General features: G+C 37.2%; 1 protein-coding gene across 3 annotated transcripts; it reads left to right on the forward strand.

Moving 5' to 3' along the window:
- Positions 14,809-92,501, forward strand: MTX2 (metaxin 2). Of its 3 annotated transcripts, NM_001044541.1 has the most exon segments (10): positions 14,834-15,072; positions 46,369-46,416; positions 47,384-47,430; positions 71,484-71,556; positions 76,483-76,559; positions 77,803-77,895; positions 78,398-78,436; positions 78,799-78,924; positions 80,271-80,347; positions 92,031-92,501. In NM_001044541.1, coding segments are annotated over 10 exon segments (804 nt in total). In that variant the 5' UTR covers positions 14,834-15,032; the 3' UTR covers positions 92,215-92,501.

A 144,179-nucleotide genomic window follows, 5' to 3' on the forward strand; every position in this document is an offset into this window, starting at 1 on the left:
TCATGTGGAAAAATAAACATGCAAGAATATACAGGATAACATTAAAATTATGAGACAAGAAAGACATTGAAGAAGAGAAACCATTTCATGTAAAAAGGAAGGAGATTTTACGAAAATAAGCAGTTATCTGTTCACATTACGAAAGAAATGCAGTAAGGATAAAGCAGAAGTAACGAGATTGATTACTTACAGGGAGTAGATGGGAATGGGTAGAAAGACTGTGTAATAAGAGGGGACTGACATTTCTCTGTGACTGTCTTTTTATATTGCTTTGATTCTTAGAAATACGATAATGTTTCACATGCTCCCACCTCCCCAAAACAAATAATTGCAATAAGCCAGGATTTGGAGCTAACCTCAAATAGAACATGAAGAGTAATAAATGAACCTAAGTGTATTAAATGAATAACATAATCATACTGAAATGGATGGGGAAGGAAAGAACTAACCTAACTAACCTTAGAAAAAAACAGTTTTTTGGCTCTAAACTATAAGGCTAAAGCCAAAAATCCTGCACAGAAATATTGTACTCAGTAAATTTGTTTCCCACGGTGATATGGGTTTGCGATTCTGAAACTATGTGTACACTAGGAGCCAATAAGAAAATATATTGTGGATGAGGAGAGCCAGGCTTTTCACTGTCAGAGAAAGAAGTTACAAATAAGTAAAGGGGAAGGCTAAAATAAATTTTGTGTGGTTGAATTAAAATTGAAGGTATCAGGCATCCCCCATTGGCACAGTGGGTTAAGGATCTGGCATTGGCACTTGCAGTGGCCTGGGTTGCTGGTGTGGCATGAATTCAGCCCCTGGCCTGGGAATTTCCACATGCCACAAGTGTGGCCAAAATGAAATAAAATAAAGTAAAATTGAAGGTATCAGTATGAACTCATGGTTATATGTTTATTTATATGTATGTAACATAGACATATATGTATTGCAAACATTAAGCAAACCTCATTTAAATAGAGTGGGTAAATCCTGAAGATGGTGCTGTCACACACTACCATTTGCCACTGCTTGCAGACCCCAGCAGGAAGAAGCTTGCTTTACATATCTCAGAAGGTAGAAAGGTTTTTCTCTTTGCCTAGCAACAGCCCAGCCAATGAGAAGATGCCACCACCCTGAATTCCTTCTCTCTTCCAATAAACATTGGCAGAAGGCCCCTTCTAACTTCCCAGTTTTCTTTTATAAGATGGCCTCTCTTCTGTTCTCTATACTTGGTTATGGTTCACCATGGTTTGCATGTCCTGAGTTGCAATTCCCCTGCTATTCCTGAAAACTTGATTTTGCGGCTAAACCACTTAACCTGTTTGTTTTAAAGGTTGAAAAAAAATTTATATATTCATATATATATGAATAGTTTTAGAAATAAATATAGGTAGCATATGCATGTGTTACTGTATGCATTTATTTCCTACCTTTGTCTACTGAGTGGGTCTGAAAGCAGTGACACACCAGTGGCATTGGGCATACCTAGCAACCAGATCGTGGTTTCTAACTCTCACTCCGTTAAAAGAAATGACGTTCCTTGGGAAATGATTGATTCTATGGTTGGAGAAGGGAAAATACAAAATGAGCTTAGACCATCTAGTGCCAGAAAATAAGGAAATGCTCAAAAATGAATAGCGACATTTTGAAAAGACACAGGAATCAACTTGAAAGATCTACTATGGCTGAATCTGGGGAAATTTGAGCACCAAAATAACAGTGATAACTGGCTATGACCTATAGAATCCATACTGATATAAACAAAAAATTAGATAAATAAATGAAAGAAGGCACAGCTTTTTCTTGAAGTAAGATTCTCTTTATAAATGTGGGAGAAAAGATTAAAGTAGAAAATCACTATGAGGCAAACATCAAAGTATTAATTGTTGCAGGCAAGAACCATCAATGGATACCAAAATGAGTGGACGAAAGTATGTCGAAGATAGGATTTTGTATAGTCTCCACGTAATTTCCACAATGTACCCATTAACTACAAAGGAAAAATAAGTGACTATGTAGGAGAGAAAACTCACTGATGTCTCTTAACCAAGTGATCAAACTGAACACACCAGTAAGAAGATATATTGATGAGTACCCCTGATATGATGTACTGAAAAAGACACAAGATCCTTCTATGAAACTCTTGCCAAAACACATAACCTCAATTTATCAGGGAAATATCAGAGAAACTCAAATTGAGAGACATTCTACAAGATAACTGACCAATATTTTTCAAAAGTGTCAATGTCATGGACGACAAAGAAAAAGAAAAATGGAGAAACTGTCACATATTGGAAGAGCCTAGAGACATGACAATAAGTGCATGTGAGAACCTGCACCAGAAAAAGAAAGTTAGTAGGAAAACTGGAGAAATTAGTATAATATCTGTAGATTAGTTAGTGGTATTGTATTACTGTTAATTTCTTGGTTTCAGTAATTTTGCTGTATTTTTATTTTACATTTACAGATATATTTGCAAATAAAATTTTGTATTTACATAAAATACAAAATTATATTTTACTCTATTAAAATTTGGTAGAACTGAGTGAAAGATATATGGGAACTACAATTTTTGTCACTTTTCTATAAGTCTAAAATACTTTTGAATAAGCAAAAATTAAAAACAATTAGATAAAAGGACACAACTTCAGCTATGATGATATACTGTAATACTCAAGAACTGAAATTTTAAAAATACTAGGAAGACTATGACATTAATTTTTTTTGTCTTTTTAGGGCCATACCTGTGACACATGGAGGTTCCCAGACTAGGGGTTGAATGGGAGCTGTAGCCACTAGATCCGAGCCACATCTTATAGCACAGCCCACGGCAACACCAGATCCTTAACCAGGGATCAAACCTGCATCCTCATGGATGCTAGTCAGATTCATTTCCACCGAGCCACAGCAGGAACTCTGACATTAATTTTTATTTTAGGCCTGTTATTTTGTGTTTTAATCCAATTTACAACTTTCCGTAATATGCGTTCTTAACACAACATGATCAGGCAGTGCTGGTAAGCTTAAAGTGCTTTCCAGTATGCCATTCTTTTCCTAAAAGCTTTATATCTTGCTGGTAACATGTACTTCAACATAATGGACATTAAAGAAAAGTTGGAAAGACATATATATATGTCTTTAGGGCTCTACCCACAGCATATGGAAGTTCCCAGGCTACGGGAAGAATTGGAGGTGTAGCTGCTGGCCTACACCACAGCCACAGCAACGCAGGATCCAAGCTGTGTCTGTGACCGACACCACAGCTCATGGCAATGCTGGATCCTTAACCCACTAAGCAAGGCCAGGGTTTGAACCAGCGTCCTCATGGATACTAGTCAGGTTTGTTACCGCTCAGCCACGATGGGAACTCCCCAAAAGATATATTTTTAGTTTATCATAAGAAAAATAGATAGGCTACTAATATGACTTTTAATTTGTTAGATACCAAACTAAGTTTATTATTAAAATTTTTTCTCTCAGATGTCATTTTGTTCGTTCTGTCTCCATCTCATTTTAAGATACTGAGATTCTTTGTTTTTCATACTTGCATTTATGTATGTGTGAAACTGTACCTATATAGATAAATTATATATGCAGGTTTTCTTTTCTTAGGTGTGGAGGAGTTTAGTTACAAACCCTCTGGAGAAGACTGGATGAGGGAGTCCTGTGTGAAGAAACAGACTTCTCTTATCCCTCCTTAACTTAGCAAAAGGCCTTGTTTGAGTTTTTTTTTTTTTTTTTTTAATCATTGCCTTGTCTTTAATTAGACTTAACCTTTATGCTTTTACAAGTGGAATCAGTCAGAAGGCAAAAGTGTAGGGGAATAATTTTCCAGTATTTTTCTCATAAACTCAAATTCTTCTCTGGAGTAAAGCAGGTTTTGCTGTTCAGAGGGTTATTTGTGTGCTCCAAAATATGTTTTTCTGGTGTTTCCCCCATTCAGTCTGGGCTGCCACAATCAGACAGAAAGTGTGAGGACACTTTTTTGTTGCATCTGTAGTGGAAACCTTAGCAAGTTTCCACTTGATAGTAAGTGTTCCAGATAGTAAGATAGTAAGTGCTCCAGGCCTGTCAATAGCTGCATTTACTTGAGTTTTTAGTACTTCAGCCTTAGATTACAATTTAGATGCATCTAATGAGCTTTGAGAGCTCCCCATGCAATATAATTTCCCCCCTCGTTTTGGAGTAGTAGCCTGAGAACCCTAGTGTTATAAATACCACTTAAAGCAAAGGCAGATGTTCTTTGCAATTTTTGTATTTGGAATTAGGCTCTTTACCCACAGTAAAATACAGACAGAACTAAATAGATCTTACTAAATTTCCTGTGGATTCATGTGAATGTCTGGGTTCAACAACAAAGACAGAAATACTTAGTCACTTATAAAAACACTCTCCAGAGACAAAATGCCAAGCGTTGCTGTGATTGGTGAGAAGTGCTGCTTCCAATATTAGTTGCTTTTATTCCTTTTGAGTTCTTATGTTTTATTTTTGGGATACTGTTTAAAAGAAAAAAAAAAAAAAAGGTCAGGTGGGGGGTGGGAAGCTGATAAGATACCAAATAGTCTATGCTGACTTTTTTTTTTTTTTTTGGTCTTTTTGCTTTTTCTTGAGCCACTCCCACGGTGTATGGAGGTTCCCAGGCTAGGGGTCGAATCCGGCCTACACCAGAGCCACAGCAACTAGGGATCTGAGCCACGTCTGCGACCCACACCACAGCTCACGGCAGCGCGGATCCTTAACCCACTGAGCAAGGCCAGGGATCAAACCCGAAACCTCATGGTTCCTAGTCAGATTCGTTAACCACTGCGCCACGACGGGAACTCCTCTATGCTGAAATCTGAACTGACCAACAGCTTAAAACGGTTGCTTTTAATTTTGGGGAATTATATAGTGAGATGTTTTCATTTTATCTAGAAAGGGAATAATTAAAGAATTACCATGAGCAGAAGCATGTCGTGCCCCTGAGAGACTGTGAGCTTCAAACATGTCCCAAAGGTTGTTCATTACCCCTGCAAAGGCTAAGGTACTTGATGAGCTTTCAGGTTACTGAAGGTGCACTTCAGACCAGCCTAAGCAGTTATTCTCCAGACATCTAATTTCAGAAAGCCATTTGGTGTCCTGGCAAGGGCATTTCATTTGCCCTGAAGAGTTATAGTAGCTATGGCAACACAGCCACTTCACACATTTCTTAGGTAACATTGCCTATGACTTTGAATGGGTTTGGATACACATAACACTTATTACACTGTGTTGAAATGGCTTGTTTGAGTGTCCATCGTCTCATTTGGGTCCATCTCAATTGGATTATAATTCAGAGCAGACACTGAATTTTGTTCACCATGGTGTCTCCATGATTTTGTTGAGGGTCCAGCATTGCAAAATTACCTGATGAATGAATGAAGGAGTGCATGAAGCTCACGCTCTAACATAGATTCTAATTTGAAAAAAAGGCAAAGGAAAACAGGGGTGGCCATGTCATTTGGATGCTGACTTTATATCACAGGTGACCCATACTTTCTTTCTTTCTTTCTTTTTTTTTTTTTTTTTTTTTTTTGTCTTTTTGCCATTTCTTAGGCTGCTTCCTGTGGCATACGGAAGTTCCCAGGCTAGGAGTCTAATCAGAGCTGTAGCTGCCAGCCTACTCCAGAGCCACAGCAGCTGGATCCGAGCCGCGTCTGCAACGCCGGATCCTTAACCCACTGAGCAAGGTCAGGGATCGAACCCACAACCTCATGGTTCCTAGTCAGATTTGTTAACCACTGAGCTACAACGGGAACTCCAACCTATGCTTTCATTGCAGGAACCTTCTCAAAACATCTCCAAGTGCTCAGGGGTCCTTTCAAATTTCTGCTGTTGTAGGCTCATCTCTTTACCATTTGTTTGTGCCACACATGTTGTAGACACTTTTGCTTAGGACTCCTTAGGCACCATTACCAACACTTTGATTTTGTTTAAGGGTTATAAGGTAAAATATAGAAACTCAGATAAAATTTAAAATCAATGCCAAACTGGAGTTCCTGTCATGGCTCAGCGGTCACAAACCTGACTATTATCCATGAGGACATGGGCTTGATCCCTGGCCTTGCTCAGTGGGTTAAGGATCTGGCCTTGCTGTGAGCTGTGGTGTAGGTTGCAGACGCGGCTCGGATCCTGCATTGCTCTGGCTCTGGCGTAGGCCAGTGGCTACAGCTCCGATTAGACCTCTAGCCTGGGAACCTGCACATGCCATGGGAGCGGCACCAGGAAAGGCAAAAAGACAAACAAACAAACAAACAAAACCACATTCTTTCAAAGTGGTAAAAGCGGCATTAAAATATTATAGAAAGTTTAGAAGACAGCAAAAAGAAAAACAAATCAAAATTCCATTCACTTGTTACAATAGCTTTATAACACTTGAGAAATCCCACCCAGTTTTTTTTTTAATATACATATTTTTACATAGTGGTACTCACAATAAAATACATTTTGCATTCTATTGCTGTTACTTAGCATTACATCATTCATGTTTTCTATGTTGTTATATTCATACATATTATTTATAGCTTCAGAGAGTGTATATCCTTGCTAGCCAGCTCTGGAAGGGTAATATAAGCACTAAGGGATGAGACAATTGTGTGTGATTTTTTTGTCTTGTTTTGCAAACCTGTAAGTTTACTGCTACAGTGATTTAGGACTGAGTTAACTAATTACATTTATGTAAAAGTAATAATTTTAGTTAAATAGTTACTTTCACCTAACTATAATAACATAATAATAGGGGAGTTCCCACTGTGGCACAGTGGGTTAAGGATCTAGCATTGCCACAAGTGTAGTTATAGGTCACAGATGTGGCTCAGATTCAATCCCTGGCCCTGGGAACTTCCATATGCTGTGGGTGCGGCTGAAAAAGAGAAAAAAATAATATAATATTTCAACAAATATAATATTTCAATAAATATAATATAATATTTCAATAAATATAATTTGTTGAAAGTATCCTCAACTCTTCCTTTTAGTTAACACAATCATGTGACTTTCTCTCCCCTCCCCCAGCCCAAGGGCTGTAGTTAGGCATCATTACATTTTATGACCTGCTTTATGGAAATGAAAAATACCACAGAGCTTAAATGGCTTTTCTAGTTTTCAAACAAGTGGCAGCCACAGTATAGCACTCTTGAGTCTTACTGTAGACTGTGATTTTATGGGTTTGGCTCCTAGCATTTTTCCTTCCATTTTCTTTCTCGGAACAGGTCCCCATTTCTCCCTGGCCTGGTTAATCATTGAACCCATTCATCTGGACAAAGTATTTAATCCAGAGGTGAGAACATCCAAGCAATTATAATTCTTCCCTGGGGTTACTATATTGAAGTTGGGGTTGCCAAGCTAGGAAGATGTTAAGTTGGTGCTGCTGGCAGCTGTTTTTTTCCTGCCACCTGGGAGAAGACATATCTTCAGTTAAAAAGAAGAAAGCTGAACAGGGATGAGCAGTGGAAAGACAAGAGAGCTGAAGCACTAAGGTCCTGGTTCCTAGAGCTCTTCCCGCAGTTCTGGAAATTACCCTGATGTCTTTTCTGCCACTATGAGGCAAAAACTCAAACTTTCTCAAGTTAGGTTTAGTTGCATTTTTATAACTTGCAACCAGAAAAGCCCTAGTTAATTGAGTTCCTGTAACTGTAGATATTTATCAGCCTCCAGTCATGAGCACCCTCAATGGATAGGGTTCAAAGACTCAGCTCCCAATAATAACACAAAGCTATGAAAGTAAGGCAATGTACATATTCTTCAGAATATTTTGGAAATTAAGCATTTTAATTTCTTCAATTAATATTTGAAGAATCTAGGTCCACTAGAATCATAAAGTAGGTATTTCTGAAAGTGTAGGCCAATATACTTGTAGTTCATGTGAGGGTGTGGTAGCCTAAAATACAAGAGGGTGGGATCAGAAAGTGAGAAAAAGGTAAGAACTTAGTAGCCCTGGATTGATCATGATTTCTTAGGGGGGAAAGAGGAGTTGAGAGATATAAGAACTAATGGCTGTCACATTTCTGCGTCCTTTAGAACTATCTTTGTAATATATTAGATTGTTTATAGTTGTCTACAGTTCCCTTGGCCATGCCTATGACCTGTAGAAGTTCTTTGGGCCAGGGGTTGACCCAAGCCACGGAAGTGACTTGAGCCACTGACAACGCCAGATCCTTAACCACTGAGCCACCAGGGAACTTCATCCAGTTCCATTGTTTTTAAAGAAGTAAAAACAGATGAACAGAAAAGCTCTGGGGCATAACATGGTTACCTTAATGTTTTTAATTGTATTAACTCTCTCTTTAGATTGATCGAATTAATCATATTTAATTCTGTTGATGGGAGTTGGGGGGGACTAACTTGATAAAAAGGGCCTGAATTTATTATATCACTATCAAGTAAATAATATAATTCTGAAGAAATCTAAGCCCCAAATTTTCTCTTGTAGGCATTTTTGAAAAAAGAAAATACTCATACTTAAAATATTAACATTCTGTTGGAGAAAAATGAAATGAAGATAAAATGCCTTAGCACGTTAATCTTAATAAAGTATATATTCATCATGATAGCTGTATTTTTTACTTAATATAGTAATATAAAATCTAGATTAGAGACATGAAAATGACATGACAGAACAGTTTTGCAAGAAAAGTGATTTTATTAGGGCAAACAATAAGGCTGTTAACGTCATGCATTAATATTTAATTTTAAATAATTATGTGGTTATCCTTTTAGTAACATATGAATTCCCTAGCACTTTTGTTTTATAACCTCATTCCTAAAAATTCCAGTGGCTTGTTTTCTTGTATTTTCCTTAGTTGTGGTGATCTTAAACAGATCTTCAGTTTTAAATCTGCCAGTTGTTCTAATGCAGATGCATAAATATATTTTCTCCAGTTGGCTATTTATTACAAAGACAGCTTGTTTGTGAGCACCGTCAGGACATCTGCATTTTGTTGGATTTAATTTTTAGTAATAAAGACCTCCCACATTATAGATTCTTTCCAGCCCAAATTAGCCTGTGTGGGAAGCAAAGAACTCAGTCGGGGAGAAAAAGTGAATCCATATGGTGCTGATGATTCTGTTTCCCTGGCTGCAATGAAGAAATGGTTGAGGATAGACAGTTTCCTCCAGCACATCCCAGTTTTTTTGTTTGGTTTGTTTTGTTTTCTCAAAAGCTTGCTAGAACAGGATTGGTGTCATCCCAGTCTCATCCCAGTCCCTTTCAGCTAGCCCAGCTCATCCATGTGCCACACACCAAGTCCTAGAGGCTTCACTGAAATTTTGAAGGCAAGTTCTCCTTTCCCTCTAGAATTTCTCTTACACGTTGCCCAGTCCCTGGATCTTGCCATTCTCTTCCGTTGTGTGGCTCACCTCTGCCCTGTGGGCTTTTGTTTTACTTTGTTTTCACCAGCTCAGATCGATCCTCAGCACTCTCTTAGGGCTTTGGTTCAGGTTCCCACACAGGGTCTATAATATGGAGACGTCTTAAACAACAACAACAACAACAACAACAAAAACCCCAGAAAACTGCTTGTGTTAAAAAGCAATCGAAACATTCCATCTTCAGCTTTTTTTTTGTCTTTTTAGGGCCGACCATCAGTATATGGAAGTTCCCAGGCACTGGGTGGAATCGGAGCTGTTGGAGCTGCAGTTGCCGGCCTAGGCCACAGCCACAGCAATGCTAGATTCTAGCTTCATCTGGTGTAGTGGGTAGAATTGTGTTCCTTTAATAAGATATGTACAAATTTCTAACCCTGGTACCTATGAATGTGACCTTATTTGGAATAGGGTCTTTGCAGATGAAATCCATTTAAGATGAGGTTATACTGGATTAGGATGGGCCCTAATCCAGTGACTGGTACCCTTATAAAAAGAGGAAAATGTGGACACATAGACACAGGGAGAATGTCATGTGATGATGACGGAGGCAGAGACTTGAGTGGTGTGTCTAAGCCAAAGAAGGCCAAGGATTGCTGGAAACCTCCCCAAACTACAAAGAGGCAGGGAAGAATTCTTCCTTGCAGCCTAGAGAGGAAGCACGTCTTTGTTGACCCCTTGATTTCAGACTTCTAGCCTCCACGTTTTTTTTAAGTCTCCATATTTTTGAGAGAATACATTTCTATTGTTTTTAGCCACCCAGTGTGTGGTTATCTGTTATAAAACGAATGCACTAGTTAAGTAGCCAGAAATATGAACAGTAAGCTCTAATAGAGATTTAGAGAGCTATGGAAGCATGAAGAAAGGAAACACTGCTTTCTAAATGTCATGGACAATAATTCTTAGAACAGCAGGTTTCTTTGCAAAAACTTAATAAGCTATCTGACTTTTAAATTTACTGTGTGAATCTTTTTTTTATTGAGGTATGGTCGACATACATTTTATCAGTTCCAGATGTACAGCATAATGATTCAATATTTGTATATATATTGAAATGATCACCACAATGAGTCTAGTTAATGTGTTACTGTAGATAGTTGTAGAATTTTTTCCTCATGATGTGAACTTCTAAGATTTACTCCCATGGCAACTTTTAAATATGCAATACAGTATTATTAACCAGAGTTGTAATGCTGTACATTATATCCCCATGGCTTATTTTGTAACTGGAATTTTGTACCTTTTGACTCCCTTCTCCCATTTCATCCAACCCTTACACTCTGCATCTGGCAATCACCAATCTGTCCTCTGTGTCTGTGAGCTTTTTTCCTTTTTCTTTTTTTTTTAGATTTCACACATAAGTGGTATTTGTCTTTCTCTGACTTATTTCAGTTAGCATAATGCCCTCGAGGTTCATGCATATTGTTGCAAATAGCAAGATTTCATTTTTTTCTATGGCTGAATAATATTCCATTCTATGTATTTAAACTACATCTTCTTTATCCATTCAGCTATTGATAGACACTTAGGTTGTTTCCATATCTTGGCTATTGTAAATAAGGCTATGAACAAAATAACTTTTGGAGTTATTATTTAATTTTCTTCAGATAAATACCCAGGAATGGAACTGCTGGATTGTATGGTAGTTCTATTTTTAATTTTTTTTTTTTTTTGAGGAAACTCCATACTGTTTCCCACAGTGGCTACACCAATTTACATTCCCATCTACAGAGCACAATGTTCCCTTTTCTCCAAATCTTTGTCAACCCTTGTTATCTCTTGTCTTTTTGGTGATAGCCATTCACACAGGTGTGAGGTATATTTCATAGTGGTTTTGATTTGCATTTCCCTGAGAATTAGTAATGTCGTGCATCTTTTCATTTTGGCCATCTGTATTTCTTCTTTGGAAAATAGCCTGTTCAAGTTGTCTGCCCATTTTAAAACCAGATTGTTTTTGACATTGAGTTCTTTATGAATTGTAGATATGTGATTTGCAAATCTTTTCTCCCCTTCAGTAGGGTGCCCTTTCATTTTTTTGATGTTTCCTTTACTGTGCAGAAGCTTCTTAGTTCTCTTTCTTTCTTTCTTTCTTTCTTTTTCTTTCTTTCTTTCTTCTTTTTTAAGGGCCGCACCGCACCTGTGGCACATGGAAATTCCCAGGCTAGGGGTCAAATCAGAGCTACAGCTGCCAGCCTATACTAGAGCCACAGCAGTGCCAGATCTGAGTTGCATCTGTGATCTACATACACCACAGCTCATGGCACTGCTGGATCCTTAACCCACTGAGTGAGGCCAAGGATGGAACCTGAATCCTCATGGATGCTAGTCAGATGTGTTTCTGCTGAGCCATGATGGGAACTCCTAGAAGCTTCTTAGTTTGATGTAGTCCTACTTGTTTATTTTTGCTTTTGGTATTAAATCCAAAAAAATCATTGCCAAGATCTCTGTTTTCTTCTAGCAGATTTGTGGTTTAAGGTCTTATAGTCAAGTTTTAACCCATTTCGAGTTAATCTTTGTACAGGGTGTAAGGTAGTACTCTGGTTTCATCTTTTGCATATAGCTGTCTAGTTTTCCCAATATCATTTATTGAAGAGACTTTCCTTTCCCCACTGTATATTTTTTGGCTCCTTTATTATAAGTTAATTGACCATATATATATTTCTGAGTTCTCTATCCTGTTTCATTAATCCATGTGTCTGTTTTTATGCTAATACCATTCTCTTTTTATTACTATAACTTTGTGATATTGTTTAAAATCAGGGAGCATGATGCCTCCAGCTTTGTTCTTCCTTCTCAAGATTACATTGGCTTTTGTGATTTCCATACAAATTTTAGAATTGTTTGTTCTATTTCTGGGAAAAATGCCATTGGGATTTTCACAGGGATTGCACTGAATCTGTATATTGGTTTGGGCAGTATAGACATTTAAAAAATACAAATCTTCCAATCCACAAGCACAGAATATTTTCCATTTATTTACATCTTCAATTTTTTAAATCAATATTATAGTTTTCAGTGTACAGATCTTTTACCTTCTTGATTAAATTTATTCTTAGGTATTTTATTATTTTTGATGCAATTTTAAATGGGATTGTTTTCTTTCTTTTTTTTTTTTTTTTTTTGGTCTTTTTAGGGCCGCACCTGTGGCATATGGAGGTTCCCAGGCCAGGAGTCTAATCAGAGCTGTAGCTGCTGGCCTATGCCACAGCCACAACAACTCAGGATCTGAGTCACATTTGCAACCTACACTACAGCTCACAGCAACACCAGATCCCTAACCGACTGATCGAGGCCAGGGATTGAACCGGCAACCTCATGGTTCCTAGTTGGATTCGTTTCAGCTGGGCCATGACTGCTGGGCTATGATAGGAGCTCCTGGGATTGTTTTCTTAATTTCTCTTTCTGATATTTTCTTTCTTTCTTTCTTTCTTTTTTTTTTTTTTTTGTCTTTTTGCCTTTTCTAGGGCCGCTCCCTCAGCATATGGAGGTTCCTAGGCTAGGGGTCGAGTCGGAGCTGTAGCCACCGGCCTACGCCAGAGCCACAGCAATGCAGGATCTGAGCCGTGTCTGCAACCTATACCACAGTTCATGGCAACGCCGGATCCTCAACCCACTGAGCAAGGCCAGGGATCGAACCCACAACCTCATGGTTCCTGGTCGGATTCCTTAACCACTGAGCCACGATGGGAACTCCTTCTGATATTTTCTTGTTGCTATATAGAAATACAACAAAATTTTCTATATTGATTTTGCATCCTGCAGCTTCACTGAATTCAGTGATTAGCTCTTAACAGTTTTTTGGTGGCCTTTAGTGTTTTCTACATGTAGTATCCTCTTGCCTACAAATAATGACAGTTTTACTTCTTCCTTTCTAGTTTGGATTCCTATTATTTCGTTTTCTTGCCTAATTGCTATGTCTTGACTTCCAATTACCATGTGATTTAAAATGTGTCACCTCATCATTCTGAACCCTTTTCTCATCAGTGAAAGGCGGTTTTGGCCCTCCAGATGATCTCTGAAGTCTGTTTCACCATCATATTTTATGCCTCTAAATCTGTACTATAATCTGATTTTTCTTTTATTGTCTATGTATAATTTTATTTGTTTTATTTTTTTTGTCTTTTTGCCATTTCTTGGGCCACTCCAGCGGCATATGGAGGTTCCCAGGCTAGGGGTCGAATCGGAGCTGGAGCTGCCGGCCTACGCCAGAGCCACAGCAACGCAAGATCCGAGCCTTGTCTGCAACCTACACCACAGCTCACGGCAACGCCTGATCCTTAACCCACTGAGCAAGGGCAGGGATCGAACCTGCAACCACATGGTTCCTAATCGGATTTGTTAACCACTGCGCCACGACGGAAACTCCTATGTATAATTTTAAAAGTAGGTCAAGAGGTAAAAAGTCACTTATGGAACTTAGATGTCTCCTCTTCCTGCCCCTTTTACCCCTAAAAGGGATGAAATGAAGTGTGTGAAACCACAGTATATTCATCTCTAAGATAAGCTTCATTTCAGGTGTACAAGAGTTGAAAGGCAAACTCTCAGCTTAGGAGCTGTTTAAGCTGCCTTCTCTCTGGCAAGCATGTTTGAATAAAGAAATAATTAAATACTAACATCTGTCCATGGACTAATCAACCTAGGAGTATAGTTGAATAGAGAAAATGAATGTGGGTTTGAAACTGGGCCTGAGTGCACTCCCTAAAAAGTCAGTTTAAACTCCCTAAGCCTGTTTCTTTATTTGTAAAATGGCAATAACATAACCTTGTTGGGTCGTTGAGAGGATTAACTAGAATACTGTGTATACTGTGCATGTGTAACAGTAAATATATATATTGAAGTGCTTAGTATCCAGTGGATGCTTAAAAATGTTACTTGCCTTGATGAGATCACCTATAGGTGGAATCTAAAAAATTCAACTATCTGGTGAATAAAACAAAAAAGAAACAGACTCAAGGATATAGATAACTAGTGGTTACCAGTGGGGGTGGGAGGTGCAATATAGGGGTGGAGGAATGGGAGGTACAAACTATTGGGTGTAAGATAAACTATAGGGAAGGGTTGTGCAGCATGGGGAATATAGCTAATATTTTATAGTAACTGGAAATGGAGTGTAACCTTTACAAATTGTATTAAAAATGTAAAAAAAAATTGAAAAAAACCCCAACCTATAGAATCAGAGAAAATAAATGCTTATTGTTTGAAACCACTAAAAAAAAAAAAAAAAAGAAAAAAAGAAAAAAGTTCCTTGCTCACAAAGTACTCGCTTGGAAAGGAAACCGAAAAGCTCTGGTGTACCCCGACCCGCCCCCGAGGCTGGCGTCTAGCGTCTGAAATCAAACACCTTTCTCCTCTCCCTTCCCCCTACTTCGTAGCCCCCAGCCGCCGGGAGTCGGGGCCTGGATTGCCGGAGGACACGGAGGCGGGGCGGCGGAAGTGCTCTCGCGCCGCTGTCAGCTGCGCCGGAAGTTCCTGGCCAGGGCCTGGCGGTAACCTTGGGGTCTTCGCTGCCACTGCTGCCGCTACCGCCTCCGCGGGGGTGGACTTTGCGAGTCCGAGCGTTAGCCCGGCCCAGAACTGTTAGGTGCCGGGAGTCGCAAACGTTGAGCAGGAGTTCGTTGAGGATCCCGGGGAGGAGGAACCGCGGGCGCAGCCGCCCGGCCGACATGTCTCTAGTGGCGGAAGCCTTCGTCTCTCAGATCGCAGGTAGCGTGCGTGGTGGTGGACCCGGACGGAGGCGGGGATAGGCGTGGGGGCAGTCGTGGGGAGCAGTGTGGGCTTTAGCACTGCGGCTTTCCTCCAGCCTTGCAGCATTAGACGCTGAACCCAAGTCCGGGGAGGGAGGCGGGCACTGACTACCAGCCTTATCTCATGGATGAGAAAACTGAGGAGAAACTTGGCCAAGGTCACCCCCTTGGGGCAGGAGTCCCATCTCCTTTTCCTGGGCAGTGCTTTGTCCAGAGGTCCATTCGGTCGGGAGGTATTGGGGTGCGTGGAGAAGGCGGTGGGTTGGGATGGAAATGGGGGCGTGGCCTCAGTGGCCAAGCCTCGAAAGGCTTCAGTGTTAAATGTGGGGGCAGCGTTGGTGTGGGACCCGAAGTTTAAGGAGATTGTCACTAGTGAGTCACCATTGTCATGAGAGGCCACCGAAGTTTTCTCTCCAAGAGACACAACATTGTCATTTGCTGGGGCTCAAGGATTCACTGACACATCTTTAAGTCTACGTGAATTTTTTGAAACAGCTTTGATTTGGGTGGAGTAAAGGTGATTGATGTAAATGGATTTATATTTTCTGTTATTGAGGCTCTTATTTAGAGAAATTAAATATTGTTGAGGAAGCGAGGAAACTAGATATAGCTATTGTAGGTGCAGGTTAATGGGTAATAGTTAATCTTTAAATGGAGTTAATCTTAAATGTCCTAGTTGTATTTTCCTTGTGGGTAAACAGTCTCTGAGATAAACAGGTACATTCGCACTAAGGTGGTATTGTTGAAATGGAAAGTACTGAATGTGTCATAGAATTTGCCAAAATGCTTTTCATTGCATTTGTGTGGACATACATTTCTTTTTTTACTTAAAATATTGTTTTCTAAAAGAGAGGGAAGTTCCCGCTAGATTGCAAGCTTCTTGAGAGCAGGGATCATGCCTTATTTTGTCTCTTGTTATCCTGAGGACCTGTGACTTGGTGCTCAATAAATATGTGTGACCTGAATCAATGAATAATCTTGAGATTTCAAACAATGATTATCTTTGTTTTTTACTATTTTTGTTTTTTAAAAAGTTAGATCATTAGATTGCTGCTATACTAAAAAGTTTCGCAGTGTATGCTGATACTGGTATACTCTGCATGTTCCCTAATGTGATTTCTTTTAAAGAAAAAAATGATGAATGTCTTTTAATGAGTTTGGATCTTTTGTTTCAGTTAGTGAAATTTAAGAATTTCCAGAAATTTTATCAGTCTACCATCTTAGCTATTTGGAGTGATCTATTACTTTACGAGGAGGTATTTAAAGATGGATAATTCAATAAATGGTGTTGGGACATATAAGTCATAACACAGCAGGAGTAAATTCCAGAAGAATTAAAGATTTAGCTGTAAAATAAGAACAAAAACCAAATTGTTTAATTAGGAGAAAATATAGGTGAGGTAGCATAGGAGGCCTGTGCAAGACACAGAATTCAGAATTCATGGTAGAAAAATTTGGCAGATTTGATTACAGATAAATTTAGAAAGCTTTGTATGATAAGAGACATAAGTTTCTACAAATTAATAATAAGAAAACCCAACAGTCAAAAATAAAGGATAGGGGAACAGGCAGTTCACAAAAGGGGTAGTGCACATTGGCAGTGAGCATATGAGAAAATGCCCTCCATCACTAATTTCAACCCAGTCAGATGGTCAGTATTGAATACTATAATTTCTAGTGCTGACCCTGGCGTGGGGAAGACAGTTACTCTCAAGGTATTAGTGAGTTTGTAAGAAATCACTACTTTTTAGGAATTTAATATAGTAATATTTATTTAAATGGTATTAATTGACCTAGAAATTCTTCTTCATGAGTTTTATCTGACAGAAATATAAATACCAGTATATTAAGAAATATATAATAATGATAATTGTAGTATTCTTTGTAATGGCAAATAAAGAGATATATTGGCTTGAAAACTGATTATCTTAAGTAAAAACAATTATCGAATAATACATATGTATTGTATGAATGCATTGTTAAATAAACCCTTTATAAATGTATATATGTTTATGTAAGCATAGAAAAATGTAGAAGAATATTCTCACTAATTTTAACTAGTAATTTCAGGGTAACAAACAAGGTTAGGGTGTTGGTAGAGTGAGACTATTTTACTTTTGAATGTAAAGGATTGTAATTTTTAACATGTAAAAGATTATGGTTTGGCTATGGCGAAAACAGGATGGCTAAAAACTTGGTTTATATGAAACCCTGTATTTGACTTGTAAGTGACTTGGTGTGACTCAAATCCAACAGCTTCGGGCAGTAAAATTTTTTTTTTTTTCCTTTTTTCATTTTGGAAGAGATCAACCTCAAGAGATCAGAGATCTATATCTACATAGTCCTGTTATAACTTAATAAGTAAATGTAAATCTGTTTTTGTAGTGAGAGCTATTTTTTAAAAAATGTATATAAATAACACTTTGCATATTATTTTTTCTTTCGGTGGGCCAACACACTGATATTTCTTTTGGAAACTTTTTTTTTGTCTTTTTCTAGAGCCGCACCCTCGGCATATGGAGGTTCCCAGGCTAGGGGTTCAATTGGAGCTACAGCCGGAGCTATAGCCGACAGCCTACACCACAGCCATAGCAACTCAGGATCTGGCCTACACCACAGCTCATGTCAACGCCAGAGCCTTAACCCACTGACTGAGACCAGTGATCTAACCAGCAACCTCTTGGTTCCTAGTCGGATTTGTTAACCACTGAGCCATGAATGGGAACTCCATCTTTTGGAAACATTTAGAAGCATCTTACCTCTCTCTCATCTTACCCTCCTTGAGAACCTCATTCATAAGGACATCTTTTTGGAAGCCTTCTCTAACCCCTCCTCCCCCCAGTTTAAACGAACCACTTCTGTCTCTTTATTACCGGTGTATCCCCCACCAAGTTTTCTCAGTTCTTACTCCTTATATGACTCAGTTGCTATTCTTTCCATCTCCTCGGCTATATTATTACCTTAGTTTAGGCTTTGTTATTTCTTGCTTAGCTTACTGAATAGCTTTCCCTGCTTTCAGTCTGAACCCCTAATACAGTCTGTACTGCAAGCCTCAGTGGGTTTTTGTGTTGTTTTATTTTTATTTTCCTAAATGCAGATATAACTCCTCTTGTTTTAACACCATCATTGGTTCCCCATTGTCAGTAGTGTGGAGTGAGGCCAGTAAGACCCTCCATAAGTTGGTCCTTGAACTTTTGCCTTTCTAAACTATTTGTAGTGTCTGTCTTTGGTAAATGTTGCCTTCTGCCTGAACTGTCCACTTTGTTTTGATAACTCCTGTATGTCCTTTAAGAATCTGAGCACATTTTAGCCTGTAAGTCTATCTGGCATTTTTTTCCCTCATAATAAAAGTGATATATTGCTGTTGTAGAAAATGAAAACAATTCAAAGAATAGAAGGTAAAAATCACCTAAAATCATACATTTAAGATCTCATGATTAAAACTCTGGTTAACAAAGCTATCTTGTTCACTTTTCCTGAAAATGTAAAAATTGACATAACTAATATATAATATATATACTCTTCCCATGTCTGTGAATGGAATTACATATACATCAGCATTGTTAAATGGTTGCGTAGAATTTCATTGTAATGAAGAAATCGTAATTAGCTTCTCTAGTTTCATTCTGAACGGTATTTGGGGGGTGTTGCATTATTTCAGTCTGAGAAGCAGAAGTGGTAGGAACTTTAGCTCTAGTTCTAGCTCTCTTTGTGTACACACACATACACACACATACACGCATACGCATGCATGCACGCACATACACATATAAACACACAAAACAGGCTTATGATGTTCTGCTAAATCCACAAGGCAGACAGCCATGAAGAGGGGATCCAGGAGGAGAAGAGAGCTGAAGTAGCAGGCATGAGTAGTAGTAAGTAGCTAGCTTGCAGAGCCTGAATTTGGCGAGGATGTAGGTCCTCAGTCAATAAGTCAGGCCCACCCAGGATAATCTCCCTTTTGATTAATATACAGTCTAGGGAGTCAGGACATCACATCAGCAAAATTCCTTCAAGCAGTGCCTGGATTAGCATTTGAATGACTGGGAATTTGTTGCAAACTGGCTGTTTCCTCTCTTCTGTCTTCCCAGTGTCTGCTGGAGAATATTCCTTGTAGCTCACCCGGGTCAGAAACAGAGCAGAAAGGGAATTCTGGCAACTGTAGTTCAGTCTAGTTAGTTTAATGTGCCTCAAAGCCATCACAAGTGTATATGATTTTTCTGGTGTAAACAGCACTTACATATGCATATTTATGTATATAACTTAGTAGTTTCTTTGGATAAATTTCTCAAAGCGGGAGAGAATTTTGAATTTTTCTTTTAATTCAGTAATATGGAAATGATTTTGAATTAATAGCTTGGGTCTCTGGATAATGATATGCTAGACTGAGAAGTTTAAAAGGAGGAGGAGGAGTTCCCACCGTGGCTCAGTGGTTAACAAATCCGACTAGGAACCATGAGGTTGTGGGTTCAATCCCTGGCCTTGTTCAGTGGGTTAAGGATCTGGCATTGTCATGAGCTGTGGTGTAGGTTGCAGATGTGGCTTGGATCCCAAGTTGCTGTGGTGCAGGCCGGTGGCTACAGCTCCGATTAGACCCCTAGCCTGGGAACCTCCATATGCCGTGGGAGCAGCCCTTAGAAAAGGCAAAAAGACAAAAAAAAAAAAAAGTAAATAAAAGGAGGAGGAAAATAGTCCCGGATATTGAGTGGCTTTCAAAATCTTTTATAGCAGCCTGTGTATTTAAAATTTTTACTTGCTTGTTTTTTTAACTGTCAGGGTTTTCCAATACATTACTTGAGTTTCAGGTTAAAATTATTATTACTATTTTTTTAACAGTCAATCGAATATGAACATATCCTGGGGTTTGGGAGGATTGAATATTCCCATTTGGGTTGTGTGACCACATTTTCAGTCGTCACTAGTCAAAAGGATGGAATACTGTGATGGAAAGGCCTGACTCACTTGCCCATCCCTTTACCAAGAGTGGCTCCAGCCTTTAGGGCTCCACGGTGCCACAGAGGTGCTGTGTGCTGAACTGTAGGAATCTCCTACTGTGTTGATCATGTCCTTCATCTCAACTTGCTTTTACACTTCCTGTGAACTTTGAAGTGAGAGTCAGACCTGGGTTCTTTATTATTATTATTATTATTACTATTTTTGTCTTTTTATGGCCGCTCCCACGGCATATGAAAGTTCCCAGGCTAGGGGTTGAATTGGACCTGTAGCCGCTGGCCTCCGCCACAGCCATAGCTACGTCAGATCTGAGCTGTGTCTGCAACCTGCACCACAGCTCACGGCAATGCTGGATCCTTAACCCACTGAGTGAGGCCATGGATACTAGGCAGATTTGTTTCTGCTGAGCTACAACAGGAACTCCCCAGACCTGGGTTCTTACTCAGCTATTTGCTAAATGTGTGATCTTGGGCAGATTACCTGCCTTTTTAAGCTTCAGGTTTATTTGCAAAACGGTAAAGATAATTATAGATTAATTATGGATTAGATGAGAAAATATAGAAACTGCTTGGCATTGTGTCGGCGCAGTAAACACTCAAAAAGTGTTTATTAATATTATTTTTAACTCATTTACCTATCAGTTTTTCTCTTTTGCTGGGCTTTGCCTCTAACTTCCTGTGTGAAGATACAAGTTTGATAAAGCTTTTTTTTTTTTGTCTTTTGTCCTTCTTAAGGCCATGCCCACGGCGTGTGGAGGTTCCCAGCCTAGGGGTCGAATCAGCGGCTACAGCAACACCAGATCTGAGCCTCATCTGTGACCTATACCACAGCTCATGGCAATGCTGGATCCTTAACCCACTGAGCAAGGCCAGGGATCGAACCTGCAACCTCACGGTTCCTAGTCGGATTCGTTTCTGCTGTGCCACCACAGGAACTCCTGATAAAGCTTTTTAAAAGTTACTTATAAATAGAACACATAATTTATTTTGATAATAGAAAAATTTATAAACAGTTATTGTAAGTGTTCCATGGTTAAGGATCATGATGTTGTCACTGCAACAGCTTGGGTTGCTGCTGTGGCATGGGTTCGATCCATATCCTGAGAACTTCTGCATGCCTCGGTCGTGGCCGTTAAAGCAGTCATTACAGTTATTAAAAATATTCCTAGGGGTTCCCGTTGTGGCTAAGTGGGTTAAAGACCTGATATTGTCTCTGTGAGAATTCAGGTTAAGGATCTGGTATTGCTGCAAGCTGCAGTGTAGGTTGCAGATGTGGCTGCGATCTGGTGTTGTCATGGCTGTGGCATAGGCTCCAATTTGCCCCATTGCCTTGGAACTTCCATATGCTGGACAGGTGTGGCTGTTAAAAAGAAATTATTCCTATAACAATTTTTTTTAAATATAAGATTTTTATTTTTTCTATTATAGTTGATTTACAGTGTTCTGTCAATTCCTGCTGTTCATCAAAGTGACCCAGTCATACATATATATATATATATATAACATTTTTTATCACATTATCCTCCATCATGTTCTATCACAAGTGAATATATATCGTCCCCTGTGCTGTATAGCATGATCTTATTACTTATCCATCCTATAATAAATTATTCTAAGGTATTTGTTTCAAGATTATCTTTGATAAATTCCAGCCATGTTTATCTACGATCATAGGTATAATTACTCAGACTTTTTCATTGGTGGTCTGTTTGCTAGACATTGCCAAAAAGTTTTAGCCTTAAAAACGTAGCTCCTAAGTTAAATGGTTAATGGTAAGAGTAAGTCTCCATTTTTTTTTTTTTTTTTCTTTTTGTCTTTTTAGGCCGTACCTGCGACATATGGAGGTTCCCAGGCTAGGAGTCTAATCAGAGCTACAGCTGCTGGCCTACACCACAGCCATAGAAGTGCCAGATCCGAGCTGTGTCTGCAGCTTACACCACAGCTCATGGCAACGCTGGATCCTTAACCCACTGAGCGAGACCAGGGATTGAACCCACAATCTCATGGTTCCTAGTCGGATTTGTTTCCACTGCGCCATGACGGGAACACCCGGGTCTCCATTTTTGACCCACTGTACTGGATGATACACATATTGCTAATATTAACAATTAGATCTTGTCAGGTTTTTGTCTTATTTTATGGATGAGGAAATTGAAGCCCTGGTAGATAATAGAGTTTAAAGGTTAGGAACAAGACCATTGGAGTAAGAGAGAACTGAGTTCTAAGTTCAGTTCTGCCTTTTGTTCATTGATCTTGGGCAGACCTTTCTAGGCCACAGTTTCCTTATTTGTGAAAAAGGGGATAATATATTTCATAATGTATTCTAAGTACCTCATATAGGGTGGTATATGGGATATTCAGTACATGGTAGTTTCAGTTACTAGTTATGTTTCCCAAGTGCCTTTGAGGGACTACAAATACTACAGATACTGTATTTGTAGTATTACCCCATTACCATTTTGGACAGCAAAAAATGTCCAAAGTGTCTTTATTTTTATTAACTTCTATGCCATCTTTTCTGAATGATCTTATTACTTCACTAATGCTTTGATATATTTTAAGAGTATCAGTTCATTTTATCATACTGTATATGATTATTAATCTTTTGAAATTAGGACAATATCTGTTCTGTTCTTTATTTAGAAGATATGTAAACTATATAAAGGATGAAAAAGAAGACTTGGAATATTTCATTTATCTTATCGTGGGTATTCAGGTGCTTAATTATTTAACTATTAATAATTTCATTCTAACAGTAGCATTAATTTATGGTAGGGTCTTAAAAAAGTAGTTTTACAGGGTTCCTTGGCACCCATGTGTAAGCATCTTGAAGTAAGTATAATCAATATAGGCATGTTTAGAAATTTTATTTTTATGTCAATAACAAAGTACTTTTTATCTCTTTTCCACATGAATACTGGAAAATCTGGACTTTGAAAGCATTTCAGAAGGGTCCTAGAGGCTCAAAGAAGTGTAAACTATAGATTAGAAGCTCTTTGTAAAATAGAAGTGATGCTGTTGCCCACAAGGTTTATTGATTGTGAAGAAAATGATAGTCCAGGCTCTTACATCTGTATATTGAGTATCTAATGATGGTCACTACAAAAATACAATGTGCTCAATTCTTTTGTTCTTGAAAATAAGGATATTTTGTCAATTGTTTATAGTCTGCATTCTGAGGATTCTCCTTATTGAGGAAGGCACTGAGAAATTACTGAGAAGTTATTGAACTGGCCATAACATTTCAGAGAGTGCTTATCACCTTGGCACATGTGAAGTTGATAGTGAATGGGCGGATGAAGAAGCAAAGCAAAGACAAAATAGATTTTACTTCAAAGGTAAAATACTATTTATTGACAGCAGTGTGGCCTGTTTTCTTTTATCATACTTGTATTCATGAATAGGCTGGAAAACAAATTCTTTTTTTTTGTTTTTGTTTTTGTTTTTGTTTTTGTTTTTGTTGTGGAAAACAAATTCTTAAAGGCAGTGTTTTGTTCCCTTTTAGTAAACTTTGGCATGGTGTTAAGATCACTCAAAAGGCTTGTTTTTGATCTTGGAATAGTCCATATTAAGCATGATGTGAGTTTTGATTTTCATGTATGCCTTATTAACATTCCATACTCTGAAATTACATGATTTTTAGTTGTTTGTTCGTTTGTTTGGCTATGCCCACAGCTTGTGGAAGTTCCTGGGCCAAGGACTGAACCTGTGTCACAGCAGCAACCCAAGTTGCTGTGGTGAAAGAACCAGATCCTTAACCTGCTGCACCACAAGAGAACTCCTGATTTTTAATTTTTAACTTGAAATATTTCGGTGATGTGTGCCACATAAAATTTGTCAGTCTTTCTTCTGTGAAGACTTTTGAGTTATTAATGTTAGCTCAAGCCTTCCATATTTGAGTGAAAATTGAAAGAAAACATCATCAAACTTCTTAACATTTTTTAAACATTTTTGATATTTCTTGGTAAGTACTTATCAGATGGACTGAAGATGTCAAATGGAGATGAGATATTAAATTTAGGCTTCTCATTTTTTGTTCAAAGACAGAAGTTATAATGTTCAGCAAATCCAGTTACAGACATTTTTATGTAGAATTATTTGCCTTGCCAGTAAGAGAAATGCATGTTTTAATTTTTTATTGCTTTGTAAATGATCCTGTACTCTATTCTTGAACACTTTCCTTATTTTTGTACGCTCTATAAATGAATCATGGTTTTGAACTTTTCTACATCAGTAATAAAAATGAAATTTGATTGGTTAGTAATAAAGAAGGTACTTTTCATAAAAACAATCATTTTGTCATGGCAATTCCCATTAACTCTAACTGCGCTAGCAAAATAGAAACCATAAAAAGCATTTCATTATGCTTATACATTTAGCTATGTTTCTGTGCTGATTATATATCTTTATCTCCAAGAACTTAAGAACTTTTATAAACCAAAGAAGTTTCTTCATGACTTAAGCTTTGGGTTAAAAAAAAAAAAGATTTCTGATGTGTATAATTTTCCCAGTGGATAGTGTATCATTAGATATCATAGTGGAATTTCCCCTTACATGTCATATTTCATTACCTTGTCAACCTAGAGTACTGACTAGAACTTTGTACAAGTAAATTGTATCATCTGTTAAACATGAGGAACCCATCATTACTCCAGTGTTTATTTCTATAAGGTAGTATTGGCAGCTGATGCTTTAATGATCTGGCCTTTTCTTGACCTCCCTTTCTTTTGATTGTTAGCCTTTTCATTATAGGAAATGTTGCAGCATTGTGAATTATAAATAATGTTCCTAATTTTCTTATTTTATAAATTTAAGATATCAGTAAGAAATAGTGTAAAAATATGTTACTGTTTTTTCATTCTACTGTTATTTTTACTTACCATCAATTTAACATTTTGGTTTGACTAGTAGATGGGACTATTTGTGTAATGTTAACTCTTTCAGTGGTAACTGATATTCTTTAGTTGTGTCAAGTTTAATAATATAATAGCCAGTTTTTCATTCTACTGTTATTTTTACTTACCATCAACTTAACATTTTGGTTTGACTAGTAGATGAGACTAGTTGTGTAATGTTAACTCTTTCAGTGGTAATTGATATTCTTTAGTTGTGTCAATAATGTAACAGCCAGTTATTTTACCAGCAAAGACCAGTTTATTCAAGAATGGCTAGAGGAATTGCAGTTCAGGATATGTGAACCATGGTAGACCATAGGCAAATCCAGAGAACAAGATAGGGGATACTGCTTGTATAGGGAAAGGGTGGGTGGTGGTTGGAAAGGGGGTATAATAGCCAGAAGAGCTTGGAGGAAGTATGGAAGCTTCTTATTGATGGGCTTCTACAGTCTCCGGTTGGCAGAGCTATCATCCTCTACAGAGAAGTAGGCAAGCACCTTCCTGTAGGAGATGTAGGCCTATTGGGCTTGCTGATGGGTTGACAGTGCATGACCTGGGGGCAAGAGAGCTCCCCCTGCAGGCCTGTCCTGACTCTTAATTTTAGCTGAGGCTTCTTTAATTCCACAGTTGAGATTGTGAATTATTCTTGTATTTTCTCCTCAAACAGATGTCTCCTTCTTACCATATACTGATTTTCCCATATTGTCATTTGATGGTTGTTTGGAGAAGGTAAAATAATTTTAATATTAAAATAAACAGATGTGTTTTAGAAATCATAGAGTACAGTTTAAAAAACAAAAAGTTCATTACTGATTCGCTTTTCTTTGTATCATTGTTAAATGACTTTAGTGGTCTCCTTTTTATAAAAAGGTTTATGGTGAAATTTGAGCTTATCTAGCAAGTTGAGTCATTTATCTCTTGGATTTGCTTTTTTCTCATTTCCTGAATAATGTAGTGACTGCCATCAGACCAGAATTTTAAATGATAGAATTAAGCCGTTTTGGTTACTGGGTTCCAAATTCTCAGGACCAGAGGCTAGAGAGCAGTGATGTGGTCAGGAAGTTAGAGAGTGAGATTTTAGGAGCATAAGACTTTCAAAAAGTGGGTAAATAAAGTAGAACTGACTGGAGGGAAGGTGGAAATGTCAAAATCTATGCTTGAAAACAGTAAAGTGGAATTTATAAATGTAACGTGGTAGGAGTCAGATTGTAATGGATTTAGATTGAACAGAGGGAATTCTGAGGCTTCAGATGAACAATATTTAGTTCTTTCTTTAATAATAAACCTGTGACTTATACTGTAACTGTTCAGTTACTGTTGTAGTGTAACAAACCACCCCACAACTTAGGGGTCTAGAATAGCCATTTTATTATGTTCATGGATGCTGCAAGTCAGTAATTGAGACAGGCCACAGGAGAGACGTCTTTATCTCATTATGTCTGGATCCTTACCTGGAAATACCCAAAGGCTAGGGATGATCCAACAGTTGAAGGCTGAGGACATCCAAAAGCATCTTTACTCACATGCCTGACAAATGATGCCAAGAACTGGTGTTTTAAGCTTGGACTGTCTTCTGGAATACTTAACACGTGTCCTCTCCATGAGACCTGGACTTTAGAGTATACTGGCCTCGTGGCAGTCAGACCTTTTACCTGGTGGGTCAATTCTCCAAAGACATGTCCAAGTTATCCAGGGAGAAGTTGCATCAACTTTTATGCCCTCACCTTGGAAGTCTCACAGCATCACTCCCACCTTATTCTGTTGGTCACAATACTACAAGTCTGTCTGATTTTAGGGGAGGGGAATTGGACTTCACTTCTTGATGGGGGGAGGGGAGGGAGAATTCCTAGAAGAACTTCTGGGACAGGAAATATTGTCGTGTCCGTCTTTAAGAAATATACTCTGCCATGGTCACCATGGTGGTAATAAAGTGGTGCAGAGGGCTCAGCTGAGTCTGTTTTAATTAGAGCTGGGACCTGACTAGTCCCACTCATGATCCAATAGAAGTTCTAAAACAGGATAAGGGTGGATAGGAGGTAGGGGGTGGATAGAGGAGTGTGCATGGCAGATAGAATGGTTTTGCACATTCCTGTCAGTTTTCTGTGGAGCTCTCTAAAATGAGCCAGGTTTGTCTCTTTTGCTCTTTCCTGCCTGCAGGCAGGCACTTGCACATCGATGCCCTTTTTTTGCTCACCAAAGCCCTGTTATATGTGAAGGTTGAGGGTTGCTCCAGGGCAGGTATATATTTCTTTAAACATTTTAAAGATGATCAGGCTGGGTGTCCGTGGTTAGGAATCATCAAAGGATTTGGAGAGAAAGTGAGTTCCTGAGTTTACACTGTTTAGTACATGTTGTTGAGATGCTGTCATCATTAATTTGGTTGAACGGTTTTACTTCCAGACTTAACAGTGGTTTTTTGCTGTCCGTTGTCTTTTAGGCTTTAGGTAGCAAAAGACCTGCTTGTGTTTTCCTCAGAATATATCTTGGGCTTGAGTATCTAATTTTCACTAGGTGCCCTGCTAGGTGCTGGAGTACAAAAATGAGTAACCCAATTCTCGCCTTTGATGAACTTCCATTCTTGTTTAGTGCATATCCATTGAGACAGATGATTTCAATGCAAAGTGATGTATCTTATCATAGAGATGCTAATTAAGGAAGCCTTTTTTTTTTTGGTCTTTTCTGGGGCCACTCCTGTGGCATGTGGATATTCCCAGGCTAGGGGTCTAATTGGAGCTGGAGCCACTGGCCTACACCAGAGCCTCAGCAACGCAGGATCTGAGCCACGTCTGCAACCTACACCACAGCTCACGGCAACACTGGATCCTTAACCCGCTGAGCAAGGCCAGGGATCAAACCTGCAACCTCGTGGTTCCTAGTTGGATTCGTTAACCACTGAGCCACGACTGGAACTCCTAAGGAAGCCTTTACTGAATCTTTTGCCTCCCTTCTCTCAAACTGAATTAGGGGTGTTAGATTTTTAGTGAACTTCTCAACTCTTCCCCCTCTCCCTGCCCCTCACCTTATGTCTGGCACACTTGAGAGTATTATTATTATTATTATTTTTATCCAGTTCAGATTTCGTTTCCTCTTGTGAATTCTTTCCTGTTTTCCTCAAGCAGATTGTTATTTCAAGAGGATTCCTGTAGTGTGTTATACATACCTCTGGTCTGACGCTTATATTAATAATTTTATCAAGACCATCCTGTGAACTTAAGAGACTATATATATGATATTTACAAAGTTTATCTAATTTTAGTCTCTCGGCAACCTTACAAGGTAGATAATATTTCCCCTTTTTACAGATGAAGTAAATGAGGCAAAAAGAGGTTATACTTCTTGGCTAAGGTGGAGGGGAATCCAGACATGTCTCACTTTAAGACCTGTGTTTTTTCTCTGCACCACCTGTATTCATTTATTGTATTGGAAATGGTTATGTCTGTCTCTGTCACCTTTTCTCACTCCCCCTGCTCTGTGTCCCCTACTCACTCAACAAAATTAGATCCTAGAGAGCAGTGGCAGTTTTATATTCATTTTTGTCTTTTTAATCATAGTTCCTGATATATTTTGCAAGGTTAATAACCTGTGGTTTTCAGGTAAATGGTTTAATTTTTTTTTCCACCTCTCAGAATTTTCTATCCCTGTGCTCATGTTCTTGAAGGGATTCTATAATGGTTAGGCCATGTGAATTTCTCTTTTTGTTATATTTTGTTTTGATTTTTGTTGTTCTTAGGGAATTTTGCAGTTCTGCCAAGATTTCTGGAGGTATAACAATAGATCAGATCCTCTGTAGAGAATCACTTGTTTCATGGCTAAGAGGAGTGAGGGAGCAGGAATGGAGGTTCTCTGGTTACTTAGTTTGATATAGAGTGACTCTATGTAGTACTAGAACATAGTAGTACTTGAAATATAGGTACTATTATTACAATGATTGTAACTGGTTTAGAGTAATGGGAGAATTACTTCTTAGTCAGAGGGACATTTATTTCCCATTGTCTAGGATTAGATTCAGAGAACTGTTGAATCTTGAAGGTTAACTTTGTTAACAGTGCTAAGTGAGGTATGATACTTGTGTGGGACTGTTTGTCTTCTCTCTGTTTTTTGGCCAGATATTGAACTTTAAATCTTTTTTTTTTGTCTTTTTTTTTGCCATTTCTTGGGCTGCTCCCTTGGCATATGGAGGTTCCCAGGCTAGGGGTCTAGTTGGAGCTGTAGCTGCCGGCCTACACCAGAGCCACAGCAACACAGGATCCGAGCCGTGTCTGCAGCCTACACCACAGCTCTCGGCAGCGCCGGATCCTTAACCCACTGAGCAAGGCCAGGGATCGAACCTGCAACCTCATGGTTCCTAATCGGATTCGTTAACCACTGCGCCACGACGGGAACTCCGAACTTTAAATCTTAACCAGCTGTTTTTGTATAGTTCTACTATTGATCTCATATTAATCTCTGTTTCTGAGAAGTTCTCAGACATGGTGTCAGTGTCTCTTTTATAAATTACAGATTACCTTGCTTAAGAAGAGAGCTCACATTTTGAGTTCTACCTACAAGGTTCTTATCTATTCATAATTGCCTGGAGTTGGCCTGCTTTGTATTGGAAATTAATGAAAAATGGTAGGTCATTTTTATAATCAGACGAAGTCTAAACATAACCATTTGAGAAGATGACACATGAATTCCTACTAAGAGTGGAAGGTTTTCATTTTAACTTGTGTTCACTTTAGCCTGAGTTACTGGCCTTTGATACTGTGAATTTTTCTTGATTCTTGTTAAACTCCAGAAGTTTGTCAGTTCTATAAAGTTGATCCTTGAATACTATTTTGAGGTTGATCTCTAGTTTCACATAGATAGGCTCAGATGGCTCATGTTCAAGTCTCATGTAACTACTAACTTAATTTTCCTTTTCTTATTGATTACATCTAGTGGAAAAAAATTATCATTTAACCACTTTTTGGTTCCAAAATAAGTGTGGCCTCAGTTCATTAATCTTAAAAGCTTATTCTGGAACACGAAAATTGCAACATGTTACTAAAGCATGTTTTAAAACATGGCTTTATGCCATATCCACAAATACTTAAGTAGAATAAGATGGGCAAAATCTTCAATAAAATTAATCTGTAAAAAGATCCATACTACCACATTCTCTGAGGCAAATGAATGAAAGGGGTGAAAGAATCTTATTTCAAGTGTACTCTATGTCCTGGGGACAGTCCTTTTTTTTTTTTTTCTTTTTCTCTCTTTTGGTGCTATTTACAGACCATCTGCATCAGATTTACTGGGAGGGCTTGTGGCAAGTTTGGATTCTTGGCTCTTGTTTCTATAGTATCAAAGTCTGGGTTTAGGGTTTGGTGGAAATACACAATTTTGTGAAGTTCCTTAGCTGATTTTTATACATTAAATGTTGGGAAGCATTGTTACAGGATGATTACAATTGCTTAATTTTCGTAATTATTACCCAAGAATGTCTATTCGTGGGCTCTGTAAGAGGTTAGCTAACATGGTTGTGTCTTCATTGACTCTGGAGCCAGACTACCTGTGTTCAAACCCTGGCTCTTGTCACTTACTAGCACTATGACTTTGGGCAAATTACTTATAGTTGTGCCTCAGTTTACTTATTGTAAAATAGAGATAATAATATTGGTGTCTACCTCATAAAGTTGTTATGGTATAGTTACTATGTCAAGCACCTAAGTGTACAATAAATGCAGTAAGAGTCTTTTAAAACCTTCTATTTACTTCAGCTTTACTGAGGTATAATTTATATACCCTTTTAAAGTGTACAATTAAATCATTTTTAAGTGGAGTTCCCATCGTGGTGCAGCGGAAACAGATCTGACTAGGAATCATGAGGTTGAGGGTTCGATCCCTGGCCTCAGTGGGTTAAGGATCCGGTGTTGCCATGAACTGTGGTGTAGGTCGCAGATGCGGCTTGGATCTGGCGTTGCTGCGGCTGTGGTGTAGGCCGGCGGGTACAGCTCCTATTAGACCCCTAGCCTGGGAACCTCCATGTGCTGTGGTTGTGGCCCTAATAAGACAAAAGCCAAAAAAAATTTATTTTTAAGTATATTTGCAGTTGTAATATAGTTGTAATTGTACAATCTAGTTGTAGAAAACATTTTTATCACCCCAAAAAGAAAATTCTTGCGCAGTTACAGTCATTTCTCGTTTCTGTCCTAGCCTAAGTCAACCACTAACCTGCTTTCTATCTCTATAGATTTGCCTATTCTGAATATTTCATGTAAGTGGAATTATAGAATGTATTTTCTTTAGTGACTGTCTTTTTTTCACTGGGAGTAGTGCTTTCGAAGTTCATCTATGTGGTAACAGATATCAATACTTGGTTCTTTTTATTGCCACATAGTATTCTGTTGTATGGATATATCACATTTTATTTATCCATTTATGGGTTGATGGTCATTTAGGTTGTTTCCATGTTTTGATTATTGTGAATAACACTGTTGTGATCATTTTGTACAAATCTTTAAGTGGATATGTTTTTTTTTTTTTTTCATTTCTCCTGGGTGAATACCAAGGAGTGGAATTGCTGAGTCATAATGGTAATTCTATGTTTAACATTTTGGAAAAAACTGCCAAACTTTTTATATTCCCATGGGCAGTGTGTGAGTTCTAAATTCTCCACATCCTCTAAACATTTGTTATTGTCTGTCTCGTTGATAATAGCCATTCTAGTGGGTGTGAAGTGGCATCTCACTGTGGTTTTGATTTGTATTTCCCTGATGACTAATGATACTGAGTATCTTTTCATGTGTTTGTTGACCATTCATGTGTCTCCTTTGGGGAATTGTCTGCTCATATCCTATGCCTATTAAATAGATTGTTATTTATTATTGACTTGTAAGATGTCCTTTATGTATTCTATATATTCGCAGTAGGAGTCTTGGGAATCTTAACTGCTGTCCCCATCACTTCCACCACCACAATTATCATCATCATCATCTACCTAGATAGAAGTCTACATAGTTTTTGACCAGAAAGAAATAGATTATCATTATTCTCTAGTTTTATTTGGGCTCCAACTTTGGTTGTAAGGGGAAGTTCTGCCCTTTACTAGTTCTCCTAGAATTTTCAATCTGTTTTGCTTTCCTTCCTTTGCTTCCTGAATGGCAGGACATGGTCTTAGCAAATTGGCATTTGTTTGGTATTTTGGAGATTGTACACTGTTGTATGTAATTTTTTCTTCTGTGTAACATGTAAACAGAATTAAGCCTTGTTATGGGGGTATCAGATAATCTTTATTGCTATCTTCAGATAGGCTCCAGTATTTGTCAGAGTTTTAAGCTTGAAAATAAAGATAGCAAATATGGAGATAGGCCACATGGTACCACTAAAATCTTAAATGCCTTAAAGGCAGTTACTTGATTTTCTGTATAATTTTATCTTTAGTGCTTAGAATGTTGCCTGGCATGTTATATTTTGGATATATTTGTGTATGTTCTGTGAATATTTATTGAATGGCTGATAAAATAGATTTGTAGAGTGTGACTAAATTTACTTTCTAAAATGAGAGCTACAAACAGTTTACTATACATATTTATATACAGCAAGCAATAAAGACTCTACAGTGGATTCTGATGTCAAGTTTTTTCTTAGTAAGGACTGATAACTTGTAGACAAGGGAATAGTTCTAGTGCAACTCTTCTTTTAATGTCTGGAAATCCTTTTGTATTTGTGTCTTACACTTCTCCAGTCTGTCTTAGAATGTCTACTTCTTGTTTCAGCACCCTTTATTTCAACCTAAGGTAGTTTTTCATCTTTTCTGTCGAACTTCCTTGCAGTATATTCTTTAAGTGGCCGCTATGATCTGAATGTTTGTGATTTCCCCCAAATTCATGTATTTAAATTCTAATCCCAGAAGGTAATGGTATTAGAAGGTGGGGCAATTGTGAGATGATTAGGTCTTGAAGGAAGAGCCCTCATGATTGGGATTAGTGCCTTTATAAAAGAGATTCCAGGAGTTCCTGTCCTGTGGCCAGTGGTTAACGAATCCCGACTAGGAACCATGAGGTTGTGGGTTCGATCCCTGGCCTCGCTCAGTAGGTTAAGATCTGGCGTTGCCGTGAGCTGACACGGCTCGGATCCCGTGTTGCTGTGGCTCTGGCATAGGCCGGCAGCTACAGCTCCAACTAGACCCCTAGCCTGGGAACCTCCATATGCCGAGGGAGCGGCCCAAGAAATGGCAAAAAGACAAAAAAAAAAAAAAAAAAAAAAAAAAAAAAAGAGATTCCAGAGAGCTCCCTAGCTACTCCCTAGCTGTGATATGATGGCCCACCAAAAAGTTAGCAGTCAGCAACCTGGAAGAGGTCTCTCACCAGAACTCAACCATGCTGGTACCCTGATGTTGGACTTTGAGCCTCCAGAACTGTGGGAAATAAATTTCTGTTGCTTATAAGCCACCCAGTCTGTGATTTTGTTGTAGAAGCCGAAATGGACAAAGGCAGAGAGTAGCCTTACTGATCTGTTACAAAGTACTACCTGTCAGTATTTTAGGTTTATGAAATGACAGCATGACACTGCACCTCTCCATTCTCTAACACAAGTCAGTTTCTTTTATTTTTTTGACATATAGTTAATGTGAAATATTATGTAAGTTACCAGTGTACAACAATAGTGATTCACAATTTTAAATGTTATATTCCATTTATAGCTGTTATAAAATATTGGTTATAATCCTTGTGTTGTATATTATGTGAGCCACTTTTTGAGTGAACATTTATCTCTGACTGTTAAGGTGATGGGAGAATGGTTTTAAACTCCGTTGTGGGAAAAGTCACTTCCTGCTTACATATTCTTTGTGGTATCATTAAATATCCCCTATGAAACAGTAGCTCAGGGGGGCATCATCACTATTTAATCATTTCATGATCAGTATTATCTGGGATATAGTGTTATCTTTGAATTGTACTATAGTTTGCAGGTTGAATTGTTGTTGAATCTTATACATAGTTCTTAAAATTCTAGTTTTGATGAAGCCATGTCATATTTTAAATCTAAACATCTTAAAATTTATTTTAAATGAAGGCTTCATATCATAACTGCATAAAACTTAACAGGTTTTGAACTTAGTGTCTATATTGATATCCCTGAGATCATTAGTATGGTATTTATATCAAACTAGTAAATTTATTTCCATTTCTCTGTGTGTCTTGCAGTAACTTGTCCATGTTTAAGAGCTGCCAAATGTTCTTTGAGCCTTTTGTTATATTGTATTTGCATTTATACCTTTGACAGAAAGACATTTAAATTTGGAGATAGGTTACATATGTTTTTTACTCCTTTTGTATAACACTGTCTAAATAGTCTTTGAAAGCTGAAGAGCTGACATCTATGAGCTTTTGGAATCCAGTTGCCTAAGGATAAACTGGGTTTGACTTCATTAGTGTACAAATGATAGGTTTGTGTAGAGTTATTGTAGCATTAATCAATTTGATGGATTGGAAATATGACAGTACTGAAGCAGCATGTAATATTAGTACCCATTATTCTACAAATTATGTCTTCACCTACATTCATATGCCAGAGGAGTCATGTTGTACATTAAGAATGCAGAATTTAAAGAGAAAAAAAAAAAAAAAACCCTGACAACAGAGGGCATCTCTTACCATGGCCTTTCTCTTGTCCTTTTTAGATTAGGTCATGGAGAGATGGACTTTGAAATTAAACTTGTTTATTAGGTCATAGCACTTTCATAATGTGAAATACCTTGAATTGAATGGAATAGATAGATCATCTGCCACCAGAATGACTTATCACCTAACTTAATACTTTTAAGTTAGAGAGTTAGAGAGAATCCTGCTGGTAAAATGGAGTCTTTAAGAAACCTATGTGTGTGTATATGTACATATGAATTTGTTGACCAGTAGTCATTTCTCCAAAAATTATAATGGATTAGTAGTAAAGAATGTTGATGTTTTTGTTGTATTTGTTGGTAAAGCCCCCAAATAGTAGGTACCTTAGTGATAATGAAATGAGAATCAAGTATGTATTTTGGGGGCTATGGATGTTGCTTTACCATGTGTGCATTTCTAGTATAGATTTATTTATTTTATCTTCTGGCTTTCAAAAGTCCAGGAGTTTATATTCTCTCTCTTTTTAATCTTTGTCTCTTCCAACTTAAATACTTATAGTAATAATGAAAAAGAAATGCTTATAGGAGGTAGAAAATGTCTTTGAAAAATTTAAAAATACTCATTTGCATAAAAATGCTATCTCACTAAAGGCTGAAACTTTAAGAGGAACTGCCTTTGCTCCTGGTGAAAGAAATACTGGTGTAAAATACTCAGGGCAATTTTGCCCAGGTAAGACTGGAAAGAAAGTAAAGGACAAATGGGATAAAAGACTTAATAATATTAATTGGATAGAAAGTTATGAGGTGCTATGATGTTTGCTTTATTTCTAGAGTTTATAATTTATATCTATAAAATAGGAATTATTCTTTATAAAAATGGTAACTTTCATGTATCTTGCTTGGGAATAAGAAGGCATTCTAATTTTCAAGAATGAATGAATGTAGGTTAAGAGAACCTTAGAGTAAGTTATTGCTTTGGTTTGAAAATGATATAGTAGTTTCTGATTGTGAAAGAATTAATTTATGAAATGTGGGTAGTTTTGCTTTGAAACTCTTGTGATAAAGATATTAGCTTTAAATGCTACTTAGATAAAAAAATTTAAATCTTAATTTGAATTTCATATTTTGGCATATATTATTCAGTTTTGAGCAGTTGAGAAGCTGAGTCTTTAATAATCTTAGGACCATAGGAATTTTCACATTCTAGGAACTTACTGCAGAGATAAGATACTGACATAATAATAGAATAGAGTAGAAAGCAATATGATATAAGACAAGTACAAACTGCTGTGAGCAGTATAGATAAATGAGAAATTAGGTTTGTTTAGATACAAAAGCCTTCTTGATGGAGGTAGCATTTAAGCCTAGTCTTGAAAAAGGTGTAGGATTTGGGTATGTGGTAAGGAAGGAATATTTTGGGGAACAGTTTGAACACGGTCACTAGGTAAGGAGGTATGAAGTATATGGAGACATTTTAGGTAATCTGGTGGGATACGAAGTTTCTGTTATTAGGTAAATTGCATCATAGGCAAGTATCCCCCTTCTTCAGTAATTCATGTGTGTTATTTCCAAGCTTTTTTTATGGTCAAAAAAGATGATTTCAGGAGTTCCTCCTCTGGCGCAGTGGTTTAATGATCCAGCTTGTCTCTGTGGTGGCACCAGTTCGGTCTCTGGCACAGCTCAGTGAGTTAAGGATCTGGTGTTGCTGCAGCTGTGATGTAGGTCACAGCTCTGGCTCAGGGGCTGTCCCTGGTCCAGGAACTTCCAAATGCTGTGGGGGGCCAAAAAAGGAAGAAAAAAAAAGGACAATTTCACTCGAATAGTGGAGGACTCTTCTTTGTTTAAAGGTATGTGAATGGCTGGGTTCCCTGCTGAAACTTCACATAAATAGTTAATTAGAACAGTGTTTTCCAAAGTGGAATGAGGTGTATACACCGTTTTATGCAAGGCAGTCTTTTGAAGTACAGGAAGAAAATATTGGAACTTTGGTTTCCATTTTTTTTTGGCTGTACCCATGGCATGTGCAAGTTCCCAGGCTAGGGGTCAAATCAGAGCTGCAGCTGCTGGCCTAAGGCACAGCAGTGCAGGATCTGAGCTGTGTGTATGTGACCTACACCACGGCTCACGGCAACACTGGATCCTTAAGCCACTGAGTGAGACCAGGGATCAAATCTGTGTCCTCATGGGTACTAGTTGAGTTTGTTTCTGCTGAGCCAAAATGGGAGGACCGCAATTTATTTTTTAACCGTTTTCTTGTGTATGTTTTATAATGTACATGATTCATTAGCTTAGAAATATCAGCCATATGGTTTCCAAATCTGTTTGAGTCTGCATACTCAAATATTTTATTGATGGGGACATGAGGTTTTAAAAAATGGTGGTCCCAAGGTTAGAATTACAAAAAAAAAAAAAAAAAATGTGTAAAGAGGACTAGTGAGATCACTTGTTAGATGGTTGTGGGACTTGTGTTATCTTAGTGGTGTTACAACAGTAATATTCAATGAAAATTATGTATTTGATATAAAACATAGAAACAAATTTCCAGTTTTAGGGTCAGTGCCTGGGTAAACTTACAGGATTAGAGTCTGCCAGCTATTTTAGGCCACTGTTTAATATTTTTATAGTTGTGTTTTTGGTTGTAGTATTGGAATTCTCTGGGTGAAAGTTTCCCTTTTTTTGTGATGTTGTGTAATTTTCTTATGTTCCCTGATGCATTCTTAGCCTAAGAGTACAAAAATCATAACAGTAATGTCGGTGGTAAGAATAAACACAAACGTTTATTCACCCAGCATTTACTGATTGCCGGTTTGGTGCTAAGTTTAGGAATTAAGTGGTAAGCAAAAATCAGACCTGAACACTGGATTCATGGTGCTTATGTTCTAGTAGGAGAGATAAATAATCCTCAAATCCATGCAAAATGTGGACTGTGGTTAGTGGTACAAAGGAGTGTGCCAGTGCTCCTCCTTGAAAAGAGAAGCTTGAAAAGAGAGGGTTTAGTTCCCTTCAGAGAGGTCACCAAAGTCTTCCCTGAGGACAGGACCAGCTACACAATTGGTAGGGCCCAGTGCATAATGAAAGTGTGAGGGTTCTTGTTTAAAAGAATTCCAAGACTGCCACAACAGAACATTAACCAAGCATGGGGCCCTTCTAAGTACAGGCTCTGTGCACCCACTCAGGTTGTATGTCTGCGAAGCTGGCCCAATATGAGGAAGTGATATTTTTGCTGAAATGTGAGAATATGTACGATAGGAGGGGAAGATGGCTCCAAGGTAGAGGACACAGCTCAGATGAATCTCTGGGGTAGGAAGGAAGGTGATGCATCAGAAGCTGGATGAAGGCCAATGTTGCTGGTGTACAGAGTGGGTGGAGAGGAATGATGAGGCCAGGGAGGTAGAACAGATGATATGCAAGGCCAAGTTGATCTTTATTCCAAGAGCCACACAAACTATTGATGTGACTGGAGTTCCCATCATGGCGCAGTGCAAATGAATCTGACTAGGAACCATGAGGTTGCCAGTTCAATCCCTGGCCTCAATCAGTGGGTTTTGGATCTGGCGTTGCTGTGGCTATGGCGTAGGCCAGCAGCTGTAGCTCCTATTCGACGCCTATCCTGGGAAACTTCACATGCCACAAGTACAGACAAAAACCAAAAGCTATTGATGTGACTTAAGCATAAAATTTACTTTTGATATACGCTAATAATACCAATAACGCACCTTGAAAGCTTTGGACAACGTTCTCCCTCAATCCCCATTTTCTATCGGCCTCCTTTTCAGAAACGTTTAGTCTAATCTTCTATATTTATTCTAAGGCTGGCCCTCCCCTAAGGTAAGTTTAAAAAGGCTTTTCACATCAGGAAGTGCTTTTGGTGGTAGAAATTGAAAATAAGATAAGTGAGTTATGAAATTTTATTCACTATTGAATTAGTCTATGATCTAAAATTTTAGGTTGAAGTAAAACTAGTAAGAAATAAAAAATGTTTTATTATTTTAAAAAGTTTTTCTTTTTAAATGCTGCAGATTCTTAAGTTCAGTAAGCGTATTTTATTTTTAATTCTGTGGGCTTCAGTGAATTTTTTTTTTAGAACTGTATTATTTAATTGTACAGTTGCATTATTTAATTATAATTATCATAAGTTCTTTGATGGAGAGGAAATCAGAATCAGATGTAAGAAGACTTCAGCATTCCAAGAATGATGTCAGATGACCCCCTTCATGGTGGATTATGCACTTATTTACTATGAGATATATTTCTTCTCCAGAGATGCCTTGTTTGCATATCAGTTGTAGATTTTTGGTTTGCAGTTATTCTGAAGTTTTGCTGTAAGAGTCTATATGTATATGAGATTGCTTTAAGTTGTTGGTCTCTTAATTGCAAGTTCATCTCCAGTGTCCTGCATCTGCACCCACCTCTTCTCATGATTTCTGATTTTGGTGGTGTGATTGTGCATGGATGATTTCATACCTTTACTGGTGAGCCTTGTCATTTGTGGAATTTTTGTTTCCTGTTGCGGCCTTTTCTTTTCTGCCTAGAGAAGTTCCTTTAGTATTTGTTATAAGGCTGGTTTAGTGTTGCTGAATTCTCTCTCAACGGGTTTGCTTATCTGTGAAGGTTTTGATTTCTCCTTCAAATCTGAATGAGAGCCTTGCTGGGTAGAGTAATCTTGGTTGGAGGTTTTTTCCTTTCATCACATTAAGTATATCATGCCACTCCCTTCTGGCCAGCAGAGTTTCTGCTGAAAAATCTGCTGATAACCTTATTGGGGTTCCCTTGTATGTTACTTGTTTCTTTCCCCTAGCTGCTTTTGAGATTTTCTCTTTGTCTTTAATTTTGGTCAGTTCGATTAACATGTGTCTCGATGTGTTCCTCCTTGGGTTTATTTTATATGGTACTCGTTGTGCTTCCTGGATTTGAGGGAGTGGTTCCTTTCCCATGTGAGGGAAGTTTTCGGCTATGATCTCTTGGACTGTTTTTTTCTGTCCCCTTCTCTCTCTCTTCTCCTTCTGGCACCCTTATAATACGGGTGTTGTTGTGTTTCACGTTGTCGCAGAGTTCTCTGAGACGCTCTTCATTTCTTTTCAATCTTTTTTCTCTTTTCTGTTCCACATCCGTAATTTCCACTAATCTGTCCTCCACCTCGCTTATTCGTTCTTCTGCCTCCTGTGTTCTGCTGTTGGCTGCCTCTAGTGAATGTTTTATTTTGGTTATTGTATTTTGCATCTCTTCTTGTTTAAGTTTTATATCTTGTATCTCTTTGGTCATTGTTTCCTGTAAGTTATCCATCTTTGCCTCCAGTTTATTTCCAGTGTCTTGCATCATCTTCAGCATCAACAATCTAAAGTCTTTTTCCTGGAGGCTGAGAATCTCCTCATCACTTAGCTGATGTTCTGGGGTTTTTCCTTTCTCCCTCATCTGAGTTATAGTTCTCTGTCTTTTCATTGTTATAGGTTTTTGGTGTGGTGGCCTTTTTGCAGATACTAGAGTTGTCGCCTCTCTTACTTCTGGTGTCTGCCCCCCTTGTGGCTGAAGTCAGTGTGGGGGCTTGCTGTAGGCTTCCTGATGGGGGGGGCGGGGGCTGATGCCTGCCCACTGGTGGGTGGAGCTGATTCTAATCCCTCTGGTGGGTGGGGCTTGGTCTCTGGATGGGATTAGAGGCAGCTGTGTGCCTGAGGGGTCTTTAGGCAGCCTGTTTCCTGAGGGGTGGGGCTGTGATCCCACCTGGATTGTTGTTTGCCCTGGGGCTTCTCAGGGCTGACTGACAGGTGGGGCCAGATTTTCCCAAAATGGCCCCTCCAGAGAAAGGCATCTGCTGAGTATTCCCGAGAGCTTTGCCTTCAATGTCCTTCCCTCACAACAGGCCACATTCACCCCTGTTTCCCCAGGATGTCCTCCCAGAACTGCAGTCAGGTTTGACCCAGATTCCTATGGAGACCTCGCTCTGCCCTGGGACCCAGTGCACGTGAAAGTCCGTGTGCGCCTTTTAAGAATGGGGTCTCCGTTTCCCCCAGTCCTGTGGAGCTCCTGTGCACAAGCCCCACTGGCCTTCCATGCCAGATGCTCCAGGGGCTCTTTCTCCCAGTGCCGGATCCCCGCACGTGAGGGTTTGATGTGGGTCTCAGAACTCTCACTCCTGTAGGTGAGTCTCTGTGAACCAGTTAGTTTTCAGTCTGTGGAGCGTCCCACCCCGGAGGTATGGGGTTGTTTATATCACGAAATCACCCCTCCTATCTCTTGATGTGGCCTCCTCTCCTGGAGTAGCTTCAGTGAATTTTTCAAAATAAAGTATAGTTGATTTACAACCACGAAGTTGCGGGTTCAATCTCTGGCCTTACTCAGTGGGTTAAGGATCTGGTGTTGCCATGTTTGTGTTGTGTTGTGTTGTGTAGTTTGAAGGTGCGGCTCAGATCTGGTGTTGCTGTAGCTGTGGCATAGGCTCTTTTCTCACATTTGCTATTTGTAGACGTTTTAATAATGTTTATTCAGACCAGTGTGAGGTTGTACCTCATAGTAGTTTTGATTTGCATTTCTCTAATAATTAGTGATGTTGAGCATCTTTTCGTGTGTGTTCTTTTTTTTTTTTTTTTCCTTTGGTCATGCCTGTGGCATGTGAAAGTTCCCAGGCCAGGGATTGAAGCCACATCACAGCATCAACCCAAGCCACTGTAGTGACAATGCTAGATTATTAACCCACTGCATCACAAGGGAGCTTTCTGTATGTCTTCCTTGGAGAAATTTCTGTTTAGTCTTCTGCCTATTTTTTTGCTTGGATTGTTTTTGTTGTTGTTGAATTGTAAGAGCTGTTTGTATATTTTGCAGATTAAGCTATTGTTAGTTGCATTGTTTGCAAATATTTTCTCCCACTCGGTAGCTTGTCTTTTCTTTCCTTTAAAAAGTGGTTTCCTTCGCTGTGCAGAAGCTTGTAAGTTTGATCAGGTCCCATTTGTTTATTTTTGTTTTTATGTCTTTTGCCTTAGGAGACTGATGTAAGAAACATTGGGACAATTTATGTCAGAGAATGTTTTGCCTGTGATGTCTTCTAGGAGTTTTGTGGTGTCATGTCTTATATTTAAATCTTTAAGTCATTTTGAGTTTATTTTTGTGCATGGTGTGGGAGTATGTTCTAGTTTCATTGATTTTTAGGGACCTATCCACCGGTTTTAGTACCCCTTGCTGAGAATTTTTTTTCTCATTTTGTATATTCTTTCCTCTTTTGTTGAAGATTGACTGGGGTGTTTGGGTTTATTTCTAGGCTGTCTATTCTGTGCTGGCCATCCGTATGCTAAATGTTGGTTTTTGTACCAGTACCACACTGTTTTGATTTCTGTAGTTTTGTAATATTGTCTGAAGTCTGGGAGAGTTATGCCTCCTGCTTTGTGTTTTTTTTTTTTTTTTTTCCAGAATTGTTTTGGCCATTCTGGATCTTTTATGGTTCCATATAAATTTTTGGATTATTCTAGTTCTGTGAAAAATGTCATGGGTAATTTGATAACGATTAAATGGTACAAATTTTTTTTTTTTTTTTTGGTCTTTTTAGCGCCATACCCATGGCATATGGAGGTTCCCAGGCTAGGGCTTCAGCTGGAGCTATAGCTGCTGGCCTACACCACGCCACAGCAATGCCAGATTCAAGCCGCATCTTTGACCTACACCATAGTTCATGGTAACGCCAGATCCTTAACCCACTGTGAGTGAGGCCAGGGATTGAACTTGCGACCCCATGGATACTAGTCAGATTTGTTTCCACTGAGCCACGACAGGAACTCCTAAATGCTACAGATTTTTAAGGTCTATTGTTAATACTATAATTTTGAATTCTTAATATTCCTCCCTTTTACATATGATCAGGACAAGGGTGGGTATTGATTTTCTTGACCTTGGCAAAGAGGAGTGGAGAGAAATTTTATTTTTGGAGTCCTTCTTCCCCCTGAGAGGCATATTCTCAATGAAAAGGCATTAATATTACCCAAACCAAGGAATAGGCTTTTACTTTGTTATGTGTGGATAATGTTCATGATTCATGGACTTATAAAGGCTCATTTCCTAGAAAGATACCTGCATGGTTGATTTGTAGATACATTGCCATGCCACACAACTTAGGATTTTCACTGTAGTCTGTATTGAATAACATGCCAACCATTTCTTCTCCAATGTCATGCTTAAATGTAATTATTTAAGCTGGTTCATATAGGTGATATACTTAAATCAGTGATGTTTATATACTCTGAGCTGCTCCTGGGTGAAATAGGCAGCCAGGCATTCCCTGCATACTCTGCCATTTCTTGCTTCCTGGTCAATGGATGCAGTGGAAATCTAGAAGGCAGCTAAAATAGTATGGTTATATAGTTTATATCAGCCTACTTGCTTTCTCTCCACCCCTCCCCCGCTTTTGGCTATGCTTGTGGCATGTGGGAGTTCCCAGGCCAGGGATTGAACCTGCACCCTGGCAGTAACCAGAGCCATAGCAGTGACAGTATGGGATCTTTAGCCCACTGGGCCACCAGGGAACTGCTTTCTTTTTAAACAACAGATTCTGTTTGTGAAGATAACATCAAATGTTTTGGCAGTTACTTTCTGAGAATTTATTGTTAATAATACTTTCTGACTGCGGGGGAGTTCCCTTCATGGCTCAGTGGTTAATGAACCCGACTAGGATCCATGAGGATGTGGGTTCAATTCCTGACATCACTCAGTGGGTTAAGTGTTGCTGTGAGCTGTGGTGTAGGCCACAGACGTGGCTTGGATCTGGCATCGCTGTGGTGTAGGCTGGCAGCTGTAGCTCTGATTTGACCCCCAGCCTGGGAACTTCCATATGCCACAGGTGCGGCCCTAAAAAGCAAAAAAAAAAAAAAAAAATTCTGAGTTGGAACATGGTTTGTATCTTTTTTCTTTCTTTCTTTTTTCTTTTTTCTTTTTTTTTTTTTTTGGTTGCACCCATAGCATGTGAAAGAAAGTTCCTGGGTCAAGGATTGACTCTGCCACAGTGGTGACAACACCAGATCATCCTTAAACACTAGATCACCAGGGAACTCTTATAGTTTGTATCTTGGATCAAGGAGAATACACTCTGTGTCACATCTACTTCTAGATTTAGGTTCTTAATAACAGAGCTTTTAGTATTTGTAGGTAACTTCTATATTCTTATTTACAGTCAGGTAATATGTTGTAAGGTTTGTTTTGCATATGTCATGTTAGATCAGGAAAATCCATGGAGATGATGATAACTGAACTTTTGACTGGAATTACAGAACACTTAAGTTCTTATTCATGTGAGAATTCTGTGACATTGCAGAAGAGTGATGTAGATTCTAATTTAACAAAGAACACTTACATTATATTCAGCATATATTTAATGCTAAATATGTTATTCTCTTTAAAATTTGTAATTCTTGTCTAGTATGTACACAAAATAGTTAACTAAAAGTTAAAATCACCAGAATATTTAATTAGAACACCCTATTACTTTAACATAATTGATAGTATTAGGTTCAGTAAAACTGATTAGTCAGAATGTTTAAGGAATTGAGTGGTAGGTTTAATTAAATATCTCTTTTCTTTCTTTCCATTCACAATTAATGAACACCAGCTGTATGCAAAACATGGCGCAGTGTGGTATACACGGTTGCATATGACACACTTGTACCCTCAAGGAACTTTATTTCAGTATCTTTAAAACTTTTGTAAATTTTATTCCTATGCTTTGTTGCTTTAATAAGATTAATATAATGCATATAATTGAATCTCTGATGATATAGATCTTAACAGAATGAGTCTCATTGTGTTGTTTCTCATGTAAACAGTGTAGGTGTGCTGACCAGTTTTTCCTAAACGGTTAGTTTTGAGAAATTTGCTGATGTCAGCTTGTTTTTGTTTCCTTGATTTTTATTTGAAAAATGCTAAGCAGGATAAATGGGTTCTTACTGAAATTTTACTTAGTTAAAAAGTTTACAGTGACATATAGATACTTAGTTGCACTACCTTTTTGGTGTTCAAGTTGAAATTTGGTAACCTTTACGTATATGTATGTAGACGATCTCTATCTCAATGGTTTGACTTGCAATTTTCCAACTTTACGATGGTGCAAGAGTGATACACATTCAATGGAAACTGGAAATTGCGAATTTTTATCTGTACCTGGGCTGGTGATATATGGTGAGATACTCTTGATGCTGGGCAGTAGCAGGGAGCTACAGCTCCCAGTCAGTCAGGAAGTTAGTTACGAAATCACAAGGGTAAACAACCGATACACTTAACAACTATCCTGTACCCAGAAAACCATTGTTTTTCACATCCAGTACAGTATTCAAAAAATTTCTTGAGATATTCAGCACTTTATTATAAAATAGGCTTTGTGTTAGATGACTTTCCCATTGGTAAGCTAACATAAGTTCTCTGAGCACATTTAAGGTAGGTGAGGCCAGGCTGTGATGCTCGGTAGGTAAGATGTATGCAGTGCATTTTCAACTTAAAATATTTTCAGTTTACAGTGTGTTTATCAGGATGTAGCTCCACAGTAAGTCGAGGGAGGTTCTGTAATATTGTGGGTAACAGTGTACAGAACTATGTATGGTCCATTATTTGCTTGATAATTTCATGGTATTATCCCTAAGTATGAGTTTGTTTAATTTAGTGTATCCCAAACCAAACCAAAAGTGGCATTTATAATTCATAATAATGCTAACGTTTTTTTTTTTTACATTCTAAAGTGGAAGTAAAAACAAATTAAGGGTCCACCCCTCCTTCCCACACCTAAGACTATTTTAGTTCATCTTAAACGGTCTTAAGAAAAAAAAAATTCATGTATATAAATTTTTTTTAAAAAACCACATAGAAGTGTATATTAAAATAATCTGTTGCTCTGTCACAGAGACTGTATTAGTTTAAACACAGTAAGAAAAATACCAATTATTATCAAATTGATATATTTGACATTCTTGCTGAGAGTAGATTCAGTTAGAGTGTTAGAATTGCTGATGCTGATGTTTTATTTTATGGCTTTCACAAAGAAGAATTCAGCAGATGATTTCCTGTGTGTTGTGGCAGTGGAGGCATTGCTTCTTAAGTGCAGTTGATTAGACAGAATTCAGATCTAGTACTTTTTCCAAGCACTGGTAGGTTGCTGGTATTCTCTTTGTAGCTGGAGTCTTCTCTCGATGAGAGGTTAAGAGTCAAGGTCAAGCCTGGCTTCAGGCCTAAAGTTAGCTTTACTAGCTTTATTTCACTTTGTAGATACTTACTGCTTCATCATGTTACTTCCCTTTGTTTTTGTGAGATGGTCAAGGCAATGAAATACAGACTACAACAGGATTCCTCTGTTTAAATACTACCAGCTTGTAAGGAAAGATGCATAGCCTGATACATATATATTTGATTCTTTCATATACAGTGTTGTGTTTTGAAAATTCACTTTATTAAATGCTTACAGTAAAATATAAATATTGTTTCACTTTTATTTTTGATAGTGAACCTAAATTCAGTATCTTTTTATATGTGTGAGTAGCATTTTGGATATTTCTGTGTTTGAAGGAGACTAAAGTAATAATAGCACATATGCTGTTTTATGTTTAAAATTTTCACTTTTAATTGGGTGAGATGTCTTCCACATCCTCCCCATGAAAAAAATCAGATTGCCATCAGGCATTCCTTTAAAATAAGTTTTCTAGCCTGTTCCTAGAAAATCTAAAGTAGTGTGACTAGTTGCCATATTTAAGGTATATTTGACATTGGCTTTAAATGTTCTAGACAAATATATGTGATTATTAATTTGCTTGGTTATTGGTATGTTTTTGCCTCATGTGCCTAATGTCATGGCTGTATTTCCACAGCTGCAGAACCTTGGCCTGAAAATGCTACATTATATCAGCAGCTGAAAGGTAGGTACTTTTCTCAGTTAAAAATGGCTTTGTATCAAAATATATTTATTGCCAAAAACACCCTTCAATAACATAATTTACTGCAAAGAGAACATAAAACATAAAAAAGGGATTTTCTTCTGTAATTTGTCTAGAAGGTTTTACCTAAACTTGTATCTGCCAGTATAAACCAACTATTCATGGCCAATAAGGTCCTTAGTTTATTATTGACTCATTATATTGGCTGCTGTAGGCAGTGTAAAATGATGTGGTTGCAGGAGCAGTTGGCAGATTTACTGCACCAATAGCTGACACAGCAGATTTTTGAAGTCCTGTGGTAAAGTGGGCTCTCAGTAAAAAGGAACTGTTAAAATGTATAGGCTAGGATGGTTCAGGCTCCCTTTAGCAGCTCTTCATATATCATCAGATCACATTATGGACCCCATTTGGGGCTCAGCAGCCTGCTACAGTTGTCAGAAGACTGCAAAGTAATGAAGACTAATAGGCAGCAGCCCTAGTCTTCTAAGCATGGAATTTTTATTGCAGCGAACTTGTCATCTTTCTTTTGTGTGACAGACCTAGACACACTGTGCAATATTAACTGTAAGCTGCCTTTATATGATTTTGAATGCTTTTACTTTTAACTAGAGAGGTTTGGGCAGAGATACTATTTTACTTAATTTTAATGGAAAGAAGAGGACTATTTCTTGAAAACTTGAACGATGAATTTGTTTTTCAGTGAGCGATTTTAATTATATATTGCTGATCAAATAGTTTTAGAGCAAACAGTCTTGTTTCATTGTTATTTACATACTGTGATAATTTAATCAAAATTAGACGCACAGGGGAATTATATAGAACTTCATGATTACATTTTCTTTTTTAGAAATAGGAATAGTTTTTTTTTTTTAATAAAAACATTTATAAATGTATTTTACTTGTTTAGCAGTCATGCTTTTGACGAAGACTTTTCATTGTATTTCCACAGGGGAGCAAATTTTGCTTTCTGATAATGCAGCTTCTCTTGCTGTGCAGGTAAATATGTAAATAATGTAATATTTTTAAATTTTGAGTTGCAGTTTTTTTCCTCTCCAGCCTGATATTGTATGTTGAAAATTTTTATGTGATTTATCATTATCAATATGACATCTCTTCTGTGAAGTATAATTTTGTTATGTAATATTATTCAGATAATTGTTGTCTGTATAAATAGATACAAAAATCTTCATTATTCATTCTTTTTGTAAATATCACTTTTAGGTGCATTCTCTATTAGTTATTTTGCTTTTGGCTTGATATGATGGTATTGATTATTTGGGATGATATATTCATTTATAGGTACAAAATTATTTTCTGACTTATTTATAAAGATTTACTCACCATATAGTTTTAACCATCATTCTCTCATTGTACTTATTCTAGCCTTAATCCATTTGATAATCATAAAATAGACATATTCTTCTCCAGCCATTCCTTATATAAATATTGATTACATTAGTGTCTATTATCCCCAGATCACTTATTGAATGTAATAGCTCTTCAAGTTATATATCACAGTACTGTAATCCAAAAGATTAGTGGCCCTGTAAAGTTTCTTCACTGTAAGAATAGGATACTTGGATTGTTTGCTTTAAAAAGAGAGAAGTGTTTTTGTAGACTATGGAATTTATTCAGACATTCTGCATATTTAGCGTCTGTTTACTTGGTTAGCTAACATAGTTTGAATCACGAAGAGGATTTTATGGTGCAGCACCTAAAATATAACTTAAAAGAGAAATCTAAAACGTGACATTTGTTGAAGATAAGATTGTGAACTTCTTGAGAACAGAAAGAAAAGGAAGAAAAGGGACTACTTTTGCTGCATTTCTAAGCACGATGCTAGGCACTCGGTCATCTTTTTTTATTTAATTCAACTTGGTGTCCTCTGGGCTTAATAACTGTGTCTGATACACATAGTATGTCATTCAGTACATTTTAATTTTGTTTAAGGCAAGGCAAGAAGGAAAAGATGGAAAGAAATGTGTTTGGACAATAATTTATTTGTATGAGTATGTTTAAGTTTCTTTATATAGAAGATTTATTTTATATATTTTTACCAAGAATATATTTACTATATCTTTAGACAGTAGTATTATAGCTAGTATATTTTCTTTCTTAGGTTAACTTTTGAGAAGCAGAAATTCTCAGTTGGTTATATTTAATAAATGCTGCCTTTTTTTTTTTTTTTTTTTTTTTTGGTCAGGGTAAGGGATATGGAATTTAAGTTTAGTTTTCAAATATTGATGATATAGTGCCTAGTGTAAAAATGTACTCAGTAAATATTTGTTGAATGAAGGGTTTGTAAGTGTGGTAAAAGCAATTTTGCTTGATAACTGATAGCACAAGTAAATTGTTTGCTGTGTATGAAATAGTATCTTAAATCTTTATGTTTTTGAAAAGATGGCTTCAGGGAACAGTGAATATTTTAGTTAAGCACTAATTCTTAGCCCTTTTTTAGTTACCATTTTTGGGATAACTTTTTTAGGCTCCCATAAAAGCTATGGAATATTTCTCCAGAAAATATTTTAGTGCACACGTAAGTAAAAATGTACCCAGGTCACTCTGTATAATGTTTGTGTAATGTTTGTTTGTGCTATTTGGGATCCCCTGTGAAGAGCCTCTAAAACTAAAGAATAGTAGTTTAGGAAGTACTGAAGTAATTTTCACCAAATAGGAGGGTTATTTCAGGTAGGAATAGACCAGTGGTTCTTAATTGAGGGAGGATTACCCCACAGTGGACACTGGACGGTGTTTAGATTTCTTTTTTTTTTTCTTTTTTTTTTTTTGTCTTTGGTCTTTTTAGGGCTGTACCCGCAGCATATGGAGGTTCCCAGGCTAGGGGTCTAATCAGAGCTGTTGCTGCTGGCCTACGCCAGAGCCACAGCAAAGCCAGATCCGAGCTGAGTCTGTGACCTACACCACAGCTCACGGCAACGCCAGATCTTTAACCCACTGAGCGAGGCCAGGGATCGAACCTGCAACCTCATGGTTCCTAGTCGGATTCGTTTCCGCTGTGCCACGATGGGAACTCCTAGACATTTTTGATTCTCACAACAATTGGGGAGGCTGCTTTTGGTGTCTCTTGAGTAGATGCCAGAGATGCTGTTAAACATCTTACAGTGCCCCCAACATACCCTTCACAGCAAAGAATTATCCAGCCCCCAATGTAAATGGTGTCAACCCTAGAATAGATGGTTTAACTAGTTTTCAGCACAAACCAAGATATTAGTTTACTACCATTAAAAAAAAAGTTAACATTTTAAATAATCTGGGGAAGGAAAGAAAAAAGAAACCTAAGTGTATATCTTATTTAGTAATCTGTTTTTATAATTCCTATTAATTTACTTTCTTACCATGGCATCTCAAATCATAGTTGCAATTAAAAATAAAACCAGGAAATAACCTTTTAAAATGCAGAATTTTGCCTAACCGTTTTAATTTTTTTGTTATCCACATATGTCACTTAGATGATAAATTAACCAGTATATATTAAAATTTCTTGGTTTTCTTCAATATTCTTTGACTTGACAGCTGATAGTAGCCATGACTATAAATGTGACTTTTCTAGATATCTGATGTAAACTTTATGGAGTAATTTTCTTCTGTATAGTGGACCAGTATCCATTTAGAAGAATCAGTTAAATGTATAAAATTGATCAAAACAATGTGACAGGTATCCATAAACTGGATATTTTCTAGAAGATACCAGATACCAAGCATCAGATATTTTAATAGTCTGTCAGTTAAACCATCAGGAAATTTAAATTTTACTTACCCCATGGACTTAACATTTATTATATTCCTGAAACTAAGTGATTAGATTTTCAGGGGCGGGAGGGAAGGGGGTTAAAGGAACCTTTATGATTTCAGTTTAAAAGAAAATAAATTTTTCTCTTCATGGCTATTATTTCCTCTTATATTTACTTTCCTTCTCTCATGCACACAGTATTGGTATTACCTGAAATGTTTGCCTAGTTATAAAGTAGTCTCGTTATGTTGGATGTCGTGAAGTAATAGAGTAGTGTGTTCCTCTGGTTCTCATGAGCAATGTGTTTGTATATATATACACGATATGCACACACAGTATTATACATACACAAGCACAGGGAAGAGAAATCTTCTGTTTCATAATGATACTTCTACTTTGAATCTTGTATTGATTGTGAAAAGAAGTTTGATAACAATTCTGTTACTATCTCTCATCCCCTAAACCTAAACCAACTGTCCGACATATATACAATGTCTATAATGTTGCCCACATATGTAGTTTAAAATTTTCTAGTAGCTCCACTGAAAGAAGTAAAAAGAAACAGGTGAAATTAATATATTTTATTTTATATTATCAAATATTATCATTTTAACATGTGATCAATAGAGAATTTATTAATGGGATGTCTTTTTTTATATTGAGTTCATGGTCTTTTTTTTTGTCTTTTCTAAAGCCACTCCTGCGGCATATTGAGGTTCCCAGGCCAGGGGTCCAATTGGAGCTGTTGCTGCTGGCCTACGCCACAGCTCACGGCAACACCAGATCCTTAACCCACTGAGCAAGACCAGGGATCGAACCCGAAACCTCGTGGTTCCTAGTCGGATTCGTTAACCACTGAGACACGACAGGAACTCCCTGAGTTCAAAATCTGATATGTATTTTACACTTATAGCACATCTCAGTTTGTGCCTGTCACATTTCAGGTACTCAGTAGCCATGTGTAGCTTATATTGGATATCACATGTCTAGAAATATAGTATGAGCTGTATATATGAACTTCAGTGTTTTCTGTAGAAAATGTTTTATTTGACTTTTCTTCAAGAAGTTTATGTCTTTACAGTATATGTTGTCTTTTATAGCAGATTCCACAAATGAAATGGGTAGTTGGTCTCTGTTCCTAGTACCTTAAACGTTACTCTTTGTTTCAAGTTTCCTGATCTGTAACACGAAGATGTAAGTTATCCTACTGGGTTTCATGAGGATTGAGTGTATTAAAAAATAATATCACACACACATATGTAAAAGCATTTAGAAATCATCTGGCATATTGTAAATATGCAGTAAATGTTGATTACTATTTCCTTCTCTCCTGATTCTTTGACAGAAGGACACAATCAGTGTCAGCAGGAACAGTGGAGGCTTGTAGGCTTTATATTGCCTAAAAACACCAAATTAAAGTTAGGTGTAAGAATTATTTTTGGACACATTTGAATTTGTATAAGCATTAAGAGTTTATAATCATTCTTTCATTCCATACCTAAAATTTGTTAATATAGAATGCTTTAATTCAAACAACATTTATTTTAATAATAATGAATAAGGTTTGTTTTAAAATTCAGCACGTAGGAGTTCCTACTCTGGGATCCTACAATAGGATTGGTGGCATCTCTGGAGCACTGTGATGCAGGTTCAATCCCAGCCTGGCATAGTGGGTTGGGGATCTGGCATTGGCACATCTGCGGCATAGGTCGGATAGGGAACTCCATATGCTGTGGGGTGGCTGAAAACGAAAAAAAAAATTGAGTTCTATTGAATGTGTTTATTGTGTAAGTCACTCAGTTGAGAGCTTATGGGTAATTATGAAGTTGGAGTTAGGTAATAAATGGGAAATTCTTTTGAAAGAAGTCAAAGCAGTAGAACTCCAAGATGATGTTGAATGCTAAATTAATGACGTTTTTACTTCAAAGATTTATATACATTTTTTTAAATGTCTTTCTAGTAGATTTTAGAAAGGATTTTGTTTAGTATTTATGAAGCCAACTTAAAAAGAAACCTATTTCCTTTTTTTTGTATGGCCTAATCTAAATATTGTAAAAGTTATTGGAGAGTCTTGAATTGATGATTATTAGAATGCAGCATGGAAGAATCTTTTTTTTTTTTTTCCAGTAATCTTACTTTTTACTTCTTCAGTTTTTACTTCAAGTACAAATAACGTTTAAGGTCAGGTTAAAGGAAATATCCCTATTTTATTTAATATTCTTATTTTTTTCTTACCCTTTGTGAATAAATATTTAATCCCTAAAATGGAAGGGAACACAGCAGGAAAAAAACTATTTTCTTTCTGTTGAATATGTTTTAATCATTAAAAAAGTCAGCATGTTTATAGGCCCCATTAATTCTGGGCTATGAACACTAACATGTCAGATCTGTTGATAAACAGTTAGCTGACCCTTGCTTTTTCCTTTTCGCAAATGATGCTTTTTAGGTGAACATGTTAATTTGAGGTTAAATGGTAACATTCTAATGTAGTGATTGGGGAAGAGCAGGAGAGAGGAGTATCTCTCCTTTGGGACTGCAGGTCAGCTATTGCATTAGAGAAACAGTAGTGTTTATGAAATTATAGCTGTTATAAACTTGTGTCATTCAGATGGTCGCTCTGGACAGGTAACCTGAACAATTTTAGAAGAAATGGTTTTGAATTTTCACTTTGGCTTGATACATGTTTTTTGCTTTAAACGTCTTGTTTCTGGTTATATGCAGTTTCTAAGTGCCAGTTTAAACCAGATATAAATACAATAGATAGGAATGCACCTATCTATTTTCAATTTTTTTCGGCAGGATTTCTTTTTCTTTTTTCTTTTTTTGGCTGTGCCTGCACATGTGGAGGTTCCCAGACCAGGGATCAAGACCGCACAACAGCAGTGACCTGAGCCACTGCAGTGACAATGCCTGATCCTTAACCCGCTGAACCACAGCAGGAACTCCAATTTTAGTGTTTTTAAGTATGTTCATCCCTTCCACTTTGATCGTTTTCTGCAAAATGAGGCTTCTGTGTTCACTTTCAGGATTAGGAGAAGGAAAGCTAAGGGGCAGAGAGAATTTAGTGAATCCTTTTCAGTATTCTAAAATGAGCAAAGTGGAGGCTGCAGAGGTTTCCTTGATATCACTGAATGTAAATCTTCTGCTTGAATGTGTTATTTTACATTACCTTTTTTATACTAGGAGTATTATAAAGCATTTTGGTGATAAATGCTTATAAGACCTGGGATGATTTAAATGTATAAAATGTCATCTTTAGAAAAGATAACAGTGAACTTAAGTTGACAGTAGAATTTATCAGATTAGAAAACTTCTCAGGGAGTTCCCGTTGTGGCACAGTGGTTAACGAATCCGACTAGGAACCATGAGGTTGCGGGTTCGGTCCCTGCCCTTGCTCAGTGGGTTAATGATCCGGCTTTGCCGTGAGCTGTGGTGTAGGATGCAGACGTGGCTCAGATCCTGCGTTGTTGTGGCTCTGGCGTAGGCCGGGGGCTACAGCTCCAATTCGACGCCTAGCCTGGGAACCTCCATATGCTGCAGAAGCGGCCCAAAGAAACAGCAAAGAGACAAAAAAAGGAAAAAAAGAAAACTTCTGAGTATTAATATTTATCCCTCAACACATAAATGGTATGGTGTGTAGAAAACATTTAAATTAGTCTTAGGTGATTTGTGAAGATGAAGTATGTTCAAAATAGAATTAAGTGGCTAGTAGAGTTGTCAGTTTTAGTAATTAGTGACATAATGTAAAATGGTTTTATAGGGTAATGGTTTGCTAGTATAAATATATCTATTTAACTTACTAAAATTTCACACCTGTAGTTCTGAGAGATTCCAGGTTAGAATATCAACTGTAAGTAAATAGCAGTCAGGATTTTAAAATTTGTTGCTGTTAAACAGAAAATAAAGACATAGCAGTAAGAGGGAAAAAAATGACAGTCTATTTTTTAAACAGAAAAAGGCTAGAATTCTTCATTATTAGATATACAGTATCAACATAATCGATCTAGTAGCATTATATTTGAGCTGAAAATACACTTAAATTTGAGGCTATACACTATCCTGTGTGAGCGAAACATCTTTCATATAGTTCTAAGATGAAATTACCCTTGAATGAATAGCATCTTCATTTATCTTCAAACCTCTTCTGTGCTTTTAGTGAATCTCCTCTTTCAACATTCTACAAGAATTACATTATACTGTTATACCAGAGTATTTCTGCAGTGTGAAATAGATTGGTTTGGAAAATGAACCTGGCTATGCTATAAATTACATTCCCAGGTACAAAGGAATTTATTATTTTGTTTAAAATAGTCACAATATAATTAAGGTCTTAATTTATGTTAAACTACAAATATGGCTATTACTTTAACTGAATTAGGAACTTAATCTGTCACTTCAAGAATGATACCTAACACTTTTCATTTGTAACCTTAGATACATTATTTCAATTACGGGGTCTGCAGCTGTTTGATATAAAAAATGAATTATTTTGTAGATAGATTTGTTCATGGTTTTTAATTTTACGACATGTCTCTTCAGTAAGGTGGAAAATAATTCTTTAGTTGTTGTCACTGGTTTTTCTTTGTGTCCTGGTAAAACAAGATATGAATTAAAATTCAGAACCATTTTTATTTTGTGCCCTGAAAATGGCAATTGCATGCTTTAGAATAGTCCTTAGTGAGTTCTTACCTAAAATATTTCAAATTTAATTATAAAATGAATGGAGCTTTGTTCTGAAGAAGAAAACCTGAGGTCTGCTGTCTAAGGATAGCTGGTAATAGCTGGACTGAAAATGGACTGTTCTCTATCTAGAATTTGGATAATTTTGTTAATGTTAAATTTACATACATTTAGAAGCTATATTTATAATCCCTTAAATTCCATAGCCCTAATCAATGTAAAGCACTCAATCTTTTAAAAACTTAAGGAAAAATCTTTGAAATTTTGAGTTATTTTAATACTTTTAATGGTGAGCAATGTCGATTTTATTGCTTAAGTGCAATTGAAGAGTATTGTTCCATATTTAACTTAACATGACAAATAGTTGTTCATTTTGTTTTTGGAATAAAGAAGAGGAAAGTAGTTTATGTTGCTCATTGGTAAATGATTTAATATTGCATTGCCATTAGTTTATTAAAATGAAATGGATACATTTGAATCTTAAATTTAGTGGTTTTTTGTAATTGTTATTATTTTTCTCAATTGGGAATATTTATTTTATCTATAAATCACAAAACTTTATAACATTCATTGTGAGAACTCAGAAAAAAGGAGTTCCCATCGTGGCACAGCCGAAACGAATCTGACTAGGAACCATGAGGTTGCAGGTTCGATCCCTGGCTTCTGCTCAGTGGGTTAAGGATCTGATGTTGCTATGAGCTGTGGTGTAGGTCATAGACTCGGCTCAGATCTGGTGTTGCTGTGGCTGTGGTGTAGGCCAGCAGCTGTGACTCTGATTCGACCCCTAGACTGCACACCTCCCTTATGTTGAGGGTGTGGCCCTAAAAAGCAAAAAAAAAGAACTCAGAAAGAAAAGTAGTTTCCTGTCATTACTCCCAAATTGTTTGTTGAGTGAATGTTGTTATAGTAGGTTCTTGGGTTACAAGAAATATTCTTTCTGTGCCTTGGCTATTTTATAACTTTTACTTAATTTTAACCCTAGAATTTACTTTTATTTACATTTAATTCTAACAGGAAAAGTTTGTATCTTTTCCCATTCTGGTTATCTTTTTTGCTACTTTCTTTCTGAACTTAATTTTTTTCTACAGCTGTCAGATGTTGTTGATATATCTAAAATTGAGTCAGTCCAAAAGTGGTATTCAGGTGAGGGTTGTGTTCATAAGGAAGGTCTTGTTCCTCTGATGTGATCTGTTTCATATGTGCTCTTAATAGCATTTCATGTTTTTGCTAACAAATTTGTTCTATTTAAAGCTTTTTATGTTTATTGAATTGCAGATTCTGATGATTTCTGCATAGCTCATTTTTAAAAAGTTGAATTCCTATTACATTTGCCTAAATAACTCTGAATTTAACAGGAGTTATAGTGATCTTTTTAATATAGTGAGTTTTGGTACCGTAAAATAAGGAAATGCTGATCTTTGTTGTAGCTTATTATTTTTTATGAACTTAGGTATGTTTGTATTTATTATTATGAATATCTGTGGCTTATTCATTAAGCAAATAAATGTTTATTGAGAACCTATAGTGTGCCAAGGATAGTGAACAAGATAGGCATGGTCATCATGTACTGATGGATCTTGTGTTCTGAAGGGTAGATGACTTTGAAAAATTATTCATAAAGTAAAAGTTTATGTCAATATCAAAGTGTCTTCATTCACTTGTCTTTGCTGTGTTGAAAAAGTTTTGTATGAGATATATACTGAAAACAGAAATCATATATTTACTCCTTACCTTATTATTCTTGAAAAGTGTGCTTTTGGTTATAATCTCTTTTTATCCTTTTAATATCAGAGATTATCTTGATGCAAAAATTTTGTATTTTGACTATAAATAAATATAACTAAGTTACAGTATATAATTATTATTTTCCCTTTTAAAGAGGTATTAGTAGGTAATAAAATACGTTTGTTTTGTTTTGTCTTTTGTCTTTTGAGGGCCCCACCTGCAGCATGTGGAGGTTCCCAGGCCAGGGGTCCATTCGGAGCTGTTGCTGCCGGCCTACACCACAGCCACAGCAACGTCAGATCCGAGCCGCATCTGTGACCTACACCACAGCTCACAGCAATGCCGGATCCCTAACCCACTGAGCAAGGCCGGGGATCGAACCCCCAACCTCATGGTTCCTAGTCGGATTTGTTTCCACTGCACCACGAAGGGAACTCTTAAGGTTTTTTTTTGGTTTTTGTTTTTTTTTTTAAATCACCAAGGTTAAATAAATAGTCTTTCTTCTTTGGAGATAGATATGTGAGTATTTATTATTACTAATATTTTTACTTCTAATTTTAATAATAATACCACTATATTTATTGAAATACCATGTGCCAACTGGTGTGTAAAGTGTTTTATGTACAACACCTCGATTAATCTGCATATTAAGTTGTCTTCATTTTAGAAATGAGAAAGCTTATAAGGTAAAGGAACTTTCTCAGACTAGCATAGTCATCGCCAAGATTCAACCCAGGGATGTCTCACTGGGAGGCTTCTGCTTTATTAACTCTTATTGTTCTATATTGACTCTTAAGACTGATTCATAGGAGTCCCATTTTTCAAAAGACACTCTGGTCTTCCACTTAAACAGCTTGCTTCTTACATGTCAACTCTGTTAGGATCCATTCTGCTTGGGCACTTAACCAGTGACAAATAAGAATGGGAGTGTGCTAACAGTAGCCTAGTCAGAAGAGTGGCATGGCTTATGAGTCAGCACCGTAAAGTCAAATTGCTGTCAGTGATGGAAGGACAGCATCTAAATGAGGCAGCATCCTCTGTGTGTAAATGTAGCACCTAGGCTGGGCCTCTTGTTGTCTGGCTGTGTTTTCCATTCAACCAGGGTTGAGTCCTCTTCACCATTTCATGAACTGAATATTTTTAATTACCTTTTTGGTTGTTATTAATATAATGTAATTAAAACAAAGGGCATTTGATATTTCAAGATTTTTATGGTCGTAGGTTCTATTTCCTTATACCTTTCAGGAACCATCATAATTACTATTTTCTTTAAAGAATTGATGACTTTTTGGCTTAAATTTAATTTCACTGATTTCCCTCCAGATTCTTTCTGGAATATTATTGATGTCTTCCTTAGGGAATAAAGACTTGGAGAAACTAGATTTGTATACTATTTGAGATGTTTTGTTTGGTTTGATTTGCTCATTAGTGTTATCCTGCTTACCTGGTATATTAATTGTAAGACCCGCATGCTTATTTTAAACTTCCTGATGATTGGGCCACAGTTGCTGAGATTTTATTTATTTTATTTTTTTTTTTGAAATTTTATTTTTAGTTTTTTTACAGAATAAAATACATATATTTAAACACAATTACATTCATACAGATTATTATATCATGGATCTTAAAAAACAGATTAAGTGACTCCCTTTGGAGAAGTGGAAGGGAAAATATACTGAGACAAATAGGAAATCTATTCTATACTTTATCCCATTTTGTATGGCTTTCATCTTTACTATTTAGTATTATCTATTACATTTCAATTTTTCATTAAATATTAGCATTATATTAAAATTGTGTATATTGTGTGACTAAAATTTATAAAGAGGAAAGCCTTATATACCATTAAATATTTTATATAGCATAATAAAAAGAATAACTTAACTGGTAAGAATAGCAAAAATAGTATACCCTCTGAAAAAAGTAAGTAAAATATAAAATGCATAAATTTGTTAAAAAAATGGTGTAACTATATAAATATGTCCTCACAAGTTGTTACATCTTATTGATTCTTCAATATAGGCATTACACCATTCTAGGTGATGTGATAAACAAGACATTATAGACCTTACATTGTACCATGGAGAGAAATGGTTATTAATAATATAATTGTAGAACTGTATTATTTAATTGTACAGTTGCATTATTTAATTATAATTATCATAAGTTCTTTGATGGAGAGGAAATCAGAATCAGATGTAAGAAGACTTCAGCATTCCAAGAATGATGTCAGATGACCCCCTTCATGGTGGATTATGCACTTATTTACTATGAGATATATTTCTTCTCCAGAGATGCCTTGTTTGCATATCAGTTGTAGATTTTTGGTTTGCAGTTATTCTGAAGTTTTGCTGTAAGAGTCTATATGTATATGAGATTGCTTTAAGTTGTTGGTCTCTTAATTGCAAGTTCATCTCCAGTGTCCTGCATCTGCACCCACCTCTTCTCATGATTTCTGATTTTGGTGGTGTGATTGTGCATGGATGATTTCATACCTTTACTGGTGAGCCTTGTCATTTGTGGAATTTTTGTTTCCTGTTGCGGCCTTTTCTTTTCTGCCTAGAGAAGTTCCTTTAGTATTTGTTATAAGGCTGGTTTAGTGTTGCTGAATTCTCTCAACGGGTTTGCTTATCTGTGAAGGTTTTGATTTCTCCTTCAAATCTGAATGAGAGCCTTGCTGGGTAGAGTAATCTTGGTTGGAGGTTTTTTCCTTTCATCACATTAAGTATATCATGCCACTCCCTTCTGGCCAGCAGAGTTTCTGCTGAAAAATCTGCTGATAACCTTATTGGGGTTCCCTTGTAAGTTACTTGTTTCTTTCCCCTAGCTGCTTTTGAGATTTTCTCTTTGTCTTTAATTTTGGTCAGTTCGATTAACATGTGTCTCGGTGTGTTCCTCCTTGGGTTTATTTTATATGGTACTCGTTGTGCTTCCTGGATTTGAGGGAGTGGTTCCTTTCCCATGTGAGGGAAGTTTTCGGCTATGATCTCTTGGACTGTTTTTTTCTGTCCCCTTCTCTCTCTCTTCTCCTTCTGGCACCCCTATAATACGGGTGTTGTTGCGTTTCACGTTGTCGCAGAGTTCTCTGAGACGCTCTTCATTTCTTTTCAATCTTTTTTCTCTTTTCTGTTCCACATCCGTAATTTCCACTAATCTGTCCTCCACCTCGCTTATTCGTTCTTCTGCCTCCTGTGTTCTGCTGTTGGCTGCCTCTAGTGAATGTTTTATTTTGGTTATTGTATTTTGCATCTCTTCTTGTTTAAGTTTTATATCTTGTATCTCTTTGGTCATTGTTTCCTGTAAGTTATCCATCTTTGCCTCCAGTTTATTTCCAGTGTCTTGCATCATCTTCAGCATCAACAATCTAAAGTCTTTTTCCTGGAGGCTGAGAATCTCCTCATCACTTAGCTGATGTTCTGGGGTTTTTTCCTTTCTCCCTCATCTGAGTTACAGTTCTCTGTCTTTTCATTGTTATAGGTTTTTGGTGTGGTGGCCTTTTTGCAGATACTAGAGTTGTAGCCTTTCTTACTTCTGGTGTCTGCCCCCCTTGTGGCTGAAGTCAGTGTGGGGGCTTGCTGTAGGCTTCCTGATGGGGGGGGCGGGGGCTGATGCCTGCCCACTGGTGGGTGGAGCTGATTCTAATCCCTCTGGTGGGTGGGGCTTGGTCTCTGGATGGGATTAGAGGCAGCTGTGTGCCTGAGGGGTCTTTAGGCAGCCTGTTTCCTGAGGGGTGGGGCTGTGATCCCACCTGGATTGTTGTTTGCCCTGGGGCTTCTCAGGGCTGACTGACAGGTGGGGCCAGATTTTCCCAAAATGGCCCCTCCAGAGAAAGGCATCTGCTGAGTATTCCCGAGAGCTTTGCCTTCAATGTCCTTCCCTCACAACAGGCCACATTCACCCCTGTTTTCCCAGGATGTCCTCCCAGAACTGCAGTCAGGTTTGACCCAGATTCCTATGGAGACCTCGCTCTGCCCTGGGACCCAGTGCACGTGAAAGTCCGTGTGCACCTTTTAAGAATGGGGTCTCCGTTTCCCCCAGTCCTGTGGCGCTCCTGCGCACAAGCCCCACTGGCCTTCCATGCCAGATGCTCCAGGGGCTCTTTCTCCCAGTGCCGGATCCCCGCACGTGAGGGTTTGATGTGGGTCTCAGAACTCTCACTCCTGTAGGTGAGTCTCTGTGAACCAGTTAGTTTTCAGTCTGTGGAGCGTCCCACCCCGGAGGTATAGGGTTGTTTATATCACGAAATCACCCCTCCTATCTCTTGATGTGGCCTCCTCTTTTTCTTCTGGCGTAGGATATCTTTTTTAAGGTTTCAGGTCCATTTGGGTGGAGATTGCTCAGTCTTTTGTTGTGAGTTTTGTTGTTTTTAGGAGAGAAGTTGAGCTCCAGTCCTATTCTGCCATGTTAATTCTGTAAAATTTCAGTTGCTGAGATTTTAAAGGACTCTGGCTGACAGTGGCTCCTTTATATGTTCTTCTTAGTAAAATTTCAGAAGATCATACTGTTCGTATCAGACAGCATCTTAGCTTCTTAAAGCTTCTCATTTAACTAAATGTTAAATTGACTTTTCAGTTTTTAAACTTGATGGGCTATAGATATAGGGGACAGAAAAGACCAAAGGTAAAAACTGTCCTTGATTGAGTTTTCATTCTGCATAATATCTGTAGTTCTACCCATTTCTTAACACCTTGATATTGCCATACTTGCAGGAAAGTGTTGACAAAGTTATTGATTTGTAGGTATTTCTTTCACCTCTGTCTGTAAAAGAGATGGGGTGACCTTCGAGATTGGGCTGCTCAGTGTTTCATTAGAATCTGCTTATCTGGTTTCAAAGCATACAACTGTGCCATAGCAACTCTAGGCCTTTGAAAAGAGAGCTGAATTATCTGCTATTCATTGCCCGTTAGAAGTCTGATAGAGGTGATAATTAGAGACGACCATCTAAAAGATCCCTGATTCCTCCTCCTCTGCCTACCAAAACCTGCTATCTCACAGTTTTTCCTATTTTGGTAAACGGCACTTTCATCTTTCTGATTGTTTATGTCAGAAACTTTGCATCATCTTTGGAGTCCTCTTTATTTGCTATGCTCACATCCAGATTTCAGCAAATCTTTTTGATCCTACCTTAAAACATAGCCATAATTTGACTTACCATCTCCAGCACTTCCCTGGCTTGGGCCACCATCATGTCTTGCCTTGATTATTGAAAATTTCTAACTAGTTCTTCTATTTCCACCCTTCTACTCTCCATAATCTAAACTCTCTGTAGTGATTTTTCATCCTTTAAAATGTCAATCAGATTCCAGCATCCTCAGCTCAACACCTTCTTATGATTGTTCATCTTACTCAAAGTAAAAACCAAAATCATTGCAATTATCTATAAAGTCCTACATGATCTCCTGATTATCTCCCGAGCCCATCTCTTACCACGTACTTCTTTAGTTTACGTCATCTAGCTTTCGTTGCTGTTCCTCAAACACTAGTTGAAGCACAGAACTGCTTTGAACTTGGGACTGCTCTCAGAAATCTACATGGCTTGCTTCCTAGCTTTCCTCAGGTTTATGCTCAAATGTTATGTTATTAGTAAATCCTTATATGACTATCCTATGTATAATATCGGTACCATCACACTGCTTTGTATTTCTAAGTAGCAGGAATCACCATGGATCTTTTCCGGTTTGTTTACTTTTGTCTGTCTCCATTAGAATGTAAACTCCTTGAGGTTTGGGACCACTCTATTCCCAGTGCCCGCAACAGTGCCCTATATGTAGTACGTGCTCAATAAATATGAATTGAATGAGTAAATGGATGAATAAGTGCTTTCCATTCATTTTTCTAGATATTAATTTTTTTTTTTGTCTTTTTTTGTTTGGGGCCTCACCTGTGGCATATGGAATTCCCAGGCTATGGATTGAGTTGAAGCTACAGCTGCCAGCTTATGCCATAGCCATAGCAACGCTAGATCCAAGCCAAGTCTACAACCTGCACCACAGCTCATGACAATGCCAGATCCTTAACCCACTGAGCAAGGCTGGAGATCGAACCTGTATCCTCATGGATACCAATCGGGTTCTTAACCCGCTGAGCCACAACGGGAATGCTTAGATATTAACATTTTTATCCTCCTACCAAGTTAGTTCACAGGAAGCTATGCATTGGACCAAATAAATTAGCTTTTTGCAGGTCTTTTTTTGGTTGTTTTTAGAGCCTTCAGTACACTAAGTATTCTAAACATTTTAATCTGCAGCTAATATGTTATGGTAGCTAATATGGAGTCAGACTGTTACTTTATATGATGTACAGTTATACCTTGTAAGAGAGCCAACATCCTCAATTTTATTTTCTTGGCCACACCTGTGGCATATGGAAGTTCCCAGGTCAGGGATCAAACCTGCACCATAGCAGTGACGACGCTGGGTCCTTAACTGCTAGGCTACCATGGAACTCCCAGGCCTTATTAAGCTATGTTTGAATGATTTATTCCAGGTCTTCAGGAGTAAAATAACACAAAAAGGAATCTTGCATTTGGTATATATTGTCTTATGTCCTTACAGAAGATGACAGATGAGAAATGTCTTTGGAATTTAGTATAAGAAGTTCAGTTGAGGGGCAACCCCATTCTTTTTTTGAAGGCTACAAATATTCCATTAATGGATTTCACCAGTCTATTGAACCAGTCTCTTATTAATGGATATCAGCCTATTGTTATAATTATTACTTTGGGTGTGACTGTCCTTACGTATAAAATAATTTTATGTAAATCTGTCCATATGATATATTTCTAGCTATACAATTGCTGGATAAAAGGATATGCATATTTAGAATTTTGGTAGATATTGCCAAAGTGCCCTTTAAAAAGATTACATTGATTTATACCCCAACCAGTGGATAAGTATAAATTTTGTGTTTTGAATTTTGACAAAAGCAGCCTTTTTTTTCAAACCTGCTCACAGCAGTAATCAGAGCCACAATCTACAACATTCGATAGATTTTTCCCTCTAACATTTAAGCTGCTAGTTTATAATGTAATCAGAGCAGTGGCATTTTTGTCTGTAATAACAACTTTTGAATCTAGGATTTTAGATATTTGTGAGGGTTGAATTGATTGGTAACAGATAGCTTTTATTTCTTTAGACTATAGGCATGACTTTCAGTTATATGTAAATGAAATATATTTTATTTCTCAAAACTAATTTTTACAAAAACTGTGAGCTAAAGTTCCTGGGAGTTAAGATTCAGAAGTAGTTGCTGAAGAGGAGTTCCCGTTGTGGCTCAGTGTTAACGAACCTGACTAGTGACTCTGAGGTTGTGGGTTTGATCCCTAGCCTCGCTCAGTGGGTTAAGGATCTGGCATTGCTCTGAGCTGTGGTGTAGATGGTAGATGTGGCTTGGCTCTGGTGTTGCTGTGACTATGGGGTAGGCCAGAGGCTACAGCTCTGATTAGACCCCTAACCTGAGAACTTCCATATGCCCTGGGAACGGCCCTAAAAAGACAAAAAACAAACACACAAACAAAAAAACCAAAAGTAGTTACTGAAGAAATAGAACTTGGAATCTTCATGGAGTATCATAGTCTTCGTTTGGGACTGTTTCTAGGATTTTCTCTGATTTAAAAGTTCTCAATGAATGCTATTTCTAAAGAATTTAAAGTTAAGGAAAATGTATAATCATTTTATATTCACTTTTCCCTTTTTTAAAATAGCTATTAGTGACATACTGTATTCCTTTTTAGCTTAGAATTAGGAATTTCAGAGTTGCTGTTTATGTTAATGGACATTTGAGTTCCTATTATTTGATTATATGGATGAAACTGCTAGGAGCATTCTCTGTTGGTGGCTATATGTCTTGTTTCTTTTTGGTATATTTCTGGGAGGGGAATTGTTGGCTGATAAAGTAGGCATCTGCTTAGTATAGATATTACCAAACAGTACAAAGTTGTTGGATCATTTACACCCCCACCATCAGTGTATAAGAGGCTTATCATACAAAAATCCAGTCTACTGTCCCACTGTTACTGCACTCCAAATCCAGATACTTAGAGACGGCCACTTTCAGTTCTATTAGCTGTATTTGTTCTCTAGGTACTTACCTCTTTTTTTTTTTTTTTTTTTTTTTTTTTGTCTTTTTAGTGCCACACCCACAACGTATGGAAGTTCCAGGCTATGGGTCAAATAGGAGCTCCAGTTGCTGGCCACAGCCACAGCAATGCCAGATCTGAACTGTGTCTGGGACCTACACCACAGCTCACAGCAATGTTGTGCTGGATTCTTAACCCACTGAGCAAGGCCAGGGATCGAACCTGTGTCTTCATGGATAGATACTAGTTGGGTTTGTTACTGCTGAGCCACAATGCTCCCTGCCTCTGTGTTTTGAAGTAAGATGCTTGTGTTGCTATTTCGTTTTTAGAATTTAAATGTATCTATTGAATTCCACTATGAAATTCACCTCTGGTAACTGCTCCTGTTGTCCTTCCCCATTTTCCCAGTAGTTCTCTAGCTTCTTTGGTTAAATTAATATTCAGTGTTTATATTATAAGAAGAGTGTAAATATTATCCCAGCTGAGTGGCTAAGTGTACAATGAACCAATGAACATAATCTTTCTATATAATTTTCTTTCCACTAAGTGAACTGTTGCTTTATTTATTTGGTTAGTTTTCTCTCTGAAACTCTTAGACTGAACTATAAAACTCTCTGTCACAATGGTCAAACACGTCAGGTCCTTTATTTATTTCTTTTTTTCTTTTTGCCATTTCTTGGGCCGTTTCCGAGGCATATGGAGGTTCCCAGGCTAGGGGTCAAATTGGAGCTGCAGCCACCGGCCTACGCCAGAGCCACAGCAATGCGGGATCTGAGCCACGTCTGCATCCTATACCACAGTTCACGGCAACACCGGATCCTTAACCCACTGAACAAGGCCAGGGGTCGAACCCTCAACATCATGGTTCCTAGTCGGATTCATTAGCCACTGAGCCATGATGGGAACTCCTATTTTTTTCTTTTTTCTTGGAAATATTACTTTTGAAAGCCCTGTTCCTTCTACTCTAATTGGAACACTTCCTTCCTTGGCTGGCTTCAGAACTGCTTGCTTATGACTCTTATTCCTCATCATTTAGGAAATTCTTTTTACTTTCCTTTTATGTTGGCTCCCCTATTTTCTGCATCCCTTGTTCTTTTATTCTTGGCTTATTATTTTTATTTTAGCTTTTTAAAAAAGTTCTTGCTTGTACGATGTTTTTATTCTGCCTTCACATTTGGTTGATACCTTGGCCATATGTAGAATTTTAGGTTGGCAAGATTTTTCCTTAGAATTTTGAAGGCCTTGTGTCGTCCTTTAGCTTTGGAGTTGCTGTTGAGACATTCAGTGTCATCTCAATCCTTTGTATGGTTGGCTCTCCACCCCCCCCCCTTTTTTCTTTTTTCTTTTCTTTCCTTTCTCTCCTCCCTCCCTCCTTTCCTTTCTTCCTATATGCCTTGAATAGATTCTTTAACGTCTCTGTACTTGTTTTCTCATCTTAAAGTAGGGATTTTTTGCACTTGCCTTTTAGGATAAAGCTTTTATGCAAGTCCCTAGCACATAGTAAGTAGTAAGTAAATGTTAGCCATTATAATTTTTCTTTAAAGTTGCTCTCTGCTGTCTGCATTTTCTATTTCTTCTCAGTTCCATTTTTGTGGCTTGTTTTGGCTTTATATATTTGAGGCTTTCCTCAAATATCTGTTGATCTCTGTTAACAATTTATATTTAAGAGTGAGGCACAAAAAGCTGTTGGAGCAATGAGGGACTTTTTGATGTGATCTTCACTGTAGACTGATTATATATAAGCTATCTTTTTTGGGGGGGGCATTGTCCCACCTATCCCTACCCTCCACTAAAATCATCAGTGTTTGTAGGTCTTGTCTAGTGAGAAGATATCCTGGAGGGACTTAATTTAGTTGCCAGTGTTTGGGAATTGAGGGGGGGGGTACGTGCTGTGGGTCTCTATAGTCAATGTGCACACTTTCTCTTAGCTTTCATTTAAGCATGACTTCCACCCAGGGCCCTCTTCCCTATTCTGTGCTTGGGTCCTGAGTCAGAAGTCTTTCTGATTGGGTTTCTCTGGAGGATGAACCCCTGTATCCTGCCAGATTGGGGGCAGGCTTGTTGTCTGATGCTAAACAGACTTTCATTCAGTTCTCCTATTTTTAGTCCTTTATCTCACCTCTGCCTCCTGTCGTACTTGGTGCTTCCAGTTTTGGAATCTTCCTAGTTTCTGTGATGCAAATGTATTGATTTTCTCCTCCACATGCTCTTAGGTTTCAGTGTCCTCTGCCCTACTAAGTCTGCTTTTCATCTTACAGAAGTGGGTTGGCATCTCTGGTCTGCTCTGGTCTCCTCTTCCATTCTTTGTGTTTTTCTGAGTTTACATATTTTCTATTTCTTGACTGTTATTTCAGTGGATTTTTTTGGAAGGTTGCAGAGATAAATATGTAAGTTCAGTCCTTCATGTTTAAGTGTTTGTCAGTGATCTGGTATTACTTCTTTCCTTTGAATTTTTTTGAAAAAAAAAAATGCTGACACTCTACTCCTTCAATAAATATTTTTGATGCTATGAATTTAATTTATTCAATATGTTGAAACTACATCAAGCTTATTAAATTTCAGGACCTTAGAAGTCAGGTACTGGGCATTATGTTCTGTGTGCATGTGTGTGTGTTTAAAAGAAATCCCACCATTATCATATGTTTTAAGTATTCAGTAAATTATAGTCAAAGAATTAATATCTTTATTGGCTGTGTTTTTAACTTACTCTTTCATAAATTCCTAGTTTTCACATGTTAATGAATTTACCTGACCATTTTGTCATTTGGAGTTGCTCAGCAAATGACTAAACCCTGACACTGAAAATATTATGGTATTTAATGTGTCACTGTCATCAAAAGTTGATTTATCATTTTCAGGGTTTGTGGACACTGTAATATTTTTCAGGGTTTTTTTTAAAATAATAATTAACCTAATCACTTTCAGACAATGTCAGCCTATTCTGCTTAGATGTCTTTTATGAATTGATTACTATTCCCATAGACCCACACTGTCCAGTAGAACTTTCTGTGATGATGGAAATGTTCTGTTATTTTTATTGTCCAATAAACATGGTAGCCACTAGCCTCATGTGGCTATGGAGCACTGAAATGGCTAGTGTCACAGTGGGAATTGAATTAAAAATTTTATTGAACTTTAGGTGCTCCCACTGTGGCCGAGTGGTATCTGTGGTGTCTCTGGAGTGCTGGGACATAGGCTCGAACCCTGGCCCAACACAGTGGGTTAAGGATCTGGCATTGCTACAGCTGTGACATAGATCACAACTGCTTCTTGGATCTAATCCCTGGCCCGGTAATTCTATATGCCATGGTGTGGCCAAAAAAGAAAGAAAGAAAAGAAAGAAATTTTTTTATTTAACTTCAATCAATTTAAGTTAAATAGCCATAGGTGACTATTAGCTACCATGTTAGATAGCATAGTTTCACGTAGATCATTGTTCTGATAGAATGTGCTCAGTTTTTAGTTTAAATTATTTTATGTTGTCAGTCATTTGAGTTTATGTTGTCAGTCATTTGAGTTTGAAATAGTGTATCCAACTGAGGAGTAGGAGTTTGCTGAGTTATCTTAAGTCTCCTTAGTATAACTAGAACTACATTTTCCTTTGGATTTACATAAGAATAAAAGTATATAGATTGCTGTTTCAGAATTGAAGATAAAATGTTATAGGTTGGTATTTCATGCCTGTTTTATTGGAGTATTTAGGGTGCTGATGAGAGATTGAAAATGCAAGTTAAAGGTGAAGGTACCATTTTGGAACTTCAGAGATTTTTCTCCCATCTTACAGAAGAAAGGAGAAATATTATTGGAATCAAAGTCTGGTTCAGATTTAGAGTTTTTGTATTGCTGAAGACAGTCATGGTAATGTTTTGTTTTGCATTTTTAATGTTTGGATGAAAATACTGTGTTTGTGACATCAGACTGACTTGTGATTAATTCAGATTAATTCAGAAAGTTTCTTTTGAATAAGGGATGAAGAATAATTATGTAAATGTTATAAAATTAATCTTTGGCTGAGTAGAATTATGCCATCAGTTGAGGTCTGTGGTAAGTTGATTGTTATTAAAATGATCAGAATTAAGTCAGTTATTTTTTAGTAAAGAAGTAAATTCATAGAGCTGGAAACATGGCTTTGATTATAGAACATTACAAGCTTGCTTAATCTTTTTTAGTGAAACAGCTTTTTGGAATGATGATTAGTACAGTTACCAATGTATGTGTAGTTTAGCAAAATACACCATATTTACTATTTTATATAGTACTATGATTGTTAATTAACAAGTGAATATTATATAGTATTATGATTGTTAACAACTGTTAACAATTATTAATTAGCAACTGACTCTAGATAAGACACATTAAACATTTCTTTCAAATTCTTTTTGTCCTTCTGAAGGCCTTGATTGCCTCTTAGTCTTTCATTCTCAGCAGACACTTTGTCCTCCCATTTCATAGAATATGAGCACTCCCTCATTTTCTTGTCCTTTTCACTTAGCAACTTGCAGTCATCACTGATTCTGACCACCCTTTGCAATTACAATGGAAAAAGTGTTCTGTTTCCTGATAAAAACAGATGCTTCCACCTGTGCTCTTATTGCATTCTTCTTTATCTTCTCATAGATCTTGTATGTCAGTTATTCTACCTGGTTCTTGTCGTTTCAGCCTGTTTCCACTGTGTTTCTTTTAAAATTACAGTTGATTTACAGTGTTGAACCAATCCGCTCTACAGCAAAGTGACCCAGTCATATATATATACATATACATACACACACCCACACACACACCCACACACACATTCTTTTTTTAATATCATGCCCTGTCCCAAGAGACTGGACACAGTTCCCTGTGCTGTACAGTAGGACCTCATTGCCCATCCATTCTAAATGTAATAGCTTGCATCTACTAAACCCAAACTCCCTGTTCATCCCACTCCTTCTCCACTCCCCCTTGGCTACCACAAGTCTGTTCTCTATGTCTGTGAGTCTATTTCTGTTCTATAGATAGGTCATTTGTACTATAATTTAGATTCTACATATAAGTGATATCATATGGTATTTGTCTTTCTCTTTCTGACTTCACTAATAAGAGAATCTCTGGTTGCATCGTATTTTTTTTCTCTTTGTGTTTTAATGAGCTCATTTTTTTTTTTTTTCCCATCATTGGGTTTAGATACCTATGTAGTAGAAGGGAGTTGGCTCATAATTCCCTTCTTCCTTTTCTTCTCAGTCTTCTTGAAAAGTTCCTTCCTTCCTAGCAATCTGTGTTTTACCATGCCTCCATGACTTTGATGCATGCTGAAGTTTGAGAACTATTTTGAGTCCATGATTGTGGTTCGGTCAAGAGTTCATTATTATTGTTACAAGTTGGGAGCACAGGTTATAACATTTCGAGGACTGTTAGTGTATACTTACATAGACATAGAGGAATCAACTTTTGGTTGGGTGAGATGCTGTTTAAACATTCAAACAATAATTGTTGGTGGATTATTTAGGATTAGGTTTTGGCTGTTATGGAGTTATAGAAAACCCAAAATAGCAATGGCTTAAAAAGATAGAAGTTTGTTTGTTTGTTTCTTCCTCTTCTTTTTTCTTTTCATTCTTTCTTTTTTTTAAACAAGTAGATATAATCTAAGTTTGGTGACTGTATGATTATCAAAGGCTTAGGTGTCTTTACTCTTCTTATTCTCTACCATCTCTGCCACTTGTCTTCTACGGTTGTTCAGTTTGGCTACTGTGGCTGTAATTATCCTTTTCATATTCTTTTTTTTTTTCTTTTCACATTCTATTCAGCATGAGGGAAAAAAAGGAAAGGGCATATCTATTCCTTTTACAGAAACTTCCTAAGCAGTTTCATAGAATGTTAAGTCCCATTGGCCAGAATTTAGACATTGGTCACACCCAGTTGTAAGAAAGCTTGGGAAATAAAGTTCTTATTTCAGGTAGCTGTGTGTGAAGATACAGGTAATAATTTTAAAAATTATATAACATTACATGGTTTGGATTTACAATAAATGATTTACTGGTTCCTTATTTTTAGGTGGTTATGTTGCTTATAAAATTTTTGTTCTATAAACAAAGTGAAAATAAATACTTTATGTATTTAAAACAGTGAATTAGTGAACATAAAAGCTAAAACATTAGGACATTGAGTATTTTTGGAGAGAACTTTGAAGTAGTAAAAATAACATTTTGAGAGTTTTCCCTGTAAAGAGTGGTGGAACTAAGCAATAGCTTATAAAGTTTGGACTTTAGTCATCTATTAAAGAAAATAAAGAAATAAGCAGTACTTCTGACTTACGTAAACTAATGTGGTAAAATAAGTGTGCATAATTTACATTTGTGTGTATACATACTATAAGTTTCTTACATTTACTGGCGTCTAAGTCATACTAATTTTTTATTATGGAAATGGTATCTTTCACTTTAATTTTGTTGTTGTTGTTCTTTTCTAGGGCCGCACACGCAGCATATGGAGGTTCCCAGGCTAGGGGTCTAACTGGAGCTGTAGCCACTGGCCTACGCCAGAGCCAGAGCGACGTGGGATCTGAGCTGTGTCTGCGACCTACACCACAGCTCATGGCAACGCCAGATCCTTAACCCACTGAGCGAGGCCAGGGATCAAACCTGCAACCTCGTGGTTCCTAGTAGAATTCGCTAACCACTGAGCCACGACAGGAACTCCTCTAACTTTCACTTTAAATTGACTCATTCTTTTCCTTTTCCTGAGCTGTTATTTAAGTTTAGAAAAGAAATAAATAAAAAGTTATGTGTGAATATACATATGCTTTCACTAGGCTTACTAAATACTTCTCTTGATTTACAGGCCTTTTTACAGATGTGTAATCTGCCTATCAAGGTGGTTTGCAGGGCAAATGCAGAATACATGTCTCCATCTGGTAAGTATTTTTAGTTTTTTCCCCCTTCTGTTCATATTCTGCATTGATAAAATTTGCTGTGATAGTCTAGCTTGTACCTAGATTTTTAAAATACTTTTTTTGTTTGTTTCTTTGTTTTGTATGTTTACCCTTTGAAGAATTTTTCCCATGGTTTTATAAAGTAACACCTGTAAACTTGACAATCTTGGGCCGCATATCTATTCATTTCAATTCTGTGGACAGAGATAATTACTGGAAAGCTATGGAAATTGTTTTAAATAGTAGATATTAAGAAGGTACATACTCTCAGATGTCCTTCAGTCGTATTTACATAGGACTCTTTCCTCTTTAAGAAACGATTTCACAGAAAAAAATAAAAATCATTAAAAAAATAAAAAAATAAATGCACACAGCTTTCTGTATCTCAAAAAAAAAAAAGAAATTTCAATGTTAATGAATCCATTCATTATTAAATATACTGCTTAATTATATTCTCTCATGATGCTGATGGAAGAAGAGAGATTGTGGAGTGATTAAATTGTCAAAGATCTTAATCTCTGAATGTTTATAGTTTCTAATTCTTTTTGTTTTATTTTGGTTTAACAGGTGTTTTGTTTAGTTTTTTTTTTGCTTTTTAGGTTCACACCCAAGGCATATGGAGGTTCCCAGGCTAGGGGTCAAATCGGAAATGTAGCTGCTGGTCTACACCACAGCACAGCAACATGGGATCTGAGCCGCACCTGAGACCTACACCACAGCTCACGGCAACACCAGATCCCTGACCCACTGAGCGAGGCTAGGGATTGAACCCACATCCTCATAGATATTAGTCTGATTCATTTCCACTGTGCCACAACGGGAACTCCTTGATAGGTTTTAAGATACTTTTAAATTAAGGTTTTAGCCTTTTTGCTATTTTTTATAATCAGTATTGCTTTTTCTGTGTATCATTAGGATACAGTTTTAAACAAATTGATTCAGATAATTTTTCTTTTTTGTTTTTTTTTTTATTACTCAATGAATTTATTGCACCTGTAGTTGTATAATGAAGATAATTTTTCATATAAAAATATAGTGCCACCAAATATGATGAAGGAATATTAAGTAGAATTGGTATGGGTTATTATAATTATGGTTTTGCTAGAGCAATAGTACATAGAATCACTGCTTTATGACTAAATACATTGAATATAACTGATTGGTATAAGTGTGTAACATTGCTTTTTAGGGAGACATTTATCAATCTCTTCATTATGGTATTAACTTAGGAATAACTTGTGTCATTAAAGAATGAGGTTTTTTAAAATCATAAAATCTTAAGGGTGGTACCTAATTGTCAAAAGTTGTGAGGACACCCTCTATTCACACTGAAAACTCTATATGAATACCTCTACATTTATAGGTTTATGATTATACATTTAAAAAATATTTCCATAAATGAATTTTTAGACTTACAAATATAGACATACTTTAGATTCTTGGAGGCTATTAATTGACTCATTTTGTTTTAATTTTATACATAGATTTTATGAACTTCACTGAATTCTGCTGAAATGAATTATATTGGATTCTATCCATCCTTCTATATAGTCATACAAAAAGAATATAGGTATACATATAAAAAAGTTAGTAATCTAATACTAAAATTAATATATTTGGCAAATCAGGAGAAGCCATATGGTTCTTCCATCTATTTCCCAATATGATTATGCTGGATGTAGTATTACCTAGGTAGTTATCTGTCTTTATAGATTCTATGAAAGACAAATAAATATTGTAGAGACTACAATACGTACATATATATGTATGTGTTATATGTATACACACACACACACACACACCCACACATTCATGGGAGAAATCTCCTGTAGGTAAAGACAGCACTTTTTATTAAGGTATTTAAATTTCATCATGTCTCTAGTATTATTTTCTTTCGTCATATGATTTGGGTGACCATGGGAATGTTCTTTTTTGTTTGTTTGTTGTTTTGTTTTTAGGGCCGCAAACGTGCCATATGGAGGTTCCCAGGCTAAGGATCCAATTGGAGCTACAGCTGCTGGCCTTCACCACACCCACAGCAACATCAGATCTGAGCCAAGTTTGCGACCTACATCACAGCTCATGGCAATGCAGGATCTTAACCCACTCAAGGAAGCATGGTTCCTAGTCGGTTTCGTTTCCACTGCACCATGATGGGAACTCTTATTTAATTTGCTTGTCTGATCTTGTTGGTAGATTTTTAAAGCAGAGAGCATCATGGAATAGTCAGAAGACTGCTTGGCTAAGAGGAAATTTTTGTTCTAACCCTTCTTTAACAATTGGGAAATTTCATTTCTCTTTTTTGAAGCTCAGTGACTTCATCTGTAATAAGAGGTGATGGATTAGATGACATCCAAGGTCCTTTCTGTTTCTAATATTCTCAGAATCTGTAAACTTGCTTCGTAACATCTTCTTGCTTTCTTTAAAAATAAAAGTTCTAAAAATGATTATTCCACGTAAAATGAAAGGTGGGGCCCTCAATTTTCTTCTAAGACCTTTGATTGGTGCAGAGAAAAACTGTCATATTGTGCTTTTGCTAGATCACCTCCAATGATAAGGATATAACATTGGCTCCACTTTACATCAGGCTAGTGACAGAAAACATTATTCACTTCTAATTTGTTGCCTTGACTTTTATATATTTCTTTATATTTAGAGATGTCTGAGTATTCCGTTGACTACCCGCACTGCTTCCTTGCTTCAGAATCTATAGTGCTCAAAGTATTTTTAAGAAAAGAAAGAAAATACAGGCACACCTTGGAGATATTGTGGTATTTGGTTCCAGACCACCGCAATAAAGCAAATATTGTGGTAAAGTGAGTCACATGGATTTGGTTTTGGTTTCCTAGTGCATATAAAAGTTATGTTTACACTATCTTGTAGTCTGTTAAATGTGCAGTAGCCATTGTGGCTTAAAAAAACAATATGCATATCTCAGTTAGAAATACTTTATTGTTAAAGTATGCTAACCATCATCTGGGCCTTTAGTGAGAGTCAAAATCCTTTTAGAGTCAAAACTTTTTTTGCTGGTGCAGGGTCTTGCCTCTTTGTTGATGGCTGCTGACAGATCCCCTGGTAATTGCTGAAGGTTGGGGAGGCTGTGGCAAGTTCTTAAAATCAGACAACAATGAAGTTTGCCTCATTGATGGACTCTTCCTTTGATAAAACAATTTCTCTGTAGCATGCAGTGCTGTTGCATTTTACCCACAGTAGAACGTCTTTCAGAGTTGGAGTCTATCCCCTCAAACTGCTGTCGCTTTACCAACTAAATTTATTGATAATCTAAATCCTTTATTATCATTTCAACAGTCTTCACAACATCTTCGCTAGGAGTAGATTCCATTTCAAGAGAAGGCTTTCTTTGCTCATCTATAAGAAGCAATTCCTCATCCTTTAAAAAGTTTTATATTTATGCTAAAATAATGAAAATGTTCAAAATATTGTGAAAATTACCAATATGTGATACAGAGATGTGAACAAATGCTGTTCGAAAAATGGCACCAGTATACTTACTCAACACAAGGTTGCAAATCTTCAATTTGTAAAAAAAAAAAAAAACGCAGTATCTGTGAAGCACAATAAAGCAAAGTACAATAAAAGAGGTATGCCTGTATAAACTTTTTTTTCTTCCAAGAACTCCAAATTGGTTATTGAAAATGAGAAATACACTGTGCTTTCAAAATGTTCCACCCCCAAATACTCTTCAGTCTAGGCATTCATTCTCAAATAGTTTTCATTCTCATATCATATAATTTCAGAGGACCTGTACTATTTCTAGCAACAGAGTAGTTACAAAGACTTTATCCTAATGCTTATGCAAATAAAAAAAATTTTTTTCTCTTTTGCAAGACTTATAAAGCAGTAGAAGAAAGGAATGTGGAATTCAGTGTTTTTATGTTAGCAAATGGAAATGTCTTCTAAATACATCTGTTGAGTAGTTGTGTTCCAAAAGGCCTGCCTTTCCTTTGTAATTTTATCCTAAGGATGCAGATGAAGCTTTTGTTGGTGCTATGCACCTCATCCATTACCCTCAGGCTGTCTGAGTGAGAGAGGAGTGAATCTATTGAAAAGGGCCTTGAAGAAGCCTGCTGTTAGTGTGAACTCTATTTGAACTAGGTCTGACAAAGTTTTATCCTTTAGCATCTGAAGTAGACTTTAGAGACTATTTGTTCTCATCATCTCTGATAATTTCATCAATTATTAGTATTTGTGAAAATGAAACACTACCATTTAAATGTGGCTTTTATTTAGAGAAGCCAGTTTTTATAAGCATACTACTTGTTCTTTTTTCCTCCTGTGTTGGGAGCATATTTTGTGTTAATAATTCATAATCTAGCATGCCTTCAAAGATTATTAATTCTCTTAATTCTTGATATTTTTGAATCAGAGGCATTTATTAATACACTATTATATGTTTACACAACTGACCTGGATGGGTATGAGATTTGAAAGTAGAGAATGTAAAAAAAAAAAAAGTATTTATAAATGTAGTTTAAAAATGGATTGATTCATTGTACTCAGAAGAGAAAGCCCAGCTAATTTTAAAATATTTTCAAATCTATCAGTGGTCATGATCCAGCGTCCAGGCCTGATTCATATAATTTGAATTAGTATCTACTGCTATAGTGATTTGTTAGTATTGGTTCTGAAAAGGGAATTTGTGATCTATTATTATATACAAGTGAGAACTCTCGAAATGAATCACCTTTTTTTCTTTTGTTTTAAAATTAGTAATTAGTGCTTAAAAATTTATAGAGTTTAACATACACATTTAACTTTAATTTTCAAAAGTCATAGTGTTATGAAAGTCTGTATTAATAAAACATATCTTGGTTTTGTGTTGATATCCTTTTTAGCACGAACTTGGATTTACTGAGAGTGTTTTCATATTTTTTTCCCTCTCAACAGGTAAAGTACCTTTTATTCACGTAGGAAATCAAGTAGTATCAGAACTTGGTCCAATAGTCCAATTCGTTAAAGCCAAGGTAATAAAATAGATATTAAATGCATTAGATTACAGTTACTCTTAAATAAGTCATTCATCATTCTTTAGTGTGTCTTAACATTTACATTGATTTTTAACCTAGTTTTATAAATTGCCGATATAAACTACTGGAGAAATATTTCTAAAGAGTACTTTTTTTCATACTGTAAGTCAGTGGCAAAAGAGGCCATTTGATCTTTACAAAATGATAATTTTCTAACTCATGAGCATTTTGGTTATAATGATAATTATCAGATTGTTGTAAAATAGGTTAACCTTTAAGAAGAGAGTTAGAGAATATGTTTAGAAATTGAATGTTCTAATTTATCCATTTGAATTATTCATTTTAGATTTTAATAGTTATCAAACAGCAACCCCCATCAATATTTGGGGGGAACATCCTGACTTTTCTTTTGCATATGTAGAAAAATATAGGTCATGTGTTATTTTGAAACCTGCCTTTAAAAGTTATCAGTAAGTTTGGAAATTCTTCCATGTTAATGAACATAGATATTGTCCTCTTAAATTGTTATGTAGTATTCTGTTATATAAATGTATTATAATATATTTACTTAAGTTTTTATCATTGGGCATTTAAGTTATTGCCAATTTTTTGCTATTATTGAGTGCTAAGATAAATTTTCCTGTATATACATCTTTGTACACTTCTCAGACTATCTCAGATAAATTCCTGAGAGTGATGTTACAATGTTATAAGGTATGCATTTTAAAAATCTTACAACAGATTATCAGGTTGAACTTAAAGCTTATGCCATTTTATGCATCCACTCGTTACTATAATGTATTAGAATTTAAAAATCAGTGTGTATTTCCCTATCCTTTACTAATAACATTTTTAAAAAACTTTGACTGCTTTATAAGTAACATATGTCAGTCTTTGGGAATTTATTTCATTACTAAGGGTAGTTTCTTAAAAAAACAACAACAGAGTTTAGTGACCATCCTTGTTTTCTTCTTTTGTGAAATAATCAATAATGTAATTTTGTTCATTGAAAGATACATTCTTATAATGCCAAGTAAATACTATTTATTAATATTTTGTAGCAATAGCAGAGTATTAAGTATTTTTTTATATAAAATAATTATGTTTTGGGATCTTTTTAGAAATTAATTCATTGGACATTTGCAGTAAAACATTGATGCTATATGTTAATTGGTAAGATATCGAAAGTTTTTGTATATTTAATATGATGTTCTTTTAAATTTTTTTAAATTCCCTTTAGGGCCATTCTCTTAGTGATGGGCTGGATGAAGTCCAAAAAGCAGAAATGAAAGCCTACATGGAATTAGTCAACAATATGCTACTGACTGCAGAGGTATAATAGATAATAGGCCTTGAAAATAAACTTTTTCTTTCATAAAGATAATTTTTCTTATGAATTATTTTAAAGTTATTGAAAAGTAGGAAATTAATCAAGAAATTCTAGGGTTAGTGTGGTTTCCCAGTTATTTGATCAGTATCTTTGAACAAGTTGCCTGACATTTTCAGTTCTAGTTTTTCTGTTTATAAACAGGAGTGGTTATTGCCCACTCATTATTTTATTTTGGCCTTGTGAAGTTTACTTAAACAATATATGTAAAATACTTTAATGGTATTTAGAGATGTGTTTTTTGAATAAGAGATATTTTTATAGGTACCACCATTAAGTTGAATATTTCTATATAGCAACATTACCCAAGGGGGAAGAAACCCCTCACATATGTGACTTTTATAAAGTTGGCTTATAAAAAATTACCCTGATAAGAAATAACCTTCTTTATCTATTTTCTCTTTGATATTTTAAAGTTTTGGTGACTGTTTTTTTTTTCCCCCTCTAGTTGTATCTTCAGTGGTGTGATGAAGCTACAGTAGGGGAGGTGAGTGGTTCTGCAGCATTTATCTTAATTAAAATTTAATGAGAAAACACTTTTGCTCAGAATCATAAGTCCCTGCTCATAAATGAAACATTGTGGTTTATACCATTAGTGATATAGTTTTTCACTTACTTTAGTTTTGCTTGCACATACATTTTAGGGAAGCTATGTGTCATTGTTTGATATAACTGGTTGTAAAGTACATAAAAGTTTATATATTTTTAAAGGGAATGGTTTAAAATTTTAATTTTTAGATTGCAAGCTATTTTGTGTTTTCTAAAAATGTATCTTCCTTAGAATTCTATCTGTGAAACCAGGTTTTGTTTTTAGAAAGAATTAATGTTTTTAACATCTTTTTGCTTTAGATCACTCATGCTCGGTATGGATCTCCTTACCCTTGGCCTCTGAATCATATTTTGGCCTATCAGAAACAGTGGGAAGTCAAACGTAAGATGAAAGCTATTGGATGGGGTAACAAGACTCTGGACCAGGTCAGTTCAGGCTGAAGTTGATAAAACCCTCGAATTTTAATGCATTACACTTTTTTTTTTGTTTGTTTTGTTGCTGTTGCTATTTCTTGGGCCGCTCCCGCGGCATATGGAGGTTCCCAGGCTAGGGGTTGAATCGGAGCTGTAGCCACTGGCCTACGCCAGAGCCACAGTAACGCGGGATCCGAGCCGGGGATCCGAGCCGCGTCTGCAACCTACACCACAGCTCACGGCAACGCCGGATCGTTTAACCCACTGAGCAAGGGCAGGGACCGAACCCACAACCTCATGGTTCCTAGTCGGATTCGTTAACCACTGCGCCACGACGGGAACTCCACTTTTTTTTTAAATTTTATAATCCTTTTTAAAAAATCCCAACATAATAAAAAAAATTAACAAAACATTTACTTATTTTCTCTGACATGAAGTAGTTTTTTTTTTATAAAAATCACACATCCTTATTGTAAAGCAAATTATGTAATATAGAAAATTTTGAAAAGGAAATAAAAATTGCCTGAAATCATACCAGCTATAAATTGCCACTGTTAATTATATGGAAAACATTCTTCTAGGTGTCTCTTGATAACGTTTTCCTTAAATGGGATCATATTATACCTCCCACTCTATAACCTGATTTTTTTCCCATTCAACAATACATTGTGGGCATTTTTAATGCCGGTATAGATCTACAACATCAGAGCTTTAGAAAAACCAACCCTATTAAATGCAGTGCTTAATATATCTGCTTTTCTTTGGTCTTAAACTTATTAAAGTAGCAAAATTTAAAGTATATGTCTTTTCAGGGTCATGAGTTTGAACATCATTAAGCTAATTTAATGTTTCTTTTTCAAGGATACCCCTAGTCTTAGCCATCCAACTCATTGATGTGTGCTGTTGACCACAAGTGGGATTGGGTAAATGAGTAGGGATGGAGTAAATAAAATCTTATTTCCACTAGCAGAAAAATAATTCAAATGCTTTTACTCATGGTGGGTCAGCAGTGTTAAATCTTTATGAAGCAGATTCTTAAGTATATGTAAAGTCATTGGATTATGTGGATTCAGGAAAACATCTTTGTAGGGAGTAGAGTTTGAGATTAAAACTTTCTTGATAGTAATCCTTTTAGGTAAGTTAAATGTACTTACATTTAAAGGAAATTTTCTCTCAATTTTCCTCCTATTTCTTATATAGAAAGTATTATGTTCTGTATATGGTCTATAGTCTGATTTAAATATACTATAAAAATTTACCTAAATTTTTATTTTTATTATGATACAAATTAAGTTTTAGGCACATTTTATTGCTTTGCTAATTTAAATTTTTTTCTTGGGGCCTATTGCATGTGTTAGGTCTTAGAAGATGTAGACCAGTGCTGTCAAGCTCTTTCTCAAAGACTGGGAACACAACCATATTTCTTCAATAAGCAGTAAGAATTTTATTCTTCTTAGTTATTCTTTTCTATATTGTTATTTTATTGTACATATCATATCACAGTTATTTTAACATAGAGGAATTGTTTTATCAAGAAATATTTATGAAAAGATTTAATTTTACTAAAGTTCATTTTTGTGCTTATTAACCATTTAATTTCTTGACTATCAGGCACAGCACTAGCTTCTGGGAGACCAAGATTTCTAAAATGCAGTCCTAGCCATTAAGAATATTCTCCTGAGGGCAGATGTGTAAACCAGTCATTATTATATGATATGATGGAGGTTATACTAGAGGTAGTTCAAGGTATTTTGTATGAAACTATGCCATCTCGACAAATTCTAAACTTGCAAAATACTATTAAAACATGAAGTGTAGGAGTTCCCGTCGTGGTGCAGTGGTTAACGAATCCGACTAGGAACCATGAGGTTGCAGGTTCGATCCCTGGCCTTGCTCAGTGGGTTAAGGATCTGGTGTTGCCGTGAGCTGTGGTGTAGGTTGCAGACACGGCTCAGATCCGCGTTGCTGTGGCTCTGGTGTAGGCTGGCAGCTACAGCTCTGATTCCACCCCTAGCTTGGGAACCTCCATATGCTGAGGGAGCGGCCCTAGAAAAGGCAAAAAGACAAAAAAAAAAAAAAAAAAAAAAAAAAAATTGTATCCTGCTACTTTGCTGAATTAATTTATCAGATTGAGTAGTTTTTGTGTGGAGTCTTTAGGGTTATCCTTTATCTCTTCTTTTGGCCACACCTGCTGCATGTGGAAGGTCCCAGGCCAGGGATCAAATCCAAACTGCACAGCTGTGGCAATGCCAGATCATTAACCCATTGAACCACTTAGGAACTCCCTTAGGGTTTTACTATATATATATATATATATATATATATATATATATAGTATCATGTGATTTGCACACAGTGACAGTTTAATCTCTTCTCTTCCCATTTGGATACCTTTTATTTCTTTTGTTTGTCTGATTGCTGTGGCTAGGACTTCCAATACTACATTGAATAAAAGTGGTGAGAGTGGGCATCCTCGTCTTTTTCCACATTTTACTGGGAAGCTTTCCTTCATTGAGTATTGTATTGGCTATGCGTTTGTCATATATGGCTTTTATTTTGTTGAGATATGTTCCTTCTATACCCACTTTGAGTTTTTATTGTGAATAGATGTTAAATTTTGTCAAATGCTTTTTCTGCATCTGTTGAGATTATCATGTAGTTTTTTTACTTCTCTTTTATTAATGTGGGGTATTACATTGATTTGTTTTTGTTGAACCATCCTTTTGAACTTGGGATGAATATGGCTTGGTCATGGTATATAACCTTTTTTTATGTGTTACTGGGTTTGGTTTGCAAAAATTTCATTGAGAATTTTCGTATCTCTATTCATCAAAGAAATTGGCCTGTCATTTTCTTTCTTGGTAGTGTCTTTGTCTGGTTTTGGTATTAGGGTGATGGTGGTTTCATAAATTGTCTTTGGGAGTGTTCCTCCTCCTTCAGTCTTTTGGAAGAGTTTGAGAAGGATCTGTATGTTTGGTAGAATTTGCCTGTGAAGCCATCTGGTCCTGGACTTTTGTTTGTAGGGATTTTTTTTTTTTTTTAAATTAAGTATTCAGTTTCATTTCTAGTGATTGGTCTGTTCAAATTATCTATTTCTTCCTGATTCAGTCTTGGTGGGCTGTATATTTCTAGAAGTTGTCCATGTCTTCTAGGTTGTCAGATTTCTTGACCTTTAATTGTTCATAGTACTCTCTTAAGGTTCTTTGTATTTCTGCAGTATCAGTTGCAATTTCTCGTTTTTCATTTCTTATTTCGTTTATTTGGGTTCTCTTTTTTCTTCTTGATGAATTTGGCCAGGGGTTTGTCAATTTTGTTTACCCTTTCAAAGAAACAGCTCTTGGTTTTATTGATTTTTCTTCTATTTTTTTAGAATCTCTATTTTATTGATTTCCTCTCTGATCTTTATGATTTTCTTCCTTCTGCTGACTTTAGGTTTTATTTGTTCTTCTTTTTCTAATTCTTTTAGTTGGTAGGTCAGGTTGTTGATTTGAGATTTTTCTTGTTTGTTTGAGGATGGTCTGTATCACTATGAACTTTCCTCTAAGAACTGATTTTGTGGCATCCCATAGATTTTGTGTTGTATTTTCATTGTCATTTGTCTCAAGGTATTTTTAAATTTCCTTTTTTATTTCTTTGTTGACCCATTGGTTTTTTAGTAGCATGTTGTTTATCCTCTATGTAGTGAATTTTTTCTCATTTCTTTTCCTGTGATTTCTAGTTTCATGCCACTGTTGTGGTCAGAGAAAATGCTTGAAGTAATTTGTATACTCTTAAATTTGTTGAAGTTAGTTCTGTGCTTCAGTGTGTGGTGAATCATAGAGAATGTACCATGTGGTGAATCATAGAGAATGTTCCATGTGCACTTGAAAAGAATGTATATTCTGGGTTTGTTTTTTTTTTTTGATGTAAAGTCCTGAAAATATCAATTAAGTCTAACTGTTCTGTTGTGCCATTTAGGATATCTGTTGCTTTATTGATTTTCCGTCTAGAAGATCTGTCCATTGATGTGAGTGGAGTGTTAAAGTCTCCTAAAATTATTGTATTGTCATCAGTTTATCCTTTTATGTCTGTTAGTATTTGTTGTGTATTTGGATGCTACTACACTAGGAGCATATTTGTTGATTAGTGTCTATCCTCTTGACTTGATCCTTTTATCATTAAATAGTCTCTTTTATCTTTCTTTATGGCCTTTGTTTTAAAGTCTCTTTTGTCTGATATGAGTATTTTGATTCCTGCTTTCTTGTCATTTGCATTTGCATGAAGTGTCTTTTTCCATCCCCTGGCTTTCAGTTTATATGTGTCCTTTGCCCTAAGGTGGGTCTCTTGTAGGCAACATATTGTAGTCTCTTTTTTTTCTTTTTTTAAAAATGTCAATATCCTATGTTTTATTTTTGGAATTAGCAGAATTAAGACTAGAACCTGTTGTTTTCTGGAGGAAGTATAGACTCTTTTTTTAAAAGTCCAATCCAATACTCTGTCTTTTGATTGGCACATTTAGCCTATTGACATTTTAGGTAATTATTATTAAATATATATTTATTACCTTCTGTTTTTGGCTGCCCCACAGCATATGGAGTTCTTGGTCCAGGGATCAAATTGGAGCTGCAGTTGCAACCTACACCGTGGCTGCAGCAACGCCAGATCCTTAGCCCACTGTGATGGGCTGGGGATTGAATCTGTGTCCCAGCATTCCCAAGACATTGCCAATCCCATTGCTCCACAGCTAGAACTCCTATTTATTTCCATTTTAAACCATGTATTCCACTTGATTCTGTGTTTCTCTTTTGTTCCTTTCTTTTTTTTTTGGTTAGATGATTTCCTTTTACCTTATGCTTGTGCCCTCTTTTTGTTTTTCGTGAATCTATAGTTTGTTTTTGTTTTTTGGTTGCCCCATTTTTCAAGTATGTTAATTTTTCTATGTCTGCTTGCTTTAGACGAATAGTCATATAGGCTCAAACACTAAAAAAAAAAAGGGTCTGGTTTTCTTACTCTGCTTCCTCACATTTTATGATTTTGATGTCCTTTTTTACATCTTCATGATTATCCTTTTGTGGTTCCTTGTGTTTATCATCACTTTCACAAATGGATTTTTGTTGTTGTTGTTTTGTTTTTTAGGGCTGCACCTGCAGCATATGGAAGTTCCCAGGGTAAGGGTCAAATCAGAGATGTAACTGCTGGCCTATACCATAGCCACAGCAATGTGGGATCCAAGTGTTGTCTGAGACCCACACCACCATTCACGGCAGTAAAAGATCCTTAACACATTGAGCAAGGCCAGGGATTGAACCCACATCCTTATGGATGCTGGTCAGATTCATTACCACTGAGCCATGATGGGAACTCCAAATAGGGTTTTTTTTTTAATCTGTATACTGGCTTATTTAAATGATTATTTTTCAATTGTGATTTTCTCCATCCTGTACCTTCTGTCCTATTTAGATGAGAACTTTCAGTAATTCTTTTAGGATAGGTTTACTATTGCTGTATTCTTTTAGTTTTTGTTTGTCTGAGAAATTCTTTATTTCTCTTTATTTCAAGTGATAATCTTGCTGGATAGAGTAAGCTAGGTTGCAGATTTTTTCCCTTTTAGATCTTTGAATATAGCCCAATCTCCTCTGGGCTCTAGTGTTTCTGTAGAGAAATCAGTTGATAGCCTTATGAGAGTTCCCTTATAATTAACTCTTTGTTTTTCTCTTGCTGCCTTTAGAATCTTCTTCTTATCTTTAACGTTTCCCATTTTTACTATAATAAGTTTTGATGTAGGTCTGTTTGGTTTCAACTTTTTTGGGGCCCTCTGTGCTTCCTGTTTCAGGATATGTTTCCTTCTTTAGATTATTTAGAAAGTTTTCAGCCATAAATTTCTTCAAATACATTTTCAATCTTCTTTTCTTTTTCTTCTCTTTATGGAATCCCTGTTATGTGTAGATTGGCGTGCTTTATATTATCCTATAGATCTCTTATATTGCTTTTTTTTTTTTCTTCATTTGGCCTTGTGCCTGTTGTTCTGATTGGGTGATTTCCATTATTCTATCTTCCAAGTCACTTATTTGTTCTTCTGCATTATTCACTCTGCTGTTCAAAGCCTTTAACTCGGCTTGCATCTCTGCAAATGAGTTTTCTAATTTTTCTTGGCTCCTCATAGTTTCTCGTTTCTTTTTAAAGTAATCTGCATTATTCTTGATAGCTGTTCTTATTTCCTTTAATATTTTCATTACCTCCCTTTTGAACTCAGTGTCTGTTAGACTGTAGAGGTCTCTTTCATTGCTTGCTTTTTCTCCTGTTCTTTTAAGTGGGAGTCGTTCCTGTGCTTCTTCATTTTGCTTATTTTTTCTTATTCTGAGTTTAGGGAAAACAATTATCTGCTGTAGTCTTGGAGGATTATTTATTTGTTGGAGTGTTCCTGGGTAGCTTGTGTGGGTTAACTAGTATGAGGGCTGCTTTTGGTTTGGATGCTTGCTGTCTCTTTCCTCAGTGTGTGCAGTTCATTATCCCCTTGATGGGGGTGTGCAGATGTGCAGCCTGCACATGCTTTCAGGAGTAGGGGCAATGGGCAGTGCCTATAGGTGGCACCTGGTTGCTGGGCCCTTGGCAATGGTGGCAACTACAGGGAGGTGGGGGAGGCACCCAGAGCCCTTGGCAGTGGCAACAGTCGGGCATGTGTGTTCCCAAGGAGGTGAGGGCAACAGGTGGTGCTTGGTTGTTGGGCCCTCTGTGGTGGCGACCCTGAGGTGACTGGGGCCATAGGCAGTGCCAGGTCACAGGACTCTTAGTGGTGCCCACCTCTGGTGTCTGATATAGCTGTGGTGGTTTGCACCTGTCCCTGGAGCCTGCACAAGAGGCACCCTGCTGCCCAAGAGCCCGTATGTATGCAGAGAAAGAAGTTCCTATGGTGGTCCTACCTGCCACTTCTCTTACTCCTCAAAAGTGGTGCCTTGCTTGTGGTCCAGGCCTCTTGCCATGGTCCCTTGGCTGTGGCACACAGCTCCCTAGCCCCCTCAGGCTGTTTCCACACAGCCAACCCTAGTTCTCTCCCAGGAACTAACCACTGAAGCCTAAGCCTCAGCACACAGCCTCCGCCTGAGTGTCTCAGAGTGTGGTGTACCAGGCAATGGTAGCGATTGTCTTGTGTTGTTCTCTTTCTGCTCTACCCTCCTCTGACCAGCTGCTACACTTTTCTCTGAGGCTTTGAGGCTCCTCCTCTGCCCCAGCTGATCTCCCCATCATTTACATGGTCTCCCAGGATGCAGATTCCTTTCCTCTTTCACAGCTCCCTCCCAGGAGTGCTGGTCCTCTTCTGATTCCTTCTCCTTTTTTCTTCTTTCTCTCTCTCTCTCTCTCTTTTTTTTTTTAATCCTTTGGTTCTACCCAGTTATGTGGAGGGTTTCTTGCCCTTTTTGGAAGTCTGAGGTCTTCTTCCAGTGTTCAGTAGATGTTCTATAAGAATCATTCTTCATGTAGTGTTTTTTTTTACTATGTTTGTGGGAGAGGGTGAACTCTACATCCTTTGATCCTGCCTCCCAGATTGATAATTTTTTAAAAGGTTTATTTGCTATTTTTTATTATGTCTTCATAGACATTCATATGTAGCTATGTCATACATCTTTTGGTAGAAATATTGATATTTGTAGCAAAAATGACTACAGCTGTTAGCTTGGAAATATTTTAAGTTGTATTAATGTATATGCTATATATCTGATTTTAAAAATAAAAGTCTCTTGATCTCCGAAGCAGAAAGGTCATAGAGTTCAAATCATGAAATCCTGGTAGGTAAAGCTTCTACAGCTGTGTTCTTATTTCTAGTGATGATTGCCATGCTGATTCCAGTTGTTTAATCTTTAATACAAAAGAAATATATCCAAATATTAGTATGTTATAGTTGCCTTTCTTTCTGATATAGGAATTCTTAGCTGGAAAACTCAGAAGGGGTATATTTTATTGTTTGAAGTGCATCATTCTGTCTTAAGAGTTAGTTTTGTTATGCAGGCTGTCTCCATGATAATAGATCTAACTTATTTTTCTCCTCATTTAAACTTGGTGTCAGAGTTTAGTAACCAGGCATGTGATTCAGTGAAAATATCAAAATGTGGTTTTTTTGTTTGTAAGGGTACAGTTATATTTAAACTTGTAATGGAAAATTCAAAATTTAGGATAAGTACAAAAACAAGTTTGCCTTTGAGAAATGAATTGGTATTAAGATGTAGGTTTTTTGAAATAATTGTACTTTATATGAGACTTAACAGTTTTATGCTTGAAGAATAGAATAGATTTGATTTTTGATTTTACCCAGTTGTTTAACTTATATTAGATTTTATTTCCCTGTGTATCCTCTTTTTACCCTCTAAAATTAGAACAACTTCTCTCTGAACTCACTTACTGGGCATGTTGAGAGGCCTCACGAAAGAAACTTAATAGCTTTACTTGATGAGAGAAAGGAAGAGGTAGGTGATGGAGATCTTGAAGTAAGAATAGTAATTGGGGGAGCTCCTTTCTTGGCTCAGGGGTTAACGAACCTGACTAGGATCCATGAGGTTGTGGGTTCAGTTCCTGGCCTTGCTCAGTGGGTTAAGGATCCGATGTTGCCATGATCTGTGGTCACAGACTTGGCTTGGATCCTTCATTGCTGTGTAAGCCGGCAGCTGTAGCTTCGATTTGGCCTCTAGCCTGGGAACTTTCATGTGTCACAGATGTGGCCCTATAAGGCAAAAAAAAAAAAAAAAAAAGAATAGTGATTGGGGGAGTTCCCGTTGTGGCGCAGTGGTTAACGAATCCGACTAGGAACCATGAGGTTGCGGGTTCGGTCCCTGCCCTTGCTCCATGGGTTAACGATCCGGCGTTGCCATGAGCTGTGGTGTAGATTGCAGACGCGGCTCGGATCCCGCATTGCTGTGGCTCTGGCGTAGGCCGGTGGCTACAGCTCCGATTCGACCCCTAGCCTGGGAACCTCCATATGCCGCGGGAGTGGCCCAAGAAATAGCAACAACAACAACAACAACAAAAAAGACAAAAGACAAAAAAAAAAAAAGAATAGTGATTGGGGAAAGAGGACAAAGACACTAAATGGTGGAAAGGGAAAAGGAAAGTGAGCTGGAAAAAAATTAGAAACGATGCAAGGTAGATATTAACAGTTGTTGGCCTTTTATACTTCATAATGTATGGTATTGGTAGCTTTTAAATAGTTAAGTCACATTTGTAAAATCCTACTCAAAGCAAAGTCTGTATTCTGTTGTATGCAAGCCATCTTGCTGATGTGATATCTGTTAAGACACCTACACAAAGATTGGGTCATTTGTTCCCTTTCACCTGGTGAGTGTGGATTTGGAATAAAAAACTAAAACTTAAAAGTGATGCTTTTATGTTACCTTTTTAGAAGAAGTAGAAAAATATATGTTTTTTTCTAAATGTGATCAGGATAGAAAGTTATACTACTCTAAAGCATTATAACCTCTTTGCAGGTCTGTCTTTTCCAAACAAAACCTATCGATTAAAGAAAAAGCTCAATAAATTTTGATTAAAACTAGATTGAATTTAATTAGAAATTGCAAAAAGGAGTTAGATTTGAAAAAGAAAAAATACTATTAACCATTAAGTAAATGGTAAAGTTTGAAAATATACCTTCATATATTGATAGGAAAGTATTTTGAAGAAATGATGCAAAAATTATACTTGGGAACCCTAAGGAGAAAGATTTCAAGGGAGGAATAGGATTTCATTGAGGTTTATTCAATTAAGAAATCAGCAGTTAAGAAAATTGGAGTTCCTGATGTGGCTCAACAGTAATGAACCCAACTAGTAACTATGAGGATGCAAGTTTGATCCCTGGTCTCACTAAGTAAGTTAAGGATATGGTGTTGCTGTGAGCTGTGGTGTAGTTCACAGATATGGTTTGGATCTAGTGTTGCTGTGGCTGTGGTGCAGGCTGGCAGCCGCAGCTCTGATTTGACCCCTAGCAGGGGAACTTCATGTGCTGCAGGTGTAGCCCAAAAAAAAAGCAAAAGAAGAAGGGAAAATTGCTCAAAACTATCCAAAGGGAAAATATGCCAGGTTGATGGCGAGGGGCTTGATTTACAAACTTGAATAGTAGTCTTAAAAATCAGTGATTGATGTATAAAAAAAGGATATGTAGATTGTTTCTATTAGTATGAATGCATGACAAGTTAATAGTGTACTAGGAATGAAAAATTGTGGAACACTCAGACAAAATTAATGCTTTTGAAACTAGACTCTGAAAGGCATTGAAAAGAGAAAGAAATGTGGAACCATACTCATTGAAGAAAACAAAAAAGATGAATGCAAAATATTTTTCAATAGTAAAGTTTAGAAAAACATTCCCGTTTTATGGTACTATTTTTGTTTTGATATTCAAAGGAAAGAATAGTAGATAACCAATGGATGTTAGCTGTTAATAGTGTAATAGGAATGATGCTTTCTTTTCTATTTCATTTATTCATTCAGCAAATAACCATTCAGTTCCTCAGTTACTTTTCTAAGAACTGGGGGTATAAACATATATTAAGTGTTACCTTTAAAGCACTTAGAGTATAATGGAGGAAACATTAAATAGTTATTGTGTGGTATGAGAAGTATGTGCCTTTTATTAATTCACTAATCACATATTTATTGAGAAACTATTTTTGGCTAGACATTGTTCTGGGTATTGGGGACACAGAGGAAAAAAGTAGATAATGTCCTGGTGGAAGGAGACAGGCAAGTATAAACAAATATTAGTTCTGAGCGCCACTGGAGAAATAAAATAGGCACAATAAGCAACTGAATGTCCACTTTAGTTTGAGTGGTCAGGGAGGCTTTAAGATGTGACATTTAAGCTGTATTCTGAAAAACAAGGAGGAGTCAGCAATATGAAGTCCTGTCTAGGCTGCAGGACTAGTTGGTTCAAGGCCCTCAGACTGGCTAGTGTTTGTTATGTTCAAATGGAAGAATCGAAGTCAGTTAATAGTTTTGTGTTGAAAATGGTAAGAGATGAGGCTGAAGAGGTAAGCAGGGGCCAGATCATCTAGGATTTGTATGCTTTGGATAAGGAGTTTGGCATGTTAGTGTAAGTGAAATGGAAATTCATGGGAATATATTTTTGTTTGGGGTGGTATGATCTGGTGATATTTTTAAAAAAATAGCAGAAGCAATCAGAAGCAGGGAGGTACAGTAGGAGGCTAGTGCATTGATCTTAGTGAAAGATGATGGTGGCTTAGTTGAGATTAATAGATAAGTGATGCTATTCAGGATATATTTTGGTGGTTCCGTCTCACCAGGCTTGCTAATTGATATGGGAGGGTAGGGGAAAGAGAGGACTTGAGAGTAACTCAAAGATTTTTGGCTTGAACAGCTGATAGATGGTGGTGACTTTTATTTGGGGAAGAAGAGGGGACAAGCAGGTTTGAAATGCTATTTAAGTAGAGATGTTATGTAGGCTTTTAAATGTACGATTGCGAACTTTAGAGGAGAGACTCCAACTCGAGATAAGTATTTAGGAATTGGCGGCATGAATATATATATATAAAGACATAAAACTGCAAGAGATCATTTATCAGTAGTGATCAAGGCAATATAGCTAGTAAGTAAGTGGCAGAATTAGGATTTGATAGACCCCAAAATCTATTCTGCCAGACCAGATTACTGCAACATATTTTCACATTTCAGTTGGACTAATGTGTTTTTTCGATAACTTCATTGTTGGAGTTCCTGTCGTGGCGCAGTGGTTAATGATTCCGACTAGGAACCATGAGGTGGCGAGTTCTGTCCCTGGCCTTGCTCAGTGGTTTAAGGATCCGGCGTTGCCATGAGCTGTGGTGTAGGTTGCAGACGCGGCTGGGATCCTGCCTTGCTATGGCTCTGGCATAGGCCAGCGGCTACAGCTCCGATTAGACCCCTAGCCTGGGAACCTCCATATTCTGTGGGAGTGGCCCTAGAAAAGGAAAAAAAAAAAACTAAAAAACCAAAAAAACAAAACTTCATTGCTGTCAGACTGACAGCTATAATTAGTTCTATTTAATAATGATGGCATTTTCTTTTAGTAGTACCGTGCTAGTTCAGTACAACGCGCGGGGGTTAGAGATGCACACCTTCTGCTATAATTGAAAATCCATGTATATAACTTTACAACACCTGTGGTTCTGCATGTGCAGATTCAATCAGCCATGGGTTGTGTAATGTCATAGTATGTATTTATTGAAAAAAAAATCTGCATGTAAATGGACCTTCACAGTTTAAACCAGTACTGTTCAAGGGTGAACTGTAGTTATTTTAATATAAATTTGTGATGTTCCACTTACAGACCATTAGTAGCAAGGTAGATAAATTTCATCTTTTTGTTAGTAATATATAATTAAAGGGAAAAAAACCCTAGAAATATTTTTGTTAAAGCTTTCTTTATGATTACATCTTCTCCAGAAAGCTGTTTACTTTAAAAGCAGTAAAGTTAAAAGTAAATCATGTTGTTAATATGATTAGGTAATCAGGTATCAATTTGTTGTCCTAGCACCACAGTGAAATTCCTCCGCTTTGACAGCCTTTTGGTTATGCCTCTATTAAAGTATTTACTAAATTGCATTGTGGTAATTTGTGTTTTGTGCCCACATTTTAGAATATCTATCTTACTTGGTTTTTTTTTTTTTTTTTTTTTGGGCCATGTCTACAACATGTGGAAGTTCTGGGACTAGGGATTGAACCTGTGCCCTAGCAGTGACCTGGGCCACAGTAGTGATGATGCCGGATCCCTAACCTGCTGGGCCATCAAGGAACTCCCTATCTTTCTTGTTTTTATATATTTAGCATCTGGCTCAGTTCCTGGCACACTGGAGACCTTATGTATATATTTAGTGAATAAATTAGTGACTAATGAATAAAAGAATATTATTTATACCAATATTATTTTAACACATTTAAATGATACTTTTTAGAGAAGCAAGTCATACACACTAGCAAATGATAGTTTAAAAGATTTTTTTTCATATCTTATACCAGAAGCTCCAATAAAATAGAATAAATATGAAGTTGGAGTAGGATTTATTTCTTATGTGACTTTTAAATAGTTGAATACAGTGTGTTTAAAAATAGTATATATTCTTCCACTGTTCGTGTTACTCTCGTTTCTGCTTTTGTTGTAGGCCTACTGAACTAGATGCATTGGTATTTGGCCATCTGTACACCATTCTTACCACACAATTGACCAACGATGAACTTTCTGAGAAGGTGAAAAACTATAGCAACCTCCTTGCTTTCTGTAGAAGAATTGAACAACACTATTTTGAAGATCATAGTAAAGGCAGCTCATCCGTTAGATTGTCTTAGAGTTATATGTTAGTTTAGTTATTATTTTAAAAAGTTTAACTTTTGGAATATATGTTACTTGAATGATATAATAGATAATGGTATCAGAATTTTAAAACCAAAAATACTGCTGTTCAAAACCTCAAAACAAATTATATAATGTATCATATACATGTACTTTATATTGTTATTTGTGTACACATTAAAATAATTTTGAATGATTTCATTTGATATGTTGTACCCTATATCTTGAAATTTTTGTTTTCTTGACACGTATATGCATATAAAAATAAAGTTAAATAACTGTATGGCTGGTGTATTTATTTCCCATTTTTTTGAAAGCCACTTTTTGATCCTTTATATATGGAATAAATAGTGTCTTTTGTAAGGCAATAATTTGGTGAACCTGGTCATAAGAAAAATGTTCTTAACAATATACACTTAGATGATGCAGATGATTACCAAGTGATTAACTCCTGGAATACATTACCATTTAAGCATTTTTTATTTTATTTTATTTTATTTTTTGTCTTTTTAAAAAATTTTTTTTTATTTTTTAAGGCTGCACCCGTGACATATAGAGGTTCCCAGGCTAAGGTTTGAATTGGAGCTACAGCTGCCGGCCCATGCCACAGCCACAGCAACGCAGGATCTGAGCTGTGTCTGCGACCGACACCACAGCTCATGGCAATGCCAGATCGTTAACCCACGGAGCAAGGCCAGGGATCGAACCTGCAACCTCATGGTTCCTAGTCAGATTTGTTAACCGCTTCACCATGATGGGAACTCCGAGACAAGAATACTTTAATGATGCTGTTTTATTCCTTTTGTGGAGAAGGGAGGATAGTTTTCACAGAAATATCAATAGGAATTTATATATAAGCATTAAGGATTATATGCTGTATTTGTTTTAATTTTTCTAATATTTTATAAAAGCCAGGGATGTTATAAAAGAGTCAAATGTAAAAATAATTTCTTGAAAATGTCTGGTATAATAGTATTTTATATTTTTATGTACTGAGCATTTAAACTCATTTAATCCTTAAAAAAAGCTATGAAGGTTATTATTCCCAGTTCATAGAAGAGGAAATGGAGACATCAAAATGGTAATGCCTTTCCCAAGGTCATAGCATTAGCAAGTGGTAGGGTTGGAATTCAAACCCAGGCCATCTGGCATCTGTTTGGCTTTTAAAGAACACTACATTTTTTTTTTTTTAATATTATAGATTTATGCCTTATAAGGGATGTATTAGGTTCTCCCATAGCCTAAATCCCACGTAAACTTTAGGTAATCCCTTTTGAGCATAGTGCTGTTTATTATAGCTTTCCTGAATTAATTTTGTAATGTGTATTATTATTAAAATAAAAATTCCCGTTACCCATGTTTTTGTACAATTTTTACGACTTTTTTTGGGTATATATTTTTGAATGCTTGATTTATACTGAATGATGCTTTTTTCTTTTAATAATACTATTTCATTTCATTGAACAAATACCTTTTGTACTCAGTATATAAAATCTAGACTTTAAAATTTTATTTTATTTTACTTGTCTTTTTAGGGCTGAACCCTCAGCATATGGAAGTTCCCAGGCTAGGGGTCAAATCAGAGCTGTAGTTGCCAGCCTACATTACAGCCACAGCAACGCGGGATCCGAGCCGTGTCTGCGACCTATACCACAACGCATGGCAACACCGCATCCTTAAGCCACTGAGTGAGGCCAGGGCTTGAACCCACGTCCTCATGAATACTAGTCGGGTTCATTGCTGCTTAGCCACAATGGGAGCACCCAATGTCAGATTCTTAATCTGTTGAGTCACAATGGGAACTCTGGAAGTTTTATTGTTTTGGCTCATATCATTTGGGTCTGTGATTCATATTGAGTTTATTTTAACGGGGTAAGTGTCTTAAGTATTTTTGGGGAGTTTGCATGTGGATATATAATTGATTTGTTAATACATTTGTTTCATGTGAGAAATAGAGGAGAAGGATTCACATGGGGGTTTTATGCCTTTCCTATAACTGCTGCTGTTCTCTTCTCCAAGGGACCACAAGGACATTTTCTCAGATTTCCCACAATGTCTCCAGTGTTTTGGGTTTTTTGTTTTTGTGGGCTTTTTTTTTTTTTTTTTTGTGAACTTCCTATGAGGTCCTTTGAGAAAATTCTGTGAGTAAATGTGAATTCCTCTTTCTTCTGTGCCCTCCAAGGTTTTAAGTCTTTTGTTAGCTCACATTCAGGTTTAGCCATTAGTGTAAAATATGAGCTAAGGTCTATGATTGTCCATTAGTGTCTGTTTCAGGTAATTAAGTGCTTGTGTCCCTTCTCTTGTTAGATTTTGGGTTAGTTGGCCCTGCAGCCTCAGTTCTCTGCTAGGTTCAAGAACCAGGAAGAATTTGCAGGTTTTGTGGTGTTCATCATTGGTGTAAGGGTGGAAGGAGTGCTCTTTTTAGCATTCTGCAAAACTCTGAAATGGGAAATCTGGGTTGCTTTTTATTCTTGAGGTAAGAAATACTCCAAGAATTAAAAGTGCTGGAATTCCTGCTGTGGCACAGTGGGTTAGGAATCACTGCAGCAGCTCGGGTTACTGTGGAGATGAAGGTTCAGTTCCTGGCCTGGTGGGGTGTGTTAAAGGATCCTGTGTTGCTGCAGCTGCAGTGTAGGTCCCAGCTGTGTCTCATATTTAACCCTGGCCCAGGAACTTAGATATGTCATGTGTACAGCCATTAAAAAAAAAAAAAAAAAATGCTGGATTTTAAAAAAAGGTTTTATTATGAAAAATTCTAAATATAAAAGAGAAAATAACTCCCATGTGCCTATGAACCACTGCCTCATTTCAGCAGTTACCACCTCAGAGTAGTCTATACATTCATTATTATATGTTTTATTTACTTTATAATATATGTTGCACGTAAGTTCAGATAAGTCTGCTTTTTAAGAGGTAATACACAAACATGTTCCTTCTTAAAAAGGTTTTGTTATGTAGATCATATCCACAGCTAGATTAAAATACAACATTATCATAAGACCTCTACTGGACACTATTTTCATTCTAATCCCAGCTCCTTACTCTAACCACTGAAAGTTGCCACTATCTGGAATTTTGTGTTAATCATTCCCATGATTTAATTTTTTTGCTTTGATATTTATATAAATGGGATCATACTATATGCATTCTTCTCTTTTGCTTCTTTCACATGACACATTTTAAAATTTTATCCATTTGATTGCATGTAGCAATAATTATATAATGTTCTTTTATATGCAAATACAACAGTTTGTTTCTCTGTTGTCAGTAGATGTTTTATTTGTGTCTGGAGTTTTGCTATTATAAAAAAAAGCTGCTTATGAAGAGTCCTGTAGTACATTTGTCCGGCTATAAATGTGCAAGAATTTTTCCAGGCTATATACTTAGGAGTTTAATTGCTAGGTTGGTTTGTATGTGTCAGTTTAACTTCACTAGGTAATAACACATTGTTTTCCTAAATGTTTGTACCAGTTTACACACTTATCTACTTTGCCAACATTTGGAATTATTAGACAATTTTTTCCAGTTGGGCTTTAATATTATCCATATTACTAGTGGGATGCATGTATATTTTTGTTTATTAACCATTTTCTGTCTGTCTGTCTGTCTGTCTTTTCTTTCAAAAGGATTTCCCATAGTGGCTTTGCCTATTTTTCTGCTGGGTTCTTCATCTAGTCTTATGATTTATGGGAGTCCTAGTTGTACTATAGATATTAATGCCTACTTGGTTATAAGTGTTACAAATATATCCTATTTTGTGGTTTGTCTTTTCTCTCCCTTTTGGTATAGTCTGATGTACATAAGTTCTTAATTTTTATATAATCAAACTGATGATGACTCTCTTCCTTCATGATATGAGCTATTTGTGCCTTGTTTATACAGGACATCCTTCCCAATCCTTATGTATAAGTCAGGGTTCAGTTTTAAAATCGTGTCATTCATAGGACTCTAAAATAAGGCCTTATATTTTTTCTCCATGGTAAGTTACTGATCCCAGATTTATGCTTACTACATCATTCTGAGGACAAATACTCTTAGGTATTTTAACAAATCCAGTGGACACAGTCTTAGGAACCAGTAAGGTTATGGTAGATCTCAGTGCATAGGGCAGGTAACCCTTATATGATGTCGAGCAAAATATTTCTGTGTGTTTATTTTAGTATTCCCCTTGTTTTTTCCTACTTTACCAATGGGGGAGAACTTAAAAAACGATGTCAAAAGTAAAGCAAAGGTCAAGTTCTTCAGGGATTGGTTAGCATGAAGAATTGTTCTACAAAGGACTAAACTCTGCCTACCTGGCTCCTGTGTTCTTTGCAGAATTTTTTGATGGCAACTTATATGACTTTATTAATAAACAATCTTCTAAAACATTAGAAAATAAAAATCTCACTAGAATTCTCTCAGTAGCTTAAACAGGGGAAGAATTATAAGGTGGTAAATGCCTTACAGAATATCTGAGAGTACTGAAGAACCACTAGGTTGTAATTTCAAGAATGACTCCAGGAGTTCCCGTCGTGGCGCAGTGGTTAACGAATCCGACTAGGAACCATGAGGTTGCGGGTTCGGTCCCTGCCCTTGCTCAGTGGGTCAAGGTTCCGGCGTTGCTGTGAGCTGTGGTGTAGGTCGCAGACGCGGCTCGGATCCTGCGTTGCTGTGGCTCTGGCGTAGGCTGGCAGCTACAGCTCCGATTAGACCTCTAGCCTGGGAACCTCCATATGCCGCGGGAGCGGCCCAAGAAATGGCAAAAAGACAAAAAAAAAAAAAAAAGAATGACTCCATAAACGTCACCCATGAAGCTCCTGCTTCTATAATCAGAAAGCCATGGGCTCCACAACCATCTTATCACAACTGTGATCAAGAAGCTACCACAATTGGGATGTTCTACCACTGCTGCAGCATTCTGAGCGGAAGTCAGATAATGCCTGCTGTAATATGCACTAGCGAAACAAACGGCCTGCACCCCGTCTCTTAACTTCACAAAGCTAGTGACTAGATACCAGGACCTTTGCCAGAGAAAAAGTAGAATTGTAAGTAACTTCCACCTCACTTTTGCTTTTCAAATTTTTCACAAATGCGTCTGATTGGCTGAATCTAAATAACATCCAGAGCCCTGTTTGTAAAGTCTGGAAAATGTAAGTTTTAACTTTCTAGCTGCTGCTGGAGAAGAAGGCACCTTAAAGGATGATCAACGTTGGATGTCCAACATCAACCACTGTACCACTGAATTCATCACCCTTGAGGTTATAAAGCTATTCCCCAACATTTTCTTGTACAAGTTTTGCCTCTCACATTAAATTTCTTAATGGATCTGGAATATCCTTTTTTAATGGTGTGAGGTAGCTATTTAATTTCTTTTATCAAATGGATAACTAATTTTCTCAGCACAGTTTATTGACTTTATTGTCTAGTCTTGACTTTTTTTCCTGCTGATACACAATCCCAGTTGTATGATCTATCAGTTTGCACAAAGAATGTGTGCTATCCTGTTACTTTGGTCTGGTCCATGTATGGCTAAAAATCAAATTCTCTTTAATTACTATAGTTTATATCAGGTTTTGTTTTGTTTTTAAGGGCTGCACCCGTGGCATATGGAAGTTCCCAGGCTAGGGGTTGAATCGAAGCTGCAGCTGCCGGCCTGTACCACAGCCACAGCAACGCGGGATCCGAGCCACATCTGGAGAATTTTGATTGAATTTACATTGGATCTGGATTAGTTTGTGAAGAATCACTACCTTTACAAAAATTGAGCCTTTATATTCATGAATGTGTCTTGTTTCCACATATTTCTTTAGTGTCCTTCAATAAGGTTTTTCTTCATAGAGGTCTTGAACATGTTTTGTTGATTTTGTTCCTATTTTCTCAATCTATTTTTAGCTATTATAAATTACTTAATTAAAATTTTAAATTGTTGATATAAAGAAATTTTTTGGTATGAAATCTATCCAGTACTCTTGTTAAACATTTTTATTCTAATGATCTTTCTAAGGGTTCTTTTTAGTTTTCTATGGATAAAATCATACAATCACTAGATAATGGCAGTTTTGGGTTTTTTTAAGTTTTATTTCTTTTTCTTGTTAGAGTGGCAACTATCACCTCTACATTAATGTTAAATAAAAGTGGAAGATCCTTTTCTTATAGATTAATTAGATGGGAATTGACAATTTAAAAATAGTGAGTTTCTCCTCTTCAAATATGGTAACATTTAAATTTTTTTGTGTGTACTTCTTAAAAGTTTTATATTTTGCTCCATATAAACTGATTCTTTTCCTTTTATTACTAGTTGTATTTTCCTGGTAACTTTTGATGTTAGGTATTGTTAGTTTTATCTTTTGTGGGGCTGGATATTTTTGTATTCCTATGAGTATTTTTGAGCTTTTTCTGGGATATAATTAAATTACTTGGAAACATTTTGACCTTTTGAGGTCTTGTTTTTAAGATTTGTTGAATAGGAAAAGAGCAACATTTAGTCTAGGGCTAATTTATTTTCTCTTCTGAGACAAGACTCTTCCAATACATGATTCATGAAATTCACAATCTCACTGGTGGACATAGGGACTATTCTCACCTTTGTACTATCTCTGAGTATTACTCCTTCTAATCCATTCTGGTGTTCTAGCCTCAACCTCAGGTAGTTTTCCCATTCATCTGCACTGATCAGGTGTTCTGCTGAATATCCAGGGAAGACCCTCTGCATATACCTGGAGTTCTCTTTCCACTGCTCTGCCCTACAAGTACTAGTTGGTTTTGTCTTCCTACACCCTCCCCTCTACCTCCTCAATTTAGAGTCCACCAGGCTCTGCTTGGTTCCTCTTCCCTCTGTTCTGTCCTGGACACTTTCAAGGCAGTAATCTGGTGTCAATCATTGGATTCACTTTTTTTTTTTTTGTCTTTTTGCTTTTTCTAGGACCACTCCCGCGGCATATGGAGGTTCCCAGGCTAGGGGTCTAATCGAAGCTGTAGCCACTGGCCTACACTACAGCCACAGCAACTCGGGATCCAAGTCGCATCTGCAACCTACACCACAGCTCATGGCAATGCCGCATTCTGTATGTATGTATGTATGTATTTATGCATTCCTTTTCTGGGGCCGCCCCCACAGCATATGGAGGTTCCCAGGCTAGGGGTGGAATCAGCTGTAGCTGCCGGCCTACGCCACAGCCACAGCCACAGCAATGCGGGGTCCAAGTCGCATCTGCAACCTACACCACAGCTCATGGCAACACCAGATCCTTAACCCACTGAGCAAGGCCAGGGACTGAACCCACAACCTCATGGTTCCTAGTCGGATTCGTTAACCACTGAGCCACAACAGGAACTCCAACTTTGTTTCTTATCTTAGGGATCACTGTCCTTTTTGCCTGATATCTAGTGCCTTGAAATGATTGTTTCATGTTTTTATGTCTAGATTTTTAAGTGTTTCAGGTTGAAGGGTAAATCTGGTCCTATTACACTTAACTTCGCTGAAGCTGATAACCAAATAAGAATATTTTTAATTTCTAAGATTTCTATTTATTTTTGTTTTCCAGGTATAGTAGTTCTTGGATCGCTGAAGATATTCATAATTTTAAATTCCTCTTCAGGTGCATAATTCACTCCTTTTTTTTTTTTTGGATGTTAGTTTTGAATTTGGGGGCCTTTCTTTCTCAGGGAATTGATTTTCTTTGTATGTTTGACAATTCTTGGTTATCTGCTTATCTTTATTTTTAAGAATTGCTATACATTTCTTCGTGGATACTAGTTATATTACCTTAGCTGGTTCCATGATGTGCTTCTGGATAGAGTTTGGTGGCAGTTTGTGGGTGTGTTGTTCCTCCTCCTTGGAATTAGTTGTTATTTGTGTGCTTCACTGTCTCTCTGATCCCAGATTTATGCTCACTGCATCATTCTGAGAACAGATACTGCTGTTAAGCACCTGCTTCTTAGCAAAAACTGTAGATGGAGGGAATTCTCTGGTGGCCTAGAGGTTAAAGGGTCTGGCATTGTCACTGCTGTGGTGCAGTTTGATCCCGGGCCCAGGCACTTCCACGTGCTGCAAGTGTGGCCAATAACCTAATGACGTGATATTCTTCACAATAACTGTTTGATGTGATAGCTCTATTTTATTTTTATTTATATTTTGTCTTTTTAGGGCCACACCCGCTGCATGTGGAGGTTTCCAGGCTAGGGGTCTAATCGGAGCTGTAGCCACTCACCTACACCACAGCCACAGCAACACCAGATCTGAGCCGTATCTGTGACCTGTGCCACAGCTCATGGCAATGCCAGATCCTTAACCCACTGAGAGAGGCCAGGGAATGAACCTGCATCCTCATGGATGCTAGTCAGATTCATTTCCGTTGAGCCACCACGGGAACTCTGATAGCTGTATTTTAGAGATGAGAAAACTAAGGAAGCACAGAGAGATTAAGAAATTTGTACAAGGTCACATAGCTAAATGTATCAGTTTACATCCCATAAAACTGTGTTTCACCATGAAACATTCAAATATTTGCCATTCTAAGTGAAATATAGTATTTCATTACTATTTGATTTTGTGAGAGTAAACATTTTCATATCTTTATTAGTTACTTGTAATCTCTGATTTTTTTTGTTGCCAATTAGATTGTTTCTTTTCCTGATTGGTTTACATGTGATCTTTTTATCATGCATAAATTAATCCATTGTTTTCGTAGGTGTTGTGGATCTTTGTCCTCAACTTGCCACTTGCTTTTGACTGTATTTTTTTTTCAAAAGTAAGTTAAAATTTTTTTAAATATATTGAGATATATCATTCTTTTTCATTATGGCTTTCTGATTTGTGTGCTTCCTTTGTTCTAACTGGAAATTATCTTGAGGCAAGAAATGAAAGAATTAAGGACTTGGCCTTATTGTTTGTATGATTATTTATTTATTTATACAAATGGCTAGCCAGTTGTTTCAACACCATTTTTTGAATTCACTGATTAGAAATGCCACATTTGGGAAGTTCTTGTCGTGGCTCAGTGGCTAACGAATCCGACTAGGAACCATGAGGTTGTGGGTTCGATCCCTGGCCTTGCTCAGTGGGTTAAGGATCTGGTGTTGCCATGAGCTATGGTGTAGGTTGCAGATGCGGCTCGGATCCCACGTTGCTGTGGCTGTGGTGTAGGCGGTGGCTACAGCTCCACTTGGACCCCTAGCCTGGGAGCCTCCATATCCCATGGGTATGGCCCTAAAAAGCAAAAAAAAAAAAAAAAAGGCCACATTTGGAGTTCTTGTGGTGGTACAATGGGATCCTCACTGTCTTGGGAGAGCTGGGACACAGGTTTGATCCCTGGCCTGGCACGGTGGGTTAAGGATCTGGTGTTGCCCCAGCTTCAACTTAGGTGGAAACTGTGGTTCAGAGCTGATCCCTTGCCCAGGAACTCCATATGCTGTGGGGTGGCCAAAAAAAAGAAATGTCATTATATCATACTAAATTCCAACATGAAATTTTAGTTATTATGGTGAATTATAGTATTTCTTTCTTTCTTTCTTTTTTTTTTTTTTTGACTGCACTGCAGCTTATGGAGTTCCCAGGCCGGGTATCAGATCAGAGCTGCATTGTTACCTATGCCACAGCTAGGAAACACCAGATCCTTTAACCCACTGTGCCAGGCCAGGGATTGAACCTGGGTCCTGACACTGCAGAAACACCACCAATCCCATTGTTTATGGTGGGAACTTCAAGTACTTCTTGTTATATGGATTTTTAGTTTTCAAACAATTAATATGCAGTACAATGTAATTAATAGTGCAATTGCATCAGGCATAACTTTAATTTCTCAGAATAAATCAGAAGGTATTCTAGGATATTATAATGCTTCAGGGTTATTTTTCCAGAATCAATTATAACTAAAATGAAGAATTTTAGTACCAGTTGATACATCTATTGCTAGAATGCTAGATATATCTGGTTTATATCATAATTATTTGTCTTTATAAAATTCTAAAACAGTTTATTTGATTTGCTCACATTCTATTTAAATAAACACTAAAGGTATATGGTATTCATTTATCCTTGCCTACCTACTGATAAATTGTATTGGAGGAAAAAAATGCTGATTCTAATTTGAAAAACACTATTTCGCCTTCCTGATTTCTAACTTCCTCCATTGGTGATAGTAAAAAGCTATACCTTAAAAAACAATCAAACATTTTATATTTCCTAAGTATTTTGAAAACTTTTTCAAATATATCAGATTACAAATATTACCTAAGTTAATATCTTAGGTGATAGATTAAATGCATTTATACTATTAGATCAATGTCCTAAGTTTGATGTATTAGATATTATTCAGTATATTTGTGGGTTTCATACCCAAATATTTAATATATGCACTTTCCGTGATTATTGAGTTGAAATTGTATTCCTGAGGGGAGAGTATTTTTAAGTCTCTCTGCCTCCACATGTGTATTTTGTTATGCTGAGCATGTAATTATTTCATTTTAGTTTAATCACATATTCAAAAGAAATACCATTCATAGGTACAAAGTTGCTTCTGGGGAATTAGCTCCTTATTGTTTTTCATTTCCTAGGTTTTGAAACTAAACTAAAGTTGTTTTAAAAATGTATAAAAGACTATAATTGAGGCCAGTAATATGACTAATTTTATGGTATTTTTTCCCTTTAAATCAGAAATGTTGGCTTACCAAATTTAATATAATATGTTTTCATCAGTGTAATGTTTCACTCCTATGAAACCAGAGAGATTTAAAAATAAAACATTAAGGGTATTGCTGTTTTTAGCTTTTTGTTTGAATTTTACATATTTAGTTTGAATTCCCAATCCTATTTATTTTTTTCTGTTGGAATAAGCAAGGTATACACTTAAGGATACTATTGAGTTTTTGTAGCACAAACAGGGAAGCTGAAAGACAAGAAGAAAATGATAGGAGGAAAAATATGTTAGTCTCATTTTTGACCATACATGGAGTTTCAAAGTGAAAAGCTAATTAATGAAATTAAGGCAATTAATGAAGTTTTAACATGTCCAGACTTTTAAATAAGAAGGATCATTCTCTAGCTAGTTGTTTATCATGATAGTTGGTACTTTAGACTGGAAAATTAGTTAACAATCTATGATATGTTCCTGCATATAAGGCCATATTGTGTAAACAATAATTTAACACATAATTCATATAGGCTTGGTCCACTGTATCATTTATGGTCAGTCATTTGACTATGTGATGTTGAAAGTTTTTTCCAACTAAAAGCAGTAACAGATTAGGCATCCATTATCTCTTCCTTTGGAGAATTTAGAAGTGCTCCATTTCTAAGCACAAGAAGCTTTAGTTCAGCAAATTCTTGAATACACATGTAGTCTTTATTCCTTAGTATTAATCATATTCATCACCAGACTAATACTTTTGAGAGTTAAGTTCTAATCAAATTTAATGTTTATATTTATCAAAGTGCTTAATTTTGTTCATCAATAAACACCTTTAGTTTGCCAGTGACTTTGTAAGATTAAGTAGTCTGGATAAAGATCTGCTATTTCTCTGTTCCTTATCTCCAGAAGCTTACTTGTTGAGCCTATGCCAGGTGCTCAACAAATTTGTAACTGAGTAAATTTATGTCATGGATAATCTCCTAATATTTGGAAATTCCACACAACACCTCAAAATAACCCAAGGTCAAAAAAGAAATCACAAAAGATATTAGAATATTTTTGAGTTTAGGAATAATTAAAATATATTCAAGGAAGTTTCTGTTGTGGCTCCTTTGTAAGATACCCAACTAGTATCCAGGAGGATGTGGGTTCCATCCCTGGCCCCATTCAGTTGGTTAAGGATCCGGCATTGTTGTGGCTGTGGTATAGGCTGGCAGCTGCAGCTCTGATTTGACCCCTAGCCTGAGAACTTCAGTATGCTGTGGGGGTGTGGCCCTAAAAATTAAAAAAAAAAGAAAAAGAAAGAAGAAAAGAAGATATATATTCAAGCTCATAGGATTTAACTTAAGCAGTACCTAGAGTGTAAATTATAGAAAAGGAAAAAATTTACATATTAGAAAAGGATAAAATTTACAATCAATTATCTTAGATTCCACCTTTATTTAGAATCCAGAAAAAAACGAGAGCAAGTAAGCCCCAAATGAGATTATGAAGGAAATGGCAAAAAAATTAAAATCAATAAAATAGGAAATGGGCAAAAAATAGAGAAAATAAACTCAAAATGACATAGAAAACAGAGACAAAATAGAAAAAATCAATGAAACCTACTTAATTCAAAGGGGAGAATGGGTTGTCTTTTAGACAAATGGTTCTGGAATAACTCGATATTGTGTGAAAAAAAACCAACCCAATCTTACCTCAATCATACGCAAAAGTTAATTCAAAGTATATTATGGATCTAAATGTAAAAGTTAAAACTCTAAAACTTCTAGAAGAAAACACTGCAGGAAAAATCTTTGTGTCCCTGTGTAGGCAAATGTTTTGTAGATAGGACCCAGAAAACACTTATGAAAAAAGAAAATATTGAAAAATTGGACTTTGTTTAAAACTCTGCTCTTCCAAAGACACTTTATAAAATGAAAAGGCTTGCCACAGGCTGGGAGAAAATGTTTTGTAATAACATATCTGATAAGGTGTTCCCATCGTGGTGCAGTGGAAACAAATCCAACTAGGAACCATGAGGTTGTGGGTTCCATCCCTGGCCTCGCTCAGTGGGTTAAGGATCCAGCATTGCTGTGAGCTGTGGTATAGGTCACAGATGTGGCTTGGGTCTGGCATTACTGTGACTCTGGTGTAGGTCGGCAGCTCTAGCTCCAATTAGACCCCCTAGCCTGGGAACCTCCGTATGCCATGAGTGTGGCCCTAAAAAAAGCTAAATATACATATATTTATATAAGACATATGTATCTTCTTATATATATTTATATAAGATATATGTATCATATATATTTATATAAGATATATGTATACCTGATAAAACTCTGGTATCCAGAACAAAGAACACTTAGAGCTTAATAAAAAAGACAACCCAGGTTAAAAAGGAGCAAAAGACACACACAGAAGAAAATATATAAATGGCCAATGAAAATTCTATCCTTTGATTTTGATGCTGTTTATAAGTTGTATATATTTGTCAAAAAGTGTAAAACTGCATTTTAATCTATGCAAATTATACCTCAAAGGTGATAGAAAATAATGAATTCGGTAACACTGTTCTCCAAAACATATAAGATTGTCATTCATAAGGATTATTGGATTCAGGGAAGGAGTTAAATTTTGACTACCAATACAATGTATATTTTTTCATTAATTTATTTATATTTTATATTTTCTCTTAATTTAAAGAGCAAATCAATGATAAATCAATAGTCTAGAATTTCATTTTAAGGTATTTTCTTCACTTTTTAGTAAGCATTATGAGATGCTTGGTTGCTAAGGGAAGAGGGTTCTTGTTTCATTTGTTTCTTTTCCATTTATTTCGAATCCTGGCTAAAATTATTCTTAACAGTTATACTGAGATCCAGGCTGTGTTACATTCCCCTCTTTTGTGTTTCCATATCACTTAGAACATTGTACAATTTTCAAGAGATCTTGATACCATGCCAGGCATTGCTTGTTTAGATAGGACAGAGGATATGCTGCAGGTGTAGCCCCAAAAGACAAAAAGACCAAAAAATAAATAAATAAAAATTTAAAAAAACCCCAGAGTTTCTGTCGTGGCTCAGTGGTTAGCGAACCCGACTGGCATCCAGGAGGACACGGGTTTGATCCCTGGCCTTGCTCAGGGGGTTGAGGATTCTGAGTTACCATGAGCTGTGGTGTAGGTCACAGATGCAGCCTGGATCCCATGTTGCTGTGGCTCTGGCATAGGCCTGTGGCTGCAGCTCTGACTGGACCCCTCCATATGCTACAGGTGCAGCCCTAAAAAGACAACAACAACAACCAAAAAAATAGGGCAGAGGTAGAAGATTTCTTAACTAAAGAAATTGATGATTAGATAATCTGTGATTCTTGAAAAATCTCTGGATATATTTAGCCGCATATCTTGATCCAAATTCTTTTCTTGGTTTTGTTTTGTTTTCCCCCATGGTCGTTACTGTTTATATCTCTCCGTTTAGCTAGGGATCACAAACTCAGTTCAGAAGCCAGGCATGTAATAAATAGAGTGAAATAGACAGGAAACTAAGACAATAGGGAATAGTGGGGATTGGGACAAACTGGAGAATGCATTCCTTTATCTAAGGCATATAAATAACACCAAAAAATTAAAACAACTTGCCTGCCAAACAAATATGTCTTTAGGCCGTGTTCAACATGTTGTCGTGAATCCATTGACTTGTGATTTAAAGTATATAGTATTTGAAGAAGTTTCTCAATCAGGAGGCAAGGAATATCCTGGGAAGCTTTTCTCATAATACTTATTCCCTTACCATCTGCCTAAATGAGGACGACTGGTACACTACCTAGGTACCCAGTGCTCAATGGTAATAATCAAGTTGATGGCACCATGTGGCTTTAGTTACTGGCCATTACTAACAGTTTTCTTTTGGCCAGCAGAAAATGTTAATTTTCCTAGGGATTTTAGCAAAACTACATTTGTGCACAACTGCATTATTAGAGAAATGACAACAGATAACCATATGTAGCTCTCAAATGACCCATATAACAATGTCGAGTACTCGAGCAAGAATTCCATCTTCTCATTTATTATTCATTCATCCATTCATTCATCCATTCAATAAATATTTAAATGTATGCAAAAAATGAGCTAGTGCTTTCTTTTCTCTGAAGATACTTAAGACTTAGTGTTGGGAGGGAGAAAATCTAGCCCTGGTATTCCAATGTCGCTGAGATGGGCTTAATGAGGCCTCTTAGGATCAGCTGGACTGCTAGCAAACGCTTCATTTCCTGTGGATTTCTTTCCTCACAAGCTGAGCAGAGCTTCAACAGTTCTCACAACAATTATCACCCACTTGTTCTGTAGGTCTCAAGTTTTTTGCATTAGTCAGGTTGAAGGATTCATAGTATTAATCACGACTGAAGTTGTTATTTATCACCTGCTGGGTGAGAAATAATAATTTTGGCACTAGTGGGGCAGCAGGCCAGAGGTACCAAATTAAGTAAAACATCTAAACACTAGCAAGGATCATTTCTCTGATTAATGAATTGTTACAAAGAAAAAGTGCTACTCATTATCTGGTCTTACCAATACAAAGTGGGGCGTGTAAGAAAAAAAAAAAGCACATGCTTGCTCAGACCAGTCTTTCTGTTTATTTCATTCCTTCCACCTTGCTCTTTCTCCATTCACTCTCTTTTTCGCTTTTCTACTATGAACAGACTTGTGTAAGCCAGTCACTATTTTTTTGGTTTTTGCTACCAAATAACGCCAAATAGACAAATACTTTCTATTTTAATAGTATATCAGAAAAATATTTCTGGCTATTGAAGCAATGTTTTTTGTGACCTTTAGGAAATTAAAGTGAGCTTGAAAGAGGTTAGGTAAATTTACCTTTTAAATGTCGAATTACCCCCGATACATGAATAAATTAGATTTTACTCTAAAGAGTCAGTGTATTTTGCTTTTTCCATTTTGAATACTATTTCTGAAGGGCTTATTTTAGGGCACATTTTCATTTCTGTTGGTTAGGGATTTGTTTTGTTTTGTTTTTTGACAATTCGAAGTAAGAAAAACTCATTTTTTACCTTGACCCCTAGAGCAGTCTTTACCTTTCGTTCATGCCATCTAAGAGCTTCCACTTCCCATAATAGGAGTAATAGAGACCAGATTTATTTTTCTGCCTTAAACAACTAAAGAAACTTGATAAAAGAGATGAAACAGTGATTTTCAGACATGAAACAACAGTTCAGACAGTGATCCTCACGTGAAGGGAAGTACAGGGTGAGCCCTTCAATTGCCCCAGCTTCTGCCTAGAGAGCATTTTCCCGCTACAGAAAAGGAGATAGGAACCCCACCCGAGTCCAGTAGATTCCCTGAGTTGAGAAGACAAGAGAGTTCATGAGGGCCAATTTGGCTAAAATTCGCAGTATGGGAGAGGAGCTCCCTGCATGGCGAGAGAACTCTAGAGAGCTATAGAGCGCTCCACTTCCAGTGTTCAGCTGAGTGTTGATCATCACATGAATATGAAGAAACTACCAAGACTTTGGGGGGGAAAAAAAACTATTGAAAAAGAGCAAGCAGAACAATCTTTAAACTCACGGAGGGCTGAAAAGAGCTTGTCTTCTCACCAGTTCAGAGTGGAAACATCACTTGATAAACACGGGCATCATCAGATGGAGTCCTCAGAAGGGGATCAGGACCAAATTAGACCTAGAATGAAGGCTATCTGGACCTGCCTAAATAGCTTCAAAGCAAGCCTCAACATTATTGAATTAACTGCATCCCAGAATAAAACCTTGAAATATTTAAAGACTATAAAAATCTCTAGCACCCAATAATGTAAAATTCACAATATCTGGCATCCAAGAAGGAATTACCAGGCATGTGAAGAAACAAGAGAAGATACATCCATCAGTAGAAATAGACCCAGGAATGATACACATGAGAGAATAGTACACAAAGATGTTACAACAGCTGTTATGCTCTCTGTGTTCAAGCAGGTAGAATGCTATGTGAAATAAGTGTTAACCTAGGTAGATAATTGATGTTAGAACTTAGAAGTTTGTTAAGGAATGAATACGTGCAAATAAGCCAGGATTAATATGACTGACTTTCCAGAAGATGCATTTTGCTAAGTGGAGAAAGCCTTGAAAAATGTTTTTCTATTTTCAAATAGGAAAAGGAAATTATCCTGAGTGGCAAATTGAAATGGCAAATTTTATTATATTTCTGCGTATGTTAAAATTATCTTAAAATGATTATAAATGTACAAAGGAATAAACAAAGTGTAGGTTTATGTCATCTTCATTGGTATGCTGTCGAAGCTTTACAGTATGGTTAATAATTAGTACTGATCATTGACCTATTTTTCCCATAGAAGCTCTTTCAAGTTGTTTTATAATAGGAGTCAGTGAACACCATCTCTGTATAAACCTAATCAAAAAATGTGTCACATGAGAACTTGACTTCTAAAAGAGTCCAAGATAAAAGTTACTTTATTTTAAACTCCTCATTTAATGATGATTCTTTGGGATATTCATTAAATTCAAACTGTGAAAACTGTCTTCTTAAACTGCCTACTAGACATTTTCATTTGGATGTTATATAGTCTTTAAAATAAACTTTTAAAAAATATATCAAATTAAATTGAAAGCGTCTAAAAGATGATCATGAGGATATCTGTAAATGAAATCTATTATATCCCAGAATGGAGATTCCAGATTTAAAAAACATCTGCCAACATAACTCAATCAAAATGAATTTAATTAAACAAATATTTGTTGAACATGTTTATATTGCATTTGTTAGATTCTGAAGGAGATACAAAAATAGACATAGCTCCTGTTGTCAAGAAGATTATAACCTATATGAGTAGATCAGACAAAGATGTGTGAAAAGTTAAATGAGAGTTCAAAAAAGCAACAATTTAAGAAGGGACATGGTCATATATAGTTAAATATTCAAAAAATGGCACTGAGATTAAACCTGCAAAAAATTATAGACATTTAATGTAATGGTTGTAGAAAGATTCATGGAAAAGGTCAACTAAATTACATTTCAAAAGATAGGTAGAAAAAAAAATAAAAGGTAGGTAGTAGGTAAACTTTTGTGATGCAATACTGTATGGCAATTTTATTTATTTTATTAAAGTATAGTTGATTTACAGTGTTGTGCCAATTTCAGCTGTATAACAAAGTGACTCAGTCATTTCTATATATATGTATATATATATACATATATATACACACACACACACACACACACATATACACACACACACATACTTTTTGTTTTTTATATTATTTTCCATTATGGTCTATCCCTGTAACTCCCTATGCTATATAGTAAGAACCAGGTAGATTCCGAATAGGGGAAAATTTTATTAGAAGGTCACAGTATGAGTAAAAAGTGCCCACTAAGTTTATGGACAGTAGGTAAATCAATGTGGTTGGATCAGAAGGTTTCTGTAGGATACCCATGAAAGATGAAGTTATAAATGTAAATTTGGACTAGATTTTAAAGGCTTCAAGTGCACTTCAGCACTTTCAACATTTAGGCAATGTGCAGTCATCCTAGAATGGAAATTGCTCCAGGCTTGGAGTCAAAAGACTTGAGTTGGACCCTTGGTCCCACTTGGTAGCTATGTACATGGTATCAGGCAAGTCACACCTTCTCCAAATTTTAGCTTCCTGGTCTATAAAATGTAAATGTTAATACCTGTTCTGCCAATCTCACAGGCTTGGCATGAAGATCAAACAAATTAATTAACGTGAAAGTGCTTTGTGGATTATGAAGCACTCCACAAATCCAAGGTGTTCTTTTCATTGGAGAGAAGAATAAGATATGATTAAACTGGCTGTTGAGCAAGCTTGATCAGGAAGTGAGGTGTCATATGCCTCCTGCAGCTAGGAGACAAAAATGAAAGGCTGTTTCATTAATTTAAATTGAAGTAATGAGAACTGGATTAGGAAGGTCGCCAAGAAAAAGGAAATAGAGGGCAAATTGGAGAAAAACATGGAAAGAAAAGCTTACAGGGCTGATAGCTTATCAAATGTGGTGAGAAGGAGCATCAAAGATTTTGAGCCTCAATAATAGAAAAGGTACAGTTACCAGAAAAGCAATCTTATGAGACATTGACAGTTTGGGGGCCAGTCAAACACACTGAAGTGGACATCCAAATGGAAATGTCTAGTAGGCAGTTTAAGAAGACACTTTCCACAGTTTGAATTTAATGAATCTCCCAAAGAATCTTCTGTTCATAGAAAGATTTTTAGTGACCAGTTCCTTGGTATTTTTAGGGTATAGGAGAACAAAAAGCCTGAGGATGGGGGAGGGGTAAACAATGTAATTTAGCTCTGCCAACCTTGACAATGCTCATTTAAAAACATGCAAATTAAACTTGTCAGGATAAACTCCTGAGGGGCTGCTGGCCACATTTAAAAAACTCCCCAACGCAAATTCACAAAATCCATCATGCTTGTTTTTTCTGTAATTTTATTATTAACATATGTATGTTTCCATTTTCTTCCTACTTGTCATTAGTTGAAAGAATTACAGGTAATCAAAAGTGGCAAATTTGGATGAAAATTCTGTTAACTGCCTGTTATTTTCAATTGAGAGAATTCAATTTCTGGATATCAGAAATCTTTGAAGATGACCTTGATGCCTTCTATTTCACTTACTCCCTTAAGCATAACTGCTCCCAAGTGGGATGTTTCATTTTGGTAAGTACATAGATTTTTGTTTTATAAATTAACTTTGAGGGAATTTAAAAACAAAAAATTAAAATTAGGTATTTTCAATGAATTTTCAAAGTCCATATTCAAAAACTTTTTTGTTCATGTCCAAATTTGATAAACAGTGGAGGACAAGAACTAAATACTATGTCTTCTTTTAGGGCCCCTCCCCATTCCCCACTGCCCACCTGTCCTGAGAAAGGGAGGTTGGGGAGATATTTTATGACCATGTGAACTTTATAGGAAAGTAAGTCCATATGTTTCTGATGAACTTACATTTAACTCATCAAAATGTGTGGTTTTGTAAAAGCTATTTGATGTCCAAACAGATTCCTTTGGGACAATCTTTAAACTTCTTAGTTCTCATTCTCTATGGCTCCCTCTCTCTCCCTCCCTGATAAAAACTGAGGAAAATGCTGTATTCGGCCTTGAATCAAATGTCTGGATTCTGGAGAGTTCTTAAGAGTTATTTTAATAGTTGAGAAATCATAGAACTACCTTGCCCAGCAGGTTAAGGATGAGTGTTGTCCGCTGCTGGGGCACAGGTTCCATTCCTGGGCCCAGAACTTCCACATGCCAAGGCCTTGCCAAAATTTTTTTTAAAGTTATATTTTATGATTTCACCCCTATCGTGAGTGTGTGTGTGTGTGTGTGTGTGTGTGAGAGAGAGAGAGAGAGAGAGAGAGAGAGAGAGAGAGCGAGAGAGAGCGAGAGAGAGCGAGAGAGAGAGATTCTGCAGGGATGACAATTCCCTCTACTTCAAGCCCATATAATGGCAAATGCCTAAAACGAATTACACCTCTAGTTGTACGTGTAGCCCTTTGGGTTCACCACCAGTGATTTCAAGGGTGCCTTACACTGCGTTCTCTTCCAAAAGAACAAAACACAGACGCTTTGGCAGGCATTTGGCACAGCAGTTAACCAGGGGATAGCAAGCGCGCCCTTTGCTTTGCCCTTTATCAAAATATATTCATTCCAGTTTGCAAATTGCCGTTTTTGAGGCCTACACCTCTACTCACACTAATTTCTGCGGGTCAGACCTTGACCCTGATTGGAACAAAACCCGGAGTGGGATATTCACAGCAGAGCGCCTCCGCCCCGCGTGTGTCAGAAGCCATATTGCGGCAAATGCCTCACCCACCTTGGAGCGCAGCTTGTGGAACTGATGAGGTGAGAGCGCGGCACAGCGGCGCGGGCCCCGTAATCACAGGACTGAGGAAACACATACATCATCTGCCACACAGGTTGGCATTTCAAGTAAAAAACCTTCACACTGTGTAAGATGTTGGACAAATGATGGCCATATGCATGTTTGTCTGGGTGCAGATGGCTCTGCGTTCTCAGAGAGGAGAGAGCTGAGCTCGGCTCTTTTTGCAGACAGTTTAATACTGGTGACACAGTTTATGTCCTCTGCAAAAACAATAATGGAGGGGAAGGTGACATAAATTATTTGCAAATCGTTTGACATATGCAGGGCATTGTCCTTGCAATAATCACCATCAGTCTGTCAGTTTAAGATATGAAGCGTGCCACTGCCATTTTATATCAGTGTTACGCTTTCACATGTTGTAATTTTACAGATTTGTTCTTCGGAGAACCACTGCAACACAAATCAAATTGGATTATGTTTAGTCATGGACTGTATCATGCACATTGCTTAGATAAAAATAAAAACGCGTATGCTATGGGAAGGGGATCTTGAGGCAGTCTCCTGTTCCTTATCTCCGTGAGGTGGTAGTTAAATAAACCTTTCCGTCCGCACTATTACTCAACTTTACTTCATTTGTCAGGTTGGTGAAGTTGTTTTTTAGAATATTGACATCTGCTTCTCACTATAAAGATATATAGAATGTGTATAAGACAAAAATGGCCCGCCTTAAGGATTTTTTAGGTTTTCCAATAAATTTGAGAAGGTAATACACAAATGTTCAATGACTTCCCATAGCCAGCTTTAATTTTATATATGGTATTACTGAATTTCTTTCACAATCCAAAAATAAAATGTCTATAAATGGTGATTAAGATGAGATGATGTTGTCCCTGTGTCTACCGATGAATTTAAATGCTGTGTGAGCCTTTTTGCTTGTTGAGTTCATGATATCAAACAATGTGGAAAACCGTGTTTTTCAGTGTAACCATACTGGCAAATGTTTTATACACTCCTGGGTCCTTGCTCTGTTGCATATGTTTGGACGACTGATAAATGAACTTTAGAGACAGTTTCTCAGTTACCCAGAGTTGCCAAGAAAACTATAAATCCCAAGTTTATAGAAAACTGTAAGTTCTAAAATAGAATATTCAGAAATTGAGTACAAAAATTTCTAAAGAGAAATATGATTTGTTTTCATTTGGAAAAGTTACTTCCATTCAGTTACATCAGCAGTGCTACATCTGCCTTTGCTCATTACATAACCCTTAAAACAAAGATTTATTACATTTCCATCTTTAAAATGACATTTTTTTTTCATTGAAGGTAGCCATTATCACTATGCTATTTTATATCTGTACTGCTTAGTGCAGTGAGGCAAGCATTTATAAATAAATTGTTTTAATTTATCTTAAATGATGCACATAAATGGCACATCAGGGAATTTGACATTAGGTTCAGATGATTTCAGGAAGTTTTATGGTACCATTAAATTTGAATGTTATTTACTTAGCATTCAGGAAAGGTTTTAAATAAATAAATACTTAAACTTGGTGAAGATGCTGATAATATCAAATATTGTATTCACTGGACGGAAGTGTAAAGATGGCAGTGTTTTTTACCAAACTTAACTAATCTCTTTTGGAAATGATTGCCTACATGCTGTTATATGACCTCTACGTCTAAGCTCCTATTGCTCCTATTCAGTGGAATGTCCCATATGCACCTCAAAAAATACAGGCTTTTTTTCCAAAAAAGTGTTCCTCCAGTATTTCCCCCATCTTCAATTCATATCATCATTTATTCAGTTGCTCCTTTATCTGTGTTCTCCTACCACTTTCTTGCTAGGTTCCATTATAAAACATTTATATATGTTATAGTTTTAATTACTTCTCTCTTCAATTAGAGTGCCAGGCCTTTGAGACCATGAAAGGCACACAGTGCTCGGTAAATATTGCTGAATGGAATTGAATCATCTTTGGTTCCTCTCATTTCCTTATTTCAGTATTAAGTACTGTCATTTGTTCTAATGAATCATCTCTAGAACTCATCCTATCATTTTTATACTACTGCTTTGTTCCTGGTTTCAGAGCCTGATTGTCCCTCTCTTATTTTTTGCTAACTGTCCCTTCCAGACTAAGGTACCCCCTTTGTGCCTCTGCATGATGTTGGGTACATGTTTCCTTGTGGTCCGTGCGCTTTGCTCTTCCTGCTCCAGGGACCTCATGGCCTTAATTAATTAATCAACTAATCAATTCGCCAAACAGGACTTATCAAACAGTATCTTGTTAACTTTCTGCATAGATCGTTTGTTTTTTTATTTTGATCTTGATGTGCAGCGGCTTAATGTGGTTGGTATCTCAGTTTCCAGACCGGGGATTGAATCTTGTGCAGTGGTGAAAGTGATGAGTCCTAACTACCAGACTGCCAGGGGAACTCTCCTAGATTGAATTTTTGAATTAATTCTTTACATTGTATTATATCTTTCACCAAGTCTGATCTCTCTTGTACATAACATCTATTTTTAGCTCACACGTCCAGATGTTGATTTTGCTTTTTCTTTCAACCGTTAACATATGGTACTTTAAAAAAGCTTTTATTGTGACAAATTTTAAATGCACAAAAATCTAAAAGACTAATAAAAGAAACTCCCTGCACCCACTGCCCCACCTTCAACAGTAATGAACTTGTAGACAATCTTGTTTCATCGCTACATCTGTTCCTATTGTTTCTGTGAGCCATTGTGTTAAACCAGATCCTAGATGATGTACATCATCTTTAAACATAGTGTATATTTCTGAATGATAAGGACTCTCTTGAAACCTTAACACTATTATAACAATTATAAAAATTGACAATCATACTTTACTATTACCTAATATGCAGTCAATGTTCATATTCCTTGGTTGTCTCATAGAGGTATTTTGAAAATCATGTTTGTTTGAATAAAGATCTAAAGTCCACATGTTACTGTCAGGTTGATGCTTCTCATACTCTTGTATAAGCTGTAGAGAGCTCTTCAACTTCTTTATTTTTTCTTGGCATTTAGTTGTGGAAAAGAACTATGAATTTGTCCAATAGCCTTTTCTGCAATCTGGATTCCTTGATGACATCTTCTTTCCCTTTATTTACCAGTTTCCAAATTAGTCAATTTGTTCTCCAGTATCCTTCAGAGACCAATGAGTATATTTGTTGTTGTTTTAGAATTATTATGATCAAATAGATTTTTAAAAATTTGCTTGTTCAATCCATTTATCATCTTTACTCTGTTCCTTTTATCTATATATCTGTCCTAATGCCAACACCACAGTTTTGATTACTGTCATTTTACAGTAAGTCTTGAAATCAGGCAAAGTAAGTCCTTCTATGTTATTCCTCCTTAACAAAATAGTTTAAGTGGTCCTTGGCATTTCAATATAAGCTTTAGAATCCATATGTCAATTTTAACCCCCCCCCAAAAAAAAACCTTGTATTGGGTTTTTACTGGATTTCTTTAAATTTAGGGAGAATTGATATCTAAATAATATTATTTCCTCCATCTAATTATCATAGTATTTACTGAGGTCTTCTTTAATTTTTCTTAGCAATGTTTTACAGGTTTCAGTGCACAGTTCTTACACATGTTTTGTTAATTTTATCACTAAGTATTCCATGTTTTGATACTATTGTAATTTTACTGCTTTAAAATTTTATTTTCTAAGTATCCATCGTTAGTGTACAGAAATTTAATTGAGTTTTGTGTGATTCTCTTGTTCCCTACAGCTTTGCTAAATTCATTTATAAGTTCTAGTAGCTTTTTGTGGATTATTTAGGATTTTTTTTTTTTTTTTTACATACATGATGACATCTGCAAATAAAAGTTTACTTCTTCCTTTCCCATCTGTATGACCCTTATTACTTTTTCATGCCTTATTGTACTGGCTTAAACTTCCAGTATTCTGTTGAACAGAAATGGTAAGATCAGAGTTCCTGTTGTGGCTCAGCAGGAACGAATATGACCAGTATCCAGGAGGACACAGATTCAATCCCTGGCTTCGCTTAGTGGGTTAAGGATCTGGCATCGCTGTGATCTGTGGTGTAGGTCACTTAGATCTGGTGTTGCTGTGGCATAGGCCAGAGGCTACAGCTCCAATCTGACCCCTAGCCTAGGAACCTCCATAGCCATGGGTGAAGCCCTAAAAAAAAAAAAAAAAAAAAGAAAGAAGTGGTGAGATCATGAGATCAAACATCATTGCCTTATTCTCAATATTAGAATCTCAGATGTTCACCATTACATGAAATCTTTTGTAATTTTTTTCATAGATTCTCTTTATCAGGTTGAGAAAGTTCCCTTCTAGTTGTATTTTGTTGTTGGTTTTATTCTTTCTGTTTAATTTCTATTAAAGTGAAATTTCTCTTTTATTCTGTTACTATAATGAATTGCATTGGTTAGTTTAAAGTATTAGCCCACCCTCGAATTGCTGAGATAAACTCCTTTAGTCATGATATAGTACCTTTTATTTAGATGTTGCTGAATTCAAACTGCATATATCTTTAATTTTGCACCTGAGTTCTTAGGGATGAGTATTTATAGTTTTTAAAATTTGTAATGCCTTTTAATTACTTTGGTATCATGGTGATTAATGTTGGCCTGATAAAATGATTTAGAACAATTTTCCCCCTCCTATATTTTCTGTGTATGATTGGCATTATCAAAGATTTCCTCCTTAAATGTTTGATAGAACTCACCAGTGAAACCATCAGGTCCTAGACTCTTCTTTCTGGGAGTTTTGATAATGATTTCAGTATATTTAGTAGATAAAGGAATATTCAGAATTTCTACTTGTGTTGCTTTAGTAATTGTGTCTTTAAAATAAATTGCCTATTTCATCTGAATTATCAAATTTGTTGACCTAAGCTTGTTCATAAAATTCTTATCCTCTTAATATTTGTATGATATATAGTGATGTCCCCTATTTTATACATGGTGTTATAATTATTATAATTATTATTTTGTCTTTCTGTCTTTTCCAGGGCTGCACCCATGGCATATGGAGGTTCCCAGGCTAGGGGTCTAATCAGAACTATAGCTGCCAGCCTATGCCGCAGCCACAGCAATTCGGGATCCAAGCCGCATCTGCAACCTACACCACAGCTCACAGCAATGCCGGATCCTTAACCCACTGAGTGAGGCCAGAGATCAAACCCCCAACCTCATGGTTCCTAGTCAGATTTGTTAACCACTGGTGGTATTATTAATTTGTGCTTTCTCTGCTTTTTCTTGATCAGTCTGGACAACAATTTATTAATTTTATTGATATTTTAAAAGAACCAGTTTTTGGATTCATTAGTTTTCTCTATACTTTGTCCATTTTCTATTTCAGTTATCTCTATACTCATCTTTATGATTTCCTTCTCTCTACTCACTTTGGGTTTGATTTCTTTTTCTTTTTCTACCTTCTTAATGTGGAAGCATAGTTTATTTTATACTTTTTCTTTGCTAATATAATAATCTGAAGCTATAAAGTTTCTTTTGCCACTTTTTAATATTTATATCTCTTTAGTTTCCTTAGTTCAAAATATAATTTCTTTGTGATTTCTTCTTCATTTACAAATATTCGAGGATTTTCCAAGTATCTTTTTGTTATTGATTTCTAATTTAATTCTGTTATGGTCAGAAGATATGCTGCATATGACGTCAGTCCTTTTACATTTATTGAGACTTCTTTTATGGTTCAGCATAAAGTCTATCTTGGTGAGAGTTCCATGTGCATTTGAAAAATATTTATATTTTGTTGTTTTTGTCTACAGCATTCTATAAATGCCAAGTTGATCAAATCGGTTATAGTACTTTTTGTCTTCTATATTCTTACTGGTTTTATATGTACTTGTTCTATTAATTATAGGGATGGGAGTGTTGAAGTCTTCAACTATGCTTGTGGATTATATATTCTCCTTTCAGGTCTGTCAATTCTTGCTTTCCTATATTTTGAAGATTTTTCAGTAAGTTCATACACATTTAATATTGTTGTGTCTTCTAATGCTTTTACTCTTTAATCATTATGAAATGTTTCTCTTTTTTGTCTTTTTGTCATTTTCTTGGGCCACTCCTGCAGCATATGGAGGTTCCCAGGCTAGGGGTCGAATCAGACCTGTAGCCGCCAGAGCCACAGCAACACAGGATCCAAGCCGCGTCTGCGACCTACACCACAGCTCACGGCAACGCCAGAACCTTAACCCACTGAGCAAGGCCAGGGATCGAACCCGCAACCTCATGGTTCCTAGTCGGATTTGTTAACCACTGAGCCACAAAGGGAACTCTGTGAAATGCTTCTTTTTGTTCCTTGTTCTGATATCAACTGTGTCTGATATTAATGTGGCTACTCCAGTTTACTTATGATTTGTGTTTGCATGGTATATTTTCTCCATACTTTTAGCTTATAAAGTGTATTTCTTTAGATGGCGTGTAGTTGGGTATCTTTTTAAAAAATCCAGTGTGACAATCTCTGACTTCTAATCGGAGTATTTATTCCCTTAATGTTTATTGTAATCAATGTATTTGTCTTTGTCTACCATAGTTCTCTTTGTTTTCTATCTACCTTATCTGCTCTTCATTCCTTCCTTTTTCCTCTTCCATCTTATTTGAGATTGAGTACTTTTTATTGCATTCCATTTAAATTTTACTATTAGCTTTTTATTGCTCCTCTTATTATCTTTTTTTTTAAATTAAAGTATAGTTGATTTTCAATGTTGTGCCAATTTCTGTTCTACAGCAAAGTGAAAATATTATTTTCAATCATGGTCTATCCCAGGAGATTCAATATTGTTCCTGTGCTATACCATAAGGAGCTATTGTTTATCCATCCTAAATGTAATAATTTACATCTGCTATTATCCCCATTATCTTTATAGTGGTTGTTGTAGGCATTGGAATGCATCTTTAACTTGTTACAGTATAGATTCAAATAATAACATACCACTTCTTGTATAATGTTAGGACTTTACATTAGTATACTTCCATTCCCCTCCCACGCTTTGATTATTATTATCATTTATTTTGTTGATACATATGTTATAAACCCAATGTATTATTATTTTTGCTATGAGTCAATTATCTTTTGATAAAATTAATAAATGAGAAAAAAATCTTTTACATAAAGCCTTATGTTTGCCATTGCCAGATTTTTCATTCTCTTGTGTGTTTTTAGTCTGAGAACCTTCCTTGCATTGTAGGTCTGCTCTTTTGTTTGTCTCTAAGAATGTCTGTTACCTCCATTTCGTAGGATGTTTCCTTAGACATAGAATTAAAAAAAAAAAATTTCTGGCTGTACCCATGACATATGGTAGTTCCTGGGCCAGGGTTTGAATCTGAGAGCTACAGCTGTGACCTACACTGCAGCTGTGGCAACACCGGATCCTTTAACCCACTGTGGTGGGCCAGGGATCAAACCTTCACAGCGACCTGAGCTGCTGCAGTTGGATTCTTAACCCACTATGCCACAGCAGGAACTCCTTTTAGCCAAAGAATTTTAAATTGGCAATAATTTCTTTATTTTACAGATATTGCCTTCTCATTATGTTCTTTTTGGATGTGAAATCTGTGGTCATTCTTTTTTTGTTCCTCTTTATGTAATGTATCTTTTTTCCTCTGTCTGTATGTAAGATTTTATAATTTTTCCTAGTTTTCAGCACACACCCCTTGGTGTGGTTTAAGGGGTGTGTGTGTGCGTATGCATGCATGTGTGTGCACTTATTCTCACTGGGGTTTATTGAATTTCTGGGATCTCTGGATATATGTTGTCCTTGGGGTTTGGAAAATTTTGTATATACCTCTTAAGTCAACCCAATGCTACTCATTGAAAAGTCCATTTTCTCTTACTGATTTAAGATGCTGCCTTTATCATATACTAAATTTCTATACATAGTTGGATCTACTTCCAAACTTTCATTCTGTTTCATTGTTCTGTTTATTAGTGTACCAAAATGATACTGTTTTAATATTTGAGCCTTTAAAATACCTGTTACATTTAGTAAGACCAGCCTCTTCATTGCACTTTGTTTTACTGACTTTTATTTGTTTGTTCTCTCAAATGATCTTTTTTTGGCCGGGTCATGGCATGCAGAAGTTCCCAGGCCAAGGATCGAAACCATACCTTAACAACGCCTTGAGCCACAGCAGTGACAAAGTCAGATCCTTAACCTGCTGAGCCACCAGGGAACTCCTCAAATGAACTTTATAATCAATTGGTTTAACTCCAAAATTGAGTGGAAGATGAGTGGGAGGTGCTTATATTTTAGGGGATACATAACTATAGAGAAAGTTCCATTTCAGGAGCATTTTGAAGGTTAATTTTTCTGAAGCAGGTGTTGCATCAAAGGGTAATTGGGATAAAGGTCATTTGGGAAGTTGGACCCTGACTGAGATGTTAACCTTGATGTTTTAGCAAGCTAGTATGAAAAAGGCAGAGAGCAGAAATCCAAAAATAACAATGAAAGAAACGTTATATCTTTTTCTTTTTTGTACTAATCTGATTTTATGTGTTCCTTTGCAGTTTTTAGTGAGAGCTGATTTGTCCTAACTTTGGCACTTCTCATCTCCCAAAAGAACAGAGCTGTCTGTTGCCCTTTCAGGAAAAGACACCCCGGATCTAGTCTTAATCAGATATGTGCACCAAATTAACTAGCCACTAGCAGTGATGGCCTGCTCTAAGCCATCTGCCTTTGGTATAAGGGCATAATGGGAGGCATTATAATACCTTAGTAAAAGCACTGATTTTGGAATCAATCAGACCTGGGTTCAAATCATAGCACTTCTGCTTCCTAGTTGTGACCTTGGGTATTCGTTTCTTCGTTTGTTAAAATGAGAATGTAATGCTTACCTTATAGGTGCTGAGCTGGTTAATTGTAAAGTATTGTAGTAGTCTCTTCTTGCTCTCATCTTTATTTAGGCATCATTAATGCAGGTGTGAATAGAGAGGACTATGGTTTATTTTCATGCCCTGCTCTTTCTCTGTAGGATGCCAGTGGACACATCCAGGAGTTAGGGCTGTGATCTTGGCTTTATCATCACTGTGTTGGTGCATAAACTCACAATTAATTTATATTTCATTTCACTTGGAGTTAGAATATTATAGAAAAAGAAGAATATGCTTGTTTGTTTGTTTGTTTTTGCCAGAATGGTATTTGAAACAAGAGCTGGTGAAGTAGAAAGTGATAGGTAAACCTCCGCCTTTCATGAAGAGTCTTCTAGAAGACTTGAATAGATTCAGGAATGTCTGCTGTCTCCGTAGACGTAGACGTAAATGAATCCCTTCCTGGATGCAGAGAGAACTAATATGCCATTTAGGCTTAGAGCTCAAGCTTAACCTCCATTTTTTTAGACTCCAGCTCCAAGATTTAAAAAAAAAAAAGCAAAAACCCTCGTTTCAAATCTCATCTGATGAAACCGTACTAAAATGCTTTTGACACCTTTTAGTATTGTATATAATATCTGAATTATTTTCCAAACAAATCTTGCTGGAATCATTGAGTCATCCATTTGATACAACATACTGAGCACCTATGGTAGGAAGGTGCTGCCAGGTTGCAGGGACATAAAAAATCATTAAGGTGAAGTTCTTTTGCTAAAGTGATTCTTGGATAAAAAGAGGGAGACATGTGTATAATGAAAAAGTCTAATCTCAGTTTTATTTTGAAATCAGTTTCTGATTTCCAGATGCCTAATGGAAAATAATAGGATTCTATGTGTACTAAAAAAATTCCAAATACCCAAGAAATATAGTAGATACCTGAACAAGTTCCTGTCTCAAAGATATCCCATGTAATTGGAAACGAATGACATATAATAATCTCTGCTTGAGTTATCATGGTATTTTTATACAAATTAATTTCTTAAATTAAAAACATTTGATCAGAGGTGTTCTGTGCCATTTACAGTTACCTATTTATAAAATGAAATAAACATTATTTTCAGTTGCACAAAATACTTATAATTTTATTTTTTTTTTATTTTTTATTTTTTGTTTTTTGTCTTTTTGTTGTTGTTGTTGTTGTTATTTCTTGGGCCGCTCCCGCGGCATATGGAGGTTCCCAGGCTAGGGGTTGAATCAGAGCTGTAGCCACCGGCCTACGCCAGAGCCACAGCAACGTGGGATCCGAGCCGCGTCTGCGACCTACACCACAGCTCAGGCAACGCCGGATCGTTAACCCACTGAGCAAGGCCAGGGACCGAACCCGCAACCTCATGGTTCCTAGTCGGATTCGTTAACCACTGCGCCACGACGGGAACTCCGAGATTTATCCTCTTATCAGGGGGAACCCTCAAGCACATTTATACACAAACCTTAAACCCCTAACCAAATAAACCCACCCCAAATTTGCCCATCTATAAGTGTAAGGGCCATATCAGTAACCCCTTCTTTCTCTATGTTAAATATAATTGAGGTATGCACTTAATCCTTGTCATGGTGGTCTTGTTAGAAATGGACATGAACTCCTATAGAGATGACATTTCTCCTACTTCACATAGGCTACTAGAAAATGCAAAATATCACATTTTTGCATTATGTTAATTCAACAGAATTTAGCAAAAATAAAAGCAGGAGTTCCTTTTGTGACTTAGTGGAAATGAATCTGACTAGTAACCTTGAGGTTGCAAGTTCGATCCCTGGCCTTGCTCAGTGGGTTAAGGATCCCGAATTGCAGTGAGCTGTGGTGTAGGTTGCAGACGCGGCTCAGATCTTGCATTGCTGTGGCTGTGGCATAGGCCAGTGGCTGTAGCTCTGATTTGACCCCTAGCCTGGGAACTTCCATGTGCCGAGGGTGTGGCCCTAAAAAGCAAAAAAATAAAAAAATAAATAAAAGCATTATCGTCAGGTACAATGTCCTCCTACTTTAGGCAAGAACAAAATTACCACTGAGGTTTTCCTTTGTACCAAATCTTGGTTCTTGGCCTAAGAACTCATTTGTCTGATATTGAACCAGACAAATTAATTCAAGTTCAGTTTCTTATCTGTAGACTCAAGTGTGGTTTCCTTTTGTAGCAGTGAGCTGGTAGACTTACTGGATAAAATGTAGGATGCCTAGTTAAATTTGAATTTCAGATAAAGAATGAATATATTATTGTATGTTCCAAAGAATGAATATATTATTGTATGTCCAAATATATTATTGTATGGGACATACTTATATACTAAAAGATTATTTCTCATTTATGTGAAATTCAAATTTAACTGATGTTCAGTATTTTTCTTCACTAAATTGGGCAACCTGGTTGTTGGGCTTCTTAGCAGGAGATCCTTCTTACCCTCTTCGTATTTACTTATCTGTAAAGTGTAACACAGAAGTGTGGCTAAAATAAGCCCACACCTATGCGTTTATTTTGCTTTTATAGACATCAGCTGTAAACCCTGTCCAGAGGCCCTGGTACAACTTATATGTTCAGCATTTAGGATCTCTGGAATGACTAAATAGTAAGGTAAAATGTTCTGAGAATGAAAACACCCACGTCTATAGTGAGTTAACAGTCTCTCTGAGCTGAATCACACAGCCACTTTCTGCTCTCTGGCTTAATGTGGGACTGGGTGTTTTTATTTCACCTCCAACAGGTCACAGTAGGAAAAAAGTCTTCTTCCTTCAGTTCAGGTTCAGCTTTTTTTTTTTTTTTTTTTTTTTTCTTTTTTTTTATGGCTGCACCTGTGCATATGGAGTTTCCCAGCCTAGGGGTCCAATCGGAGCTGTAGCCACCAGCTTACGCCAGAGCCACAGCAACGTGAGATCTGAGCCATGTCTACCATCTACATCACAGCTCATGGCAACGCCAGATCTTTAACCCACTGAGCGAGGCCAGGGATTGAACCCTCAACCTCATGGATGCTAGTTGGGTTTGTTAACCGCTGAGCCACAATGGGAACTTCAGCATTTGGCTTTTGTTAAATATTTCACAGCCGTGGATTTTTGAATGTCGAGAGGTCCTTTTATTGGATTTTGATGTCTGATTCTGACTTCTTCATAGGCATTGAATCTGTTCATACAAGGATTCAACTGAAACTTGTTATAAGGAGCCCCATCTGGGTATCCAGGGCCACCAGCAATGGTATTGTTCTATGTTACTCACATTGTAATGAGCTTACAACCCTAAATCTTTAGATGTACTGCAAATTTAATCGAAAGAAGCATTTCAGCACTGAGATCTATTATCCAGTGAATTGAAGAGGAAATAAGAAAATAACATTGATGTGTGTCTGGGGTCCACAAATATACCAAATGAAAAAAATCTATTGGCTCATAATTTATTTCTAAAAGGATCTTGTAATACAAAGTGTTGAATAATGAGAGATAGTTGATAGGTACCTGTGATGAGGGCTGATATTTTTAGAGAATTATCCCTTTTTTGGGGGGAGGGGTGCTGTACTCCCAGCATATGGAGGTTCCCAGGCTAGGGGTTGAATCAGAGCTGCAGCTGCCAGCCTCTGTCACAGCCACAGTAACGCCGGGTCCAAGCCGCATCTGCAACCTACAACACAGCTCACAGCAATGCCAGATCCTTAACTTACATTCTCATGGATACTAGTTAGGTTCATTACCCCTGAGCCACAAGGGATACTCCAATCCCTTTTTCTAAATAAGGGTCTACTTCACACATGGCCAGGCTTAACTGGGGAGAAACACGAGTGATAGAGTGACCACCACCTGTTCCTGGAAAAGCATTTGGATAGGTGGATGACCATTATCAAATGGCCTACATACTTGTCACATGAGGGCAATACATGTTTTAAAAATAATAGGTTGTTGGAATTCCCTTGTGGCCTAGCAGTTAAGGACTCAGCATTGTCACCCGTGTAGCTTAGGTTTGATCCCTGGCGCAGGAACTTCCACATGCTGCAGGCGTGGCCAAAAAAAAAAAAAAAAAAAAAAAAAATCCCCAAACAAACAAAAAAACCAGGTTGAACATGGGAGTGCCTCCTTTTGGCCATGGCATCTTTCCCCTCTTATATGAGAAATTCACCTGGCTGTAGTAGGGTGATCCTGATCCTGGCTGGTAACCTTTATTAAATTGTTAACATAATTTTGTACAATTGTTGCAATTGTTTAGCATATGAGAAAAATTACGCGGAAGAAATACCTCTAGGTCTTCCATGTTATCCAGGAAAAAGACCTTCTGGACTTTTCTGACTGTTGATATCCCTATATGGTGACTCAACATCCATCACTGAATGATTTGTGATCTTTTCTCTGCCGTTTGTTGAAGGTTTTAGCAGTAGTGAAATCCCCAAAACAAGGGATCAGATTGGACTCAGACTAATGAAGGGTTTACCCTTGTCCTAAACCTTTGGAGTCTGGATTTGAGTTGTGAAACAGCTGTATTTGTGATTCTAGTTAATTGAGCTCTTACCTCTTACTTAGAACATATTCATTCATTACAAACTATTGAAATGCAAGTATGTTTTATAAGCGCTAACATACCATATTCATTATGCTGCAGGGGTCTTGCCCAATATAAGAAGCATCTGAAATATGTTAAAATATAAATTCCAAGGACCATCTTTTGGAGATTCTGCAAATTTGGAAGGCATTGACTTTAGATAAGGTTAATGTATGAAATGCCCTGGTTGTCTGGATTTTGTCTAGAATTTGATCTGTGGGGTACATCATGTCACCTTACTTATTATTTATCTCAATTTCGTAAACTTTGGTACATTTTCCCTTTTAGCCTTTATTATGGGAGGAATATTATTTTTTCAGTCTTTCTTTCGATGAAAATTGCTTCATGCACATCATCATTTTAGTTGCCTTTTACCTAAGCTTCTGACCATGTGTGATGTTAAGTCTGAGGACCAGCATTGCGTTCATGCTTCCAGATATGGGTGTACCATTGTGCACAGGCGGGTGAGACAAGTATTCCCCTCTCACCCCTCATTCCTCCCAGACCCCATCTCTCTATCTCTATTCCAACCACTCAGAACAGCTTCATCAACATCTCCCAGACTCCCTCTGGCTCTTCTCTCTTATAGTTTTCCTCGTTCTGGGACACCCGAATCCTTTCAACCCACCTACACCTGGGTAACTCCCACCACTTCTTTTACCTTCCCTGCCCCCAGCCATCTAGGCTGCATGTTCTTTTTTCCATATAGCATCGTGTGGTGTCACCTAGGAAAGAATTCATCACATTCCATCATTTGTCACACTGCAAGACTACAAGCTTTGTCTTTCCAATAGCAAGCATGGACCATGGCATATAATCTGTGTTCAGTACATATTCGTTGAAAGTATGTTTATTTGTTACACTTTTTTTTTTTTTTTTGGTCTTTTTGCCTTTTCTAGGGCCGCTCCCGTGGCATATGGAGGTTCCCAGGCTAGGGGTCGAATCAGAGCTACAGCTGCTGGCCTACACCACAGCCACAGCAACGCGGGATCTGAGCTGCATCTGCGACCTACACCACAGTTCACGGCAATGCCAGATCCTTAACCCACTGAGCAAGGCCAGGGATCGAACCTGTGACCTTATGGTTTCTAGTCGGATTCGTTAACCACTGCGCCATGATGGGAACTCCTGTTACACTTTTTTTTTTTTTAATTAAAAAAATTTTTTTTTAAGACTGCACCTGTAGCATATGGAAAGTCCCAGGCTAGGAGTTGAATCAGAGCTGCAACTGCTGGCCCATGCCACAGCCACAGCAACACCAGATCTGAGCCACACTGCAACCTACACCATAGCTAATGGCAATGCCAGATCCTTAACCCACTGAACAAGGCCAGGGATCAGACCCACATCCTCATGGATACTAGTTGGGTTCTTAACCCACTGAGCCACAAAGGGAATTCCTATTTATTACATTTTCTGATGCCATCTTGCATTTATTCACCTCTTTGCCCCCATGGCAGGGGATGGTGTCTGTAGAGAAAGGCCCTGAAGCCTGGCGAAACTGAAGGCTCAGATCCTAGAGTTTCATAAGTACATTTTTGCATGATTTCTAAATGCTGACACTCATCTTTCAATTTTGTATGGAATCACAGAGTTTTGAGAGATTCTTCTAGTATTTATTTTGTTTCTATGGGCATTTCACATGTTAGCTATCTTAGTATCATCTATAATGCAGGAGCTTTTTCTTGTGCTTTCTTGCAGGGCACCTATGAAATATCAGATGGTCCCAATACTGATCTCTGTGGAAACTCATTTTTGTGTTCAGAAATATGTTTACTTCTACTTGTTTTTTGTTTTTAGCCCTTACGCTTAGCTCTCCTTGACAAAATGTCAAAGATTTTAAGAACATAGCTCTTAAACTCATGCATAGCCAGTTGGATTAGAAGGATTCTAATAGAACTTTTATTGGGTGATTAGAATGGGAAGAAGGTCTATAGAAACATATCAATGAGAACTCATATCAGATAATGTTACTGGGAGTATAAGGACCTTAGAAAGATGTGGATACTTTCAGAATGTGTATGAAAGCATCTATTAAGAACATGTGGAGTTCCCCTAGTGGCACAGCAGAAACAAATCTGACTAGGAACCATGAGGTTGCGGGTTTAATCCCTGGCCTTGCTCAGTGGGTTAAAGATCTGGCATTGCCGTGAGCTGTGGTGTAGGTCGCAGATGCAGCTCGGATCTGGCATTGCTGTGGCTCTGGCATAGGCCGGTGGCTACAGCTCTGATTAGACCCCTCACTTAGGAACCTCCATATGCCATGGATGTGGCCCTAAAAAGACAAAAAGACAAAAAAAAAAAAAAAAAAAAAAGGACACGTGTCTACCATGAGGTTGGCATATACATGATACTATGTGTAGAATAGATAACTGGTAAGGACCTGCTGTGTAGCACATGGAAATCTACTCAATATTTTGTAATAACCTATATGGGAAAAAAGAATATATGACTATATATATGCATAATTGATTCATTTTGCTGTACATCTGAAACTAATACAACACTGTTAAGTCAACTATACTCCAAGAAAATAAAAAACAAAACAAAATTTTAAAAATTGAGTAATTAAAGGTTTACTAACAGAAAAACAAAAACAAAAAAAACCCCAACAACTCATGTCTACCAACTCAACTCAAAGTCCTTACAAAGGTCTACTAGGCCTGACATGATCTGGCCCACTGCTCCTCCTCTGAACACATCTTTTACCACAATCTCCTTCACCCACTTGTTTTCTCCCAAATGAGCTTCCATTCTGCTTTTGTTCACTCACCCTGGGCCAGAAAACTGCCTCTCATCTCTCCTCTCTCAATCTCTGCTCAAATATCACCTTCTTACTGTGTTCTTCCTTGGCCACTCTAGGAAAAAATAGCACCTCTCCTATTCTGTCAGGCACTACCTGTCTCCCTCTCAGGCTTTTTCTCTAGTACGTATCACCTTCTGATATATTTTATGTTTGTGTTTTTCTGTCTCCCTGCTGGGAAGTAAACACGATGAAGCCTGAAGATGGTCTGTTTTGTTCACTGCTGTATCCTCTGCACTTAAATCGGAGCCTGGAAATAGACTAGGAGGTGAATCAACAGTCATTGTTCAACATTGAATTTAGTTCCTATCATACAGTATTTTAAAGTCTGCATTATTATAAAAAAAAAAATGGAGTGCCACATGACCAAGGAAGAATTAAAAAGCTGTGGAAAATTACCGCCTAAACTACTGGGTTTTAACATTTTTATTGAGATTTTTAAAATCTTTCATGGACTATTTCAATCTAATACTGCTAAACTCTTTGAGAAGATAGGAAAAAATATTCATCATAATTTACAACAGTGAGGAGTTCCTGTCGTGGCTTAGCAGAAACGAATCTGACTAGCATCCATGAGGACACAGATTCGATCCCTGGCCTCACTCAGTGGGTTAAGGATCTGGCATTGCCGTGAGCTGTGGTGTAGGGTGCAGACATGGCTCAGATCCTACGTTGCTGTAACTGTGGTGTTGACCAGGGGCTACTGCTCTGATTTGACCCCTAGCCTGAGAACTCCATATGCCATGAGCGTGGCCCTAAAAAGACAAAAAATAAATTTACAATAGTGAAAAATAGTGTAAATATCCAACAATAAGGAGTGGCTTAATAAGTTCGTGTATATTCATATGGTGTCTTCTTATAAGGCATGAGAAACAATATTAACATAGAATAATGCTTCTCATATACTGTTTAGTGTAGAAAATATAGAAATATGCAAAAATGTGATTTGTTTTATGTATGTGTGTGTATATATTGGACATATCCACACTCAGAGGACTGGAAAGAAATGCATCCAAAATAGTAATGAAACAGATACAGATAGTTTAAGTAAACTGCCCATGGTAGCACTCTACGCTAAATGGAGGAGCTGGGAGTCAAATCTAGGCAGATCAGCTCTAGCCTGCATCTTAGCATCTTCTGTACCCTACACTGATGGTCTGCATGTGTCACGCTGTCCTCCTCAGCCTCCTCAGCACCACCTCTTCTAACAGTGAGCTTCCATGGGTGCAAGGCTGGGTATCTGTAACCCTGCACCTAGCACATGCACCAGCTCACCACACTGAAGAGTTAAATTACAGCCCACTGTAACTTTGGGTCTTAAGTCTTCCCTCCAGGATAATAGGGTTAGATATAGGCAGACATAAATCAGTCCTTTAGTTTTACCTGGAAAAGTCTATTGAATAGTAGTATTCAATACTATGTAGGCTTATGTGTAGTACTTTCTCTAATGACAATGAATGAGCCTACCAGTATTGAGTTTTTCCTTTTTCAGGACTGGTTGATCAGTGTGGAAAGGATTTAGCTAAAAAAACCAAATCTGTTAAAAATAGGTCCAATTGCTCAGTTATAAGCATATAAGTTGACACCTTGGGCAGCTTTTAGGTTATGGCATCAGTTTATTTGAGGGCAGGCTCAGACAAAACATTTTGCAAAGAATCATCATTGGTAAAGCCTAATTGGATGTTTAATCAAAACACAGTGTATGTAAATATAGCCCTAGACTAGAGTTTATAATGTTAGGCAAGTGGCTTACAAGATGGTCACCATTTGTTCTTCTGTTTCCTTAAGCGGCTATCTTGATAGCCAAGATGTCCTGTTTATAAACTGTCATCTACGGGGCCAGGGAGCAAAGTCAGTCCTGTGATGGATCACCCTCAGCAGGCTGACTCCGCCTGTCCTTCTTGCTGGCTCTAATTAAAAGACGGCGAAGTCAGGGGTCTAAGGCAGGGATGACAATAGGGCGGCAGTCCCCAAAATAGCAGCAAAGGAAAATGGATGCCTTTGAGTGATTGCATGATGTCTGAATTAATGGGCAGGAAATGAGCGATTATTGCATACTTAAAGCTGGGCTTTTTTTTTTTTTTTTTTTGTAAAGCTTGTGGTGTGCTCAAAGCCGTGTACTTGAACTTGGGGAGATTTAAGAGAGGAATTTGTTCAGTTATTGTTTGGCTGGATGTAATGCATATCCAAGCAGTGCTTAAACTAAGGGGAAGAAACTGTTACTGCTGTTTCAGTATCGATGTTTCTAAAATAGGCTTGATCTTAGGAAACTCATTTTGTAGACGCATGTAGTCTCTAGCCAGTTGTTGACTGAGACAAACCGCTTTTATTGCCACTGCCTCTGTTCCTGACTTAAAATAATATTAGTTGGTATTTAAATAGCTGTTTTACCTTGGAAACAAAGCTTCTAAGATCACCCTCTCTCCCTCCCTTTCCGCCCCCCACCCCGCCTTTCTTTCTTTCATTCGGAATATATTCTCACAGCACTTCTGTTTGGCAAGTCAGTGATAAGCATCCTTATTTTTTTGTGGCCAGTTAGTTCAGTAGGTTAAGGCCTCACACACGAGGGGCCAAGGTCCAGCGTTTGGCTCCCCCGTGGGGGAGGTGGGGGTGAGCTCCCCTAGGCTGCACTCCTCACCCCAGACGCCATCTTGTAATGGTGTCCATTCATCATGGGCAGAAATAGGAGAGCGCGTGAGGGTGGATCACAGCAAATCCATCACCACTGCTAGAAACCCAACTGATCATGCTGGCCTCACAGACTGGGGGCTGGGAGGGGTCAGGGGAGTTGCTCTATGCAAGCAACAGTGAGGCATGCAAATGGAGAAATTGAGGTACAGTGAGAGTGTATTGCTGAATTTTAAAAAATTGATCATTTTAATCAACTTCAAGGCCACATTCTTTTTACCGACTTTTCAGCCCGCTGGAATTTTTTTAGACATAATCCTAAAATCCTTTCCCACTATCTGGCCTGTGTCACATATGGGCACCTAATTATTTCTTAAACTATCTTTTGTTCTAAAAATAACCACCACGAATTTAATAGCTGGAAAACGGATGTCAAATGAAACCCTGCTCACATATATCTTCTCACAGAGACTGGCCTACCTTAGACGAACCTATAGGGAATAAAGGAGAAAAAAAAATACCGGAACATAACACTGACTTCAAAAGGCAGATGATTTAGGCTGAGGTAGGGGATGTTATATTTGGCCTGGTTTTGTTTTTGCAGGACAGTTATTCTTAGAGTGGCTGACCTTCCTGTGGATTTCTTTTATCTTGACAAACGTTGGCTCCTCTGTTTTTTCCCCCACTTATGTATTTATTTTCCCTCCAACTGGTGGGGCTTGGAGAAGCCCAGCTGCTCTCAGCCCCACAGACTGTGCTCTCAGATGCTTCAACTGCCCTTGGTGGCTGAGGTCCCCGCTCCCACAGAACAAGCCCACCATCAAGGCTCCACCGAGACGAGGACAATCTGAGCCATGTTCCTTATTCTGTGCTGTCCTGTGTCATGCTTTCCTCATAGTAGGCCTTTTATGAGCAGTCACTGAGTTGAATGGGCACAGAAGCCAAGGTCCGTAAATGCTACTTATGGGCTTCTCTGATGAGAGTGATTTGGCTTCATTTTCCTCCACTCCTGGCTTATTTTCTCATTGTGAGTGGCCTCCTTTCCTTACCTTGGCCACCAGGCTTACTCACACCATTGAAGTCTGATCAGGAAGGCCCCATTCTCAGTGTCTAAAGCTCCTGTCCCCAGCCCTCCTTCCCTGACTCCTGGTTGGAGCTTCTGCCCCTCTGTGTGGCTTCAGGGTTTATTGCTACCCACACTTTATTCTTTCTGATAGGAGAAGCTCATAAGTGACCCCAGAAGTTAGCAAGGTAGAGAGGAGGCTGAAGAGGTTGGCATAATCACAGACACTGAAGCCAGACTGCATGGATCAAATCCATCACTTTGTAGCTATGTGACCTTAGACAAATTACTTAATGTCCCTGGCCTCCATCTTTTCATCTTTGAATGTGAATAATAGTACCTACCTCATTGGTTAATAGTTTTTGTAAAGCACTTAGAACAGATCTGGCAAAGAATAAATGCTATGGAAATGTTATTCAAATCATGAGAAGTTCCTTCCCCCCCGCCCCCACCTTTCCGCTAACTACCTTGCCTATTATTTTCCTATAGCTTTGCTCTTCTGGGTGGCAGGCTCGAGGCTGTGTGTTTGGGGACTAGGAATCAGGCATCACCTGCCTGCAGGCCTGGCCCCTAGCAAAGGTGTACCTCCAGGTTAGTACATCTGCTCTGAATGAGCCCGTGTGAAGCCTTGGCCCTGATGTAGGACATGATTTTCAGGGTCCTGCTGGCTGTGGAGTCATCACGTATGTGTGGGGTAGGGGTGTATGTGTGGTCTGTGAGGTGTGTGGAATATGGTGTCCAACCAGAATCTTTGTGGGTTAAGGACTGTTTTGTACCTCAGACATTCGGAGACATTTTTAGAAAGCAACTCGAGAAGAAGAGAAATTCTGCCAAAGAATGTGGTCAAAGAGAGGAAGAATCAAGAAGCAGGAAAATTTGCTTCTTGGAGAGAATTTAGAGTTTAGTTGCTTTCACAGTATGAACATATATTTATTATATCTGTGACCTAAATATGTCCCCAATTTTGAATAATAAGCCAAAAGAAGCACTCAAGGACCTATGTGTCAAGGAAGAGGGAAAAGCCCAGCATCCTCAGCTCCTACTGGCCTCAGAAGAGCCCTGGGGTCTCTTCAGAACCTGCTTGGACCTTCTTGGCTCTTTGCAGATTCCTAACCACATTTGCTTTTCGCAGTGCCAATAATCAAGATAAAATAAATACACTTTCCCACATCTATTTCTATTGCTTCTTTCTTTCTTCCTCCCTTCCTTCCTCCTTCCTTCCTTCACTTTTTTCATAACTAGTCATGGGATGCATAAGGGAATTACTACCTACATGTTTTGAAACCTTTGAAATGGTCCATATATTTAAATATAACTTTTGAATTCTGAAAGATAACTGTGACTCTCCCATACTGACAGGCCTGGGGCCATGACTCTCTGGATTACCATAACCATAGTTATTATTCAATGTTTCACCCTTGTTTTATTAAATAATTAATAAATATTTATTGCAGGTTATTATTTATTTATTTATTATTTATTGCTGATTATGTGGGTAAATATGCCATCTATTATATCATCAGTTAAACAGGAGTCTGTGTTGATATAATTTTATCTCCCTTGGGCTTCAGGTATGTAGAAATGGGTTGATAATTTTGGGTTCATGACACATTCTTATTCCTGGTTCCTGCTTTGATTATTTACTTGTTTATTCATATAATTTTATAAAGTAATAAGTATCCACGAACCTGTTGGTAGAACTCGGCCTCTGTTCACCGGTGCTGACTAGAAACTTGGAGACAGAGTTTTGGGTGAAGGAGAGTCACAGGAGGCTAATGCCACCCTTAGGAGAGATTGGGAGGGGTTTAATAGTTTTGGGAGTGAAAAATAGGGCTGCAGATAAGGACCAGTGTAGAGGCAAGCTTGCAGTTTTCAAAGCTAGTTTTCAATGGTCTGGTGCTCTCCTTTCCAGAATAAAAAATGCCTTATTAACATCTTCCATTTGTTGGGAGTTTGAGTTCTGCAGAAGAACTCAAAGATACTGTTATCTATATTCCTTGAGGAGGGACCAGGACCCTACCCCAAAGCTGCACTCTTGTCTCTTGGTTACTCCTCCCTGGTCTTTGCATCCCTTCCCTCTCTGATCAGCAACTGTTTGAATCTGCCCTTCGGAACTCAGGGAAGGTCATGGAGGCTGAAGTTTATTCCTTAAATACAAGAAATGGGCGACACAGAAAGGCTTGTGTGCCCAGGACCCCATGGGGCCCTGCTGGGTTTCAAACCCACCATCCAACACAAAGTTCAATGTTAATAACCCATATCTATCTTGTGGTCATCCTACCACCACCCCGTCTATCTCCCTGCTCCTCCATCCAAGGAAGCCACCATCCAGAATCCTGTGATGAATAACCACCTAAAATATGTCTGCTGAGATGGAGATAAGGAGGAAAAAACATCCCCACATTCCAAGCAACTGACCCAGGGATTTCTGAAACAAATCCATTTGCAAGTTGGAGATAATGTGATTTTATTCAGGCCACCAGACCATCTAGTCGGATCCAACTTGTCTTGGCATGGAGGGCTTTGGCGGGCTTGTGAGGAAAGAGGTAGGAGGGGAGGAATTTCTCTGCCTTTTGATAGTAAGTGTTTCACAGGGACATGGTAATCTACATTTTAAAGTATAGCACTGAGGCTCCTTGTAGTAGACTATCAGAACTGATGTTCATTATTAGGTAAAAGCTATAAAAGTCTCCCATGAAGAGCAATTGTCTTACTTACTATGTAACAAAGCCCTGTCCTCCATCCTTCAGCTACTTTGAGTTCTTTTAGTTGCTTCTTCTGGCATGATTTCCATATTTCTTAATAACTGCGTGCTGCTCTCTTCTGAGTCATCAGTTTTACTCCCTACCTGTGGAATATCTCCTCCAGCACCGAGGACTTCACTCTCTTCCCTTACCCTCTGCGATTTTTGGTTCAATCAGTGTTTCAGAGTTTATAAAATTATGACTCTAAATATCACTGCCAGAGCTAAGTAGTGTGCTGTGATGATATTTCTTCTCTCATGTATGTCTTCACTTTCTCTGGAGCTACTGACTCCCTTGATTTTCACTGGACTTGTTTCCTTTGTATCCACTAATGTCTTTCCACACTCTCCCGCTCTCCCAATACAGTTTCCTCCAGTTAATCTATATGATCCTCTTTCGGGTTCTCCCTACACCCTCCCCCCCCGACTTTGCTCCCGGGAAGCTTCTCTCCTGGATCTTGCATCCTCTTCCTCTGATCTGAACCAGTCGCTCTGGAGGCCTGTGGTCAGGAGATTTTCCTTTGCCTTCTTCCTACACTGGATTCCTTATTTTTGTCAAGTGCAAATGTTTCTTTCTTGTTTTGCTCAATTGTTTTTGTCTAGGTTCTTTTGTTTCTTTCTTGTTTTGCTCAGTTGTTATTGTCTAGGTTCCAGTGTAGCTTCTGGGAACTGTAAGGCCATTTTTTTTTTTTTCTTTTGTCTCTTTTAGGGCTGCACCTGTGGCATATGGAAGTTCCCAGGCTAGAGATCAAATTGGAACTTCGGCAGCTGGCCTACACCACAGTCACAGCAACACAGGATCCAAGCCACATCTACAAACTGCACCACTGCTCATGGCAACACCAGATCCTTAACGCACCAAGCGAGGTCAGGGATCGAACCTGCATCCTCAAGGTACTAGTCGGGTTCATAACCTGCTGAACCACAACAGGAATTGCCCATTCTTATTCCTGACCTTTTATGTGTTCCGCGTTGAGTGCCCTCTCATTCGTAAGCTCTCTCATTAGGATCTTCTCTTTATCCATGGGGTCCTAAAATTTCCTGATGTGGATATTTTTCATTATAGTAATACCCAACTCTCAGAGAGCCTTTCATTTTTCAGATTTATAAACGTTAATTCTGGGAATGTTTCTATTTGATAATTTCCCCTCCAACCATTTTCTCTCTTTTTTTTTTTTTTTTTTTTGGTCTTTTTACTATTTCTTGGGCCGCTGTTGCAGCATATGGAGGTTCCCAGGCTAGGGGTCGAATTAGAGCTTTAGCCACCGGCCTACGCCAGAGCCACAGCAATGAAGGATCCGAGCCGTGTCTGCAACCTACACCACAGCTCTAGGCAACGCCGGATCCTTAACCCACTGAGCAAGGCCAGGGATCGAACCTGCAACCTCATGGTTTCTAGTTGGATTTGTTAACCACTGTGCCACGACAGGAACTCCCCATCTTCTCTTTCTTTCTGTCAATTCTGTTTATCAGCTGTTCAGGGTTCAGCATTGACACTCTAATTCTCTTAGGTTTTTCTTTCATTGTCTATTTCCTTGGCAGATTTTTTTTTTTTTTTTTAATGTATCTTCCAATTCTCCTACTGGACTTTTTCTTTTGGCTGTCATATTTTTCTTTTCTAAAAGCGCTTCCTTCTTATTTGTTCCCTTTTTAGAGCTTCTGATTTCGTGGATGCAACATTTTCTCTTTTCCCCTTGAGGATATGAATGGTAGTTTTTTGGATATTTTCCAACAATGCTCCCTGCATTGTTTCTCTTACCTCTAAGTTCCTTTCCTTCCTACCAAGTTTATTGATTTAGATTTCTTTCCTTCATGTTTGAGAATTTTCTCAACCATCTGCTACTTCTCAGCTACAAGTTTATAATTAAGAGCAAGGACTGTATTTAAAATTATTTGTAACATTTTATTTTCTGAACAGGAATTATCTCTGATTTTCTGACATAAGTTTGATGAAATATTCATTTACAGAGAAATGAAAATTTTCTCATCGTTCTACCTCCTAGAGATAACCACTATTTAAAAAAATCCTTCATGTTTTTATGCATATATAAAGATATATTTATAGAAATGGAGGTGTAACATACAGTGTTTGAAACCTACCTTTTTCACTGTCACTAGGCCATTAGTCTCTTTCAATGTCGGTACATATACTGTACCATTTTTATTGGCAACATTTCTTTAATCATTTGTTAAAAACATTTAGGTTTCCAATTTGTTACTATTATAATTAATGCTGAGCTAGACATTCTTTTTTACATTTCTTTTAATTACTTAATTTTTTATTGAGGTGTAGTTGGTTTACAACATTTTATTTACTGGGCATTATTTTATTTACTTGTCCACTTGTCTGTTTGCTCCCTTAGGAAGACTTCCTAAAGGAAAGTTGCTGAGAACATAGTAAGGCACATATTCAAGACTGGAGGTGCTGTTTGTATGTGAGGAACTTGTCGGTCAGTGAGAGTCACCGCAGAGTGATCAGTCTGTGAACTACATTTTTCACTGATTGACAAGCCCCCCAATATAAATATCTATTGATCTATTTTCTGGGGCTTGCCCTCCCCCAGAGCTATGATCTCTTGTTGAGTGTGTAAATCTGATTGTTGCATTTGGGAGAAAGGTGGGAGAGGAGGCTGGCACCTCATCTTTGAAGATGAAGATGAGCAGTCAGTACCCTCTTTCCACTGCTCTCTGCTCTGCCTCGTGTCCCTTAGTGTTTTTGTCTTGCCAGAGAATACACTTCCCATTTCCCGCTCTTCAGGGTCGAGGTGAGTGTCCAGGATTGGGGAGGGGGTGAACAACTGCTCCATATGGGGGTTTTGGCCAAACACTCTCATTTCACAGGGTATTTAATTCCCAGTTCTCTGGCACCTGGTGCTTGCTGTTCCTGAGGCTCTCCTGGTTTGCGGATTCTATTAGCTAGCTTCTCTTCAGCATGTCCCTCTGCAGACACTTAGCTCCAACCTTTCCACTCAGTTAAGTCAGCGACCACCCTCCACCTGCTCTCCATGTACATATATTGAGGCTGAGGATGTCAGATGACTCTGAGGCTCAACAAAGAGGGAGCTCGTGTTTTAGTTTCCTTTTTCTTTTGCTGTTTTGAGGGTGGTTTTCAGAAGCGATGTGGCAGAACAGAAAAGCCAATCTACAATGTCTTGAAACCAGAAGTGTGCAATTAATTATTTAATATAGTTATGATAAGGGTTCCAGGAGCTATGAGGGTTTGGCCACCTGACCTAGAGGGAAGGCTCCTAAGGAAAGGATATAGTTGTTACTCATGAAGCAAATTAATCATATTCATTGTTTTCAGTTTTGCTTGAGACTTGGACTTTGCTAGGCACTTTATCTTTAAAATAAAATATGTTAAAATTCAAACTTCCAGTTATAAAATAAATAAGTCATGGGGATGTAATATACAGCATGGAGACTATAGTTAACAATATTGTTATATAACAATCTATTTAACAAATATAAACCATATTTATCTTTGAAAGTTGTCAAGAGAGTAGGTCTTAAAAGTTCTCATCACAAGAAAACAAATTGTAACTTTGTGTAGGGATGGGTGTTAACTGGACTTAGTGTGGTGACCATTTCACAATATATACAACTAACAAATCATTATACTGTAAACCTGAAACTATCATCATGTTATATGTCAATTATGTCTCAATAAAAATATGATATATTAAACCTTATGAGAATGTACTTTTTTTTTCTTTTCTGTCTTTTCAGGACTACACCCAAGGCATATGTAGGTTCCCAGGCTAGGGGTCCAATCAGAGCTGTAGCCGCCAGCCTACACCACAGCCACAGCAACACCAGAACCGGGCCGTGTCTGCCACCTGCACCACAGCTCACGGCAATGTGGGATCTGTAACCCACTGAGTGGGGCCAGGGATCGAACCCGCAACCTTATGGTTCCTAGTCAGATTCATTTCTGCTGCGCCATGATGGGAACTCCAATGTACATTTTTTTTAAAGCATAAACTGTTTAAATACAATGTCTGTTGGCAATGGTCGCTGGAATCTTTTCATGGGATAGTACATTTTTTGGAGGGTGGAGATTCTTTCTTACTTTGAAATGTTAAGTCATTTAGATCCTTAAAAATATATTTTCCAAATCCTTAAATAGTAGTTTATGTGACTCTCTTTCTTTGAACATCCCAAAGCTTAGAAAAAGGATCCACATTTTCAGAGACTACCCCTTTCTCCTTTTTGCTAAATAACCATTCGGGCAACTTACACTTCAAAGAGGAAACACTGACAATCAACATAAGAAAGTTGTACTTGATATCCTGTTTGTATGGAGGATGAAAATAGCTCTTCAAAAATAGCAGATTGAAGTTGATATTAAAAACATCCACTTTGGAGTTCCCGTTGTGGCGCAGTGGTTAACGAATCCGACTAGGAACCATGAGGTTGTGGGTTTGGTCCCTGCCCTTGCTCAGTGGGTTGAGGATCTGGTGTTGCCGTGAGCTGTGGTGTAGGTTGCAGACTCGGATCCCACGTTGCTGTGGCTCTGGCGTAGGCCGGTGGCTGCAGCTCCGATTCAACCCCTAGCCTGGGAACCTCCATATGCCGCAGGAGCGGCCCAAGAAATAGCAAAAAAAAAAAAACAAAAAACCACATCCACTTTGATAGTGAGCATTTCTCTGTCTCTGTTCCTGAGATACTCTGTGCTGCCGTAATAAGACATCAAATGGAACATGATCATATGGGAGTTTCTCTGATTTGCACGAGCACAAATATTCATATTTGTGGCAGTTGATAATAAGGATTTATACAGGACTCATCTGTCTGTACTTTTATTGTAGCTCCATTATTGGTGATAGACTGTAGCACTTTTTTTTTTTTTTTTTCCCAGAGGGAGAAGAACAGAAGGCAATAACAGAAAATCCAGTGGGTAGAGCTATTGTTGATGAGGTTCTTGGAGCTGTGGGGGCTGTGCCTGCAGAAGTCAAGGGATTCCTTTATGGACTAAGAAGAATTTTGCTCTCTCTCCCTCAGGTGTCGTGTCTAGAGTAGCTGTCTCTGGATTTACTTAGTTAAGTACCCCAGCGTGGGTACATTTGTTTATTTAAGGGGATGTCACATATACTTTGTACATACCAAACAAAAAATTAAAGATGATGTAGGTAATAGCCATATATTTTAAAAACTTTGATTTTCTTCCTGTACCCAGTATCTCATTCCTATTTTGGGGTCCACTGTTCTGGAAAGAAGGTCCCTATTTTATCTGTAAATTGAAAGGTCCTAGAATTTTCCTTTATAGTAAATGAGAACAGAGTCTGGAGAAGCATATGTAGCTTATTTTTTTCTTCTGAATGCCCATCTAAACTTCTCTATTTTAAAGGTCATTCTTCACTAATGGAAAATTCTCTTAACTAGGCATCGGTGTAGAAACCCAGCTCCCAGAAGTCTTATTCTTCCCCTTTGTGATTGGAAAGTATTCTGCTGGCTATTTTTATGTCCTCAAAGTCCAAGATCAGAAATGGAATTTTCAGATTAGTTGCAGATGCTCTCCCCTCCCCTTTGTAACTGGATGTGCTTTAATTCAAAAGGAAACTTTTCAGGCCATTAAGCTTCAATACAGTTTAATGCCTTTGGGCTGTGGGGCTTGAAATCATAGAGAAGCCTGAATAAATGTTTTAAAATAAAATCTGGAAAGCAAATTACTTTTTTCCCCCTCCCTTTAACAGCAGATTTGTTTTTAGTTTTGTGATTTTTCTGCTCGTTCAAATAAAAAATCTTAGTCATGTCCAGGCTCCTCAGATGGTCCAGCCCAGCTGAGGAGGGGACAGGCCAAGTCAGAGGAGGTTTGGCTTGTCATAGAGGGAGGAAGGCAATGACCTCTGCCTCTTTCTGCTCGTAGCTTTAAAATAGTCCCAAGTGACCAGTTTGCATTCTAGGCCATACTAACTTTTGCAGAATGAATAATATTTTCTCAAGCACATTTAAATTCTCATTCAGAGCCCATTTTAAAAATGATTTAATGAACAAAAATATGCTGTTTATAAATCCCTAAATGCATATTTTTCAGAAAGTCCTAAAAGAGCATCTTTGTTTACACTTTTTAATACAGTGGCTAAGTGGGATGTTGTTGTGGTCAGAGCTGTCACAAAATGATTTATGGAGAAAATGGCTATCTGCCTGGTCATCTTTTTTTAGGATCAAATTTGATTTTAACACTTGATTCACTTGAATTGCATAGACCCTCAGCCCCACTTTTCAAATGGGGAAACTAAGGCTCACAGATGTATGCAGGACTTGCTCCAGTTTAAGCCAAAGGCAGCAGGGTAATGAGGAGCAAGTCAAGTTATTGGAAAATCTAGCTAACCTTCTCCCTATAGACTACAGGGAAAGCTCCTTAGAAAAGCTCCCATAAAGGGAGACGAGAGTGGGGATCTTACCTTTAGACTGGAAAAAGAATTTGTTAAGCAAATTCATAATTTAAAATTGGAACAAACTTTAGGGCACAGGCTATTATTAGAGGTCTGGGGAAGCAGCCAGTCTTGGGCAGTTGGCATGCTAATTATGAATTATTCCTCTGTTTGTCAGTCGGGTCACTAAACAATCTCTTATTAGCAATATCTAATTCGAGCTCTTGTGCGTAGTTTAAAGAAATAAAATGACCTTGATTTAAAATATTCTCTTTTTCAGATTAGACTGAGTGAGGAAGTGTTGCAGTATCACATGCTATCTTTCATGTAGCAAAGTGCTAGTTCTGTCTTGATTTTTAAAAAATTAAATTTTAAAGATTTATTCATAAATTTGCTGTTATCTAATCTATGTGGGATTCTGAATACTTCTATTATTTAGACCAATTATGCTAATTTTAAATAAGAAATTGATTTTAAAAAGATTTAAAATAAGAAATTGATTTTAAATTGATTTCCTACCAAGAAGAAAATTTAACTTTATTTTTTTAAAAAACAGTATCTCCATGAGGCACTCCATAAGGAACAGCACAGGCTGAGGTGGAATTTAACTAAAAAGTAAATTATCATGTGAGAGTATGTCATATCAAATTTTTAAGTATTAGCATTCTGTTTTCCTTTTTAGGTAGACTTTCCAGGAATAATCCATAACCTTGGAATAAACTTACATTAAATATATTTTTTGTTTGTTTTGTCAGTGGGGTGCTTTAGGAATTTCAGGAAGCCTGTAATTCTGATAAAATGAAAGCGACTACTTCAGTATTTCTCAGTAAAAAGGAAGACCCAGTGATATCACACTTTAATATGATACCCCAAATAAAAAAGGAAAAATACAAGTTATTTATTATTCAACCCTGCCTATACAAAGTCACTATTTGGCTTGAGCTGTTTTAACAAATCTTCTAGCCCAAATCAATTCAGGTTAATCAGTTACAGGCCACCGAAACCTATCCAGAGTGATTTAGGAGGTGCACTGCACAGGCCAGTCATGAGAGACTCTGAATCCCTTTGAAGAGCTAAAGCTTTTAAATTGTTAAGTGTTTAAAGTGGGAAAATTCATCTTTTTTTTTTTTTTTTTGCTTTTTAGGGCTGCACTCGCAGCATATGGAGGTTCCAGGCTAGGGGTCAAATCAGAGCTACAGCTGCCAGCCTACACCGCAGCCACAGCAATGCGGGATGCTTAACCCACTGAGCGAGGCCAGGGATTGAACCTGTGTTCTCATGGATGCCAGTCAGATTGGTTAACTGCTGAGCCATGACGGGAACTCCTATCTTTTTTTTTTTTTTTAAAGTTGGAAAACCAAGATCAAGCTACGGTGATAAAGTGCATCCTCTCAGCAGAGAATAATAGTGAGTTAATTTGAGGGTAGGAGCTCTTGATGATTAGCTTTCAAGGAAGGATGCCATTCTCTAGAATTCTACATTAAACCCTGGTTTATCATCTTCTTAAGAAACAGTTATTTTCATCCAGCCAGAAGCATTTCCTGTGCGGTGGTAGTAACACAATGAAATTTTATCAGGTGCCTCAGTAATGTATAGTCATCAATGAATCTAACAAGGATGCATTTTATAAGAAAATCAATAAGAGAAAATGATTATATTGTTGACTGGAGCCAGCATCCAGAAATGAAAAATAGAAAGGAAAATATTGCTGTGCGTCGGACAGGGTTTCAGTGTATATAATGTGCCAGGATCTTCTCTTCAAAGTTATTAGGTATCTCGAGAAACAACAGGCAGCAACAGGATAAAAATACTTCAGGCCTTTTTAAATGTCAAAAACAACCTTAAAACCACTATTTCATCCCTAATCTATTGTGTGAATAAAGTGCAGTTTTCTGTCCCACCGAAATGTTGATGTGTTTTAAGTTGAAATGCGTTGTGAGTCACTGTTTGGAGATATTCATATTTACAAAAGGGAAAAACTATTCAACTAGTGAGTTAAAAAAATCAGTGAAGAATTCTACCAGATAAACATCTGGAAAACATGGGAAGTGAATTTTATAAACCTCTGAGGACTGAAGGTCTTGTACTTAGATATCATCTACCCAGTGTTGTATCTAAATACTAATAAGAATGAACATGTACTTGGGAAAGAGTGATTGGTATAAGTTATAAAGAAAAATATAACACACTTATGATTTTGATGTGTACTTAATGTGATTGAACTATCTTAAAAGCCACATTTTTTTGTCTTTTAAAATTTTTTTTTTTTTTTTGTCTTTTTAGGGCTGCATCCACGGCATATGGAAGTTCCCCGGCTAGGGGTTGAATTGGAACTGTAGCTGCCGGCCTATGCCACAGCGGCAGCAATGCCAGATCCAAGACGTATATGCAAACTATACCACAGCTCATGGCAACACCAGATCCTTAACCCATCAAGTGAGACCAGAGATCGAACCCAAGTCCTCATGGATACTAATTGGGTTTGTTACCACTG

This window comes from Sus scrofa, chromosome 15 (assembly GCF_000003025.6).
Source record: "Sus scrofa isolate TJ Tabasco breed Duroc chromosome 15, Sscrofa11.1, whole genome shotgun sequence".
In the NCBI taxonomy this organism is placed as follows: domain Eukaryota; kingdom Metazoa; phylum Chordata; class Mammalia; order Artiodactyla; family Suidae; genus Sus; species Sus scrofa.

Bases quoted from the DNA above. Each gene is read 5' to 3' on its own strand.
- MTX2 (XM_013984290.2), top strand. From the start codon at position 71,496: ATGTGTAATCTGCCTATCAAGGTGGTTTGCAGGGCAAATGCAGAATAC. The intron at 76,560-77,802 runs GTAATAAAATAG...AATTCCCTTTAG, and splicing joins TCCAATTCGTTAAAGCCAAG to GGCCATTCTCTTAGTGATGG. The intron at 77,896-78,397 runs GTATAATAGATA...TTCCCCCTCTAG, and splicing joins ATATGCTACTGACTGCAGAG to TTGTATCTTCAGTGGTGTGA.